This window comes from Equus caballus, chromosome 1 (genome assembly GCF_041296265.1).
Source record: "Equus caballus isolate H_3958 breed thoroughbred chromosome 1, TB-T2T, whole genome shotgun sequence".
Lineage (NCBI taxonomy): Eukaryota > Metazoa > Chordata > Mammalia > Perissodactyla > Equidae > Equus > Equus caballus.
In genome coordinates, this window is record NC_091684.1 from 165,918,272 (window position 1) to 166,062,450 (window position 144,179).

Below are 144,179 nucleotides of genomic sequence, written 5' to 3' on the forward strand. Positions count from 1 at the left end.
GTAACTGTACTACAACATTTAACCCTTAATTGTGTCTACATAAAATGTTGAGCTATCTACAATTTGGGAAGTAGTGAATTAAAAATGCAGGTCTGATATTAGACTACCTGTGTTCAAACCCCACCTCCATCGTTTATCAGCTGTGTGACATTGAGTCATTCCTTAATTTCCTCATTTTAAAACAGGATCCTATCACTTCATAAAGTTGTTATATTTACTATAAAAATATCATTAATAAAGGATAACAGCTATTTGAGGGTTTGCTATGTACTAGGCATTATGTTGAGCCCTTTACAACCACTTCATCTAATTGTCAGAGCGATTTGAAGAAACTGATACGCTGAACGCAGGGGTCTGTACATTGTAGACAACCACATAGCTCGAATGAATGAGGCTCAGAAACTAACAAGGTCCCTGCTGGCAGGCCATTGGTAGAGGGAGGAGAGGAGCCCAGTTATGTCTGTCCACAGAGCCACGACCATGGCCCCTATACTATTCTGACAATGCACAGAGTGCCGAGCACTATGCTGGCACAGAAACGCCCTAGTCCAAGGCGTTTTATCACTGGCCCTCCGCCTGAGAGAGGACTAGCCCAGTGGGCTTTGAACCCGGGCTCGCCAGTTTCCAGTGGGGCCTTGAGTCCACTGCTTGGGACTACAGGGTTTCCCTGGCCGAGGTTTAGGAGTGAGATGGAAAAATACATCCTTCTTCACTCCTCTATTTTCTTCCCCCGGCAACTAGAGCGCGAGGCGAGCAGCGCAAGGCTTGGGGACGCACCTCTGGAGGCCCCTTTCCCCAGAGACTAGCAGGCGGGGCCCAAGCAAGGGCGGCCCTGGGGTAGGGGGAGCCTGTTTCCAGCCGGACCGCGTCCCTGAGCGCTCCCGAACGCCGCGCCTGCGCGCTCAGCACGTCGCCCCGCCGACCCCGCAGACGCGCGCTCCCTGCCTTCGCGGCGCCCGGGTCCTGAGATGTGTTGCTGCAGGGCCCGCGCCAGCGCCGGGTGCGTGAGGAGGACTCCAGGAACCCGGGTATGAGGTGGAGCGACCCCCGGGAAGGGGTGGGCCTGCGTCGATCCCTCCAAGGTGCCCGGGGACCCAGAACGGGGACGCCACGACCTCAGCTCCTTTTCCTTTCCCACCTCCACGCCTCCCGCCTGCGTCTCGCGGGGAGCGGGAATCTCGCGGAGGCAGGCGCAGGAAGGATGCTTTCCCCGTGGGGTCGTATCACAGATAGCGTTTTCCCTCCGGCTGCGGCCGAGGCTGTGTTTATCCTTGCTCTTCCTTTTCTGGTGTGGGATTTTGCCCTCTGTGCCCTCGGGTCGACCCCTAGGTGCTTATTGGTTGTGGCCATTAGGGCGACGGCCAGATGTCAGGGTCCTGTGAGGGTTCAAGGCCAAGAGAGGGGGCCGGGGGAAGTATGGCAGAAGAAGCTACAAAGAGGGAAAGGTTGTGATTAATGTCCCCAGGGAGTATTCCCCAGCTGAAAGTTGTCCAAGTTTCTCGCAGTTCTTTCGTTTCTGGTTCATTTACCTTTCTGATGTCCTCAGTTTGAATGGTGTTCGTTAAGACCAGAAAACCAACAGGCTTTCAGCCTTGAAGCATCGTTAGAATTTTTTGAGATCAGTTTTTACAGTCTTCCCACGGAATGGATCTTGCTGTTGTCGGGATAATCTTCGGGTTGAACCATTGAGATTTACTATTTCACTTTTTATTTTCCGTTTGACATACGAAAAATGACACAGTCTTGGGTTTGTTTTTGAAAATATTACCGACAAAAAAAAAATGAATCGAGAGCAAAGAGAATCAGTCGAAGTGATTTTTGGAGCTCTATCAGGTTAATGCGCACCCTGGATAAATACATATGGGACTGCACTTGGAGCGTTGGGGCTCCCTGAGCTGTCGCTTATAAATAGCAGCTGAGATCACCGCTTGCCACCAGTGGTTCTAACAATATAGGGCTCCCAGTTAAGTGTTTTTTCCCACATGGTGTGGAGGCAAGTGACAATAGTATCCAGGCTTAGTGCTAGTGGTAGGTGATCAGCTATAGACTTTTTGACATGGGAGCTGTAGGTAGTGAATTCCTGTTATCATTAGAGATGCTTGTCATGTATGTGGTTCTTGTGTGGGAGTTTTTTTCAGGAGCGTTCTACAGAAACTCGTAAAGGGAAGGAGAAATATACAATAGGAATTGAGGAGTCCAGCTCCAGGTGAAAATCCTGCGTGTGATTTTTCGGGCCCCACCATAGACAATTGCGTGGCTTTGCCTGGCTGGCCTCATCCGGGGAGGCTGCCCTCCCCACACCAGACTTGTGCGTGGCCAGTGCCTTGTAGTTTTCTGTAGGGAGTTGCAATCAAGGACTCACCCCTTCCTTCCCACAAGCCATACTCCTACTGTGCTGCCTTCCTGGCTCAGGTACCTCCATTCTGAGGGCCTTGGCTGAGGTGCTCTGCATGCATCTCCACAAGACCTCCTTACTGGGGAGAGGGGGCTTGACTGAGGTGCTTTTCTCCTATTTGACATAGGATCCTTCCACTCCTTGCCCTTACTTCCTTTCCCCTGGCCCACAGGCCTGTAAAGAGCAGAAGCCTTTTGTCCCGGCCTCCTCTGTAGGGATGGTTGTGTGCCCTGCATCTACCTGACCCTCACCTACTGTTGCTTTGTTTAGCGGACCACTGGGAAACCAGTACTTCTTTTGCCTCCTGCTTGCACTGTCGCAGTAGGTGAATAAAGCCTTGATTATTACTTTCAGTTGGCTCATTGTCCTAATTGGCTACCTTGATACCTGATTGCTTGACAGGATTTAAATAAATTGCCAAATTCTTGGCAGTTCAGTGGATTCATAACTTAATTTTAAGCCTCATCACTGCTATTGTGTTAATGTGCTTGGGGATTTGGAGGGTTTTCACCTGTAATTTCTCTAATTCAGTGTTTTGAAAAACATATTAATAGCACCAACAACTGATTGTCGCTAATGTGAATATCTAGGTTATATGGTGTATTTTTAAAATTAATATAATGGCTTGCAGTCGTGTTATTTTATTTTGCATAGATTTGTGTAGCATATTCCATTTGACCTCCAGTTAGATTTTTTTTGATAAATATTTTGGGGTTATATGGGCTAATTAAAGAGAACCAGATACTGTTGCTTTCCTTAGCAATCCTGTCTCATCCTGTGGGCCCCAATCTTACCTAATCGATTACTTGGCCACTTGGAATAAAGTGATTGATGTGAGTTCCTCTGTCTAGTGTTGTGTGAAGAGGTATCCCAGGAGCAACTTTCACAAACTTTCTTACCTCTTCCCACAGAAGTTTCACAAAACAGTATCTATCCTTAGTATAGGTTATGCAGGCTGATATTTTCTACTTTATTTTATTAAATGAAAATGCTGGTCATGGCCCAAGCTGATTTCACAATCCGTTAATGGGTAGTGACATAGTGTTTGAAAGACACTGTGATAAAGCAACTAGTCGAAGATATTTGCTCGATAAATGAATTTTTTTTCTGTTTCTTACTCAGATTGCTGAAGAAAATCACAGCAGGTGTGTTTGTGATGTTGTGTTTAAGGTGTCTTCTAGGAGAACACAGTAAATGGCAAATAGCATTTATGTTGGGTGTTTGCTAAATCAGCTGACAAAAGAACACTGAGTTTCTGGTAGATTTGTCTACTCTTTGATCTCAACTAGAAGGTACAATATTAGACTGAAAGAGTTAGAACAACATTTTTTTTTCTTTTATATCTCTGACTCCCTCATTTAAGGAAAATGCGGTAGTAGAAGAAAGATGAAAAGAAAACGGACTTTTCTGATAGAGAAGACAGGGTATAGGATGGTTGTGAAAATGCCTGGTAAACTTTTGCGTGTGTCCTCCAGAGGCATATTGTGGAAAGCATTTTTATCATTAGATTAACTGTAAGACCAAAATGACCCTTTTATCATATTGCCTGAAAAGTGAACCATACTCAACCTTCAATTGCTGAGCTATAGATAAGTATATAGGTAGCCACTTTGTCTAGCTCATTGCCTCTGTACTTGTCTTTTAGGAACTGCACGAAAAAGTGGAAAGGAGAAATAAAAAGAACTATGAATTTAGTTATTGTGTTTATCTCTTAGAAACCCTAAAAATGATATTAAGCAGATAAGGATAAAGTTTTAAATTTGATTAGTGTTGAGTTAAGTAATACCTTACATTTATATTTCACTTCACAGTTTTCCAGCATGTTCAGATGCATTTTCTCCTTAGTTCTCACAATTTGGTGTGATAGGCATGCCAAGAGGCGTTCTCCCTGTTTTAGAGATGAGGAATCTGTATTTCCTTCTTCCTGCCACCAAGATCGTACAGTGACAAATCCAGAACTAGAATCCAAGTTTTCTGGGACGTTTTCTTTCAGTTGTCCATGTTGTCTTTGTTGGTCCAAAGAAGTATTTGAGGATAAATAATGTTAATGATGTGGCTAAGAAATCTGGCTGTCATAAGTGAAACATTCCATTCTCAGATCATATCTATGGTATTCTATAATTGAATGCAAATACATCTTAGTTTTATTTTAATGTTTTAATTCTTACACTCTACCTTTCCAGCCCAATTTTTAAAAAATGACAAAGCAACTAAATATTGACAAATTTACTTAACAATGAACTAGGAAAATTGGAATTAAAAGGTCTATTTAGGGACAGCCCTGTGGCCTAATGGTTAAGTTCAGTGTGCTCCGCTTTGGCAGCCTGGGTTGGGTTCCCAGGTGCGGACCTATACCACTCCTCAGCGGCCATGCTGTGGCAACATCCCACATACAAAATAGAGGAAGATTGTCACAGATGTTAGCTCAGGGTGAATCTTCCTCAAGCAAAAAGAGGAATATTGGCAACAGATGTTAGCTCAGGGCAAATCTTCCTCAGCAAGAAAAAAAAGTCGGCCAGCCTGATGGCACAACGGTTAAGTGCTCACGTTCCGCTTTGGCAGCCTCAGCAAAAAGAGGAGGATGGGTGGCAGATGTTAGCTCAGGGCTGATCTTCCTCAAAAAAAAAAAAAATAGACTGTTGAGGAAGACTAGCCCTGAGCTAACATCCATGCCCACCTTCCTCTACTTTATATGTGGGACGCCTACCACAGCATGGCTTGATGAGCAGTGCCATGTCTGCGCCTGGGATCCGAACCAGCGAACCCTGGGCCGCCAAAGTGGAACGTGTGCACTTAACCGCTGTGCCACTGGGCCGGCCCAAAAAATGTCTATTTAATATTAAGAAATTCAACTCAATCCTCTTTTAATATATCATCTCAATTAATTAGAAATACAGCTTAAAATTATATAGATTGTTAGAGATGTCTTTTAAAGAGTCATCTTTTCTCTATATGTGTGAAATTAGTTTTGTGATTCTAAAGTATTCATCTAAAATGGTTATTAACTTTTAAACACAGGAAAAGTCCAGATTACCCTTTATTAAACCCTTAATATCTTTAGCCAAAGGACAACTTAAATTATTTCTTTTCATATTAGTAAATAATTTTTAAATTGACATTTTTATTTTTAATTTTTAGGCATCTGTGGAGCTTAAGAACACTATGGAGCTTATCATAGTTTACCACTGAAGAGAATATGATGGCTGAAAACAATTTAAAAATGCTAAAGATTCAACAGTGTGTAGTAGCCAACAAACTACCTAGAAACAGGCCATATATTTGCAATATTTGCTTCAAGCACTTTGAAACACCATCAAAATTAGCTAGGCATTATCTCATTCATACTGGACAAAAGCCATTTGAGTGTGATGTGTGCCATAAAACCTTTAGGCAACTAGTTCATCTGGAGAGACATCAACTAACTCATAATCTGCCTTTCAAATGTAGTATTTGTCAACGCCACTTTAAAAATCTGAAGACGTTTGTGAAGCACCAACAACTTCACAATGAAACCTACCAGAATGATGTTAAACAGGTCAGAAGATTGTTGGAGGCCAAGCAAGAGAAGCCACTATATGGAATGTATCATACTTTTTCCCCAGAGGAGAGATGGGCCTTACACCCGTGCTCTAAGTCTGATCCTGCATACAACCCTACAAAGAAAAGAAAGAATATTCATGCATGTACAATCTGTGGCAAGATGTTTCCGTCACAATCAAAACTTGATAGGCACGCACTTATTCATACTGGTCAGAGGCCTTTTAAATGTGTCCTCTGCAGTAAATCTTTCCGACAGTCAACTCATTTGAAAATCCACCAACTCACACATTCGGAAGAAAGACCTTTTCAGTGTTGTTTCTGTCAAAAAGGATTTAAGATTCAAAGCAAACTTCTGAAGCATAAACAAATCCATACCAGGAATAAGACTTTTCAGACTCTTACATTAAAGGTGAAGAGTCCAGAATCATGCCCCCTGCCTAATAAATTAAATGCAAAGCAGGATGGTTTTGAAAATGGTGATATAGGTGAATCTGAGGAGAATAATCAACTTGATGTCCACTCTATTTATATCGTCCCTTTTCAATGTCCAGAGTGTGAAGAGTGTTTTGAATCAGAACAGATTTTCAATGGACACAAGTGTTTTCCTGCCAGAGGTGGCAAAATTCCAAGTAGGCTCAAAAGAAGCTACAACTATAAAACCATTGTTAAAAAAATCTTGGCTAAGCTAAAACGTGCTGGGGGTAAGAAATTAGATAATTTTCGATCTGAGAAAAAAGTATTTAAAAACAGTTTGTTGAAAAATTGTGATCTTATTTCTGGCGAGCAGAGCCCTGAACAAACCCAGAGAACGTTTATGGGTTCTCTTGGCAAACATGGAACGTATAAGACTGTTGGCAATAAAAAGAAGAAAACTTTGACTTTGCCATTTTCTTGGCAAAAGCACTTCCAGAGCCAAAATATGGGAAAAAACTTGAAAGGCATCCTTTCAACAGAAAACGTGTTAACTATGGATAATTCAGTGAATAATAAAGACGTGTCTGTTTATGGGTCATCAGGTGAGGAATTCTATGATAACTGTGAAGTGCTTCAGTGTGGTTTTTCACTTCCAAGTGAAAACATACATGCTGGACATAAGATGTGTCCTTGTGACAAATGTGAGAAAGTGTTTCCTTCTATATCCAAACTACAAAGACACTATTTAATTCATACTGGACAGAGGCCTTTTGGCTGTAATGTTTGTGGGAAATCTTTTAGACAGTCAGCTCACTTAAAAAGACATAAATTAACTCATATTGATAAGATTCCTTATAGAAGGTCTCTTTGCCAAGTAGAATTTGAAAATCTGAACAAACTTTTCATTCATCCAGGCGATAATGTTAATTCCCAACAATGTCAGCCTCTTGGTTTTCAAAAATATGAGATGTCAGAACCAGATCAAATATCAGAAATAAAAGTTAAGGCAGAATCAGAGGATTTCATTCTCGGTACCCCCTTTAGGAACAGGCAGCCCTATCTCTCCAGTGCCCTTCTGGAATCAGAGCAGAGCCATCACAGTCATTGTTGTAGTTATCCAGGGCGTACTGAGAGGAATGATGGCCTTCTTTACCAATGCAGTGTGTGTTCTAAAAGTTTTAGATCTCCGTCTAAACTGGAAAGACACTATCTAATTCATGCAGGGCAGAAGCCATTTGAATGCTCAGTTTGTGGCAAAACATTCAGACAGGCTCCTCACTGGAAGAGACATCAACTTACTCACTTTAAGGAATGACCACAAGAGAAAGTGGTTGTCTTAAATTCAGTTATATAACTGACAGAACCACTAACACCTTTGTATCTCTCTGGTGATCTTGTTCCTAAAGCCTGTAAAATGTATTTATCAAAAGGCCTGCGTTAGGTTGAGTGATTTCGTAGGCAGTTGCTTGTCCTGCATAGTAGGAGGTAAGATACATAGAAAATCACTATGTTTTAGGAACAGCCAAGTTAATTCTTAAAGGGAAGAACATGATTTGATGCCATAAAGTAAACATTTATTTTATTTAAATATATTCTTTGGCCGTATTGAAAATGTTATAAATCCATGATGTGTTACAAATAATTCTGTCTCATTCGTTAAAAGGAATTATTCCTTAAGACATGCCATCTCCTTTTAGATAGACTCAAAAGACTGAGAGGCAAAAATTGGTTTTTAGCTGCAGCAATAACCCTACTGTATTTCATTTATTTTACATTTCACATGAAAGCGTAATTTTGTCCACCTACGGCTCAAATTCCATTGCAGAATTTTTTCTAATTTACAAAGTACAAAGGCAATAAAAATGAAAATGGATGAGAAAATTATCTCATCCATTTTCATTGGTCTTTTCCAAGCTATTCTTAGGACTGTGTGGTAGCATCACCTCCTTTTCCACAGGTGATTAGAATTGTTTTTTGCCCAGCCTGCTGTTGTCTTTCCCAAAAGAATTTAAAAGTAGGGGAGAGGCTGGGATGCACCTCTATACATTTACCATGTTTACGTATGAGGAATATTGTCCAAGTGCCGTAATCTTTTTGATGATATGTATGCAGTGTTATCTTCTCAGAGAAATAAATGCAGTTCATCTATTTGCATATTAATGATTGACAGCTGTAGTTGTAGTCTTAAGACTCACCTATAGATCTGATTTCCACAAGACTTTTACATTTACTTTAGTAAAATTTTCTTTTAATGCCTCTTTACTTGAGTGGTCGTACGACAATATCTTTTGAGTTTGATCAAATGGCAATGACTGAGTCTAGTTCTAATTTTTATTCCTGTGTTTTTTGCAGGACTCTAATGCTACAGAATGTTATTTGATCCTTTGTAAATTGTTATTTTAATTAACAAGGTAATTATTCCTGTATAGGAATAAAATGCTTATAGAATTGAGGGTATCGTTCTTCTAAACAGTACTGTCATGATTTGGGAAATATTTAATCTTAAAGTATAGAAGACTTACAATCATAAATTGTCCTTCATATTTGCCATTTTTTATAAAATCTTTAATAATGACATTTCCTAACAATAAAAGAAAATAACCATTATCTTTCTAAGGTGAAAAGAACAGGTGGATATTTATGTTAGCACACTTAAATCTAGTGACAAGCCGTCTACTGAGAATGGATAAATGAACCATTGTGAGTTTTGCATCGTACTCTAAGAACTACCTTTGGGGGGCCTGGGGGAGGGGCGTGGAGAGGGGAGGTTGGTCTGCTTCTTTTACAAGTGAATTTTGAGAAACTTGAGTTTAATTTACAGAGATGAAACATAACAGTATAGATAAAATTCCCATGATGTACAAATGTGCAGAAGAATCATGTTTTAAAGATAATTTCTCTTAGATTTCCTTGAGATATGTTCCTCCAGTGCAAGCAAGATGATGGTTTAGAGTTTGCTTTACACAAAACTTTTCAAGAACACACCTATTACATAAAAGCAAGGAATAACTAGTTCATATTTTCCAGAATAAAGGTTCAAGGGTTTTTTCCTTAATATGTCTGAAATTATGTTTTTGAGGATTTTCCTAAGCTATTTATGTAATTTTATTTGAAGTAAATGTCTCATATACTCTCTTTCCAAACCAAATAGGGAGAGTCCTCACAGTGTTGTGCTTGTATGATGAATAGACTTCATTTGCCTAAGTAATACTACTAGACTTTGTTTTTGACCCATGCCTTTTAAAACTGTTTCATATTGAAAGTTGGAATATTGTAAAAATTTTGTCAAAGATGTACTGTAGTGCTATTTGAAGTACCTGTAACAAAATACTTATTTACCTTTATTATCACTGCAAGCTGCTTGTGGAAACTTTATAGGAATGAAAATAAACTGTATACATCCATTGTAAGAAGAGTAAACATTAGACGTTAAGAGATGATTTGCTGCATGCTAGAACTGTTAGTATTGTCAAATCAATTACTTTGGTTTTCTGAAAAAATAAACTTTATAAATATCTTCAAAGAGAATTAGAAGAATTTTTTGTTTGGGTGATCCTAGGCTTTTGCATGGTTGTTTACTGAAGTAGTTTGGCTGAGTTAGTGGGATTGTTGTTTCTTGTTGTGTACTGCAGTAGGGCCTACGATTTTAGGACACAATGTGTGTGTGTTGAAGGAAAGTAGATGGTGGTTAAGATTCTTGAAAAATCCTAATTTCGGATTATTTTTAAAATAAAGTTTCAAATTACACAGTTTGGACTTCTTTTTTTAAGGAAAAATCACATAATACTGGAAAAATGTACTGATTGCCAAACACTTTCCTGGACCCACTCCAATCCACCTTGTACACTGAACTTCCTGACATGGATATTTAATCATTTACTTCCTTGTTTATTACATTCCTTTGAGAGCTCCCTAACACCTACAAAAGAATATGTTAACTCCATTGCAGGTCACATGATCTACCTGCCTACCCATTTATCCTTCTCTTTGGGCTTCCTCTCCAGATATGTACCTAGGAAATATAGAATCACTTCCTTCTATGCGTATTCTTGTTTTTCTTGCCTCCATCTTGTCTACCTAGTATTAATTTAAATTAATTTAAATATCCTTACATCCTCAAATGTATAGTGAACGTAGGAAGGAAGAAATGAACATTATTACAAACTGTTACATTCTCTTTAAAACTATAACTTCACTTAGAGCATTTCATTTACTCTTGGAACGCGTTTGTCTTCTGATGTGTTGAGATCAAAGCCAATTAACGTGTACTCTCCAAATTTCCCTCCTCTTCAAAAAATAGCTCTTCATCTTTACTCCCTCCTTTTCTCACTATATATCTCAGAATAATGATGTTCCTCCACCTTTCTGAAGCTGTCTTTTCCTTGCTCTCTTTTTCTGGGAAGTTCATCAGTAATCCCTTCTTTTTTCTGGTATCTTTCATTTTTCGCTCTCCATTGGTTCCTTTCCCTTTGCCTAAATTCTGTGTGTTCCCTATTCAGTTAGAACGGTTTCGACTGAAAGTGACAGAACACCTGACTCAAACTACTTTAGCAATGGAGACCCTTCTTGGCTTACATGACTTGAAGCGCAGCGACTAGAGAAGCTATAGAGTTGTTGAATCGTATAGATGAATCGACTGATTGCTTGCATCTGCTCTGCCTTTCACAATGACAAGACTATTTCCCTTTTGGTTTGAGGATGTCTTGTTTGCAATCGCAACTGCATTCTTCCTTTACGTGGGTAGGGAGTGAGTGAGAGGCCAGAAACTCCCACGAAAGCAGGGAACAACTTTCCCAGAAGCCTACAGCAAACCTTACCTGTCTCACCTGCCAGAATTGCTTCACAGGCACATTCCTGAACCAACCACTGATGACAGAGAATTACTTGGAGCTGGAGCTGGGGCTTAGCTTCCTTCTTTCAGGCACAAGGTTGCCAGAAGATGATATGGATACTGGTCAAATTTGAAGTTGTGTTTGGAAAGAAGGGAAGAATAGATAGGTAATCAACTATTTCCACTGCATCTAGCTTAAAAAGAGATAGAGGTTAGTTTTACCTGTTATTCTGGTTACTATTATATTTTTCTCTGCCTTCAATGGTCAGAGTTGTTGAAAATTCGTTCTGTACCTACTTCCTCCATTGCCTCTTCACTCACTGACTTCTTAGCCCTTTTTTACCTAGTGTTTTCCTCACCACCTCTTGGGAGCTGCTCTATCAAGGATCATAGTGGGCATTGTTAGTTGCAACCATATCTTCTATCTTTCACTGTATCACCCAGGTAGTTTGGGTAGGAGTGACCTTAATTACAGCTCGAGCAATGGGTCATGATCTGTCGAAGTCTATCAGAACATTCGTATCTCCCTTTGCATCATGACTGTTCACGGATGGGTAACCCAAGTCTAAGCCAGTCAATGCACAGCGTTACCTTGCCCAGAGTAATTAGTTTGGGAGGGAGCACTGACCTAAGTTGATCTGATCACAGTGAAAGCTTGTACTTATTTCAGTGATTGAGGAAGGAGGAGTGAGTGTAGAGAATCTTTCTTCATTTTGATAGCATAAGGGATGCTAGTCTGGTGATGAAAAAACAGAGCAGCGTGGGGCGGGAAGGTAGAGGGAGCAGAGCTTAAAGAATCAGAGAAGTAGAGCCAATCTCTAGTCTTTTATATATACTTATAGATTTCCTTTATTTTAAAGCCAATTTGAATTAAATTTTCTTTTTCTTGCAAGAAAAAATCTCAACTAATAATGGTCACCAATAATCTCCTAATTGCCAAACCCAGGGACTTTTTGAAGTTCTTGTCCTGTTAGATTTCTTTGAAGCATTTGGCACTGTTGACAGTCTTGGCTTTTGAAACTCTTCTTTCTTGATGACCTGGTTCTTTTGCTTGCTCCCTTCCTTATTTGCAAAACACATTATAGGAAGCTTGCAAAATAAACGAAAAATCATAAAATACACATAAGTTTAGAATGTCCAAACTCAACAGTCAAAAACTTGGCTCACAGAAGTGATAGGAAAAGAAGAGAGAGCAAGAGAAAAGAGAGGGAGAGCTTGAGAGAGAAAAAGAAAGATATTATGATACTGTGTTTTGTTATAAATCCACTAGGTGTTATAATTAGAACCTTTCACACAGTTAAATCACTAGAAAGCTACCTATGATCTCAAGCTTATTAGCTTAAATATACTTTTGACCACAAAATCATAAGCTAAGTTATGAATTTAATAAATATGTAAATTGGCAAATAAACTGCTCATCACCACCTGAATCTTGTTCTGTGCCTCAAACTGTGTCTGTAATGGAAACATCTTTCCTTTTAAGAGCTACTCTGCTCTTTGTCTTCTCTATTGTGCTTTATGGTCCGACTATTCTTTAAATTACTTAGGATGAATTTCTCTTTATTTTATCTTTTCAGTGTCTTCCATGTTTATTCCTTCCTCTTCGTTTTTATTGCCAGAACCCGAATTTAGGCCTTTATACTTCTGCCTTAGGTTTGCAATGGCCTCCCACCTGGTATTTTCATCCCCATGTTACCTACTTCAACCCGTCTAACATACTACTGAAAAGTATCTTCCAATAGTAGATTTCCAACCAATGGTTTCCCATGGCCTTCCACAATAAATACTACATCCTTTCCCTAACTTTCGAGGCTTTTGACATGTTAAGCCTTTCAAGGCTTTTGACATGTTATGCCTATCGCTCACTCATAACATTCTGCCAGCATGACCTACTTCTGTGCTGTGCTGTGACTATACTAGAAATATTGTCCCTGCTGTTTTTGCTTGTCAAAATCTTATCTACCTTTGAAGACTCATCGTAAAAGCTATTCAGAAAATCTTATTCTGCCTCTTGTTTTATAGACTATATTTTTAAATAAAATGCCACTAGACATTATGATGTATTCCAAAACTGTTGCATTTAAAATTGTGATCATGCAAATTTTCATCTCGATCTCTACACACAAACTTTATACAATAGGGTGCAGAAGGAAGAAAAGGACACCACATTTAATTTCCATATCTATGGTCCACTTTTTTGTTTTTTTCACAACTTTATTTTCAAACAAGTTATAGATGTTAACAAAATTTAAAAGCTACCAAAGGACATAAAATGTGAAATAAACTTTCCCTCACTCCTACTCTCCTGTCCCCCAGTTCCTCTTCCCTGGAGGTGACGGTGTTACCAATTTCTTGCCTGTGATCAGCCCGAAAGTTTACTAGGGAGACATATTTAATTTATGAAAGGATTTGGGAATAGTAGAGGTGTGCATTCTAATTCAGTAATAAAAAGATAAGCAGCCTAATTTTAAAATGAGCAAAAAATCTGAACAGAGGCTTCCCCAAAGATGATATATGGATGGAAAATAAGGACATGAACAGATGCTCAACATCATTAGTCATTAGGGAAATACAAATTACATCCACAATAAGATATACCACATAACTATTAAAATGGCTAAAATTAAAAAGACTGACCATACTAAGTGTTGGTGAGGAAGAGAAGGAACTTGAACTCTCCACTGCTACTGGTGTAAATGCAAAACGGTACAACTATCTTGGAAAACTGGCGGTTTCCTAAAAGTTAAACAATTACCTATCATATGACCCATCCCTTCCACTCCTAGGTATTTACTTAAGAGAAAGGGAAATATATGTCTACATTAAGACACTGTAGGGGCATTAGCCGGCGTGCCCTTTTAATGGCCATGTGTCCTTGAGACTTGTTATCTGGGCTATGTGCCAACATTCACGATGATAGCAGTCCTGGGCTTGGTCGACTCAGCTGCTTTCTCGTGGGATAATTGGCACAAACACCCTCAAGGTCCGGGTGGGCGGGGGGGGGGGGGGGCTCTGGTCCTTGGAGTACAGGTCATACAGGGATGATCCCCCTTGGTAAGCACATAGCGTTTGTTCCTCTGCCTACTTAAGCAAGCTTCTCTCAGGGGATGATAGCAGGTGCGCATTGCTGTCTGGCCAGCTGCCACTGGACCTTCCCTGTAAGTAACTCCCAATAAACCCCTATGTCTTATTCGCTGTCTCCTGGACTTTTCTTTGGTCTCTTCTTTGGTCTCTCAGCAACCTGTCCCACACTGCTCGCCCAGCTGGGCGTGTGGCAGAACATATACATACACAAATGGTCATAGCAGCTTTATTTATAACAGACAAAAGCTGGAAACAATCCAAATGTTCATCCACAGATGACTAGATTAATAAACTGTGGTATATCTGTCAAATAGAATACTACTCAGCAATAAAAAAGAGTGAATTACTAATACGTGCATCAACATGGATGAATCTCAAAATCATGTCGAGTGAAAGAAGAAAAAAAAGCACACCCTGTACTATTTCGTCTATATAAAATTCTATAAAAGGTAAAGTAATCTATACATCTACAGTGTCAGAAAGCAGATCTGTGATTGCCTGAGAATGGGTGGTAGGAGTGGCGATGGGGATGGCTTGCAAAAGAACACCAGGAAACTTTTAGTTGAATATGCTTATTATCACGATTTGGGCGATGGTTTCACGGACGTATGATTACGTGAAAACGGATTAAATTTTATACTCTAAATATGTGCTGTTCGTTGTACATCAACATACCTCTATGAATCTGTTAACAAAAGTTAAAACCAAGTCCTGCATTCCCAGTCTATGGGGTTTTTTGTGTACTACTGCTTTTTTTGGGATTGAAAGAAACTCCAAAGCTCCCGCTCCCCCTCACCCTACCACGAGAAACCATCAACCAACGCCATCTACTTGTCCCCTCACTGAGAGCCCGGCCAGGCCTGCTGGGTGTCTTCTTCCACATGCCCGCTAGGGGGCGCGTGCGAGGGAGGTCGAAGCCCTTGCCTCTCTAGCTCAGACCCACGCTTGCATGGACTTCCGGCCTATTTCCGTTCCGCTTCCGGGGAAATGTACGGGCTGCGGGGCGCATTCCTTGTGTGATTGTGAGAGCTAGGGGTATCCGGCCGGCGGGTTTTTGCGTTGGGGGGCGGGGGGTTGGAAAGCCACAGCCCCGTCTTAGGCGTGTGCGTCGGGTTCGCAGCTGGTTGGAGCGGTCCTTTCTTCGCCACTGGGGCGGAGGGAGAGTGCTGCCATGGCGACCCCTGCTCAGCCCAAGAAAATCGTGGCCCCTACGGTGTCCCAGATCAACGCGGAGTTCGTGACCCAGGTACGCTCGGGCGAGGCTGGTATGTGTGAAGGGATGAAGACGTCAGGGCCTCGAGGCCTGGGGGTGGGAGTTTTCTTGGGACTGAGAGCACCCGGGAGGCACATTCGGTGGTCAGTGCGTTCACTCACGTCTTTCTACTGAATTTCTGCTATGTGTCGGCCACTGTGCTGGGGGATACCAGGCCGCTGCCTGAGGAGTTCACGTTCCAGGGAAGGCGGACCCATGGAAAGGAAGCTCCTATGCGAGCTGTACTGCCTTAGAGCCTGTCGCAGGAGCGATGGCTTCACAGAGGGAACACGCAGTCTACCTGAGACTGGCTAGGAGGTTTCCTGGCAGAGGTGATGCTGAACTGACGGTTGAGGGAGGAATGGCTCTTTCTTAGCCATAGAGGGAGGTAGGCTTTTGAGCGATGTGGCGGGAATCTGGCAAGACCCCTGCACCAAGGCGATGCATCTATGAAGAGAGCCATCCTGTCTTCAGAGAGCGTTCGTTTACAACCCGTTTACTCTGTGGCACTGAACCGCGGTCGGCTTTGCATAGGACAGCGCAGACCTGTAGCCCTCAGCAACATTTCTAGTCTTTACTCGATGCTTTGGGAATTGGATAAGAGTGCGAGTAGCTCACTGCAGAAGTCGTTATCCCACCTGCTGCTGCTTTGTTCCTTGTCTTAGCGGATTTGCCAAGGCAGAAGCCTGAGAGGCATTTTGAGTCCTCCGTTCCCTGTAACCCCCACATTTCTACATTCTAAATATCTCTTAAATCTGTCTGCTTCTCTGCACTTCTATACCCCAAGCCAGGTTGCCATCGTTTGCCACCTGGACCTAGGCATCCTAACCTATCGTCTTGTCTTTCCTCTTGCTCTCCTCCAGTCCATCCTTCCTGTTGCTGTCAGGGTGATTTTACACAAATGCAAAAATCTGATCGTAACACTTACCTTCTTAAAATCTTTGAAGAGCTCTATTGCCCTTAGGATAATGACCAGAATCCTGAAGAGTCTTGTGTGATCTGGCCTGTGCTTGTTTCCAGTTTCCTCTCTCTTTCCAACTCTGTGCTTTAACCATACTAAACTGCATTTACTGGGATGTGCCACCCTATCTGTCACCTCCTGACCTTTCACCATTGTTCTCTCTGCTTGGAATCTTCACTTTTCCCACCTTCCTTTATGTGGTTAATTCATTGTCATCCATTTACATTACTTTGGGGAGGCTTTTCCTGGCAGGTTAAACTACATTAGATCTCCCCTTTCCCATATACCCGCGTTTTTGTGGTAAAAGTATTTCTTAGTGTTCTACTCTCATGGAGCCTGCATTTTAGAGGGATGAGTCAGACAAATGAACAGTATAGTTTCAAATGGTGATAAGTGCTGTCAGGAAAATGAAACAAGGTGTTGTGTCGGTGACTGGGGTGGGGTATATGAGAGGCAGTCAGCAAAGTCCTCCTGAGGTGACATTTGAGCTGAGACCTGAATGCAAAAAAAGAGCCAGTTTTGGGAAGAGCAGGGAAACATCCGGGGAATAGCAAGTGCAAATGCCTCACGGTGTGGATATAAAGAAGGCCAGGGTAGCGAACATCAAAAGAGGGAGAATGGTATGAGAGGAGGATGGAGAGTATGGAGGGGGACCAGGTCATAGACAGTTTTGGAGGCTGAGGTAAGAAGTTTAGATTTTATTCTAAATACAGTCGATTTTAATTGTGGTTCTTTGAATAATATTTTAGAAAGATCACTCTGGCTAATGTGTGGAAATTGGATGGGGATGGGAGAAGAGAAGTATAGGGTTACCAGTTAGTCCAGGTAAGAGATGATGGTGACCTCTACTATTAAAGATTGTGGTTGACTGATATTTTCTAAAGCTAGAAGCGGTGGGACTTGATGCTTGATTGTGGAGGGATGGAGGAAGAGACAAACTGAGCATAGCTTGAACAACTGAGTGAATGATTGGGACAGTTACTGAGATAGGGAAGACTGGGAAAGAAGAGGATTTAGTGGGGAATATCAAGGGTTCTGGTTGGCCATGTTAAGTGTGAGGTGCCTGGTAGACATTCAGTTGAAAATGTTGAGAAGGCAGTTGAATATGTGAGTCTAAAGCATGTTGGCAAAATCTGGGCTTAAATATAAATTTGGGAGTTAATGACCCAAGATCGTATTTAAAGCTGTAGAATTGACTGAGACGTCTTAGAGAATGTTGTTTATAAACGTTTAACAGTTTATTGTATCCTGTATTAGATTATGAGAGCTGAGGCTAGAGACCATGTCTGTTTTATTCCGCAGGTACTCGCAGCACCTAGCTTTGTATTAGGCTCACATTGTGTGATGAGTATTTGTTCTAAGAATAAATGAGTTAATTAATGAATAAACATACTAGGACATTAAGAGGTAGCGGGGGGAATGAACGTTCTCAGCAGTCGTGGGCCGTGATAGTAAACATTAATGCCTAATATTTGCCAGATACTGTTTTGGGCTCCTCTAGGCTGCAAAGATGAATAAAATGTGATCCCTATCTTCAGGGAGTTCACAGTCTGTGGAAGGAGACTTGAAGAGACTTAAAGAACTCATCATAGTTTAGTGTGATAAATGCCAGAATAGAGACTTGAAGGAAGCGCTTTGAGAACAGAGTTTTGAATGATTACATTTGTCTAAGGAAAGAATCTTCTCATTGAGGAAGTGCCATTTTAGATGGACTTTGAAACATAAATAGGAAGGTAGAGAAATGGATTTTCCAGCTAGAGACATGGTGGACTAAGGTTCTTTTTCTTTTTTTTTAAATTTTGATTTATCAGCACCTGGCACATCTAACCAGAGAAGGTGCCTCTTAATTATTGTTGAATGTATAAGATGTAGAGGTTAAAATTTGGTTTTAAGAACATCAGAGATCTGAACTTTGTGACCTCAGTTTTTTAACGCTGTTTTTTAATTTCCTGTTTGTCTTTTGGTAAGATTTATTTTGAACAATTTATATTGTCATAGCTATGCATAAGTGGATAATGGAAAGAGTTTCTATTTTACATGAGACTAGCGACTGTGGGGGAGGGCAGTATATTCTTGGAGCTGGTAGTGTCTGAGAAGTCACAGGTTAGACCTCAAGGAAAAGGAGAAACTCAGAGAGAAAAAAGAGGCATGATAGATGCTTAATAAATGTTTGCTAGATTTTTAATGAAATAGAGATATATAGTAAGCAATTTGGATCAGAAGATAGGATTTACGTATTTATTTAGAAGTCCCTGAATCCATGAAAACAGATCAGATTCAGTTTTCTTAAGGGTATGATGTAAGGAAAAGACAGCTCAGCTGATTTTGTGTGATGCCCATAGGGAGCAGAATGAGGAAGTGAGGATACTGCAGAATAATCGGGGGTGAAGTGAGTATTTTATGTGTGGTTAGCGAGTGATTGATAATTTGGGAAAGTGTCGTATAAGTGGGCCATTGCTGAAATGTTTTTGAGAGACTTTTCCTCAGGGCCGGTGTCCTCACTGCTTGGGATGCTCTTTAAGTGGGTTGACTGGGATAGGCACTTAGCTATAGAAGCCAAGATTACATAGGTTCCATCTCTTTAGTGTTCCAATTAAGCGGACAGGAAAGGTAGCTAAGCAATTAAGTGATTAATAATCCTGAAAGATAAGATTGTAATAGAGTTATTTACAAAAGGAAGACAAGGAAGAAGCAAATTGTTACCATCAGGTGGGGCTGAGGAAAGCCTCATAGCAGAGGTAACATTTCAGATTGTACTTGATTCATCTGTTCATCTGTGCATCCATGCGTGCATACATCTATCCATCAGCTTTATTTGATGCATACATCTATCCATCAGCTTTATTTGAGTGCCTCCAATATGCCAGACACTGTACAGACTCACCTTTTTTTAAATATATTGAGTCTTTGTGCGCCCACCGGAGTTTGCTATTTTTCAAGAGATTTGTAATTTAGTTTCTTTTAAAAAAAACCTATCAATAAGACCATGTTGTTTCTTGAATGTTATACAGTCCATCTAATTTTCTGGAAACATTGTATATGTGTACAGTCATGTGTCGCTTAATAATGGGCATACATTCTGAGAAATGGATCATTAGGCAATTTCATCATTGTGCACACATCCTAGAGTGTGCTTACACAAACCTAGATGGTATAGCCTACTACACACCTAGTCTTACGGGAGCACTGTCGTATATGTGGTCTGTCATTAACTGAAATGTTGTTATGCAGCACATGACTGAATTTAAAATTCACAATTTCCAGGTGAAACCTAATCTGCAATATACCAACTCTTTTATTCTCTGTAATAACCTGTTTATAGACTACAGTTATTTTAGGTTTGCTTATGTGTGTACTAATCATTTAAAGGTTATTGTTTTACAGATCAACATTCCTGAAGATTTTGAACCTGGTTTTTAATACTGGCTCAACTTTTAACTAATTGTAATCTTGGGCAGTTTATTAATCTTTCTAGACCAGGGTTTCCTTATCAGTATGCTGAAGATGTTTGACGATGTGTATTAACTGGGCCCTGTTGTTTCCCTAAGGGGGATTGGAAAAGTACATTTTGTTTTTTACATCACAGTGGCAGGGTGCACTGCAGGGCATGACTGTCATTTACTGGGTTGGGGCCAAGGATGCTAACTGGCCTGCATGCCCATATAGTCCTCTTGGGAGGTAGAATTAGTCTGTCCTTCAATGCCAGGAGTGTCCTGTTAGGAAGCAGCTTGTCACTGAATGAGCTCAATCTTCCGGCTCTACAATGGTGTGAAACTGTGACTTACCGTCTATATTGTTTACTTTTGCAGTTAGCATGTAAATACTGGGCTCCTCATATCAAGAAAAAATCACCTTTTGATATAAAGGTAAGTGTTTTTGGTTTATATCATGCTTTTTCAATAAGTACGTTCTTTGTATCTCTTTTTTAAGGGCTAATTCAACAAAAGAGCTCCATAATTTTTTAAAAAGTTAGAAATATAGTTTTCTAATTATCATCAAACTAATAATTACTCATGTTAGAAAATTTAGAAAATACAGAAGTTACACATAAGGAACTAAAAATCACTACCCAGAGATAACCTCTACTATCATTTTGTTGTATTAAACTTAAAAAAACAAGTATATAATTTATTTAATCATTTTCCTGTTTACAGATTCTTAGCTTGTTTTTAATTCAATTTATTATTATAAATGACCATGTAATGAATATCTTTGTAAATATACAGAAATTTTTGTATAATTTTTGACAGTTCATTTAGGATAGAATCTATTTCTCTGGTACTTTTTGCTTGAGGAACTGAGATAAAGATCTGTAATAATGGTCAAGAAGTGAGAGTTGTTTAGTGTTGAGGATTAGATGATTAAGGACCAATAATCAATAAGGGAATGGACTTATAGTTCAGTTGAAGCAATTTAGGATAAATGAAAGGAAAAATTCCTAAATCTAGGATTAATTCTCACTGGAATAGGTTCTTTTATTTTTTTTTTAAGATTTTATTTTATTCCTTTTTCTCCCCAAAGTCCCCTGGTACATAGTTGTATATTCTTCGTTGTGGGTCCTTCTAGTTGTGGCATGTGGGATGCTGCCTCAGCGTGGTCTGATGAGCAGTGCCATGTCTGTGCCCAGGAGTCGAACCAACGAAACACTGGGCCGCCTGCAGCAGAGCGCACGAACTTAACCACTTGGCCACGGGGCCAGCCCCTGGAATAGGTTCTTAAAGAGAGGTCTTTAAATAAAATAGAGCTGAAATATTGCATGCCATTTAATAAGAAATGAAGACTGACTTTGTCTGCCATTATAAATTGAATTGTGATGCTTTAGGCATCCTTGGTAAAATTGAACTTAACCCAGAATGTCTTATGTTTTTTGAGCTTAAATGTTTCATTTATAAATATATTTTTGTTTTACCAATAATCCCATTTTATTTATCAGGAAGATACTCATAAACATGGCATATATTAATTACTCTTAATTACCATCAGAGTTGCTTTATCTTACTATATGCTGTTTGTTTATGTTTGTGTTTGTGTATGTTGAACCTGGGGGTTCCTAAGGTTATTTTTCATTAATAACAAAAATGTCTTGATGACACTACTAGGTTGAGTTGAACTTAATTAAAGTTTTTAGAGATTAAATTTATATCCAGATCATTTTGGTTAACACTAGTGATAATTCTAGATAAATCTATGTATGCCTGTTTAGAAGAGTTTTATTATAGGTTGGTATTTAAAGAAGATTATGCCCTTTATTTTATTATTTAATTTGAATTTTGATGAGAAAAGTAATAATAGGAAATTCCCTCTAAATTGAACAAAAGTTGCTTGCCTTGTTGTCTTCCCCCTTCTTCCACCCGCAAACATTTATATGACAAATATAGTTGGAGCAGTTAAAAGACAGTATTGTTACCGTACAATATATTATACCATGTTAAAGCACTTGATAATTTGACAGTAGGATTTTTTTTTACTGCTATTTTCACTAGCACTTCTATTACTTCTGCTACTTCTGATAACTGTTATTAAAGACTCCCCATGTGCCAGGACTTTCACTAAATTCTTTACATGTAGTATCTTATGTGCAGCAACCCCGTGGGGTACTTTGTATTATTGGATCCATTTTGTGGATTGGGAAACGGAGCCTTTGAGCTGTCCTAGGCAAGGGTCCTAGCCGTCAGCAGTGATGGTAGATGGTTTAAACCAGGCTTCCAGCTCTAGAGCCTGAATTCTTAATACACCATCCTGGCCACCCAACTCAAATGATTTGAAATTCTGAGGCTTTATCATATGCATTTGAAAATAGGATGTAACAGTTAGCATTTGCTTCTATTATGTCTTCACACTTTTAATTTACTTTCTGTCTGGCTTTTGAAAGTACACTATTATAACTCCTAAATGGAGTCTGAAAACATTTATACATTTTAAAATTGTCTTAAAAAATATTCTTATTTGTGAATTTTTATTTTCCCTAGGAGTATTATGAGAACATCATTTTAATGATTGTTTTTAGGGCTATTTTTATGTAGATATATTTTATTTATCTTTTTCTAGTACTTTACCTTCTGTTATTTCACGTTTTTAGGAATGTAATGGATTATGAAAAATCTCTTAAGTATTTCTTCAATAGCAGTAATATTTCATACCTATTTTAAACCAACTTATTTTCTGTAGTCTCAGTGATACAAGACTATTAATTTAAGGTCTGAAAAAAGATTGAGATATTAAACATTTTTATGTTTTCGATAACAGGTTATTGAAGATATATATGAGAAAGAAATTGTCAAATCAAGGTAGGAATGAGTTCCGTTTTCCTAAATAGGGATTAGGTGGGACCGAGTTGGATATCACCTGAACTTTTAAACTAAATGTGATCGTAAATTGGGAACTATTTTTCTTTGATTTGGTTATCAGGGAGACTGTGGCTAGAAAAACTTTATCTGCTGAAGAATCATAAGTTATTTCTTTGTTCTCATTTTTGGCTCAGATTAGAGGGATTAAATCACATAGGGTTTATTTTGTTGTTGAAGACATGCGAGGAGGGAGAGTAAACATGGAGATTTTATTTCAATTCAACTAATACTAATTATCTTATCATTTTCTGATAAATCTTAAGCAAAAACTATTTAAAAATTATAAAAGTAAAACATACACAATAGTTAAATTCAAAATAATAAAAAATGGGGGCCGGCCCGTTCGCGCAGCGGTTGAGTTCACACGTTGCGCTTCTTGGCAGCTCGGGGTTCTTGGGTTCAGATCCTGGGTGCGGACATGGCACTACTTGGCAAAAAGCCATGCTATGGTGGCGTCCCACATATAAAATAGAGGAAGGTGGGCATGGATGTTAGCTCAGGGCCAGTCTCCCTCAGCAAAAAGAGGAAGATTGGCAGTAGTTAGCTCAGGGCTGATCTTCCTCAAAAAAAAATAATAATAATAATAAATGTATTTTATACATAATGTATAAAATACATATAAAATAATAATAATTATTTTTGAACAATGTACAGAAGTGGGTGAGTTTCAAGAAATCTTATTCCCTGTCCCTTAACCTTCAGTTTATTTATTTATGTATATATCTGTTCCAGTCCCTCATGTCGGTTTTTTTTTTTTAAACACAAAAAGTTTGTATTTTACATATCATTCTGCATCATGCCTTTTCTTTATTAATTTAACTGTATTTGGGCATATTTCCATATCTGCACCTGTAGACATATATGTCCAATGAGTATTTTAAAAGGACAATTGACTAAATGTTTTAATATGAAATAGAAACATTTAGGTTATGAATGTCACAGACCTTACAAAATTTCAGATTTGATAGTTTTTCATGTGTTTGTTAGGAGGTAAGTTTTACTAAATATAGTGAAGGCAAATCCGTGGCATTGTCAAAATAAGAGGCTATTTTGTTTTAATGATTGATTTGTGAGGCTGTAGAAACAGGCAGGGCCAAAGAACATGTTAAGGATTTTGTTTTTTATTTCAGGAGCAGTGGGAAGCCAGTGAAGCATTGTAAGCATGATGGTGATATTTTAAAAAGAATTTGGAAGGAGCAACAGGCAGGAAACTAGTTAAGTGAATATCGTAGTAGTCAGGTTCAAGATAATGATGGCTTAGACTAGCATGGAAAGTTTGAGGTGGAGAGGACTTGCCAAGTTGAGAGAGACAGAAGTATAGAGATGATTGGTGGTTGGATGTGGTGGGTGAAGAAAAGGGAGGAATCAAGGATGACCCCAAAGTTTTTGACTTAGGTTGTTAGGTGATAAGTGGTGCCGCTACTGACTTTTGTTGTTGTTGTTGGGGAGGCGGCGATTGGGCGTAGATCGTTAGTTCACTTTTGGAAATGTTGAATTCTAGGCACTAAAGAGCCGTGGAGATGGAGATGGAGAATAAGCAGTTGAATATCTAGGTGTGGAGCTCAGAAGAGAGGTTTGGGTTGAACCTACTTTGTATCAACCACAGTTTCAATGCTAAGGCTACAGCAGTGGATAAAGTCTTTACTTATGGAGCTTATGTTGTGATTCTAGTCTGGACAGACAAGAAATGTACAGATACGTAATGTCAGCAGGTAGTAAGTGCTATGAATTAAAGTGTGGTTAAGGTATGGTGACAAGGGTTGCTATTTCAGACTGAATGATCAGGCAGAAATCCTCTTTGAAGACAGGACATTTGAGCAGATATATAATGTATGACTTGTTGATCTGAAGATATGGGTATGGATGAAATTGCCTGAGTAAACTTAACTAAAGATGAGTGGGTAGATAAATTCTAGGATCCTTTTTTATTTTTCTTAAAGATTGGCACCTGAGCTAGTATCTGTTGCCAATCTTTTTTGTTTTGGTTTGGTTTTTCCCTTCTCCCCAAAGCCCCCCAGTACATAGTTGTATATTCTAGTTGTAGCTCCTGGTTGTGCTATGTGGGATGTCACCTCAGCATGGCCTGATGAGTGGTGCCGCGTCAGCACCTGGGATCCCAACTGGTGAAACCCCGGGCCATCAAAGTGGAGTGCGCGAACTTAACCACTCGACCACGTGGCTGGCCCCCTAGGATCCCTTTATTCTTGTATATTAAGGATATACCAATCTGGAAATTATCTTGAACCTTCAGAAGGCGTTCTCTAACTCTTCAGAATAGGCTTTCCAGTGGATAGTAATTGCTTGTTTTTTTTTGTTTTTTCATTTAAACTTTTGTTTACACCTGTCTTCTTTGAAGATAATTTTTGTATAACTAATAACTGAAAGCTGCTAATGATTTTTAAGTTACATAGTCTTGGCTACATTATTTTTAATTTCTGAAAGAAGTAACTGTGATTGGCTGGGTTTACTAAGATTTATCCTGGCACTCTTAACAGGCATTCTCATCTTCTGTACATTTTTGAATACTTTAATAAAAGTGAACAGATTGCATTCTCTCCCCAAATCTCAAAGTTCAAAAAGTTAAGTGCACTTTTGTAACACATAAACCATACTATATATTTAAAATTTTAGGTGACTGTTTTTTAGACTGGTGCCTGAGGAAGCTGTTTTGCTGAGTTATGTGCTCATAGTATCTTCATTATTGTGGAATGGCTTGATAGAAGATTTATTAACTTGTTTGTAGGCTGTCAAAATAGACAGGTTATAGCCATAAGGTACATACTCTTAATATTATACACTAAGGCTCTTATAATGTACATTTTGCACATCAGCTGTGTTTTCCTAGGAGGCATCTGAAAAATAAATCAATCAGTTCTTAATATTTTTGTGGTCTAAATGATCACTTCTAGGATCTCAAAATTAAGTACATCTTAAAATATCATATTGCCCAATCAGCCTTATAACGTGTGGTCTATCACACAATTGATTTATATTTGCTATCTTTACCATTATCAAATTTGGCAAGCTTGTCTTAACCTATTTTTATCTCTTTGATTTTAAAATATTAAAAATAATAGTAACTATTATTTCTTGAGTGCTTACCATGTGCCAGTTTCTGTTCTAAGCATCTTGCATATAGTAGTCGCTTGTTTGTTCTCGCAACAACCCTGCGATAGTCACTGTTTTGATCCTCATTTTATGAGAGAGGAAACCACAGTACAGAGAGGTTAAGTAACTAGCCCAAGATGTCTGCCTGTAGTTAGAGGCAGAGCCAGGTATTGAGTCCTGGTTCTCTGACTCATCCAGTACTCTGTTCTTAAATAGCACAGGGTTCATTGCCCTTTACAGCTCTCTGAGCCAGCATATTTTGGTATGATTATTCATCCTGCTATGAATCCACCTAAGTGATTTCTATGCTGGAAGAAAGAATGAGTTATAGAACAATTTACTTTTGTCAGTGTTTATTTTTATTAAAACTGTTTAAACCTCTTTACTATGAAACATAATACCAAAAAGGACATAAAACAGAAATGTATATAGCCTTCTGAATTATTATAATTCATAACTACCACCAAACTAATAAAAGCCAACATTGTTAGCATCCCAGAAGCCCTTGCATGGTCCTTTGCTTTACCATTTTAGTATGTAAGTATGCGAACGTGAGCACTGTAGTTTAGTTTTGCTTGTTTTTGAACTTTAAACAAATGGAATTATATAGTATGTACTCGTTTGTGTCTGGCTTCTTTTGTTCACAATTATGATTTTTTTTTTCGTCTATTTAACAGTAAATCTGAAAATAAGTAGTTCAGAAGTTCATAACATCAGGGCCCTTGTCAGCCTTGTAGTGATTTTCTTTTGCTTTCCCTACAGGGTTGCAAGGGGGCGGCCACAGCTCCAGACCTCATGTTTTCACACAACCATATCCCAAGAGAGGAAGCAGAGGGCAGGCATAGCAGCAAAGAAATTCCCACATGCATGCCCTTCCCCACTCTTTTCCCTATCAAATTTAATCATCTAGTTAATAATACAGTTAAAGGACCCAGTTTATTGTACATATATTATCCAACTTTGGGAAGATTTAATGAAATGCATGTTAAGCCCTTGGTACTGTGTCAGGCACAGAGCGTGCTTGCAGTAATATTGGTAACAAAAAAAATAACCATCCCCAAATCCTTTATAATATTTACATCTGTCATTATTACTTGTAACTTTTCATCCTTATCTTTAAAGTTCTTCTGGCGTGATGTCTAGTTCCTAACTACACCCATTCTTGTATCTTATATATGTATCTTTAGTTAAACTCTTGACTTTATCTGGCTCAGAAAGTTTATTGGCAGAAGCATAAAACTCTAAATTTAATGAATACCGCCAAGATTGCTAATTGAGAAATCGAATGTTTCTCAGAGTGTTTTTGCTTTATCTTGCCCTATCAAGACTTATTTTTCTCTTGTCCAGTCATCCAAAAGTAAATTGGCCACTCTACCTCTTTTGTACACGAGGACACTGGGTCCCAGAATGTTTAAAAGGTGTTGTCAGTGGGCCAGTCCAATGACACAGCAGTTAAGTTCCCACATGCTGGTTTGGATCCTGGGTGTGCATCTGTGTACCACTTGTCAAGCCATACGGTGGCAGGCGTCCCACATATAAAGTAAAGGAAGATGGCCACGGATGTTAGCTAAGGGCCAGTCTTCCTCAGCAAAAAGAGGAGGATTGGCAGCAGATGTTAGCTCAGGGCTAATCGTCCAAAAAAAAAAAAAAAAAAATTGTCAAGGCAAACTGAGTCATGAGTAGAATACTGATCTTCTATCTCATGAGCCAGGACTTACTTTCTTTCATCATGAGGTCCCATTTGTGGCTGAGGAAATTAAGTATGCAGTTGTGTGCATAATGGGCACTGAGTGAATTCTGTTGTCCAACGTGCAATTAAAGTGAAATGTCTGCAGCTGGAGGTTTAGAGTGTGTCTGACACAGAAGATGTATCCACTCGGTGGCCTGGCTGGCTGTAGAAGCCAGTACCTTGGCAGTGTTCTCTCTTTGTGCTTTTGCGCAGTAAAAATGTTTATTTCATTCTGTCTCTAGATCTGTGACATGGCTTGTTCAGTGAAACTATTTAAGCGATCAGAGATCAGTGGAGTAAGATTTTGACAGAACAGTGGTCTCTTGGGGCATTACAATGCATAACACATTTAATTTTCAAAGCTGGGGGCTGTTTTCTAGTGGCAGTGTTCTGGTTTGGCTACTTTGCTTTTAGTATACAGAATGATAAAACTAAATTGGTGAACATTTGAACCTGCCATTAGAGAGATACCTGGTAACTACAACATTGTTTATTAACATAAAAGAAAGTACTTACATTAAAAAAACCCAGTATAATAGAGAGAGATATCCGATATTCCCTCCACAATTTTCTAATATTTTAGACTTAATGTCAAGACTATGAAGCATGTGAAAAGTCTGATTCCCATGTTTGTGATATAGATTCATTTATCCCTTGTGCTTTTAGGAGGGCATGACTTCAGAATGTTTCCATTTGAATATTAAATAAAAGAATGTTGGTCAGTGCTTAAGAAATTGAGACAGGCCAGCTTTTGGCAGTTGTGATCCAATATTATGAATAATGATGAACATTTGTGTTTTGATTAAAATTATTCAGCTTATTAATCTATATCTGATGTCCTAGGATGTCATAGTACTGATTGTGTTTGTTATATGGATAGGATAAGATTTCACTTAAATAACTGTTCTTAGTTTATAAAAATAAAATAAACCACCCTGTCAAAATACAAACAAAAAACACAAAAGCAAAATTTGCTTTTTTCAATGCATATTAAAATATGATTATTCTGATATGTGAACCAGTATTAAAATAAAGTTCCAAATTGTGTCTGCATGAATAACTCTGAAATGTTTATATTCCGTATTTAAACATTTTTATTGTTTATTTTTGTATTTTTAGGTTTGCCATCAGAAAAATAATGCTCTTGGAATTTAGGTGAGTTAAAAGGCCTTACTTTGATAAAGTTAAAGATGAGAGCGTGATTTAACTTTTAGCTAAATTTTCTGTACATTTCTTTGAGTGGTTAAGGAAATAAGTCTAAATTTTTGAAGATTTATATTTTTGTGATTGGCTTATTTTAGAGTATGTGTATGATATCCTTTGTTTTCAAAGATGATGCTCCATTGTCCATTGCTCCAAATAACTTGTATTTGAATTGTTTATCACTAGTTAATTAAGATAGGGTCTGCTGAGCAATTTCTGAACTCTTACTTGATTTTTCTAGTGATCAGTAGAAGTAAATTGGAGTTCATTTCTATAGCCACTTTTTCCCTGCCAAGCTAAGTTATTAGCAAGGCAGCATTGTTCTGACCTAGCCACTTATTACATAAATATTTCAGACCAAGCAGAATTTTTAGATTATGAAGTATATTAGATCATGTTACAATCAGGTGTGGCCATTAGGCTGAAAATAAAAGCCAGGGTTGTTGGTGGTGATAGTAATATTTACCATTTATTGAACCTTGTCTTGTACTAGGCACAGTGTTAAAACATTTTATATACAGAACACTCACAGCAGCTCTGCTAATAAGTATTATCATTTCTATTTATTGGAAGAAGAAACTGAGATCAGAGAGGTTAAGCAATTTGTTCAACATAATGCAGTTAAGTAATTGATAGAACTGGGGTGACAATGCAAAGCTCATGATTTTTCCACTTCTCCATGCTGCCTTGAGGTCTTGTCTGCATCAGAGGTCAGAGTCTCTGTATGGACAACTGTTACTTCCTGCAAATACTGATTTGATCCTGAAAAAAGTGTCATGAAGTAGGTGGTCTTAATCAGTTTTACAGAGGGAAATTGAAGTTTATAATTATAAATTAACTAGTAAGTTGAGTGCCTACTATAGCCTAAGAAATATTTGATCTCATTTAATCCTCACTATAACCCAAGTAAGATCTTCCTTATTTTATAGAGGAGAACATTGAGGCTAGAAATTGGACTCCCTTAGATTAATAATGCCCTTTCCACCATATCATGCCATCTTTCAAAAAGACAGATAGAAATCAAGAGGATACTGATATACAATTAGGATAAAACTAGAATTCTACAGTCCAGGCAAATATCAGAAACCAAAAGAATTGCAATAACTGAAGGAGAAAGCAGCAGAACAGATTGAAGGCACCAATAACAGTGAAAGATTTTTAATAACTGAAAAGGCAGGCTGTTACCTTTAATGAACTCTCTATGTGAGAATGACGTTTTCTCTATACCAACCTGCAAACATAACTAAAGTTTGTAGTAGAGATAATTGATGGTCTCTTGCTAGAATGGAATGTGAGATGGCATGGGGAAAGTGGCTGGGTACAGGAGAATGAACTAAGAAAGAAAAGGGTTTCTGTTGGTGAAACTTATCAGAAATACATGTTATTATGTAAATTACATTTGCTGTAATTGCTGGGATAGGATCAGGGAGTAATTGAACAATCCTTAAGTTTAGAGAAAAGAGATGCAGTTTGGAGTCAGGTCTGTATCGTCTGTATACCATGGAGATAACTCTATTATCTTGAGCAAATTGTGACTCTCATATTCTCAGTTTCCTCACCTAAAATTGTAAAGAGTAAGTTTGGAGTTTACCATGTAGTCACATAACACCAAAGCCAAGACATTACTATTAAAAACTGTGGCAAGCCTGTGATATCCCTGGGGCGTCTGCAGAAGCAAATATAAAGATACTCCAGAAGGATATGTATTCCAACTGCATTGCAAAAAATTCCTATAGATAAAACTCTGGTAATAGTGAGTTCAAACTCCCAAATTACAAAGCATATTAGGATAATTGATCCTATAAGCAAGAGTTAGTCAAAACAACAAAGAACAGAATTACACCCTCCCACCCTCCCCCAAGAACCTTAGGTAATTAAATAATTCATATACACTGTCAATCATTATGTTTTAAATTATTATGAGTATGAGAGAATAAATAGAATATGTGAACAAGGAGCAAAACATGGGAAATAAACATATTTGGGAAAAAATGGAAATAAAAGTCATTGAAACTTAAAAACTCAATGGACAAATTAAATAGATTAGACACAGCTAAAGAGGGAATTAGTGAACTAGAATATAGATCTGAAGAAATTATCTAGATAATAGCAAAGATAAATAGAGATGAAAAATATAAAAGGAAATTAAGAGATATGGAGGCTACAATGAGAAGATCCAGTAGGAATTTTAGAAGAGATTTATTGACAATGGGAGCCTGGCAATTTAGAATAGATGATGGTTAAGAATTTTCTACTGTTGAAACATATGAGTCTTTTAGATTTGGGGAGTACTGTAAATTCTGAACAGAGCAACTGCAGAACAACAAAGACAGAGTGAAGATCTTAAAGTCTGCCTGAGAAAAAAGATTATCCAAAGAGGAAGAAGGACAAATAGATTGATTATAGACTTCCCAGTTGTAATAATAGAGAAGATAATAGAATGATACTAGTACATAGGAAACAATCACTATCAACCTGGAAAGAATCCTATAACCAGCTAAACTGCCATGAAATACAGAAATTTTGGATAGATTAACACTAACAAACTATTGCTGATGGAAGTTCTAAAGCACATAATTCAGGAAAAAGGAATTTAAACTTGTAAGAAAGGAATGAAGTGAAGCTTCATGCATTTTATTTATGAAAGAGCACTCTAGTCTCTTGTTTAGGGCCTTTAACCATTATTTTGGGTAAAATCCTACTTATCCAGTTTCCTAGACTATTGCAAATTTAAGTAAGGATTGCTAAAGATAGACCCATGGAAATGCCAGTGTGAGCAGACCTTTGAAGAGAAAGTAGAAAAATTAATAGTGCTGCAGCAGAATCTAACACTCTTAACTGTGTGTGTGCACACATGCATGTGTGATTGAAACATGCATGTGGAGTGATTTAAAGTAGGAGCAAAAAGTCCTGCTTTTCTTCAGTAGTACTTGAGACTGTTTTACATCCCAGTACAGTAATGAATGATAAGAAATGGCTAAGTCATGTTTTAGAAATGAAAAATACTTAAGTTTGTTTAGGAATACTTTCGCCACAGTCTTAAAATAAGAATTTTGGTGTCCTGAAGGTAAAATGCCAGTTACCTTGAAAACTGACTTATTTTTGAATACCTTGTAAATGAAGTATTACAAAGCTTTTTTTTGATTATTAAGTCTCTTTCTTAGTTTCTGGAAGTCATTTGGTTCTGATATGAGTTAGCATTAACGTCTCAGATACATTTATCTGTGAAACTGCGCATTATGTCGTTTTGTTGTTGATATTTGTGAGATATTTTTCTTTTGTACTTCACAAAGAGCCATAGATAAGGGAATATCCGGTGTTCTGATGATGATAATTACGTATGTTATTAACCTTTGATGTCTTCCTGTTTGGGAGCATAAGACTCTCATTCCCCAAAGCTGCAGTTGCTATATATAGGCTTGTAGCAGGTAGCAGTAACCTAGATTACAGGTAGATTTATGAAGGATTCTCTATTTATATAGATTTTCAAAATGTTTTCAGAAAGTTATAAATAATTATGCTTTTCCAGGTGAATGACATATTGTAATGAGTGGTAGTAACTAATGAAATTCTATGCCTTTTCATTCTTCACAGCCAGTATCTTGAAAATTACCTCTGGATGAATTATTCTCCAGAGGTGTCCAGCAAGGCCTATTTAATGTCAATCTGCTGTATGGTGAATGAGAAATTCAGAGAAAATGTCCCTGCATGGGAGGTAACAGATTTAAATTATTTGATAGCTTTCATACTGTGCTCACATAAGCCATTACAAAGTAGCAGAACTTTTACTGATGACACATAATGCTTTTAGAACAGAATTTTACCCCATAATAAAGTAGATGTTGAGAAAAAGAATGAATATATGTAAAATAATATTAGTTTTCTTTCAGTTTCAGTATTTTCTTGAAACCAGTTTACCATAAATTGAATTCTGCTTTGTGCTTGAAACAAAGAATGGCATGGATTATAACGACTTTTACATCAGATTATGTGAAATTTAAATTAATAAGCACAAATAGATAATGCTCAAGTGAGATAATATTTTTCAGTGTCCTTTTTCATAACAAGGAGTATATATATATGTAGGGTTATATGAATAAAGTAGTGTTTCCAAAGTTAAGACAGATGTTTATATTGTAATTTCAATTTTCTCTTTCTCCCTGATTTGGGGTCAGTTTTCCCTTTTTGAAATTTCTGATAGACTGACATTTTCTCTTTGTGCTAGTGTAATAGAGGCTTGTTCAGTAGAGTTCCAAACTCTGGATTTTCTTTGGCCACCATAAAATGGTCAGCTCATCAAAAGAGTTTCTTTCCTTCCAGTCATACTTTTTTTAAATGAAGAAAAGGTGTGGATACTTGTTGTCTTTTTGAGGGGATGGTCTCCAAAGTGAGAAGGTGTTAGACTCTTTAAGATAAAACTATGAACACTTCTCTCAAATATTCATTAAATATGTGCCATCTTTGGGCAGACTAAAGCCCAAAGTATCTGTGGGCCTTTTGTCTTATTGAGAGATCTTAGGGATTTCTTGAAGTTGGCCTCAAGCTGCTCTAGGAAGGGGTAGAGGGAGAATTTTTTGAGCTAGGAAATGACCTGATCACTTTGCGTGTTATAAAGACCGCTTTAGTGATTAGGACTTGAAATAGAGAAAAAGCAATACAGATTAAGAGAAGAGGTTACACACAGATTTAGAAAGAAGAATTGATTGGATTTGATAATTGAAGTAGACTTAGGGATGGATGTAATTTTCATAACCTTCTAGGCTTGGACAACTGAATATAGTAGATGATAGTGCCATTTACCAAGATAGGTAATGGAGGGTTGAGGAATAATTTGGAGGGTGCAAAATTGTTTAATTGAGTTTTAGAATTAGTGAGTTTAAATTGCCTTTAGAATATCTAGATGAAATTTTCTAGTAGACAGAGGAATCTTACATTCTAGAGTTAAGGAGAGAAATATGGACTGAAGATGTCTATTTAGAATCATTAACATATGGTAGTTGAACTAATGGGAGGGGAGAAGAAGAATGAGGCTAGAACACGGCTATTTAAGTGACAAAGGAAGAGGAGCCTTCAGCGCATTGAAAAGGAGTTAAGGTTTGGTAAGAGTCCATTGGACTTGACAACTGTAACACCTTACAGGGAGTGCTGTGAATGGAACCTTGCTTTAGAGAGGTGAATGAAAACAACTAGTGTAGACCACATATTTGAAGCACTTGTCTATGAAAGAAGAGAGATGTGGCAGAAACTAGATGGGGAGGTAGATCAAAGAGAAGCTTGAATATATTTACATTATTTGCTTTTTTTTTTACATTATTTGCGTGTTAAGAGTAGAAGAGCTAATGTAAAGCGGGAGAGGCTCTCGAGATTAGTTAGTGGGAAAACTATCATTTTTGCTAAGCATGTGGTTTGTTTGTCAGAAGAAGTAAAACATTTCAGATCCTTAATAAGAAAACAAAGACTAAGCTAAATATAGGTGTAATCCATAAAAGAGAAAATAAAGGAATTAAGATCATTATTTTATTAGCTGAAGGTTTCTGCACCTCTCTCATAGTCTTGCCAGAAACCTGTATTTTGATTTGCTACCATTAATTATAAGTAAGCAGATTGTCTTTTTGTAATTATTTGGTTTTGTTAATAGTCTCCTAAAAAGTCTACCAGTGTTCGTTTAAGGGAGAAAAAGGTGAGCAAGCCCTTTCAAAATGAATTTTTATTCTTCCTCTTTTCAGACGTTTAAGAAGAAGCCAGACCACTTCCCATTCTTTTTTAAGTGCATCTTAAAAGCGGCATTAGCTGAAACCGATGGTGAATTTTCACTCCATGAACAGACGGTCTTATTGCTTTTTCTTGATCATTGCTTCAATAGTTTGGTAATTATACTTTATATTTTGGGGGAACTTTCAAGTTTTCTTATTCTTTTAAGTTGAACATAGGTGAGATTACCTCTGTAGCCAACTCTTCATCCATAGTAGTGGGGAATGAGGATAATACTGAAACCTTGATTTCAACCACTTCTCAATAAAACCACTTTATAAGATCTGTTTGCTTTTTAACAGATTTGGTTTTGATCTTCTTTTTCTGTCTAGTCACCAAGAAAAATGATAATGAGAACTGAAATCTTCCAAAGATAGAGCAGCAAAGAATCTGGTTAATATGAACTTTGAGTACTAAGATCTATGCCACAAGCCGCACGCAGAAACCCAGTTTCATTACTTTTCAGTCATGCTTCATGGACAGACTGGACGATCAGCAGAAGAGTTATGTTTTGAGTCGATGAATAGGGCAGTTGCGGATGATCTTTGACAATCTCTTGGATTGTGTAGGACACATTTTTATCCTTCGTAAGAGTATCTTCTAAAAAATGAAATATTTCTAGTAATTAATATTTCATTTGTGCTTTCCTACTGTGGTTATCTGAAAGTATATACCTATTTATTTAAAGATAAGTGCTTCTGAATTGATAGGGCACTTAAACCTATGCAGGAGAATGCATGGGATCCCTTCTTATCCTGAAGACTGAATATTGATAGATGGATGGTTATTACTGCCTATTTCCATGTACTGCCTCACATGGAGCTTGTAAAGGCATAAAACAAAAAAGATTTATGATGTTCCCAGTGGATGCCACTATTATCTCTTTAACGTTTATTGAACTAAACTAGTATTAATATAAATAGACATAATTCCTTGTCAGAAATTGAACAAAGACAAGATTTACTTAGTATTTGGTGCTAGGTTTAATTAACTTAAAACATAGCTTATTATTGAAATGCTTTATTCTTTTCAATATGCTGTCAGTTATTTGAAGTAGTTATGTTCTTTAAAGTCATCGTGGATACTATTTTATCACTATAAAGTGAATAAAGAATTAGCTAAAACTGAACCATTGCTCCTAGGCAAAATACAGGGTTAGGTTCCTGTCAGCCTCTGGTCACAATATTTTCATCAGCCGATCAGTACATAACCTTGTTTTATGTATGTTCCTGTTTTAAAGATACCTTATGTGATATATATTGTAGATTCATTAACATTGAATTCACAGCCAACAGCACTATAACTTAAGTCTGAAGGAATCTTATCTAACATATTTTCTCCGTAAGGCACATCACAGCCTTCCTGCACCTAGAACACTAGACAGCACTTCATCCCTGTGCTTGGGGGCCATTTTAAATAGCAGAATCACCAACAAAAACCACAAAAAATGTGAAAAAGGTAGCACTAAATAGATCACATAAAGGATGTGTGTTTACAGTATGAAAGCTGAGACAAGAAGGCGGAGCGTCAGTTTGTTCAGCCTCAGCTGGAAACCTGCAAGTTGGGCAACTCAAAATTTTTCACTGTACTGTCCTGTCTGTGATTGACCACAAAAGCACCGGGAGTATTGAATTTGGGGTTCCAAACACATTTTTGTGAGTAGGTGAATTCGCAAATACAAAATCTGCAAATGTGGTTTTTTTGAAAGTATTGAAATTCTTAATATTAAAATAGCATCAATTTGAAAGTATTGGTGGCATGTTTCCCCCTGCCAAGACTTAAAAAGGCGGTAGGCCCCTATGACTTAGGTTAAAATGCTGGTGTGTTTATAAACTTGTTCTCTTCATGCCTTAAACAGGAAGTAGACTTGATACGGAGTCAAGTACAGCAGCTTATCTCCCTCCCAATGTGGATGGGCTTACAGCCTGTAAGTATTTAATTTCAGAAACTTAGCTGTATATGTGTTCTAAGTGGAACATGTGGTTTTAGATTTTGTTGCTTTAATATGGTTATAAAATGGTAGCTAAAAATTCCCTTCCCTGCTTAGAAAATTTATCTAATTTACTTTGCATTAACTTGTAGTTTTTTCAGTTTTAAAGTTTTTGTGTGCACCTAGTATGCATTTCACCTAATTTCAATATCATAAGGTGAAATAAGGTAATATCTATTGTGCTTATAGAGAAGAGGGTTAATTTAGCAAAATAATTATTCTTATGTGTGTCTTAGATGAAACTAAATGGAGGCTTGAATTTTTTATTTTCTTGATTGGAATGTACATACAGCTATAGGAGAAGGTCTGAATCATGTTTAATGTTAATGACTTCATTTTTTCATCAAATCCTTATTGGATAATATGTGCTGGTATCAAAACCAGGTTAACAGAGATCTTAGGGAGTAAAGTTAAAGCCAGCAAATTCCAGCGTAATACTTTGTTCAGAATTCCTTTTCCTACATGTGGGTGTTTTTGCGGACACCCAGATAGGCAAGCTCATTCATAGGTACAATTGATGGGGATGAAAACAGGCACATATAAGTAATTAATAATAGTTAAAAACTGGCAAGTGCCATGAGAAAGAATATGGTAATATGGACATTACCTTGTTTGCTTGTAATAGCTATTTTTTGTGTTCATTGTTTCAGGCTCATTTTTCAAACTTCAGTGATCACGCTGATAAGTGTTAATGCTCATATTTTTCAAACTGAAATCCTTAATTTTAGAGATAAGAAAGAAATTTAATTGATTACTGAGCTTAAAATATTGACTAGAAAAGGCGGTTTCTTTTGTCTTATTTTTTTATTAGCAAGTCTTAAAATTGAACAGATTTTAAAAATATAGTTGTTAGTTTCTTAGTTTCCAGATTTCGTAGTTTCTCTCATGTTGCCTTCAAATTTCGGTCCGTTACTCTGTATTGTTTGCATACTTTAGAAAACTAGCTAATAGTTGATCTCACCTTTATCCTTGTAAACGTTGAAGTTACTGGTGATTTAATATTACATCACTCTTTCAGGCACGGTTGGAGTTAGAATTAAAAAAGACACCTAAGCTAAGAAAATTCTGGAACTTAATTAAAAAGAATGATGAAAAGATGGATCCAGAAGCAAGAGAGCAGTATGTTGCCAAAGCTTTGTTCCATGTTGGTTTATTCTGTTGTAATATATTGATTGTGCTTCTTAGATAATGTTGACTGGTTTGTTGTTGACATAGTGCTGGACCAAATAAATGATTAAGAAGTGCTTTTACTTAGACTGTCATGGGAGTATTTTTCACAGAGGTCTAAAGGGGAAACCACGTCACCACCATGTTTTTCTTCTTTCTCTTCTCCCTGCCCCGGTGATAAGTATATCAATGATCTTCTCCCTGCCTTTTGTCCCTGGTCTCTCCATCATAGATGGTTCTCAGTTTTGTCCACAATCTTCAGGCTATCAATCCAGCTTTTCTTACTCTGTCACTGTTAATAATAACTTTTATACACGCCAACCATAATTCCTTCATTAACTCAAGAAATATGGAATGTTTATTATGTTGCCAGGTACTATTGTAGGTATAAGGGATGTAGTAGAGAACAAAATAGAAAGTAATTCTTGCTCTCGTGGAGCTTACATTCTAGTTGGGGAAGACAGCAAAAACAGATGAATTATATAGTATATTAGATGGTGATACATGGTAAGGAGAAAAATAAATCAAGTATAAGGACTAAAGAAGCAGGTGGGGGCTATGTGTTATTTTAATAGTAATTATCAAGTAGGTAGAAGTCTGGTAGCGAGTATTTATTGCATTGAACAAAGTGCTACTGGTAGGACACAGGGGAAGGATCTGTATACTCTAAAAGGTTTGTTTCTCTCTCTCTCAGGCTAATTCATCAACTATGCTCTTGCCTTATTTACTCCTTGACTGTTCCAGCAGTAATCTTTTTTCTTTTTCCATCTTTAATTGCTCTTTTCCACTTCTTTTTCTCTGCTTATGTATATATGCTAAGGACTCACTTCCCTTGGGCCTCTGATAGCTTTTTTGACTCTTATTTTTTCTTCCATTTAGGAGAGTAGTTTATACATGTGCAGATAGTAATGGAAGCCATGAGTACAGGTGATATTAGTTAGTGAGGTATGTAGACCATGAAAAGAGGACAAACTGGAGTTATGTTGATGGTTACTGAAAATAGGAAGAACTGAAAAAATCTGGATGTCAGAGAAATGAGTTTGGGAGTAAGGGAGTGAGAGTTATGAGGACAAGATATTAGAGTCAGAGTAGGAGCATCCCTTTGTAAATTCCAACTCCAGTCTCAACGGTTTCATGATATCTTTCCAGCCAGCAGCCTCTTGATTGGACTAACTGCATGATATCTTTGCATCATTTGACTACTTTTTCTTTTTAACCTCCCTGTTCCCATTGCCTCAATATGATTTAATCCTAAATCTCTCTGGTCTGGACTTCTCTGCTTTCCTGTCTTTGTATTACCTTTTGCTATATACTTCTATTTCAATGCATGCCATGAATTTCAGTTTGGCTTAACTAATTAATACTCTTGTTTTTTCCTCCCAAACTCACCTTTCTGCTCTGTTTCTCTTAATTCTTCCAGCCATTTGAGCTTGGAGCACTCCACTTCTCTGACCAGCTATTTATATCCAGTCAACCAGTGCTATCAGATTCATTTTTTGTCCTTCCTCTCCTTCCTCGTCTATCCACACTCTGTCATCTTAATTCAGGCCTTTACAGCCTCTTACTAAACCACTACAATAAATTCCTATTTGATGTTTCTTCCAACTTTCCCACATCAGTGAGCCTACGTAGCCATCTTCGTAGAAAATTATGTTTATTTTGCCATATTCCTACTCACCAGCTTCCAGTGGTTTGCTCATTCCTGTAGGATAAACTCGAAACTCCTTACAGCGGCATTCAGAAACCTCCAGCTGTTTCTTGTGACTTCTCAAACCACTGGACTAGTCTGTTCATTGTTTCTTAAACATTCCTTCCCAAAGTACCTTTTCCCCTCCACTCCGTTTACTTCAAGGTTAACCTTCTAAACACTCCTGTAGACCAACTGCTTTAGGCCACAGTGCTTTATTCTTCTCAACTCCTAAAACACGCTGTGTGTTTTTTACTGAAACGCCAGCTGTTTGTGTAATGGTCAGAGCATGTAGTTGTTTAAAGTATAGGTTCTACAGGTAACTTTGGGCAAGTTACCTTACCTCTGAGCCTCAGTGTGAAATTGGGACAATAGTACCTATTTCTGTTTAGGACTGTTGTCAGCATTAAATGAGATTATTTGTATGAAGTACTTAACACAGCTCAAATCCTAGCACAGTAAGTGCTCAATTAATGTCAGCCAGTTTTATTAATTACATGCTGGCTTGTGTTACTAGTTATCTTTGTATAACATGACTTGTCATTTCAGGTATATTTTAGTCATTCCCCTCCTTTGTATTTCCAGCAGGACTGGCATAATCAATATGTGATGGTTGCTGATTAATTGGTACCTGGTGTATCTTAAATTAGTAATGAGTAGAAAATTGTTTTTTAAGCTAACATTTAATTTTTAGACATTGTAATATTCTATTTGCTACTTTAAACATATTAAAGTATAAAAATTACTCACCTCCAGGCCGGCCCAGTGGCACAGCGGTTAAGTTCACACGTTCCGCTTTGGCGGCCTGGGGTTCACTGGTTCAGATCCCGGGTGCGGACATGGCACTGCGTGGCAAGCCATGCTGTGGTAGGCGTGCCACATATAAAGTAGAGGAAGATGGGCACGGATATTAGCTCAGGGCCAGTCTTCCTCAGAAAAAAGAGAAGGATTGGCAGCAGTTAGCTCAGGGCTAATCTTCCTTAAAAAAAAAAAGAAAAAATTACTCATCTCGTTTTAACTACACACTTAAACATTAGATTTTTAATGTTAAGGGCAGACTATAAATGAAATTTTGAAAACTTTTTAGTCTTGACCTTTAAATCACAAGTGAAAACTTTTACAGTAAGAAGAAGGAGGTGCTTTCTTAGCTGCCTTGTTAGGCCAGTAACGAAGCTCTTCTTTTCTTCATGTAGTGCTGTATTTACATACAAAGAAGAGGCTGTGTTCAAATTATGGTCCCAATTGCAGAGAAAGATAAAAGACTTGTTCAGTATTTAAATTTTACTTTTGAAATAATTGTTTTTCAAAAATAGTTTGGTCAACATTATCTCTCTGATTTTAGAGCCTATCAAGAACGAAGATTTCTTTCACAACTCATCCAGAAGTTTATCTCTGTGCTGAAATCAGTCCCGCTTTCTGGTAACTTTCTTCTTGTTCTCAGCTCATTTGTGAAGTTCTCATTTAGATCTCCCCTGTAGTATTTACTAATCTCTGGTCTAAAAACTGCTCTTAGAATGTTTTAAAAGTATGATGACAAAGTGTATGTCCTCCACTTCTCAAATATATTACGAGTCTGAGTACTGTGACTACCTTAAACATTCACATATTTTAAAGGCACCAGCACGGTTACTGAAATGTTCATTTATTTAGCAAATATTTTTTGAGCTTACTTACAAGACTCAAGTCCTTAACAAGGTACTGGGACACAGTGGTGAACAAGACAGTCACAGACCCTATCCACATGGCATTTTCAGTATGGTGCTGAATAGTGTTTTCAGGCGACATCAAATACTGTTTGGAGGGGAAGAAGAGAATTATTTTTGAGATATGAGCTAGACAAAAGCGTGGCTCCTATTTATTGATGAAACAAACATAAGTACTACGTAGAGGATAAACTTTAAAATATACAGTGATTATACTATATATGGACGCATATGTGTGTCTGTGTGTTATATGTCTATGTACCAAGAGGGGCTAATTACATTAGTTGGGTTTGCAAGATCTTCTTTATAAGCATTTAGTGAATACAAATAGAATATTGTTTACGTAACAAAGGTATATATATACTACGTAAGATATGTCATTGGTTAATAATATTTTATTTCCTAACTTGAATATAATCTAAGAACAGCTCTGCAATGTATCATATTTGTATTTTTGCATCAGAGATTGTAGCTTTGTTTAAAATACAACAAAATTGCTTATAAATGCTGAGTCTCCAAGTAATATTTTACAACTGAAAATTATACCTATAATTCAGTGAGCAATAGACACTAATTCTAAAAATCAACTCTACCTGATTTGGGGTATATTATTACTACCACCATCAGTAAAAGGAAAAATTGTCATATGCTGATTGATAAAATCTGAGTTGTTTAATATTAATATATTTAAGTCTTTCAGTTAAGCAACCTAAACCTGGAAAGAGGACTTAGATTTGGTTTTCTTAACCAAATAGTAATAATTAATGCTTAGAACTACTAATGTCTGTAATAATTAGGGTCATAAAAATTGATGACTCTAGCTATGGAATGTTTATCTAGGGTCATGTAGAAAGGTTTGAAAATCAAGTGACAGCAACAACATAGGCCTGCAGTAATTTTAACAACCTGTAAACGCTAACTGTTGCTGCTGTTTTTCATATATTGTCAGAAAACAGTATTTCTTAACTTGATCTTGAGGTTTAATGAAAATTTGTTAATTCGCTGGCAAAGGAACCAACAAGATGATGAAAATAGTGTGCCAGTTCAGAGAGGGTATAAGGATGGATGGATTGTATCGTTAAGAAACAGAAAACTAATTTTTAAAAGAATAAGAAGGATTGTAGTTTCATTTAACAGGGTAATTAAAAGCATGTTCATATCAGCTGTTAGAAAGGAAACCTGTGCAGGATGATCTGCGATGTCAGGACTGCTGTCAGAAGACAGGAAAACAGAATACATAGAAGAAGCAAGTGATGAGGACATGTTGGCGTCTGAAATTGGACTAACAAGGTTTCAGCTCTGAACAATGTGATCAGTAGGGCCAACTAATGTAAAAACAGATAGTTTTATCCACCAGACCTCAGGAGTTGAGCACCAGGCATCGTGTTCTAATTTTAAATAGGCCATTGCCAATAATTTTCTCAGGCTCTAAATAAAAATACAGAATACAAAGTTTGCTCACTTTTTAAATTTTAGACAAAAATATTTTCCTTTAACGGTAACAAGAACAAAAGATCGCAGCAGAGGACTGGTTTGAATGGATTTGATTTAAAAGTTGCTTCTTTATATTCTTTAGTTTCAACAGCTGTGTGACCTAGACTGTGTCTCAGAAAACTGGATTCTAGTTTTAACCAGCTATTACTTTGTTCTACACTTTCATCTTGTCATTTTCTCTAGTCTTCAGTTTCTCACCTGGAAAATGAAGAGCTAGAGTAGATGTTCTCTAAGATTTTTTCCAGCTGTGAAATTCTGTGGTTGTTATTTTAGGGTCTGGTTTATGGGCATGTGTTAACTAGAAAAGTTCCACTTAACATCTCCATATATTAGTCACAAAAGTATTCACATTTCTGTCTTCATAAAGCCCTCCATTTTCCTGTATACTGCAAATAAATTAAATAAGTGGATTTATCTGAGCATTTGTAGGGTGCTTTGTACAGGTTTAGCACTGGATTAGTTGCTGCTGGGAGTCCTTAGACTAAAAAGCAGTAGGGACCCTGAAATTAATCTTCTTTTTAATTGAAACAATCTTGGCAGGATGGTTTAGCTGGTGAAATGGTAGACCATTTCCTGGCATTAGGAAAAAAGCCTTATAGCTTGAAAGTATGTCATGTCACAAGGCAGTAATTATTTGAAAAACAAAAATAAATGTTTTTTAAAGTAGTACATTAGTGCTCATGAATAACATAAAATAAAATAGTAATTTAAAAATATTTTATTGCTCTATGTGTCATTGGCTTTTTAATGTCAAAAGTAATGCGTGTATAGTGGGAAAAAAGTCATAAAAATTGTCCCTTTAATTAGTTTGATGTGTATCTTTCCTACCCTCTTTCTGTGCATTCTAAAGATAAATATATCTTTGTATGTTTACATGCATGCATATATGTATGTTGTTTATGCATGTGAAAGAAGTTCTAAAAGTTTGCCATGTGAAGACAATAGGAAAGTGGGTCAAGAATTGATTAAAAAACTGCCTTTCTAGTTTTTATATCCAGATTTTTTCAAAATCTGACATTCAGTACAGATTTTTAAAAATTAACACTTTAAAAATATTTTTGCAAATCTGATTTTTAAAATGTATTTCTGATGCAAGCTAGGTTTTTCATTTTCTTGTATTTGTAGAGCTAAATATAAGGATAAGGCCTGCTTTTTTTGACATATATGTGAGGTCCTTACTGTGATTCATAGTTAGTCCAATCCTGATGAATAAGGGACAAATGGCGTTGTTTAAATAACTAATTAACTGCCAATTTTAAGATACAGTACCACAGAATGGCCTAAGTAAGAAAATGCTAACATGTTTTCTGTTATGTCTAGAACCTGTCACTATGGACAAAGTTCATTACTGTGAAAGATTCATTGAACTTATGATTGATCTAGAGGTAAGAAGTGTGCAGTGACCTTTCTGTTATATAATCATTTAGGAGGCTCAGATTAAGCATATGACTATATGTGAAATATTTCTTTGTCACCTGAAACAGTCCTTTCTTTGTTTGTACCTATTTTAAGGTGTCTCATAGAGAAGAGTCAAAGGCATTTGACCCTTGAAGTCTTCAGATGACTGTCAGATGGCTCTTTGTAGAAAAAACATTATTTAGTGTAGTTATTAAACATGGCAGTTTATTTTCTGTCGCATTTTAATACCCCTGTATAGAGTATTGAGTATTTAAATACTGACTGAAGTCATGGGTTTATAGCCATTTCTTTAATAATCTCACTTTTCTAAATGTGCCTCATGTTGAAGAAGAAAGATATAGCTCCTGTTGTCAACTTTTTAAATTAAGGTTCTTAAAAGAGAAGATTTCATACTATTAGGTACAAGATTTTGATGGAAAGTTCAGGTGCAGAGTTGGTGTAGTTCAGATTGAATTCATTTTCCTTCCTTTCTCCTTTAATGAAGGAAATTGAAAGAAAATCCTCTCCATTCATTCCTTATCTGGAGAGACAGGGTGGTTTCTTGGCGTGAGGATTAGAGTGTTGGACTAGCAAGTCATTCATGAGATCTTCATTCAAATTCAAGCTCTGCCAGTAACTAATTTATAACCTTTGAGGATCTCAATAACCTCATCCACAAAATGAGGATATTTGATTAGATTAGTGGTTTTCAAACTGATTGTCCCAGTTTCTCATCATTGCCTTGCTGGCTGTGATAGTAGGGTGTAGGAAGAGGAAACTGAGAAAGGAGTCTCCAGTTAGGGGTCCCAACTCCCTTTTCTCTCAAAGCATCTTCGTTTTTAAACCTACACACAGTACATGTTGGAATTTTGTGTAGGATTTTGTTTGAAAACTAGTCGTCGAAATATCTGTGAGATTTCTTCCAGTGCTGAATTTTGTTTAGAAATAATTACCACTGAATTTATTTACAATATGGACCAGACCCCTTGCTTAGTGCACCATGTCTCTTGGGAGGCTGGAGGGTCCTCTGTCCGTGCATGATTAATATTTGTGAGTTAAATATCAGTAGACTTCGCCTCTGGCTACAGAGAACATGCAGACATAATTATTGCTGTGATGTATATTTTTTCTAGGCCCTGCTCCCCACAAGGCGCTGGTTTAATACCATCCTGGATGACTCCCACCTTTTGGTTCACTGTTACCTTTCCAATCTTGTTCATAGGGAAGAGGATGGCCATCTTTTTTCCCAGGTGAGCATTGATGTATTTGAACATACTTATCATTTTCATTTCTAAATTGATCTTTTCTTTGCTGTGCAACTGAAAGTACCAGGGTATGACAGAAAGTAAATTTTGCTAAATATTGAATTGAATAATGTGAATTCCCAGTTAGTCATTTTAAAGTAAAATCAAGTCTTAATATACAAAATGAATGTATTCTTTTGTAGGTTACCTCTAGTAACTATATATTATAATCCTTTGTTACTCACATGTGATTGTATTATTGGACTAAATTATGTGTGATGTAGTCCCACATGCTATGGAATATAATAGATGATGAGCATTAGTTTCAGGTGAACTACACCTTAATACCATGGTTCTCTTTCCATAAGATGATGGTGACAGAGGCAGTCAATAGCATGGAAGTGTGTGTATACTTAGTCTGCTGCCTTGAGTAGGAAGGCATATGCACTCCGTATGCTACTTTGGATAGGAAGACAAAGTGTTAGGGTTTTGCCTTCCCGGTAATGTCATCCAGAAGAAGAGTCTTCTAACAAACTTCTGACACTTGCCTTTTGATGAGATCATAGTTGGAGATACAATTTTTGTGTGTTTGCATATTCTTTTAAGAATTCTTTTACCTTTTATCTGTAAGCATTCCTTTTTTCTCATTCTCTTGCTAAATTTCTATCCAGTGATTTGCCAAGTATATTGAAATATATTAAAATCCTAATATCGGATCGGCCATAGATTAGAATTAAGAATGATAAAGATTTGGGGTGAACGCAACCTGTAGACTACTGATGCTGCCGGCACAGGGGGAAAGCAGGCCTTTGTTAGCAGTAGGGCTTGATGGCCACAGAGACTGACGAGAGGAATGAATAACTTAGCTTTTCCACCTTGCTGTTTTTCCTCTAATAGAAGAAGCACATAGAGAAGAGAATCACTAATTATGAATTCCAAAGCCCTCATTCAGAAATTCTAAGTGGCATAAGTAAAGACCTCAGGAGTTCCCTCTAGTGGTATAGTTCTATAAATTTGCAGTGATGTAGATAGATTTTCTTTCATTAGAATCCTTAATGTCTCTTTAGTGTTGGAATTGCAGTTTAAGTTCTTCTTGTAGAAGTAGCTATGTATATGAAATAGACGATTTATTCACAAGGCACATACTTTATTCTCACATAAGTAAAACACGTTCGGATACTTTCTGATGTGTTTGTTGCATTGTTTACATTCCAGTTTTTAAGCACCTCTAAGAAGGAATAGGACTTATTATTTTTAGTAAATAGTGTTTGTTCATGCTTTCTTGCTCTTATGTTCACACAGTTTATTAATTTAAATGTATCCTTTCAGCTTTTGGACATGCTTAAGTTCTATACTGGTTTTGAGATTAATGACCAGACTGGAAATGCTCTGACAGAGAACGAGATGACTACAATTCACTATGATAGAATTACTTCTCTACAGGTAATTGAAATGCATTATCGCCTTTGCCTCTGTTCCATAAAGTTGGGTCATAAATAATTTTTCTTTTGTATAGTACAAATAGAAAAAGATACTTAATAGTGTTTTCATCTTGAACTTTGTAAATATTGGTAATTCTGATGAATTAATGAAAAAAATGGCATTCTTTCATAGTCCTAAGTCCTGCGAATCAATATACTGATGTTTGACACTCAGAAATATTAGTTATTGGGCCAGTTTGGTGCATTATTAGTTTTATTTTATGAAAGACTATTTCAACGTGACAAAGTATGTGTAAGCATTTATAATTTGAAAGATAAACACACATAATGAGACTGAAATTTACCAGTACAGCTCAGATCTGCTGGAAAAGTGCCTTTGTTTGTTTTCTATTACTGATTCCATCTTGCTCTTGAGCTCCATTTCCTCTGGTGGCAGAAAGAAGCTTTTGTCAATTTAAAGTAATTCATTTCTTTCTGTTTTAAGAAGTCTTTTTTTGGGTAAAGACTCTGTCAAACTTAAGTTCAAACTGTCTTTCGTAATCAATTCCACCACCTGTCAAGGAGTCTCTGCTTTTCCTCTCCTCTCCCAAAGTGGCATCTGGGAACATGGAGACACTAGGATAGCCTCATTCTTTGGAAGAGGAATGATCTGCACCCTGTCCCAGCTCAAGCGTCTTTTCCTGCTTTTTTCAGAGCATTAGTGTTCTTGTCCTTCTGCCTCTGCCTTTGAAGTGACCACAGCTACTGTGGCACGTGGTCTCTTCTCTCGGCACAGGCAAGGCGTGATGGTTGCTCCTGAGGAGCCTGGATATCTCCCTGCTAATGAGGCCCCAACTTTGTTCTTGATGGTACTGGAGTTCTACTGAGAGCTGACTCACATTCATTTCTTTGCTTAGACAGCTTACTCTAAGGCTTGGATTGCAGAATTACTGTTTCATTGCCTGTAGTAATCCTATGGCAGGCTCATGCATAACCTCGGCAACATTCTGTGTTATCCACTGTGGGGCACATGAAAACTCCTGATCTTCTCTGTGCCACATGGGCATTAAGGAAGACTAGGAATGTTGTCTCACACACTCTTGCTAAATCAGCATAATGCCACTATTTCTGTTTTCTTGCAGCTTACCCCCTGTTGGTTGGAGGTGCTACCCTGTAAGGTCCTCTCTTTCCAGAGTTCTAGAAGATAGCAGGGCACAAGCACACTAGGCTTTTGGCCTCTCTCTCAAGCTCTCTCTTTAGTGGAGAATTTCCCTTGGGACTTTCTTTTAATTTTTTTAGGCAAGTTCCCCTCCTGTCAGTAAAGCTGGCCTTCATGGCTATTTTTATCTATATTCAAAATACAGTTTTAAAATTAAAAAACTGAACATTGACTCTTTGTTTTTGCATTCCTACTAGAACAATTCTAGTTTTTTCTCATTGTATTGAATGCTTATGACTGAATAAGGCAGAAGTCCCATATGAGAAGCATATAAGAAAGAGAAGTGCATTAATATATTTTTTAAATATTATTTCCATTATATAGTATATAAATTGTAGTTGATTGTATTAATATGTAAACATTAATTTTTTTTTGCTCTTTTCTAGAGAGCTGCTTTTGCGCATTTCCCTGAACTCTATGATTTTGCCCTCTCAAATGTGGCAGAAGTAGATACTCGGGAATCCTTGATCAAGTTTTTTGGACCTCTTAGGTAAGGCAACATGAAGGGAAAACTGCATTTTAATTTTCTTTTCTGCTGTTAGTCTCTTTTACACTATTTTAGGTAATGTTACTTGCTGTGCTACTCTTCACTGACAGCTAGAAATAGCACTTCTCTCTAGTGGTATCTCTGAGTCACTTAAATATAATTACCCATCTTCTCTTTCTTTTTTTGGTAAAATTTATATTTTTCATAACTTATACAGTTTTCCTAGATCTTATATTTTTTTTAAAGTGGAACATAAAGCTGTTATCCCATCAATCATAAACAGCATACTACAGAAACCAATAAATGTTGATGATATGTGATATTAGAGATGTGACTTAGGAAAATTTTTGCGTATTTAAAGTTTATGAAGTTAGTAATATTCTCTGGCATTTAGATTTCTGATGTTACACTTTTTTTGAAAATAGTACTAATAGCATACATTTATTTGCTGTGTGGTAGGCACTCTACTAAGTGTGTAAATAGTTTAATTCTCAAAGCATCCATGTGGGAAGAGTAGATACTATTTTACATATAAGGTAACTGAGGCACAGAATAGTTAAGTAATTTACCCAGTTTACACAAGTAAGTGGCAGAGATAGGATTTGAACCTAGGTAGTATGATTTCTGAGTACTAACATTTTTTTTTAATTTTCTTTTTATTGAGGTATAATTGACACACATTGCATTAGTTTGAGATGTACAACATAATGATTTGATATTTTTATATATTCTGAAAAGATCACCACACTAAGTCTAGTTAATATCTGTCACCATACATACAGAACTTTTTTTCTTGTGAAGAGAACTTTTAAGATCTGCTCTCTTAGCAACTTTCAAATATACAATACATTGTTATTAACTATAGTTGCCATGCTGTGCATAACCTCCCCAGGACTTATTTATCTTATAACTGGAAGTTTGTACCTTTTGACTCCCTTCAACCCCCATATCCCCTGGCTCTGGAAACCACCAATCTATTCTGTGAATCTATGAGCTTGTTTTTTTTTGTTTGTTTTTTTAGGTTCCACATATAAGTGAGATTATAACTTTCTGTGTCCAACTTATTTCACTTAGCATAATACCCTCAGGGTCCATCCGTGTTGTCATAAATGGCAAGATTTCATTCTTTATTATTCTGAACCCTAACTTTTAACCACTGTGCTTTGCTATTTCCCCATTGTCCTTAACTCTTGGGAGGATTTATGTTTAGTTAGTTGGCTATTTAAATTAAACAACTGATGTTGGTTTGCTTGTTCATTTTTACATGAGAATTTAATATTAACTCTTACAATAGCGCATCGATCTGCTTCCTCCTTTTAAATAACTTCATAGAGTTTGAACAGGTCTGCCATACTATTTTTTAATCATTCTCCCATTGGTGAATCTTGAATTTTTAAATTTTTGGCTAGTACGAATAATTTGGTAATGAATATCCTTTTTGCTTCTAGGTAAAAATTTTTGTTACTGATTCCCAGAAGCAGAATGGCTGACTCAAAGGGCTTATGTGTTTAATATTTGTTATATATTGCTAAATTTCCTTCAAAATATATACCAGTTATGTACTACACCAACAATGTAGGAGGATTTATTGTTCTCCCTACCAACAGTAGGTAAATTAGTCTATTAGTCTTTAGTTTTTGCTAATCCAAGGGGGGAAAAACCCTCATTGTTTTACTTTACATTCTGTGATTATATCGGGGGAGATTGAGCATCTTTCTATTTTTCTTGCCCGTTTGCATTTCTTCTATAATTTGCTTGTTATTATCCTTTGCTAGTTTGTATTCCATTGCTTGTAGTTTTTGTTGATTTTTTTTTCTGAACCTTTATGTATTCTGGATACTAATATTTTGTCTAGTTTGTGTTGCAATTATTTTCTTTCAGTTTCTCACTTTTAAGCTTTGTTTATGGTATATTTTGTTATTGCAGATGTTAATTAATCACATCTTTCCATCTTTTTAATAACAATAACAAATGCTTTATATACAAGGCCTTCTTCACCATAAGATTACAAAAAATATTGTCTTCTATTTTTAAAGCACTTTTGCAGATTTGTTTTTTTACATTTAATTTAGCTGCATAATCCATCCAGGGAATTTATTTTTACCAATAGAACTCCTTTATACTCTTAAAAATTATTGAGGATCTCAAAGAAATTTTTTTATGTGGATTATAGCCATTATGTTTACTATATTAGAAATTAAAACTGAAAAAATTTTAAATACGCTAGTCCTCCCTAATCCGCGGTTTCACTTTCCACAGTTTCAGTTACCTGCAGTCAGCCGTGGTCCAAAAATATTGAATGGAAAATTCCAGAAGTAAACAGTTCATAAGTTTTAAATTGCATGCCATTCTGAGTAGCGTGATGAAACCTGTGCCATCCCGTTCTGTCTCGCCCAGGATGAGAGTCATCCCTTTGTCCAGCGGATCCACGCTATAAACGCTGCCTGCCTGTTAGTCACTTAGTGGTCGTCTCAGTTTTCAGATCAGTTGTCGTGGTATCCCAATGTTTGTGTTCAAGTAACCCTTATTTAATTAATAATGGCCCCAAAGTGCAAGAGTAGTGATGCTGGCAAGTCAGATATGCCGAAGAGAAATTTTTGATCTCGTACTGTGCCTAATTTATAAATTAAACTTTATCATAGCTATGTATAGGAAAAAACATAGTATATATAGCGTTCAGTACTATCTGTGCTTTTAGACATCTACTGGGGATCTTGGAATGTATCCCCCATGGATACGGGGGGACTACTGTGCTTAATTCATTAACAAGATCAATTAAAATCCATTTTATGTTAGCATGTGTATTGTTAATGAAAAATAGATTCTCCAAAATGAAAAAAATACATAGTGAGAAGAGTGGCATTGTTTTACCTTTTTGCAAGTCTCTTTAATGTCTGGCTTAATCAGACATTTGGAAGACAGTTGGATTTGCAGATCTGCTCTGGATTCAGTTGTTGTGAGTTGTTTTGGTTGAAGTAAATGAAGAAAATTCAGGCTTACACAGAGGGAAGTGTATTTCAATAGCTTTTTCAAGTAATTGAGAATGTTCTTCTTCGATACTATATACTATACCACTTGACAAGTGGTAGTTTTTTTAAAAGTTAGTTTCAGTGTGGTGTCTGAAAACCATGTTAAGGAAGTCTGTGCAATTAAAGTGAATTAATTTTAAAAAATGGAGAAATATTCCTTGCTCATGGATGAGAGGACTCAGTTAAGGTGTGAAGTCACCAAAATTGATCTAGAGATATCATTCAGTTCCAGTCAAAATCCCAGCAGGATATTTTATAGAAATGGGCAAGCTTACTCTAAAATTAATATGGAAAGGCATAGGAACTAGAATAGCCAAAACCATTTTGAAAAAGAGCAGAGTTGGAGGATTTCCACTACAGTACCTAATTTCAAGACTTACTATAAAGTTACAGTAATCAAGACATTGTGGTATTGGACAAAGAGTAGACATACGGATCACTGGAACAGGGTCGAGTTCAGAAATATGCCACACATATATGGTTAGTTGATTTTTGATTAAGGTACCAAGGCAGCTTATTGAAGAAAGGATAATCTGTTCAACAGTAGTGCCAGAACACTTGGACATCCATATGCAAAGTATGAAACTTGACCTCTATTTTGCGTCATGTACACAAATTAACTCAAAATGAATCATAGGCCTAAATATCAAAACTAAAACTTATAGGAAATATAGGAGAAAAATCTCTGTGATTGTGGTTTGTCCAGAGATTTTTGCCACAATCCAGAAGGTAAAAACTTGGTAAATTGGACTTTATCAATATTTAAAACTTGTATTAGAAAGACATTAAGAGAATGAAGAGAGAAGCCCCAAACTGGGAGAAAATATTGGCCAAACACATATCTGATGATGGACTGGTATCCAGAAGTCTCAGTACTCAATAATAAGAAAACAGCAATTAAAAAATGGCTATCAAGGGGCTGGCCCCGTGGCCGAGTGGTTAAGTTCGCACGCTCCGCTGCAGACAGCCCCGTGTTTCGTTGGTTCGAATCCTGGGCACGGACATGGCACTGCTCGTCAGGCCACGCTGAGGCGGCGTCCCATATGCCACAACTAGAAGGACCCACAACGAAGAATATACAACTATGTACCGGGGGACTTTGGGGAGAAAAAGGAAAAAATAAAATCTTTAAAAAAAAAAAAAAATGGCTATCAATTTGAACAGATACTTAACCAAAGAAAATAGATAGATTTCAATAAACCCACTGAAAGATGCTTAGCATCGTTAGTCATTAGGGAAATGTAAATTTAAATCATAATGAGATACCATGATGTGCCTATTAGAATTATTTGTAAGAACAACAATATATTGGCTCTTGACAAGGATGTGGAGCACTGGGAATTCTTATACCTTGTGGTGGGAATCCAGAATGGTAGTGCCACATTGGAAAAATTTGATAGTTTTCTTGTAAAGTTAAACATGCATTTACAGTATGATTTAGTGTTCTCACAAACAAACCCAAGAGAAATGAACACTTCTGGTCACACAAAAATCTGTACAGAAATATATGTAGTATTTTTATTTGTAGTTGTCAAAAACTGGAATACACAATCTCCTTCAACTGTTAGGTGAATAAAAATACTGTGAAATGTCCATATAATGAAATATTACTCAGGTAAAAAGGAACCAACTGCTGATACACACAACAATGTAGGTGAATCTCAAATGCATTATGCTAAGTGAAAGCAACCAGTGTCAAAAGGCTACATAATGTATGATTCCATTGATTTGACCGCCTGGAAAAAGCAAGGTTATAGAGACTGAAAACAAATTAGTGGTCACCAGGGACCGGGAGAGAAAGTTTGAGGGAATTTTGGACGGTGATGAAACTGTATTTAAGGTGGTGGAAAGCTGTCAGTCTCACAGTGGCAAATGCAAGTTTTCCAAAATTCCAGTTTTTCACTTGGAAGCTCAAATTTAAGCTTTGGCAACAAATACTTTAAGTTGTTTTCCTTGAAGTTACAGGTTTGTTTTTGAAATTTGAAAATTCTTTTGTTATTTATTCCAGTCTGAATAACCATGATTTTTCAGTTGTTCTTTCAGGTAGCAATTGTGTGCAAAATATCCTTCCCATTATGTCACACAAAATTTTTAAAAAACAGATACTCGAGTCCATATTTAATGACGTTAATGATTTTTTGCTACTTCATCAAGGGCATTCTTAAACAAAACTGGCTTTGTTTTAAAACTGCGTGTGGCAGTGAGGAATGCTGTGACTACTTCCAGTACTGGTTGGTACCACCCCCTTGATCCGTGCCAGCATTCTTACCGACCATTGCTTTCACACTGTCACTGTGTATGTAAAGAAAGTGAAAAAAACTGAATAATGTCTTAGTATTAATAGAAAAAGCATTGTCCTTGCAGACTGCCTGAAAGGGTCGTGGAGAACATGAGACGTTTGCCGAAGATGCTTTGAGAATCCGTTGTTAGATGTTTAACTTTAGTTGCTGATTTTTTACATTTATTACTCATGTCAAAGGATATAGTTTCTAAGTAAAACTTTTTAAGCAATCTGTGAAATTACGTGTTTTAAAAGTGAAGTAAAGGACATTAAGCATAAAATATTCTGGAGGCTCGCCCCGTGGCCGAGTGGTTAAGTTCGAGTGCTCCCCTTTGTCGGCCCAGGGTTTCGCGGGTTCGGATCCTGGGCGCAAACATGGCACTGCTCGTCAGGCCATGTTGAGGAGGCATCGTCCCACATGCCACAACTAGAACAACCCACAACTAAGATATACACCTATGTACCTGGGAGATTTGGGGAGATAAAGCAAACTAAGATATACAGCTATGTACCCAGGAGATTTGGGGAGATAAAGCAGGAAAAAAACAAAAAGATTGGCAACAGTTGTTAGCTCAGGTGCCAATCTTTAAAAAAAAAAATAATAAAATATTCTGATCTGCATATTCTTTATTCTGCAGTTCAAATACACTCCACCAGGTGGCATCATACCTCTGCTTGTTACCAACTCTTCCTAAAACTGAAGACACAACTTTTGATAAAGAATTCCTTCTGGAATTGCTGGTAAATATTAATGTTCTTTGAATTTTACATGAGGTTTTCCCTGCCATTTTGAATCATGCTTAAAGATGTAGGATTTGATAAAGATTTTTTTCCAGGCTAAAGATTAGGAAGATAATTCCTACCTGTTTTGGAATTAAATCATCATTTGATTTTCTCAGATTTCTTTTCTCATTTCTTGGATTCCGCTTCTTAAGTGTTTACCCCTTAAAACTGCTTTATGGTATGAATTCATTCTACACAACCATTTATGAGCAATTCTTTGTCAAGCACTGGATTCAGGCATTGGGGATATGTAGAGAGCTGACACCATTCCTGCCTTTAAGAGGTCATGCTTACACACACACACACACACGCATTGCATATTTATTCATATCTATCTATATAACTGTTAATTTTAAAAGTTACCATTTAAATATAGAACCTTGAATATTAAGCTATACCTTTATCACTGGAAAACTCAGAAATGTTTAGAAATAGAGTAAGTTATCACTGACTTAGTGGTTTAGAATTCCAAGGGGTTTCTCAGTCATTTTGGGAAATGAGGGGCTTTAACTCAAACTAGTACCTTTTTTTGGTAAAACTTTATTTTTTTAGTGCAGTTTTAGATTGATAGCAAAATTGAGGGGAAGAAATATACCTTACTTTCAACTTCAGTAGACTATTTTATAAAATGGATGAGTATTTGCCCATACCCCACTGTGAATATTTAGGTTATTTGCCATGTTCACTATTAGAAATAATGATACATTCCTTGTACATGGCTCTTTGTGCCCAAAATTGAACATTTAGGAGTGATCCTAGAAGTGAAATTGTTTGACTAAAGTGTGTGCTTATTTCAAAGATAAAAGAGGCAGCCAAACTATCCTCCAAAAGGTGTGTGTTGCCACCAACAATGTATTGAAGTATGTCTCCTTAAGCTCTTTCCAGCTTTGGATGTTATGAGTCGTCCCAATTTTTGTCAGTCTCATGGGTAAAAACATAATAGCTTGTTTTAATTTTTTGTTTCCTGACTGCTGTAAGGTTGAATTGTTTTTTCTATGTTTCAGACATTTTTTTATACCTACTCAAACATACACTGTGTGGATGTGTATATACATTTTTTTACATATATGGAACAGTAATGGGCATGTGATTTTGTGACTTATATTCCAAGCTAATATTTTTAAAATAGGGTGTAAAATATAATCCTTTACTGTAGAAAGCAAGAGGATGTGCTAGTTTTGGGTGCAGTAACAAGAAACTATTTGTAGCAGGTGTTTTAAGCCTGGTAACAGGTGTTTAAGTGCCATTTGGAGAGAAATCCTTGGGAAGGGTTTTAAATTAATTCAAGTATGGAAAATACCTTTTTATCTGTATATTTACTACGTGAAATACATGTCTTGGGTCACTGTCTTTGCCTTCCTTCTTACGAATCACTTTTCATTGTCTCTGACTACAAGTGCTTTTTAAAAATTCCTTGTCCTATTTTCTGACAATTTAAAATCTTCTCTCATAAGTCAGGTTTTAGGGATTAATAGTAAATCCTTACTATAGAAAGAAACAAGGATTTTTCCAGGAATCTTTCTAATGGAAAATAGGTTTGAGTATAAAGTTATCCTATGCCTTTTAGGGTCTCGTAGCTAAGATTTCATCCTTAAAATTTAAATAGTTATACCAAAAGAAAACAATTTTAAAATTTTATAGTGCTGCAATATCTGTCATTTCCTGCCTCTCCTAAAGGCTTTCCTCCGGCTTTGGATTCTTCTAATACAAATTATGATTAAAAAGTTAAGATATACGTATTGTTTAGATGATATCCCATTATCTTCTTTGCTAAAATAACACTATCTCTGCTGAAAATATGTGACACATTTTTGAAATATGCCATTATTTTAGCATCTGTTAAGTAACAAACATATTTCTGTTTTTGAGATAGATTACTATAATATTAACAATGGAAGGGTACACAGATATCATCAAGTCCAACTCTGATTTTACAAAGAAGACTGAGACCAGGTTATTAATAAAGTTTCGCAGATTGTTCAGCTTGTTAGTACAGGAATGAAAACTATAACCTAAGACATAGGGCTGCTGTTTTTTTCCTTACATTGGTAGAATACTAAGTGCTATGAGTTTTAAGGTCTTTGCATGTGCCAGGTACTTTGACACTATTTTGTTCCATTTCATTTTCATAAGAAACCTGAGATGTGAGTGGCGTTTTATCTGTTTTACTGAAAAGGAAACTAAGATCGAGGAGGTTGAAGTAACTTTCCCAGCTTTTACATAGTTCATAAATAGAGGTGCTGGGAGTTGAACTCAGATCTGTCTGATTCTTGAAGCCCATCACGATCGGTACCTCTTTTATCTTTGATTTATGGAGAAAATGGAAAAAGGAAAAAAAAATATCTTTTTAAGCGCTGCAGTAACTGAAAGACATGAAACTTCTCATTCCATACTTGGTGGTGAGTTTCTCCATAAATTATTTTGATTAAAAACTTTCTGCCCGAACCTGTTTCTTTTAGGTATCTCGTCATGAACGTCGAATTTCTCAGATTCAGCAATTGAACCAGATGCCTTTGTATCCAACTGAGAAAATCATATGGGATGAAAATATTGTCCCAACTGAGTACTATTCTGGAGAAGGTATGGTAAAGAAATACAGATTCAAGTGTAACATGAAACTTAGTTTTCAAATTCATCATATGTAACTGAAAATACATACATGAGGATAATTTTCTGGTACCTTCAAGTTCAACTTTAGAAGTTAGAAACTATTCAATATTTTGAATGCTTAGCATTAAGGATTTTTATTAAATTTAGCTATGCCCTAATGTGTGTGGGTGTATGTATTATCCTGTATGATCTATGACCATTTTAAAGCAATAAAACTGAATTTTAAGGAGACCTAATAATACAGGAAATGTAGCTTTCATTATGTCACTATAATAGGCTTTGTTTGGTAGTGCTTTATTTTTCAAAGCATTTTTTAGAGGCTCTTTTGAATTCCTTGTAGAGCCAGCTAATGACCACCAAACAAAAAAAAAGACATTGTCATTGGTTAATAATAAACCCTTCGTTTTGATCCAAAATGGAATTGCCTAGTTTGTTTACCTACCTAGTTCTCAACAGATTGTTTCTAAATGCTTTCACTCATCCTTTAAGGATGAGAATTCGCGACAATTCAGTGTATGTCAAAGTGCATTCTGACACATTTTGAAGACCTATTTTGAAAAAAATTACAGGAAATCTTTTGAATAATAGTATTATTATTAGAGGAAATAGGCTGTTGTAAAGACGTCACTATGTAAGCACTGGTATGTTAATTTAAGAGGAAAATTGTTATTTCGGAGTCAGATCCTGGAGTCATAACCCCAATAGACCCAGCGCTCTCAAATGATACTAGATTTCAGAATAGGGGACCTTCAGATCTTTTTAAGTTCTTACAGTGGTTAATGCATTGTTTTCTCACTTTTCTAATTCATTCATCCTAAAAACATTTATGACCATATATATATGACATCTAACTCTGACTCATCAGCCCCTAAAAGGCAAATACCACTCATGAGTATTTTATCTTTTTAATAAAATGTTTATGTATCCTTAAAAATGTAAACAGTCTTATATCTATTCAATGATGCTGCTCTGAGTTTAAAACGCATTTTGCTTAGTATAAAATATTATTTTTCTTTCACTCCTGTGATTAACGAAGTGAAAAGGAGTACTTCTCAAAATTTAAGTCTTTGCACCTTAGAGGGAATGAAAGTATTTCAGAACAATAGTAGTTGCCAAATGGTTTGACTGTAACATAGCTGCTTCCAGAGACTTGGCTATGTCTTGCCATTGTTCTCCATTGACAGTGGATGGGATTATGTTTTGGAGGCCCAGTGTCTGATGCTGTGAAATAGGCAAAGATCAAAGCTAATTCTGCATGATTATGCAAGCTGCTTCTAGCTCCCAAGGAGAAAATAAGTGAAATTGGAACAGATATAAAACAATATAAGAATTGTAAAGAAAATCTTTGTAAAAATTTTCCCTTTTTTTAACCTTTTTGCTATAAAATAAACACTAATATAGAAAGCCACACAAAATATAGAACTTCGCTAATTATCATAAAGGAAACATCATGAAACTCTTGTAACCACCTTGTCAGCCATCCCAGAACCCTCCCATGTGTCCCCTCCTAGTTACCACTTCTTCCCTCCACTTGAAAGTAACCATTTCCTGACTTTTATAGCAGTCACTATCTTGTATTTCTTCCTAGTTTTATCACCCAGTTGGGCATCCCAAGACACATAGTTATGTACATTTTTAAAATGTCTTTTACTTAACGGGTACCCCCTATATCTCTTCCTTTTCTTTCTGTTGAACAATCTGAGTTGCTTGATCTGTATAGTTTTCCACAGTCTAGATTTTTCTGGTTGACTGCTCACAGTACAATTCAGCATGTTCTTCTGCTCCTTATTTTTCTTGCAAATTGGCAGCTGGATGCAGAGGCTTGATCAGGCTGAGGTTCTCTCTTCAGCAAGATTCTTGGAGATGGTGTGTTCTTTCATCAGGAAGCACATAATGTCTGGTTCTCTCTTTTTGTGATATTAGCAGCTATTGCTGCTTAACATCCTAGATTTGTTAATTCAATTTTGTGAGTTGACGAAATGGTTGCAAAATGGTGACATTTTGATTTTGTCTTTTTTTTTTTTTTTAATAAAATCATGCTATCAAAAGAGATGCTTTTCCTCCGCCTCTGGCCTGAAGGAAATTGAATTAGATTATAAGTCAGAGTTTACTAACATAAATTATTTGAAATTTTTGTACATCGATGTTTCTTGCTTTTAGGTGCATTATTGCTTTGGTGAGTATGGATAGGGATGATGAAAATCATATGATTTGCCAATAAAATGTGTTTTGGGGTTCTTTTTTTTAACCTTTTTGATATTGCTCTTGAGTGGTTGGCCACTTATTCTCCAAGGGAAATAGTGTTAAGTGAGGATAATGGAAAAAATATTGTTCATTAATATAGTCAGAGAAGGGAAATAACTCCAGGAGTAACATATAATCAATGCCTAATCAAGACCTTGTCAAATATGCTGAATTTGAGACATCATTAAATTAGATTCTTACCAAATTTGTTAACTTTTTTTATACATAGAGCAGACATCTGACTAAAAATATACTTCAAATATGGATGTTATTCCTTTTCAGGTTGTCTTGCGCTTCCCAAGTTGAATTTGCAGTTTTTGACTCTTCATGATTACCTCCTAAGGAACTTTAATCTCTTCCGCTTAGAATCAACTTATGAAATTAGGCAGGACATCGAGGATAGTGTCAGCAGAATGAAGCCATGGTTCGTAAATTGGTTCCACTTGCAATGAAGAGATGTAAACTGTGCCTGACATACTTCTATCAGAAACCTCCTAAGTACATTTAGAAATAATATACCTGGCATGAAGATGCCCTCCAAAGTCTGAGCCACTCTTTGAGAAATTGTTTAATGTGAATTAGAATATATCAAAAGGTCTAAAATATAAAATATGTATCTAGGTACTTGGGAGTGGGGCTGGGGATAAGGGAGGAGAGGTCATCATTCTAGCGGGGGTCAGGTGGGAGGGAGAAATGTAGAGGGGAGTAGGTTGGGCATTAGTAAAAGGGTAAAAGAGGGAAGGGTGTGGGTTGGCCCGCAGACCTGTGCTAGGGCAGGACATTTTAAGTCCTAGGAGAAGCTTATGAAGGGGTGTTCTGCTACCCCTGCTGCTTTTGTGCCTGTCACCACTAGTCTCAGTCAGCCTCTCTAAGGAACCTGGTGGGAGATGAGGGGAATTCCTAAACATTGCACAGAATGGAATATTGGAAAGTCCCATAGATTGCCTTGAAGAGACATCAACATTTACTTTAGGGCCAGTTGAGTATGTCTCAGTATTCAAGGAATTCTTATGTTTAAACTCAGCTCTCTACCTACTAGTTCATGTCTGGAGTTCCTTTAGCTAAGAAAAGACTTAATTCTAGTTATCGTAGACAGCTCTGTATTATGAGATTTGTAAAGGTTAGTTTTGCCTTTTCAACGTGACTGACCATGGGTAAATGCCCTTCATTCACTGTTTCATTCTAAGTATGAAATTGATGGAGATATGTTAATTATCTAAGTGAATATAAATGAGTTAAGTAATTCTGTAAAATGAGTTCTCCTTACATGATAGTCACACCATGCATACATACACAGTTATACTGCATTCTATATGAAAGGCTTAACATTGTGACCGTGAACTGATTCAGCTATCTTCCAGGCTTCTCTCCTTGCTAGTTACAGAGAGCTACATGGACACTGTGGTTATGATCCGTTTTTCTCACTTCCGTATTTTATTTCATACACAGTTCTATTTTTTAATTAATTATTATGTGAAAAGTTATTCTGGGTGAGACTATAAAACACAACATAAACTATTTTTGACTTAATAATCAGTTGAGTCAGTAGGCAGGCTAGCACTCTGAAATTTGTATACCCACTGGCTGATTATCCCTGCCCACAGCTTTGCTGAAATCATTGCCCATTGTTTGGACCCCGGGGGAGTGCTTAATCAGAAAGCTTACTTATAATTTATGGTTACCTTGCGTTTACATGCTCAGATTCTGGACCTCATTTTGGCCATTTTGCAAAGAAGGGGTTTATTAACTAGCAGTTCATCAAATAAAATTCACTTATGTTTTACTTCAATGCCAAATAAAACAGTAATACTTAGCATTCGTACGGTCTATTAATAAAGAACATTTTTTTTTTACTTACATTATTTTCTGCCACAAGGAAAAAATTTCACTTTTTGAAGTTAACGTGATAATAAATTTTTCTAAATTTTCATTCCTAATTGCCCGTCAGTGAAAACTGTTAAAATTGATGAGATCTACAAAGGGTCTTGGCTTCTTTCTGTTCCATGTGTCCTGAAGGTAGAAAACTAGCAGGGGCATTTTTACTGATTGCATAGTTCTAATGATCATGTTTTCAAGCTGCTGAAACTACTGAGCAGTGTAAGAAAGTATATGCTTATGAGGGACAGAAATCTCTACATACTTTTTAATGCTTCATGTTACAGGTAGATTTTATAAGCGGGGAGAGTAGATTAATGGTTGCCTGGGGGTAGAAACAGGGATTGACTGCAATTGAACCGGAGGAATCTTTTTTAAGTATGAGGGAACTGTTCTAAAATTGGATTGTGGCGGTGGATGCACAAGTCTGTAAATTTACTAAAAATTATTGAATTGAATTTTATGGTATATAAACTGTACTGTAGTAAAGTTGTAAAAAAGTGGGGAAGGTGATAGAAAGTTATTACAAAAGCATTTAGATACAAGGTAATAATGCCTTTCAGAAATTGTCCCAGTGCTAACCAGCTCGTTGGATTGTAGAACTTTTATTTTTAGTTAGTTTCACTCTTTGATCTTAAGTTCTATGATTTTTTGTTGTGACACAAAGGCTTTACTTAGGATATAGTTTTTCCTTATATTTGTAAGCATGTCTTTTTTTGGCAGTCTTTTCCAATTTTGGAGTGTTGCAGTTTTTATGTTACAGATTTCCCAAATACACTATTTAATGTGAAAACTAAAGCACTAGATAGACTAATATAAGAAGAAAGAATGAGTATTTGGATGTTAGCGGTTATTACAACTAGCTTAATTATTTTTCCCCCCAATCCATGGTAGCATCTTTTAACTTAAACATTATGCCCTAACGGAGGCATTTGCGTAGATGTTATCATTTGCTTGTTTCTAATTTTTTAAATTCTAGCTTGTTCCAAAACATTTTTGAAACAACTTATAAAAATACTTATAATACATAAGATAAAATGTTAACAGTTGAGACTATCTTGATAAAGAGGGGGAAAGGATTGGAATATAAAATAGAACTAAATGTGTTCGATTATTTTATTCTTTGACAAAATGGCTTAGTTCTTATATACATGGAGTTATCATTTTTTCCATGGATGTAGGGGATATTCCTCTACTTCCCTTTCTTTTCTGGACCGTGTTTGCCTGTTTCATCCTACCATAAATACTCCCTATGTAATTGGGACTTAGATTTTTTTTTAAAAGTTTAGAAATAAGAGTTACTAATGTTGGGGCTTAAATACTAGCTAAACATGTATTCTTACTTACAAGTTTTACTTGTCCAAAAGTTGGGGAAAAGTTATTTTTGTTTACGTAATCATCTACTTCTTTGATTTCCAGGCAGTCTGAGTATGGTGGTGTAGTATTTGGTGGTTGGGCACGAATGGCTCAGCCCATTGTGGCTTTCACTGTAGTTGAGGTTGCCAAACCCAACATAGGTGAAAACTGGCCAACCCGAGTTCGTGCAGATGTTACCATCAATCTGAATGTCCGCGATCACATCAAAGATGAATGGGAAGGTAATTTTGTATTTCAAAAAGCGGTTACCTTTTGCCTTTTTAGTTTATAGACTTAGAGCATTAGCAAAGTACTTTCACTAAATGTTACTCTTTTAAACTTCTATTAAATTTTATCTTTAAAATTTGATTTAAAGAATAGCAGTTGTCTTTATAATTATTAGTAGTAAAAATACCAAGGATCATACAAGAATAATTAAATACCTTAATACTTTAATAAAAGATAGAAAATAGCATGTATATCAAAGTGTTTTGGAAGTTATGGTTTGCAGAGCTAAGAGAAAAGCATTTTAAGTCTTAAATTTAGTAAGATATTGTTTATGAATTTATAGGATCAGCATAAAAAGAATAAAAATATTACTGTTCACTAAAGAAAAGAAGAAACCCACATATAACTTGCACATGTGCAGAGCAAGTAAGGAAAATTGTTGTTTTTAAAAAAGATAAAAGCAGTGCAAGTGAACATAATAGGGATATATAATTTGTGGAAAGTAAATATACAAAATCAAAATTGGACAAGCTCAAAAGGAATTTTAGGGGGAACTAGTAAAAGAACTCAGAAAGAAATAATAATAATTTATTTGTACCAAAGGGAGGAAGTCAGATAAAGAATGAGTGAAATCAAAGGTACTCAAGGATAAGTAATAATTGCAGAGAAATTAAATGTTATTTTCCTTTTCTTCACTAGGCAAGATTTTATGGATGGAAGTTTTATGTCACAACTAATTTTGTTTAGAAGCAAGTATGTTCAAAGTTACTAAGTCAGGTAGTTAAAATATCAATAACACCTTGCCAGAAATGGCACATGAATTGATTTTTAATTGGCACTTTTATATTTTTCTCCCAGCTGTCTGTGAGAGCTCTTGCTGCCCTGTTGTGAGAAATAGTAGCCGGTAGGTTTTATCTCCTTCCCCCTTCTTGGCATGCCAGAAGGAAAGGGATAGTCCCTTACCAGATCAGTTTTCAGAAATTATTGCTCCCAGTATAGCTGTTTATAACCATAGGGACTGTATGATATATTTATCAAATAGTTTTGAAGGAATCCAGCAGTGAAGCTGGCCACATGTTTAACAAATGGCCACTGTAGTGGGTGTAGTTTGTGACAGATTGTTTTTGTGACTCCTGTATCCTTCAAAAGAGTTCCAATCTGGTGCATTACAATCTAGAATAATGTGTACCTTTATTATTGCTGAATCTCCAGAGAGACATTAAGTTGCTGGAGAAGTTCTTATATTTATTACCCCTTGGAGCTTAAGGAGGTATTAAAATAAACACTGTTTTACATGGTAATAAATTGAAATAATTTATTGGCTACCCCCAGAAGTAGTACTGGTTGGAAATAAAACATTGAAAAAAAAAAGACCCTTTATAGAAGTTTATGGATGACAGAGATGAGTCTGCCTTATGGTATTAAGGGAAAAAAATGGATGTTTTACTCAACCCCCTTTCCTCCATTACTCTGGAGACTGTTACAAAAGGACATCAGACAGTCTTTTTGTCTCTCTCTCTTTTTTTTGCTTGCTTTCTTTTAAATATAGGCCTCTGGTAGAATGAGAAATAGAATGGGTGAATTTTGGTGGGCAAAATAAGGAACAATAGGGTATTGTGGGACCAGTCATTCACATTATTGGGTGTGGTGGCACAGAGAAAAGTGTTTTCTGGGAGGCCAGAGCTAAAATTCAGTGCCTGTATTGATCCCAGATAGAGTAACCAAATAGAAAATGGAGGCAAAAAGTGAGAGGGAAGTGCTGTAAACAGTAATGAATATTGTCCTTTAAAAACAGAACAGTTTTGAAGAGTTTAAGCTGAATACTATAAAACATTCTTCTTGTCCCTTCAAGAAGGTATGAAGCTCAGGCTTTTGTCTTCTCTGTTACTCCATGTAAAATTAAGGAAACAGAATTAACAAAACTGAAATGCTGGATTCCGCTCCAGAAGGCACAGTCAGGAAAGAGTGAATGCAAATAGTTGAAAGGAGAGAGTGAGTTGAGCTCATTGTAATATAGGTATTTTTCATGTGGATCTAAGACTTCCATAGTAAAATGATCTGCTTTAGGCCAGAACTAGCAGTTATCCCTCAGTGATTCCAAAAAGTAGCATTGGTAGGGACTAAATTACTTCTCGGCTATTTCTTTGGCTCTAAGACTTAGAAGTTTTAATGAGTTTTGCAGTTCAGAAATCATACAGGCATTGCAACTGACAGAGTAGAATAGTTCCCTTAGTTTTCATTACTTCTCCTGCTTCTTTGCATAGAATTTGTTAGGAAATAATTACATTGGTCATTATTATGAATCAGAGTTACTATTTCTAGCACACTTGAACCCCACTCTATATTGAAACAAACCCAGAATGATCCCAGTACTGTTAGCTACACCTTCACACTGCTGATTTGATTCAGTTGTGTGTCTTGTTACAAAAGCTATGAACAGATAGACTGCTTAAGTTTGCATTTATATCATACAATGACTAACAAAAATGAATCAGAAAAGAAATGAAGACTAAGTGGAGTAACATTACATTCTGTGTGGTCTACTTTAATGTCCCTTGTCATCCAACGTCTCTACTTTTTTTTTTGAGGAAGATTAGCCCTGAGCTAACATCCACTGCCAATCCTCCTCTTTTTGCTGAGGAAGATTGACCCTGAGCTAGCATCTGTGGCCATCTTCCTCTTCTTTATATGTGGGATGCCTACCACAGCATGGCTTGATAAGCGGTGTGTATGTCTGCACCTGGGATCTGAACTGGCAAACCCTGAGCCGACAAAGCAGAGCGCACAAACTTAACCACTATGCCACCAGGCCGGCTCCCAGTGTCTCTACTTTTAATAGACCTTGGAATCCAGTTGAATCCGTTAGTTAAAAACTGAGAAGCTGTGGGCTTTGACACAAGTCCAGTATCTTATTTCTTGACATTCACGTATGAAAATTTTCAGTATTTGCCAACTGAAACTATATATTCAACCATCTTCTCAAGATGATACCTGTAAACAATGCTTTTGTGCTTTGATGAATTATTCTTGAGTCGACCTCTTTTGGTGAAATACAGTTAGGCTGTTGTTGGAGTGGCACTGATGGATGGTTTAAACTGATGTTAGAAACCTGCTAAATATGATATAGATGGATTATATGCCAGCCATATTTTTGGTTACTTATTAAGAATGTTAAAAATAAGAATGATGACGAGCATCCAATTTTGGAGCTGTAGCATGACTTAGAGGACTTATTCAGTAAGGTATTCATGGCATAAAAGTTTCTAATTTTAAGATAAAGAGATTTTCAATTATTGCTATCAAACATCAAGTATTAAAGATTATAGGAAAACCCATAATTGTATTATAATGCAAATATAACTGTTGATCATCTCTGATATTTTAAATGCTTTTTGTATCTTTATTCCAAAGATAAGAGGATGAGAATTTGCCAGCAGAAGACTAAAAACGATGGCATTCTAATAATTGAAAATGTCTTTATGTTTTACCAGGACTTCGTAAGCATGATGTATGCTTTTTAATTACCGTGCGTCCCACGAAACCTTATGGTACCAAGTTTGACCGGAGGAGACCTTTTATTGAACAGGTTGGCCTGGTTTATGTCAGAGGCTGTGAAATCCAGGGCATGCTGGATGATAAAGGGCGTGTCATTGAAGACGGTATGGTGATCTATATTTTTGAAACAGTATGTGTACATAATGATAAATTTCTTTGCCTTTTTTCCTTTTTGCGTCTTACGTAATATTTTTTAGTTGTTTTATGTACTACATAGACACAAAGGATTATACGTAAAATACATTGTAGGATACCTACTACCCAATTTTAGAAATAAATAATATAGTTTCTAAACTTCTGTGTTAGATATTAGAAAGGACAGGATCTTTGGAAATAACTTTTATTTAAAACTTTTCCTTTTATACTGCTTTACTATGTTGCTTTTAAAAATCTCTAAACACCTCTTACAATTGTTCGATGATATATTTGCCTAATTTTTCTTCCTTAAGTGAAACATTTGATTCATTATAGCCGTGGTTCTCAGTTGGGGACGGCACTACCTTGCATTTTGAAATATATAGTGGTATTTCCATTGTTAAATGACTAGGGTAGGGGTAGGGGATGGTGAACTGTTGACATTTGATGGATGGTGGCCAGGGATGCTAAACATCTAAACAGAACTGTCTTGTAGAGGGAGCTGTCCTGCCTAAGATGCCAGCATTACCCCATTTAGAAACATTGCCTTACAGGGTTAGTCAGCTCTTTCATTTCTTTAGGCTTATCACTGATTGCTCTTAGAAATTCTTTTGTATGTTGTCCTGACTTTTTTGTAATGCCTACTATTAAATTATAACTACATCCATGTCTAGTGTTGATTTTACAGTTCGTTTACTAAGCTTCTCTTAGAACTTGAATCAGCTCCTACTACCTGTGATTTCAAGATCGCACCATTGCTAAAGTGCTGATAATTAGGCTACTTTTATCACTAGAATGAAGGAAAATAGGAGAAGGGAATGGAGGATAGGTGAAATAAACATAAGGCCACATAATGGGACCAGAGTTGGAAGTCTAAGATGAAAAGAATGGAGAGATGGCAAAGGGGCAAGAAAAAGCCTCTGAGCTTTCAGCCATTAGTATATGAAATTTTCTTTCATACTAGTGATGTTCGGTATGGAATGTGGAAGGATGAAAAGAGTGATCAACCAAGTACTTACTATATGTAAGGCAGCAGTAGGAGCTATGCGTCACACAGAAGTAACGTTCTTTGACTTCTAAGGCTCCTATTTTAGTTGAGGGCATATACATATAATCACAATTCATGGCCTTGCATCATAGACATTACATGACTTTTCTGGGAAGAAATAGTAAGAATTTAGAGAAAGGAGAAAATATTTTCAGCTTCTTGAAATTTGTAATGGTTGAGTGAAAGGCATTCTAGTTAGGGGAATGGCTGCAGTTAAGTCTGGAAAATTTACTCATCATTTCTAGAAAAGGAATACTACTGACTTACTTTGATATTTGAAAGTATATATTTCTTTTAACACACCTTTTCAAAATGTCCAGGACCTGAACCAAGACCCAATCTTAGAGGGGAGTCAAGGACATTTAGAGTGTTTTTGGATCCAAACCAGTATCAACAAGATATGACCAATACTATACAAAATGGAGCAGAAGATGTGTATGAAACTTTCAATATAATAATGAGGAGAAAACCAAAGGAAAATAACTTTAAGGTAATTTTTGGGCTATATAACTAAATGTACTGTGTCATAATTTGGATAACTTTTAGGACGTAAATACATAGATACTAAGTGTAAAAATGATCTGTTAAGACAATCATGATTGCTGCTTTTGTTTTAATTCTAAACAGTTCTTTTATGTTCTTAACATATAGATTAAATACAACTTAAGGAAATTCATTTGCTAAATCTGTTTTGTCTTTTCATGGTCTAGAAACTTAAAGTATAAATTAATCTAGGTGTTATTTTAAGATGAGCTTCCTTCCCTCTTTTTGTATATTAGATACTCAGTTTATGCCCCAGTAAGAGCTGAAGAAAACTGCTTGTTTATTTGTTTACTGGGACTTTTTTTTTTTGAGGAAGATTAGCCCTGAGCTAACATCTGCCATCAATCTTCCTCTTTTTGCTGAGGAAGACTGGCCCTGAGCTAACATCTGTGCCCATCTTCCTCTACTTTATATGTGAGACGCCTGCCACAGCATGGCTTGAGAAGTGGTGCATGGGTCCACACCCAGCATCCAAACCGGTGAACCGTGGGCCGCTCAAGCAGAATGTGTGAACTTAAGTGCTGTGCCACTGGGCCAGTCCCTGCTGGGACTTGTTTTATAAATCAAAACTAGGTGCACCCCCAGATCACTTTAAGAATACAGATGTGGAACCTCAGGGCTCTGAATTACTCTATGATGTAATATATTTAGACTTTACTCATTAGTAGGAAAAGGGAGATTTGGGGGCTAGAGAGCTTTATTTTTATAATAACTTTGTGGAGAGAAGGAGTTTTCGTACAGGAAGATTTTTTTAAAATTATTGTTGAAAACTATATTATAAAACTTAAACCTGGAGCACTCAGTTCTAGCATTTGTTAACACTAGCTTTTTCACGAGTGCTTGTCTTTTCTCTCTCCCCCAAAACACACTGCTTCTTATACATTATCACATTATTACCTTTTTTAACCCATTGTAATTAAAGAAGAAAACTTACGTACAAAGGAATTTATTCCCCATCTCACTCTGTTGTTGAAGACAAAACACTGGAAGTGCCTCGATCTCTTTTGTCTCATGCTCCACATCCAGTCCCTCAGTGTGATTAGCTCACCACCTCTACCGATGCCACGTCCAAGACACCCTCATCTCTCACAGCCCTGCTTACCTTCTTGACTGCTGCTACCCTTACACTATTCTCCACATAGCCACTGAATGTAAATTGTACCTTAGTACCTCTGTTCAACACCCTTTAGTGGTTTCCCATCACGGTAGAAAGTTACCATAATCCAAGAGGCCCCTTCATTTTCTGTCCTCTGGCTGCCTCTCCAACATCATTTTCTAACACTTTTCCCTTATTCACTCTGTGCCAATCTCACTGGCCTTTTTGCTGTTTTTAATAATCCAAGCTTTTGCACGTGCTGTTCCCTTTACCTACACAGTCTTCCTCCAGGTACTTAGGAGGTCTGTTCCGTCACTTTACATGGGCCACTCTGTTTAAATGTTTCCTCCTAGGAGAAGCCCTCTCTGGCAACTTATCCAAAGTAGCATCTCCCTTTCTCATCATTCTTTATCCAGTTACCTTTAGTTTTTCTCACACCCTCATGATTATATATTTGTTATTTCTCTGACATTAGAATGCAAGTTTATGAGGGCAGGATTTCTCTTTTGTCTGTTTCTGTTTTGTTTCTCAGTAATGATTGAGTTTCAGTCAGTTTACTAAAAATGGAAAAAAAGTTCCTTTATTATATTCATTCTTTTGACTGTTTAATGCCTACTATGTGTCTGACATTGTTCTAAGTTATGTGGAGCTAATAAAGATGGATAACACACAGCTTTACCTTTAGGGAACTTAGACTACTAATAAGGTAAGTTAGAAATAGAAACACTACTATGAAAGGTGAGAAGGTGCCAAAAGCCGTAAGAAGGATGCACATAAAAGTGTCATGGAACTCCAAAAGAGGCGTTCAGTTCTGACCCAAGAAAGACTGGAGTGACCAGCTTGCCTATGTTTGGGAAAGGAAGAATGCTCTTTTGGTATCTTTGGTGTTTCGTTATCTACCTGGACCACATCCCTCATTTGTTTCCTTCTCTTTTCCTGTTCGTACAGCCTGTCCTAATCTGGATACTTCACTTCTTGCCTGAATAGTTGCACTAAGTAGCCTCCTCTGTCTGTACTCTGTTCTTCTCAGAGTCAGTCACCTATTTTTCATACACTTCTACTGATAATTTTACTCTGCTTCTCTGAACGTTTCTGTGACTTTCCATTAATGATGAAATAAATCACAGCTTTTTCACAAATCCTTTACTCGAGCTAAATTGAAAGGCCACTTTCCTCTGTGAAACCTTTCCTAATGTCAAAAGTCTCCCCTACATCCATCTCTCACTTATCTTGAACTGTGTTCCTATTGTGTTTAGTAATATTCTTTATTATTTGCCACATTCTGCTGCTTTGTATTGTTGGTAACGACATATTTTGTCTCCCTACTAGAGTCGTAATTATCTTAGAGAGTAGAGCCCTCATCTCATTCATCATTACTTGAACATATTCAGTTATCTGTCCATCCATCCACTTACCCATCCCATATTTAAACTGTTATAGATCCCTGCTCTCATGGAAATTACTTTCTGATGGGGATTAGACAAATGATAAGCAAATAACCAATACATGAAAAAGAGAATTTCAGGTAGTGATAAATGCAAGAAAATAAAACAAGGCAGCGTGACAAGAGTGTGATTAACATACACCAACCTGTTATTTTCTTACCCTGTCGGATTGTATAACATTTATGATATAAAAATGGCTGGTTTGGTTATTTTATTCTTTGAAATTAGTAGCCTAGCCTTCTGATTTCTATATGTGGGATAGATCACTTTGTTGAAATAATTATTGCAAGGTCTAAGAATTTGCTTTGGTTTTAGTAATTACTTCTGACAGTGTATATATTATCTACTGTAAAGACCTTTTGTTGTAGTCCTGATTCTTTCATTCTGAAATTTTATTTGACACTTCATTTTTATCATTGTTCCATTTATTTTTCATTTCTGGCAGTGCTAATTTTAATATTTCTTAATTGTAGTGTGTTTCATAATTGAGTATATTAATGTGCTTCTGGTTATGTGTGATCTTAGCATTGAGGAACTATGGAATATGAAGAGGAGAAAATTCCAGTAGTTTCTAAGAGGAAGCGTTTTCTTTAAGGGTTTATTTTATAATGTTTTCTTGCTGTTGTTATATAGCTGATCAGATTTTCATCCTACCCAACAGAAGTCAAGTGGTAAACTCATTTATGACATTCTGTCTAAATGAACTCTTATCGGATAAACTGTTCTTGCTAAGTTTGGTCTTTTGTTTAACTCAGTATATGGTATCAGCTAAAAGTATAGCTGTTGATTCAGTCTAGCCAAGCACCTGTCAGCAGAAAATAGCTTCTTGCCCTGAAACACTCGGGAATTCTGGATTAGTGCAGCCAGCTTTGCATTCCATTGAAGTGCAAATGTTTGAGATGACTTCTTGACGCAAACCTTTTTTGTCCTTTTACTGACAGGCTGTGCTGGAGACTATTCGGAACCTGATGAATACTGATTGTGTGGTACCTGACTGGCTGCATGACATCATTTTAGGTTATGGGGACCCAAGTAGTGCACATTATTCAAAAATGCCCAATCAGATTTCCACCCTTGATTTCAATGATACCTTTCTCTCCATTGAGCATTTAAAAACCAGCTTTCCTGGTCATAATGTTAAAGTAACTGTGGATGACCCAGCTCTGCAGATACCCCCTTTCAGGTAAAGTCAGAACTGGATACACTTCTTTCAAGCTTTCTCTAGTCAGTCTGAATTAGGCCATCAGGACTACAGCTAAAATAAAGTTTTGAGTATCATATCTGGATTTTGCTTGGGCAGTCTTTGCCTTCACCATATAATCACTGGGATAAATTTATTTTATTTGGCTCTATTTCTTATTCTTTGCATAGTAGCTATTTTAAGACCACAATAAAAGTAGCCTCATGTTTTCTAAGGGATCAGTGAATACGTGTTATCTGAAGAGTACTATATAAATATATTTATAGCATTTGACTGAAGAAATACATCTTTGCATATTATGCATAGTCTGGTGTATTTCCTAATTAATACTCATAACCATGTGATTGTGAACTTTCTTTTGTTTTTAGGAAGAAAATTGTTTTTCTTTTAACCTCACTTTCACAAATTTTAAATAATCACAATATAGTTATATTTAATATTAAAGGAACTTTGGTTTTAAAATTTGAGTAGAAATAGCACAAAGTACCTGAAGCGCTGATTGCTGTTCCCTGAATTCCATCATATGGATTAATGGCAAAGCACTCAGTTACACCTATGGGTGGTAGCAAACTGCCAACTTTCTTAGTTGGAAGTTAGAACATACAACTTTTAATTGACTGTTAAATATAAATATAATAATTCTACATATTAAAAACATATATCCTTTATAACACTCAAACCCAGTCTTTCTCCATACTTTCCTAATCCTATTAATGGCAAAATCATTCCTCAAGTCATCCCGTCTTGAAATCTCAGCATTATTTCTGAATCTTTTTACTCCCATAACTTCTGTTATGCCTTATAGACTCTGCCTTAAGGATACATTTTTTTTGTGTGTCGTTCCTGACTGCTACCTCTCCGGGCCTTTAACACTTCACTCTGTATGATGGCAGTGTCTTTCCTGCCTGTCTCCTCACCTGAACACATTACATGCCTTACTGCAAGCATCACTTCACTCCCTAGGTAAAAGCTGATTTTTCCTGTTGCTTATCAAAATATTAGCCTCTTTGGTTCTTAGCAATTTTGTTGATATTATCTATCCTTTCAGAAGGTGAAGAAAGACTAGAAAAAATGTACATAGAGAATTAAATTTTTAGTTTATTCCATATTCCAAAGATGTCGTGACAAGGCTCCAGCCTTCCTCTCTAGCCTTCTTTTCTCCCTACACTCCAGCAAAAATGGCTACTTATACTTGAGGCTCTGCTGTTGCTTCTTTCTTTCTGGAATGTCATCCCTTCCATATTTGTATGTCTAAATTCTTTGAAACTCATCTTAGATGCTACCTGTCCCATGAAGCTTTTTCTGATTAAATGAAGGACAGTGTGTAAAGCACTTTACAGTGCATGCAACATAAGTATATAAATGTTTCTTCTTTGATTCTCGCTTGACTAGATGATGTTTTCTAATCTGAACACCTTTAACATATATTTTAGTGCTTTTATATCTCCTTTTTTCAAAATTTATATGCATATAGTGAGTTCCTTTAGGCCATAAAGGTTTCTTACTCGTCTGATTATCCTCTATACTATGTCATGCAAGAGACAGATGCTTGGTAAATTATTGGTCGTTATAAAAATGAATAAAGGTTTTGATCTTCTAGGATAACTTTTCCAGTAAGAAGTGGAAAAGGAAAGAAAAGGAAAGATGCAGACGGGGAAGATGAAGACACTGAAGAGGCAAAAACCTTAATCGTTGAACCTCATGTTATTCCTAATAGAGGTCCTTATCCTTACAACCAACCCAAACGGTAGTTTTACTGTCTATGCCAATTATAATAATGCATAATAGTTTGCTATTTCAAATGGATTAGTAATATTTTTAAATTTTCTGATTCTTTAAAAATCCCAGGAAACTTGTGTTTCTGGACCCCATTCCCTTCTATTCTGTCGTCTGGCTGAGTAGCTCAGACATTTTTGGTCATCCTGTAGTCATATTTCAAAAAGAAATATTTTCAGGTACTGTGAGAAATAGGTATTAGAGGGCTACCTTAATTCGAGCACAGGGTTTTTACTTCGTGACCATGTATTATATATAGTAGCTACCCTTGTGCATGTGTGGCATGACTAATAATGTCACATTATATTTGGCATTAGATTGAGGACTAGAACTTTGACACTTCAAATGAGGTCTAGGATGGGCTAAGTGTATTGAAAAATAGCTGTAGCCTTTTCTTTCCATAAGATTCCTTCAGTTTTAATTGGTCTATGAAGGGTCAAGGGTGAAGAGAGTCTTTCAGAAAAGATTGATTCAGTCATGTAAGATGTAAAAATTCTAGAGATCTCCTTACAACATTGTGCTTATAGCTAAATATACTGTACTTCACATTTAAAATTTGTTACAAGGTTAGATCTCATGTTTTGTATTTTTTACAACACACAGACGTACACAAAAAGGGTTGGGGTGGTCGGAAGAAGAGTTTGGGAGGCACAAATACAAAGCAGATTTTTAAACCTCTGGTCATTGTTGTCTAAATTTTTGCTAAATGTCATTCATCTGTATTTTTAACCAACTTTTTATCTACTCTTTATTTGCAGTAATACAATTCAGTTCACTCATACACAGATAGAGGCCATCCGTGCTGGAATGCAGCCTGGGCTAACTATGGTAAGAGAATTATTCCTATACATGTTCTTAGATGGATTCAGACTCGAAGTAAGCATCGGATTTTTAGAGTGTGTTCTATACAAAGTGCAGAAACCCAACTGAATGTAAGTGTTTATAAGTAATCATGCCATCTTATACATATGGAGATCTTGCTACTTATTTCAGTGTTCATAAATAAAGTTTTATTAGAACAGAGCTATGCCCATTTGTCTATGTACTGCCTATGGCTGCTTATGTGCTACAATAGCACAGTTTAAATACTTTCAACAGAGATTGTAGGGCCCACAAAGCCTGAAATATTTATTTGCTGGCTCTTTACATAAAAAGTCTACCGACAACTGACTTTAGTGTGTTTAATTTCCAAGTATTTGGAGATTTTCCTGTTATCTTTCACTTACTGGTTTCTGATCTGAGTCCCTTATGGTCAGAGAACATACTTTATATGATTTCAATTTTTTGTTTGTTTAACTTGTTAATGTTTCTTTTATGACCCAGGATATGATCGATCTTGGTGAATATTCCATGGGCACTTGAAAAGAATGTGTATTCTGTTGTTTTAGGATGAAGTGTCCTGTATATGTCAGTTAGATCCTTCTGGTTGATGGTATTGTTCAGTACTTCTCTGTCCTTGGTGATATTCCACCTATTATTTCTGTTGATTACTGATAGAGGAGTATTGACATCTCCAACTATAACTTTGTGTTTCTCTGTTTCTCTTTTCAGTTCTGTCAGTTTTTGCTTCATGTATTTAAAGCTTTATGCATGTGTACATATACATTTAGGGTTGTTGTGTCTTCTTGGTGAATTGATGCTTTATCAATGTAATGTCTCTTCGTCACTGGTGATTTTCTTTGCTCTAAAGTTTACCTTGATATTAATATAGCCCCTGCAACTTCTTTTTGGTTAGTGTTTGCTTGATATATCTTTTCCCATTGTTTTATTTCTAACCTACCTATTATATTTGAAATGAGTTTCTTATGGACAGCATATAGTTAGGGCATGTTGTTTATCCATTCTGACAGTGTCTTTTGCTTAGTATGTTTAGACCATTTACATTTAATGTACTTAGTGGTATTTTTGGATTTAGGCCTACCATTTTATTGTTTGTTTTGTTTGTCCCCGTTGTTTTGTGCTCCTGTTTTCCCTTTCCTGCTTTGTGAGTTATTTGGATAGTTTTTAGTGTTCCATTTTTATTTATTTATTTTGTTCTTTTATTAGATCTCCTGTGTAACTTTTTCTTAATGGCTGCTCTAATTCTAGAGAATTACAGTATACATGTTTAACTTTTCATAGTCTACTTAGAAGCAGTATTTTGTCTCTTAAGTTGAATGGAAGATCCTTGTCTCCATAAAGGTCCCTTTACCTCCTCCTTTTATGTTGTAGTTGGCATATGTGTTACATCTAAATACATTGAAAGTGCCATCAGGCAATGTTAGAATTTTTGCTTACAAACATCAGGCATATTTTAAAGAACTCCAGAGGAGAATAGTCTATTATTATATTTACTATTTATTCTTTATTCCTGATATCTCAAGTTTCCTCTGTTATCATTTCCTTTCTGTCAAAAGAATTTCTTTTATCACTTTTAAGAGCAGGTCTGCTAGCAATGAATTATCTTTATTTTCCTTCATGTAAGAATGTCTTTAATTCACCTTCATTCTTTAAAGATATTTTCATAGGACATAGAATTTTACATTGGCAATTCTTTCCTTTCCACACTTTAAAAATATTATTCCAGGAGCTGGCCCAGTGACATAGTGGTTAAGTTTGCACACTCTGCTTTGGCAGCCCGGGGTTCATGGGTTCAGATCCCAGGTGCAGACCTATGCACCGCTCGTCAAGCTATGCTGTGGCAGCATCCCATATACAAAATAGAGGAAGATTGGCTCAGATGTTAGCTCAGGGACTATCTTCCTCAAGCAAAAAGAGGAAGATTGGTAACGGATGTTAGCTCAAGGCCGATCTTCCTCACCAAAAAAAAAAAATTGTTATTCCACTTCCTTCTGACTTCCATCATTTCTGATGAGAAATCTACAATAATATCCTTTTGCTATATGTAATGTATCATTTTTCTCTGGTTGTTATTAAGGTTTTTTCCTTTGTTTTTAGCTTTCAACCATTTAATTATTGTGTCTCTAGGCTTAGATTTCTTTGGGATTATTCTGTTTGGGGTTTGCTGAGCTTCTTGAATCTGTAGATTTATGTCTTTTGCCAAATTTGGCAAATTTTTAGCCACTGTTTCTTCAAATACTTTTTCTATGCTGTATACTTTTTCCTGTCTTTCTAGGACTTCAATGATATGAATATTAGACCTCTTAGCATTGCCTCATAGATTGGGGTTTTTTAATCTTTTTTTTTCCTACTTGTTGTTCAGGTTAAGTAATTTCTATTGAGCTATCCTAAAGTTCACTGACTCTTCTGTCCATTCTGCTGTGAACTCATCCAGCAAATTTTCAAATTTATTTTATCTTTCAGTTTTAGAATTTCCATTTTCTAACAATTTGATAACTTAATAGTTTATTATGTGTTCATCTCCTTGTTAGGTTGTGGGCCCACCAGGTACAGGAAAAACAGATGTGGCAGTCCAAATTATATCCAACATCTACCACAATTTTCCAGAGCAGAGGACTCTGATTGTTACTCATTCCAATCAGGTAAGAGTGTGTGTGTGTTTGTGTGTGTGTGTGTATGCATGCACACATGTATGAAGTTGACCTGGAGGAAGGTAAAGAAGGAGCAAGGGGTGCATGAAAAGATGGAAACTTCTGCTTGTATGTTAGCCTGATCACAGGTACACAGAATACCAGGAAAGGCTGATGACTGTAGTGTTTGTTGTTCAGTTACTCTTGGATTATCACTGATCATGACCAGACTATGTTGAGAAAAATATAAAAACCACCTTTTATTTCTATGGAGCGGATCAAAATGTGGAAAAGCCAAGAAGAATATTTGTGTATGTGGTCAAATATTAGGATTGAATTAAACTGCCTTTTTTCTACCCATCTTCCATGTTAACTTAGAGCTTTTACTTTGAACCCAAAAGCATTAACCCTTACTAGTATCATTTTTCTACTAGTAGAATGAATATTCCTAAAAGAATAAGTGTAAACCATATTGATACTGGATTGAATTTTAAATCTTTATGAAATATACATATGAACATCTATATTACATGGAAGGACTATTGTACATTTCAGGTCCAATACATAAGGCATTTATAAACAGCTAAAACAGCAAAACGAACTCCTTTCTTGTGAATAATGGCTGAAAAATGATCTTTACGTCTGTGTGTATGCGGTGATAGTTGTTCTGAAGCTGTCACTATCATACATATGGGAAACAACAAGTAACATTTATTAGCTGTCATGTAAAATGTGACAGAGCTCTTAGAACATCGTGAATCATGTTATGAAACTTGCTTGGGTAGTCTAAACCTCTGAAAGTACTTGCTTTCTCTGGGTCATATTAACAGTGGTGACTTCAGTTGACCAGTTTTTTAAAAGAGTTGGTTTACAAATAAGTACTGGGTTTTTAGAATGCTAACTGCCAGTTAATTCTTTTATTCGTCAACTTTTAATCTACAGGTTTTTAAACTTAATACTATCCATTTCATTCACTTATCATGTTTTTATATCTTTGAAGTTTTTAAGTTTATAATGGTGGCGTATTATACAAAAATTGTGCAAGGGAGGGGGTTGATTGAGACTTTATCTGATAAAAGAAACAAATTTTATGAAGATTTTCTTCTATTTAATAAATTTCATCTGTAATCATTTTACCTATTTGCAGATTCTTAGAATGAAAAAAGAATAATTCATGTGTTGTTGTTTTAACATAGTATCTCTTAGTAAGTTTTGTTATAACTTGATACTGACCTTCTGCAGTATCCTCTACTTATGATTGACTTGTATAGTACAATTATAGAGAAGATTATTTTGCAAAAATAGCCAAAGACTTCGTTGTTTGCTAAGAGCCTTTCTTCATCCTTTGATAATCAAATCGTCCTCCTTAATGTCTATCAAATTGTTGATTTTTCACAACTGTTTTGTTGTCCACATCTGATTTGCATATATATAATTCAAGCAGTTCTCCAACATCACTCTAATTCACGATGAAATCTTGCAGTTTTTCCTGAGATTGCAATGTGGAAGTATTTTTTGCCTGCTAATCTATGGTTCCTGGGTTTGGATAGTAAGTAATGCCATGTGGTTTGATATATTGGGTCTCAGATTTTGGATAGAGACTATCAAGAGTTTGGATAGTGTGGAATTTTTTCTGAAAATTTATCTCTTCAGTTTCTGAGCTCTAGTTGCTAGAATTTTGATAGCAAAGGATGTCCATATTTACATTATATAACCTGGATGTTTGTGACACTCAAAGTTGACTTGGTGGACAGGATTAGACTGATGGTAAATTAGGAGAGATGTTTGAGTGGGGCCTAATTTTTGTATGATGTCTTCATTGGTGTATCTTTCCATACCATGAAACTTTGGCCTTTCTGCAAAACCTTGTAACTGCAGATGTTCAGATAATAAATACTAGGATTCGAGGAACCTAAATCTGACCATTTCATAGGTAGAAAGGCGTGACCTCTAAATGGCTTTCATCAGAATAGTTTGTAATAAATGAGTGCTCTGCTCATTGTTGTAGAGAGATCTTTAGACTTTCAGCCTAAGAATTGAATGCACTTTGCCCTTCTGCTCTGTGGTCCTCTTGTTTTCTCCCTACACACTGACCATGAAAGAGTCCTTCTCCAATCACAAAAACTTTTCAGTTCTCTGCAACTGATGGAAATTCTGTTGAGTGAAATGAAACTTGGCTTGGTTATTAATTATTTTAGTAATTGTTACTACTTGAGGGAAATAGAAACTGAGCCAAAGCCTTTCTCGTTTCATAAATTAGAAGCAGAGATTTAATGGGTAGATGATTTTTATGGTTTCCAGTTATTCATTTGGCCAAGTATACATAGGCAGGAATATCAGAAATCAATAAAAATACTATTTTGTTTAAATTATAAATGGCCTAATATAAGATGGTTTCTTCTGCGTTTCAATTTTGATTCGTATCTGACTGGGCAATGCTTGTTCTTTTCTACCCTTCTAAAGGTTAGTTTTTGTTATTTCAAAGGAGCCTGCTGATTCTTTAAAACTCACCACCGTCATCCTTTTTGTTTTATCCTCCAGGCCCTGAACCAGTTGTTTGAGAAAATCATGGCTCTAGACATTGATGAGCGCCACCTCCTGCGTCTTGGTCATGGAGAAGAAGAGCTTGAGACAGAGAAAGATTTCAGCAGGTGAGGAAACGAAGATGAGTTTTGACATGGTGTACGAAGAATTTTTAGCTTTCTCCTCTTTTTCTTTACTAAAGAAACACCAGGAGAAGAGAGCAATGAAAAATCCAGCTTAATTCTGAAAGGTTCTAGCATCACCTACTCAGACTATAGGTTGACCTAAAAGTCTGGTCGTGATCTCTGTCAGTTCCAGTTCTGTGTGTTTGTGTCATTTTTTTCCTCAAGCATACAGTTATTTCAATGAAGGGAGTTATCTTGTTCATCTTTTTAAAATTGCAGACTGCCATTTGCTTTCTGTGTATTGAGGTAATTTTTAATGTTGCCAAATTAAAACTGCACAACTTTGCATGATTCCTTTCACGTTTCATCCAGACGTTTAATTTGCATATAGTTTAGGTACCAATTAAGAAGTCAATTCATTTAATGAAGTGCAATTGAAGATTAATGAGAGCATAAGCTTTGTGGTTGTAAGTAGTATTGCAGTTACTTATTGCCACTTTAGCTGGACTTTATGTTGAATATTGCATATTGTAAAGTGACTAAAACTTTACAAATCACATTTCCCCTGCGGTTAGTATTTTGGTTTTTTCCTTCAAAGTTGCTTCATAATAGCTCATTTCATTTATATTTAAATCCATTTTTAAAGCATAATTTCAGACAATAGACATAATTAACAGCTGCACATATTTAATACAGCCTTTGGCTATTGAACATGACCTTTGACTAAACTGATCATAGACATCACTAGAGTGTTATCATAGTTAAAAGAGTGTTAAATTATTATGTTGCCTCTATTTTGAGTTCTTCTATTACAGAGCTCACCAAACATTTGTTAGCTTTTAAAAAGTCAGAGGGCAAAGAACAACACACATGAAGTTATTTGAGGCTCTAGATTCTTAATTTTAGATCAGCCAGTGATAACTTCCTCGAATTCTTCCCATGGGTGTTTCCTGGTGTTAAACCTGACTTACAAAAGGGGGCTAGACCCTAAAATCTCATAATCCAGAATTCAGTGAACATATAGGTGCTGATGGAATGCTAAATACTATAATTATATCGCGGTAGAATTTACAGTTTTTAAAGAATAATAGAACTAAAGTAGAATTTTAAAAATGATTTCAGTTACTACCAAGTTTCTAGGGAAAGAAATACTTTTTGCTTTCTGATACACAAGCCAAGCCTCAGGTCTCGTTCGTATGTGTGTGCTTATTCCATTGGGCATGTTCTTTTGTTTCTCTCCCTTTGTCATAATTAAAAAGAAAAATAGTGTATATTGTTTCACAATAAAAGTAATACCATTTTCCCTAAAGAAATTTTTTAAATCTAATGAGATGTTAGAGAGGGAGTGATCGTCTATAATTCTTCTACTCCCAAACAAGTTTTTGTTAGTCTTTTTTCAATAATCAGCTGTAATCATGCTATTATAATTGTGTACATTGGTTTTTAAAATTAATTGACTCTTTTTAGTGCAGATTTACTGAATAATTGAGCATATATTACTTAGAGTTCCATTGTATATTGCTTTTTAAATTTAATATTATAGCACAGGAATTTTGGCATTTGATTATAGACTCTTTATAAGCATCCCGATTTTTTTCTCATTACCAAAGTGTTCATTGTAGAAAAAGTTTCAAACTGTAGATAAGCAAACAGGAAAAAATTATTTGCTATAATGTTTATATCCTTCTAAGTTAGAAAATTCATAAAAACATAGACAATGTCTTCTATCTCTTTTTTATTCTTGATCATCCTTTGCTGCCTCAGAGGTGAATCTCTGAACTATGGAGTAGGTGGGAACGTGACTTTTTCCTTTGTCGAAACTTTGAGCATGAGAACAGCATGTTTACACTATTTTAATCCTCTTTTAGTGTGAAAGTGTTGTAGGAGTTACTTTGTTATGGTGGAAAGAGTAGATGTGTAGAATTTGGGGTCCAATTCTGGTTTCACTACTTTTTTTTCTTAACTACATATCTTTGGGCCAGGTACCCTCTAAATTTCAGTTTTCTTACTCATTCAGCAAATATTTATGAACCTACTAGGTTCGGGTGCCAGTCCACATGCTGGGATGACAAAGAATGATCAAATATATTTTAAATTACTTTTCAAAGCCTTTAGTGTGAAACAGTGCTATTCAAAGCAACCAACCTGTAAACTATATGTTCTTGGTCTGTGATGAGATCAACTAGCACCAGCATGCAATGTACTGTTTCTTTCCTTGTGAGGGTCTTGTTATTGCGGGGGGGGCGGGGAGGGGAAGATAGCTGAACTGAGTAGTGTATTTAGTGATGGAGTTGATTTTCCTTCCTCACAGACCAGTAACACATTTGCAGATTAGCACTGATCTGTAGGTAACACTTTAAGTACCTGTGGTATGAAATAACCCAAGAACTTCCACTTATAGTTAAATATACACTATGTTTTCTACTGGGTTTTTTTTTTTTTTCTGTTTAGCCATTCGTAGTTTCTATTATGATTTTCTCGAATATTTTGCTGTCAGTTTCTCTAACAGTCTCTTCATTACGTAATTTTGCCTTTTTGCTTAATTGAAATTTCTAGGTATGGAAGAGTTAATTATGTCCTGGCTCGAAGAATAGAGCTTTTAGAAGAAGTCAAACGATTGCAAAAGAGTCTGGGGGTTCCAGGAGATGCTTCATATACTTGTGAAACTGCAGGCTATTTCTTCTTATATCAGGTAAGAGATGAAGAGTTTTTAAATCATACTTCATTATAATATGATCTTCTGTTGGAAACTGGATGAGTTCTTGAGATTCTTCTTGAAAGCTTATTTTTTTGTTGAGTAGGTTAAAACATATGCTGTTGCCACAGCTGTATTTGTGAATGTTAAATGTTTGTGTTTCCTGTTAAGTTCAATTTTCTTTGCAAAATAAAATAACTTAGCTTGATGACTCATTCAGTGAAAGGCCAATGTTGGTATTTTTTTAAATTTTTTCTTCTTTTTTCTTTCTTGCTGTTAACAAAGTTTCTAGTCTCTCTCTCTCTTTTCGTTTTTTCATTGCTATAAAAATATAACTAAATATTCCAGCTACCCAGTGGTAACAAAGTACAATTCTGTAACTTATTTTTACTATGCATATTAACAACTAATAAAGAAAAACATACTCTTCTTTCAAATTTTCAGAAACAAATTAATGTTTTAACATTAATTTCAAAGTTAAAAATTCTTTTGACTTAAATTTAGAGATGTGCTTTTGCTTTTGTTAGGGCTAATTTTAGGGGTATTTTTGAAAACCAATGAGAAATAGAAAGCCAAATAGAATGAGTAAAAATAAACTTTAATAGTCACTTGGTTTACTAATCATTTTAAGTAGATTAAGGCATAATCAAATAATGAAGATTTTTGTGTAACTAGTCTCCTTGTACTAATGCTATTTGTATATTTTAGGTATAAATTATAACATTGATATTTAAAATATATATGAAAGAATGTGTTTATGCTCATTATAAGTAGATACACAAATCAGTTGAGTCCATTCACAATGAGCAGATTTCATGGTTTCTTGTGAAACAGGGAAGATATGCATTGTCTTGCGAAGTAGTCTGCATTAGACTCAGACTGTTTAGAACTTTGAATAATGGAGTAAAGATCATGCTTAAATGCATATTTGGCACAAAATAAAGATCACTAGGCTCTCAATGAGAACTACTTTTAAAAATAGAAGGAATAATCTATAAATTGTGGAAGTTTAATAAATTTGGTAAGTATGAACTTGAGACTTCGCAGTGTAGATCAACAATTTTCAGCATGTAAATATCACATTGGGAAAGTTGTTTAAAAAGGAAATTCTCAAGCTCCGTCCCCAGAGATTCTCTTATAGTAGGAGGTGGCATCCAGGAATCTACGTTTTTATTTAACTTCTCAGATATTCTGCCTAAGGACCACATTTTGAGAAACACTAAAGTTGCAACAGCAAAAGACCTAGAAGAATTAATAAAATTGAAATTCAGTAGGAATTGCATGGTAGAGGATAGTCAACATTATACCAGGATGTAATTGAACTGCATCACAGAAGGCATAAAATGAGCTTTCAAATATACACTCAGCTTAACCAGAAGTTCTTTATAAATGTACTAAAGAGAATTGGGAAAATTATAAGAGTCTAGGAGAAGGGTTGACAAGTGCCAAATTGATTTAAAAGCTACTGAAGCTAGACTTACCATATATGGAAAGAAACTGAGAATAATGAAAAAATAAGGGATTTTTTTGTCCAGAGAGTTTTTTTTAAAGCATCATTAATAAACTGTCTTGAGTATACATGCAGAATCTGAAATGTCTGAGATAAAGTCCCATGAGATGATACTGAGGTTCTTTCCTGGTTTTACATTTTTCACTGGGGAGCCTTTTTTTTTTTTTTTTTTTTTACAATCTTAAAGGTTACTTTTATGAGAGAAGGATAATCTGTCAGTGTCTTAGATAAGAAAGAGTCCTGTTGGGTCAAAGATTGCTTTTCTTTTCTCTTACCTAGCAGATCTTACTTTTACTAGATTTCTTTTTTTGTAATACTATTTAAAGCTTAGTAATTTACTGGCAAAGTTAACCTCAAGTTCCTTTTTCTTATAGGTAATGTCTCGTTGGGAAGAGTATATCAGCAAAGTGAAAAATAAAAGTAATACATTGCCAGATGTTACGGAAGTCTCCACTTTCTTCCCTTTTCATGAATACTTTGCAAATGCCCCTCAACCCATTTTTAAAGGCCGATCTTATGAAGAAGACATGGAAATTGCTGAAGGATGTTTCAGGCATATTAAGAAAATCTTTACTCAGCTTGAGGTAACGATTCTCAAGTTCTTTTAACTTTCCTTTAAAGGTTTTAAGTTTAGTTGTTTGGATTTTTTTTTGTAAATGAAGTACATAGAAGCTACTATTATACATCGAATATTCAAATCTGACAAGCCAGATTGTTACTTTTAAGTGAGATTATTGAAAACATTTATAGTTCTAGTTCAAGAACTAAGTAAAAATTAAGATACGAATTGAATCCCCATTATTCTGGCTTTTCTGGTGTAAAAGTGTTAGTATTTAAGAAAGGAATGCTTCCATCAGGAGATTCAACAATGGTTCTTTGAATTGGAATTTGAGCTTGCCTTGTGGCCCTTCTGAGTTCTTCATGCCTCTTGACCAGTAGGTAAAAAGTAGAGTCACTGTGTTAGGATGATTGATCCTGATTATTAAAGTGAATTAAGAATCACCACTCTACAAAGGGGGTAGAGAAGAATATGTCTGGAACCTAGGGATCCCTGGGATATTTCCTAGTTTTCTCAAAAATTCCTTATGGAAAACATCATTGGAAGAGTACAGCAGTCCTGTAAAGGGATCACATTCTGGCTCAGATTTTTCATTAGGAAGGTTTGGGATTACTCTAGGTAAAAGGGCAGAAGCTTTATCTCTTTTGTCTTTCTCATTTTTTAGATATAATTATATTCTTACTTCCTAGAAGAGTATCTGGCACATAGTCATTGTTCAGTAAATGTTAATGCAAGGTATGGGTAAGTGGATGGATAGATGTATGGATAAATGGATGGATAGATGGATGGTAGAGACAGAATAAGAAATATATAGAATAATAAAATTTTTAAACCTACAAAGCAATATTATAGTATTTTTATGATTACATAAACAGAAAGTAAAAGGATAAAAACATATAATTTGTAATACTAGCTGTCTGGGGAGCCAGTGAGGAGAAGGACATACATTTTAATTATTTAAAAAACAAAACAAAAGTACTAAAAAGGTCTGAAGTAAGTATGACATAATGTTCAGATTTGATAAAGTTTGATATTAGGTGCACTGCTTTGGCTTGTTTGCTCCTCCTGTCATCCATCTATTGTCCATCCCCCTACTCCGCCCTTTGGGGGATCTTCTGCCATGGTCCAGGTTAGGGCTGATCCTTGGAGGTTTAATTTCCTGGCTTCCCTTATCAGCTGACTTCTGGCTGGGTTTAGCCACGAGAAATATGGCAGAAATAGAAGAAAGAGAGAAGCCAGGATATTTCTCCACCATCTCTTTCTACCTTGGGTTTCGTCTCTTCTGTGGCTCAATTCTGCTGGCCTGGCCCACTGTGGTTCCAGCTTATTCTGGTACCCCAGTCCCTGGGCTCTGATATCATTGTCTCCTCCCTTTATCCTTGTTAGCCTAGGAATAATTCTAACTTCCTGCTATTGCTAGTCTCTGGACTACTTCACCATTCCCTGTCTGGCTTTTCTGTTCCTCTGTCATCTGTGTAACCAGTCCCCTGTATTAAATTCCTTTTGTTATGAATACTTGAAATACCTTCCATTTTCCTGGAAGGACCTTAAGCAGTTATAGGTACAATGGTGATTGATATTTTATTCAATGTGCTTGTTGATATTGTAAATATTTTAGCTTATACAAAAAACAGTTCAAATTGTAGTTTGAACATCAGCTATTATTTGAACTCAACTAGTATCTAACTAATAATGAACAGAACTATGATTCCTTAGGCTTAGTTTATGATTTATTTATATTAATTTCTCAGGAATTAAGTCTAAGTAATTGGATTGTATGAATGTATTCATAAACTATGTTTATTTTCCTAAAATAGTCTCTCATTACTTCCTACTTCCCCCACAGGAATTCAGAGCCTCTGAACTACTTCGAAGTGGACTGGACAGATCTAAATACCTTTTGGTGAAAGAAGCCAAAATCATTGCTATGACCTGTACTCATGCTGCCTTAAAACGACATGATTTAGTCAAGTTAGGTTTCAAGGTAAAGACCTATATTTTAGTTCCTAATTCATCATCTTTTCAGCTGTTAGTTTTTTGTTTCTTTTTTCTTTTTTTTTAACTTAGGCTATTTATTTCACCTCTTATTGAAGTTCGCATTTATCATTACTTAAAAATGTCTTTTTTAAAAAGTGATGATAGCCTCCCATGTGTATATGATTAGTGAACTCTAACTCTAATTTTTTTAAATCTAGTTATCAGTAATATGTGCATTAAGTAACATTATAAGCATATGATTGTCTAACCAAGTTCTCATACTTAAGGTAGATTAATTTATTTTCAGTGTTTAAAAATCGCCAAACAGAACTAAAAGCTACAAAAATAACGTTTGACCGTGTTTTTCACCTATTAGACATCTATACACTTGAACTGTTCATGTTTTAAGCACACATCCACTCCCAGGTATTTGTTCATTCAGTAAATGAAAAGCTTTCCATGTGAGGGTATGGAATATTCTTATTTAGACTGTAAGATGTGATATTAAAATGACTTCATCGTAAGATAAAGACCCAAGAGCTAAAGGCATGATAGCCTGTTACCCTGTGACTCAGTTGAAGTTGCAATGTAATAATTGAGCAGTAGATTTTAATTTGTAGACTCTTTGTGACTTTGTTAGTGATATTGACCTAAACTCTGATTTCAGTGCAAATCATTTAACTTCCCTGCAACTGGTTTTTCTGTTGTTTAAAATAGGACTCTTGTACTGGTTTGAATTCAAAGTTAGCAAAGCTTTTGTTATTGCTGAAAGTAACTGACAATTTTTAAACATTATGAGCTCACCGACAGATAGGTGCTAAATAAATTCAAGGTGATAGAATTGTTGTTATTTCGGATGAAAGGTTCCTTAGCTGCAAGGTAGGACAAATAACGATCATTTATTAAAAGGTAGTGTGAACTTATCCTAGTGGTGTGAACTTACCCTTTGCACATTTATTAGTGAGAATTTCTCACCCATATATTTTGTTCTTGGGGCTGACATATAAAATATACTTTGAATTTTATATTAAATTATATGAGTTTAATAATAAGGGGAAATTATAAAATCATAATTAGCATTTTATGCTTTCATGTAACTTTTCACATGCTTATTCTAAAAAAATTACTCCTAGCTTATCACATTTTCATTAATCATTTTCTTTACTTATATTGTGCTATACATCTAAAGATAGTGTTGAGTGCTGATAGTATCCCTTAGATTTTTTATATTTTTATATATTTTGAGATGTTACTTTTATCAAACTTATACATGCATTTGATTTAAGATGTTAAAAATCTTATAATCTACTTAACATAAAAAAAGGTAATCCACTAGTCCCCTGGTGCTCTCCAATAATCCAGTCTTTCAACTCTTTTAGAATTTCCTTTGTCCTTCTTATCTGTATCAATAAAGAATGTTAAATTTCCACTTTAGGCATTGTCTTTGACTCTCTTGCTGTCCCCAAGGAGACATGTATGCACATTCATGCCCTTTTTCCTTCCTTAACACTCCCAATATAGTTATATCATAATTTTGTTTTGTAATTAAAATCTTTTTTAAAAAGCAGAATCTGGGGCCATCCCAGTGGTGTAGAGGTTAAGTTCACACACTCTACTTCGGTTGCCCAGGGTTGTAGGTTCAGATCCTGGGTGCAGACCTAGCACTGCTCGTCAAGCTATGCTGGGGCGGCGTCCCACATAAAATAGAGTATGATTGGCAGCAGATGTTAGCTCAGGACCAATCTTCCTCACAAAAAAAAGAGCAAAATCTATAGATATATTTTTTAAGTTAAATTGCATCAGATTTTCGGAGTTGTTTTTCAGAAAGGAGGCTCCTTAAAGTGTCTTCTTTGAGCTGCTCCCACTCTATTTTGCCCATGTCTATTATCCTGCGAGTCCATGCAGGGACTTCTGAGAAAATGTGGCTCTTTGAACTCCTCCTCCTCCTCAACTCCCACCAGGGTGACTTAATTAGTCATTGTAATAGGGATGTTCAGCATCAGATAGAGCTAGAGAAGATGCCCATCCACATGCTTAACTCCTCAGGTAGTTTCATTGAGGCACAGTGCAGAATCGAACCTTAACTTTCATCATATCCAATGGAAATCCAGCTCAGCTACAGGTCTTGGACAAATACACCTACAACCACATTTTGGTAAAAATGAGTACTACAGAAATTACAAGATATATGAACAATTAGTTTAAAAGAGGAGAGTTAATTTAAGAGTAAATATAATCCTCCTACCTTCCACCTGCCTAGAAAACAAAATAAGGGGAAAAATCTTTAAAAACAGAGAACAAAGGAACTGTAATTTATACTTAGTGAGATTCTCCAAGAAAGTGTTTTACATATAAAACAAGGAATAGGGTATCAAACTAAGTAGTAATCAGAGTTAGAACTGGAGGGGTCAGATAAAACACGTTGATAATGGATCTAGAAGAGAATTGGCATATAGAAGAGAAGTAATCATTAAAGAAAGAATGAAATTTCCTTATGTTGGAGAAAGACCTGCATGGTCATTATTTTAGAAATGTGCAGCTCCTCACATTACTGGAAACTGGGTTAGTGGTGTTACCACACAAAGATGGGGTTCTCTTGCCCAGTGCTCATAAAAAGCCAATTATTACAGCATCAGTTTTTGAGAAAAGAAAAGGCTTTGTTGAGAGGCTGACCTGCAGGGAGACAAGGCGAAAGCTCTCAAACCTGTCTCCCCTCTCCAGGGCTTGGGGCAAAATTTCTGGGATAAAAGGGCGAGGCAATCTGAAGTGTGGACATAGATGATTGGAGGGGAGGGGAAGTGAGGGAATTGATGATGTGCAAGCATAGTCAAGCGTCGTGGCTCTGCATAGGATGCATGTTCACAAAATGGTGGCATTAGCGTGGTCTGAGGGTGGAGTTTTCGGCCCCTTGATGTCAAAAGGCTCACCAGTCAGGCATTTGCACAGGTCCACTTGGTGGGTTGGTGGTCTCAGCCAGCATGAACTGGACAAGGGATCACTGTCAGTTCCTGAAATACAACTCTTAACTAGTCTGTTGATAAGAGGGGGTCAGTGAACTAGTCCTAGTAGGCCTGTGGTTACAGTGGGAAGATACAGGCGTCAAATAAGTAAATACAGTCATGTGCCACATAACAATGTTTTGGTCAGCAATGGACCACGTATACACCGGTAGTCCCATAAGATTAATACCCTGTAGTCTAGGTGTTTAATAGGCTATACCATCTCAGTTTGTGTGAGTACCCTCTATGATGTCCACACAATGACAAAATTGCGTGTTGACACATTTCTCAGAATGTATCCCTGTTGTTAAGCAATACATGACTCTACACAGAATTACAAATTGTGATGTGCTGTGAGACAAAGAAACAGGGCACTGTGAAACTTGTTTTAGCTTGGGAGGTCAGAGAAGGCCTGGATAAAGTGGTTTTTGAACTGATACTTTAAGAATGAGAAAGAGCCAAGGAGACAAAAAGTGAGGAGAGAATAGCATGTGCAGAGAGCCTGAGGCAGGAATAGTTTTCCCATTTCTGAAAAAATGAAATAGGTCAACATGGTTGAAGCTTAGTGAGTAAGGAGAAAGATGACCAAAAGTAGGAAAGAAAAGCAGGGGCCAGATTGAATGTAGGTCCTAGTTAATACATTTCTGGCAGACCATGTTAAGAGACTTTTTTTCCTGAGATCGTTGGAAGTCAGTGCAGTGTTTAAAACCAGGAGGTGACATATCTGATGACTGTTGTATCAGTGGTTTAGAGGAGGCAAAACAGGAAAGGGAGGGGCTAGTGATGAGATTGCTGGCAGTAGTCAGAGTAGTGGCCTGGACTAGAGTGGTGGTGGTTGTAGTAGAAATGAGAATGATGAATAGATTCAGGACGGAGTTTTGAAGGCAAAATTGGCATGCTTTGATGACAGATTGAATGCCGAAGGTGAAACAGAAGGGGATTGTTGAGTGTTAGGTAGGATTCATAAGTAAAAAAAATTACCCAAAATACTACCTAGGGTAAGAATACCAATTATATATGAGAAATGACCTCATATATAATCATAAATTGCCTGGCTTATATAGAACTTAAAGAAGTGAATTGAAAATAACTAAATTGATATTGCAATCCCAGAAATGATATATGAAGTCTCCTTGATGTACAGTTGTATATTTAGGGGGCTTCCCTGAGGTTAAAGACTAGAATTAGAGAAACAGGGGCATAATGATAAATAAGATCATGAAGTTTCTGTTTAAATAATTTGTGTGTTGTCATTTTTATCTGTATTATTTGGTATTTTTTGGATGGTGGTTACAGTTATGGTGGTAGTTATTTGACTTTGAAGCTGTCTTTTTGAAAAGATTTCTTTTTCTCCTTTTGCCAGTATGACAACATTTTAATGGAAGAGGCTGCTCAGATTCTGGAGATAGAAACTTTTATACCTCTTCTTCTACAGGTAAGATACTGAGATCTGAGGTAAAGAAAGTAGATCTTTAAGAATTCCAGGGGGGCAACATCAGAAAGCTACACAGTTTTGGGGTGCTAATTGTCATAATTATATATTCTCCTTAACTTCATTCTATTTGGTATTCTATTTTAAGCCTATAAACTTCCTTTAATCTATTCACTGGTTATTTGTTAGTTTGAATTGTTTCCAGAAGCACTATTTAAAAATTCATAGTTTATCTCTAAGTTTTGACAAGACTTAGTAATTTTAATCAAGAAAATTACATTGTCATGCAGTTTGGAGGGAAGATGAGTTATTTTTTCATTTCTTTTGTTAGAGTTGTTTCTAGAATTGTTTTTGATGTTCACTGGGTACATTGCTTTTATTTTTTTGCCCAAATTTTTTGCTAAATGATGATGTTTAAGAATGTTTTCTTATTGTGCAATAGTCTTTACTATGGAAGCATTAAAAACAAATGTGGAATTCCCAATTTAAGAATAGAGACTGCTCTAATTTATAAGTAAATTGGGTTCCAAAGGTTGTCTTATTAGCCAGTTTATTTGGGACTTGGAATGTATTTTATCAGGATGTGTTTCAAAGAACAAGGAGACATGTAGAGTGGGAAATTGAAGGAGTACTGTGGGAAATTAAAGAAGGTATAATTTTTACTGCTTTGGGGGGATTCAGGACTGGCTCTCAGTATAATTGTGATACAAGCTCTTTACTTTGGTATCTTTCCATTTCCCTGCTTCGGCATCTGTTTCTTTCTTTCCACTCTTTGCCTCATACTGACCTAAGCTTCCCAGGCCATTTTCATTACCCTACCTGTTAAAGCAAGGTAATTCCATGCTTGCCACCTCAATCCCTCCATCCTCTCTCACACACTATCAGCCAAGAGCGATGGTACCCATACTCGGTTCATAAGTCATTCTATAAATTTACCAGATTCCTCTCAGTGGAACTAGTAAATATCAAGAATTAGTAAGCAAATAAAACTGTTTTGTGAATAGCAAGAATATTGTGCAATAAATTGGAGACTAACAGGATAATATATTAATTACAGTATTTTGCCGTTACCTCACTCATCGTTTCTAGAATCCTCAGGATGGTTTTAGCCGACTGAAACGATGGATTATGATTGGTGATCATCACCAGTTACCTCCAGTCATTAAGAACATGGCCTTTCAGAAGTATTCAAACATGGAGCAGTCTCTCTTCACTCGCTTTGTCCGAGTTGGAGTTCCTACTGTGGATCTTGATGCCCAAGGGAGAGCCAGAGCAAGGTAAAGGGGACGGGTCCCGGGAGGATTACTCCTGTTTGAGGACATCAGTTCTGTGATCCAAGAATTTGATAACATTTTCTGTATAAACTCTTAGCATGCCCTGCTATCCAGGAACTTACCATCTACATATCTGAAAGCACCTTTATTGCCTTTGGTATGGGATATGAATTGACCATATTGTTGTCTTCACTTTATTCACTGAGATTAATTTAAATGACTTATAAATTAAGTGCTTCTTTTCACTGTCCCTTCCCCTTTCTTCCTGCCCCCAAAAGATATACAGTTAATGTCATTTTGAAGTCTAAAGCAAAAGATGAACAAGAGGAGAACACACCAGTTCTTACTCATTTCATAAGGTGTCCAGGCCCCATCTTATAGTTGCCTCAAAATTTTACTCAATTTATACACTCTTCCGTGATTTTTTAAATTTCAGGAGTAAAGACAGCACTTACCTCAGAGAATACAGTAGAGCTGTCGTTTCTGTAATATCATCAGTCTTCTGATTTGGTTACTTGAAGTAGAGAGGCAAAGGTTGTAAAAGCATTACTGCTAAAAGGATGAACACAAAATGTGTAACATGAAAATTAAAAGGAAGAGCACAGTTCCTTAGGCCCCCCCCCATGTATATCCAAAGGGATTTACATTGCTAATATTTCCTCTTTTGGGGGGGACTTGTCTTGGGAAGCTTGTGCAACCTCTACAACTGGCGATACAAGAATCTAGGGAACCTACCCCACGTGCAGCTCTTGCCGGAGTTCAGTACCGCAAATGCTGGCTTGCTCTACGACTTCCAGCTCATTAATGTTGAAGATTTTCAGGGAGTGGGAGAATCTGAACCTAATCCTTACTTTTATCAGGTAAGAAAAAACGGGAAACTTCTAAGATTATTTTGCCTTTGCCTGGCTGAATTGCTACCTAAATCAGTGATACTGAACCATTTGGCTAGCTGTTGAATAAAGGAAAGTTAGATCCCCACTCCACACACAACACAAAAAATTCCATTTCAGATGGATTAAAGATAGATGCATCAAAGAAGGGAAACTATAGGCATAATAGAAAGAAGAAAACATTGGTGAATATATAATGTTGGGGTGAGAAAGGTCTTTTTAAGCTCATTACCAAAAGCAAAAATCATAAAAATAGTGATTAATTTGAGTGATTAGTGACTAAATAAATAGTGATTATTTTCAAAAGGTAACAAATAATGGGTTGAAGTCTGAGTATGTCACATTTCTTATAAATCACTTTTTTAAAAAAAGTCAACAGAAAATACAATAAGGACAAGAATATGCAATTCACAGAAAAAAGGTATAGATTTGTAGCAAATGTAAATCACTGGAACATATTTTCATCTCTGATAATACTCTGTTGGGGTAGGTTTGGGGAAATTCTGTAGTCATGCAATGCTAGTAGGGAAGTAATTTGGTGGACAGATTGTCAGAATGTGTTAAAAGCCATGTTCTTACTTCTAGGAATTTGTCCTAAAAAAATTGGGCAAATTTGTAAAGACTTTTTGCGAAAATGTTCATCACATCTTTTTCTTTTACTACATGTTATTTTGGAAATGAGAAATAACCTAATGTCTTATCAGTAGTAATTAATTACATTATTACCTATTCCATATAATGAAATACTGAATAGCCACTAAGTATGATAGGGAAAATGTTTATGCCATGTTAAATGAGAAAAATCAGGTTGCAAAGTATATCTATAGTGTCCCACTTATTTTTAAAAAGGAATAGCAAAACATACATATGGAAATATATACAGATAATCTGCACAAAAAGATCTGGCAGCAAATACACTATTGATTTGTTACTTTATCTGTGTTAGAGCTGATGCTGAATGATAAATGTAGTTTGCTATTAATATGGAAAATGAAAAGATTTACAGTCATGTGGCTTTTTTTCCCTCCTGTCTTCCAAAGAACTAGAAAATTTAAATGAAGAGAGAAGTCTAGCTGTGTGAGTGTCACCAGAATATAAATGATTTTTTTTGAAGGTCTTCCTGTAATTTTCCTATTGCATTTACATGAAATCCAGCCACTTGTCTTTCTTTTTTGATTTTCATGTTATGTTTATGTTCTCATTTGACTTTCTTCTCTCACTTATTACTTTCAGTTTAGTCTCTCCTGCACTGGACTGAATAGCCTCATCTATGCTTTCTCACTTTCAAGTTCAGTTAAGCCTTGGTTTTAAGCTTCTTCCCACCAATCTTTAAACAGAATCTCTAGCATCACAGTAAGCCAGACTGACCAGTGTGAGGCCGTATCCTTCTCCCACTTGAAGTGGTCTGGTAAAGGTGGCAACCATCAGTAAGAGTACAAACACAAAACACACAAAAAATACTAAGTATGAGGAAGAAGAAAACATGTTGTGTGAAAATTGAGAGTCGACTACAGTACTTAGTTGTATATGCTATTAGACTGGATTTTCTACTGGCTTCTGAGATAGTTAGCTTGCTCCTTCATGTTAATATTTCTTTCCATAACTATAGTTGCAGTACACTGGTAGCAGAATATTATTGATCTATATTGTGATTGTTGTGGTCCCAGAAATATTAAGCCTTTGAGTGGGTAACTTTTATTTTATGATTGTTTTGTATATTGTAAATGTCAAAGGGAAATAATTAGCAAAAATTATTCTATTTTTATTTATTAGTGTTAACCTAGGGTAAGGTTATTCCTCATGTTTTATGAAAGGTGTTCACTTGTCCAGTTATTACCTCTTCATTTCTTGAGGTGTGATAAATGAACTAATTGTGCTGGTTAACCATTTTCTGTATAAAATTGAAACAAAAGAAAATACATGCACAATCTGATTATGTTTGCATTACAGAACCTTGGAGAGGCAGAATATGTAGTGGCACTTTTTATGTACATGTGTTTACTTGGTTACCCTGCTGACAAGATCAGTATTCTAACAACATATAATGGGCAAAAGCATCTTATTCGTGACATCATCAATAGACGATGTGGGAGCAATCCATTGATTGGAAGACCAAATAAGGTAATTTTATGAATATAATATATTCTCTCATTCTTGATGTTGACAAGATGGAAAAGATTTATATTTATTCTCAGTTCTTTATGTTGTTCTACTTTGTCTCTTTGCTATCTTCTTTTAAGTTGTGAGAAAGTGGAATAATAGGAATTACAAATAATTCTCTGGCAATCCTGTCTGACAGTGTTATTGGTTTGCTATGAACTTCTGTCTCAACTACTACATTGAAGATTTTTGTTGATAGTAATCAGAAATAAATGTTTCTAAGGCTTTATTGGTAAAATGGTAGGTAACAAAATTACATTATTTATATACTGTTACTGTAGAAATAGGAATTGTAGTAATTTTTTTTTGTTTTAAAGGAATAATTTGTACCACGTCTTATTGTCTATCTGTAGAGGGGTGTTTTTTCTCGAGGATAAAGGAAAATTATAAAGTGCATTCAGACCTTAGGATTTTTTTTATACGTTTTTATTATTTTTGTGATATGATGGAGTAATATCATATAAAAATGAAGATGCTTGATTTTATCAATAAAAGGTTGAAAGTTAGAAAGAATAAGAAAACAAATATAATCTTAGTAATGATGAAATTAGGACTTTGGTTGTGAACATAGCTGTATAGAAGCTCTTTCACCTTTTCTTGGAAATCATCCAAAAGTAAGAGGAAAATGGGGGGAGGTGAAGATAAACTCTATTTTTAATGAGATGACATAGATCAGGTGACTATCAGGACGGAAATGTGGGAAGAAGAGAATTTAGGGGACCAGTCTTGAAATGCTAGCAAAAGCACACTTTCTGAAGGTGAGTGGCATGCTCTGAAGTATAGGAGCCACATCCCTGCTATTCAACAATGGATGCAGGAATTGGGGTGAGCAGAAGCCTTCCTGGTCCCAGATTGGTTCAAAGAAGCCTACAGGTGAGCTATATTTACAAGAAATAGACTGTCTATAGTAGCAGAGGAAAAGAGAACCTTCTCTGGTGAAAACCATCCAGCCTTTAGAAAACAATTTAGCTGGTCACCTCAGCTTAATCTCTTGCATGTAGCTAAGCTAAGAAACCCACACATTCAATGATGAAATAGTTGGGGAAAGGAAACTAGCACAAGCTTGATTTATATAGGGAAAAAATGAGGGAAAGAACATCATAACATACTAATTGACAAGATACATGCTCCAGAAAACATGTTGGCCTGAAACAGATGAAAATTTTGAGTACACATTGGGCTATGAATTTTACAATACTTATTACTAAAGTAACCATTTCAGTGAGGGAAGAGTACAAAGCAGAGAAATTGAAAAACTCAAGAAGAGATGAAATGTGAACTGGAAGAAAAGAAAACAAAATCGTAGAAATGGAGACAAAATTGAAAAGAATATGGGGTAGAATAGACACTAAGGAACACTCCTTAAGAGATATGCAGAGTGAAAATGAGAAACTAGTGACTTTGAAATACAGAGTTTAGAAATAGAAGGACCTCAGGATCTGAATCCATTTATTTATAAGTACCAGAAAAACTTAACTCAAATAATAAGGAAATTTACTCTCTCTCATAACAAGGTAAAAGTAGAGTGGCTCCAGAGTTGGGTTACAGAACGACCCAATGATGTCATCAAAGACCAAGGTTCATTTCATCCCTCTGCTCTGCCATTCTCAGTCTGTGAGCAGAGTTCTCAGACAAGCTTTCCGCGTGGTCAGGATGGCAACAGAATTTCCAGGTCTAACATCCACACAGAAGAACAAAACACTTACATCCAGAATATAAGAACTATAAAAGTCATTATTTGATAAAGACAACCCAATACAAAATTGGCAAATGAATTGAACAGACACTTCAACAAGAAGACATGTGAGTGGTCAGTAAGCACATGAAAAAATGCTTATCATCGTCAGTTGTCAGGGAAATGCAAATTAGAACTACAGTGAGGAACCACTAAACCCCCAATAGAATGGCCAAAATTATAAAGATTGACAGTATACCAAGTGTTGGCAAGGATGTGGAGCAACTGGAACTCTGGAACTGGAACATTGCCAGTGAATGTGTAAAGTAGTACAGCAACTATGGAAAACAGTTTTCCAGTTTCTTATAAAGTTAAACATACACTTACCATACAACTTAGCAATTTCACTCCTAGATATTTATCCAAGAGCAATGAAAACATATGTACACAAAAATTTATTTATACTTGAATTTATACATGAATATTCATTGCAATTGTATTCAAATTACTCCCAAACTAGAGACAGCCCAAATGCCACAAACAGGTGAATGGATAAACAAATTGTGGTGTATCTGGTCAGTGGAATACTATTCAACAGTAAAAAGGTATGAACTTCTAATGTACACAACACATGGATGAATCTCAGAAACATTATGCTGAGTGAAAGAAGCCAGACAAAAAAGAGTACGAACTTTATTATTCCATTTTTATGGAATTCTGGAGCTGGCGAAAAATAATCTATAGTGACTGAAAGCAGATTAGTGGTTGCCTAGGGCTGAGGATACAGAGTTGATGACAAGGGGGCCTGAGGTGATGGATATTTTGATTGTGCTGGTGGTTATATGGGATATACATTTTTAAAATTTATAAAATAGTGCACTTAAAATGAGTGTCTCTTACTGTATGTAAATTATACCTCTGGAGTTGATATGAAAGAAATGTTTTGTTAATTTCCTAAAGGTAGGCACCATGAATTACAGTTTGTACAGGATAAGCATTTCAGCTTTTTGTTTGATTAATGATAAATGTCTGAGTGCTATTATTAGACTGAGACCTTGTTTATTTTTTGATAGAGGAACACTATAGATGAGAACGAGGAATATGTTCAATAATAAGTGAGCATACTAAGTTATATTGCTGGGCATCAAACTGGGTGGGATACCAGGTGGTAAGCTAAACACAGTCCCTGCTTTCATGGAGTTCAGTAGTCCAGTAGGGGAAGACTGTTAATTCCGGAGATCGTTATTCACTTATCAGCAGGGGTAAAGATGAGTGCTGTAAGTGTGAACGACACATGGACATAGCCTAATCCGGTTACTGTGGTTTATTTCATAGTGTTCATTAACTTGTTCTTTCACTTCCAAGTGTGTGTTCATGTTTCGTTTAGGATTGATTATTTTAAGGGTAAGATTTTTATTTCTAGCACATTATTCAAATGATCTCTGTAGAGTCTTATTGTGCTTTTGAAAATATACCATATTTCCCATTTTTACTTCCTAGGTAACAACCGTTGACAGATTTCAAGGTCAACAGAATGATTATATTCTTCTTTCTCTAGTACGAACCAGGGCAGTGGGCCATCTGAGGTACGTAAGGAAAAATGTTCATAATATTATTGAATTATCTCTGCTTTTGTGGCTAAGTAGTTTTAAACTTTTTAAGTATAATTAATTGTTATGGCAACTTTTGGTGCTTTTTTTTGGAATGTAACATCAGATCCTTTGTATAGTTAACCATTGCTTCTAAATTTTTTGAATCTTAAATGTTTTAGTAATTTTAACTTTTTTACTCTTTAGTAACATTCAGAGATAGCATTTTATCATAAAATCTTAGTTTATGTTTCCTATATCTGTTGGAAACAATGTCAGAAATTAAAGGAAGTTAAGTGGGAAAAAGTCTCTACAGAATGAGTTTTTTACTGCATAGGATTTCTGACTTTTTCCCACACAGTCTTTCAGCTTCAGTGTTAGAGGATAAAGGAACCATTTGTTCTCTCAGGATTAAGAAATGTCAAAACAAACAATAATCTATTTTTATCATTTATTGCGATGTATTTATGTGCTAGAGATTTATGGGAATAATATCTTCTTATTACAAAGCAGCCGTTTAGTTTTATATAAACCTTCATCTCATATGACTCACTTAGCAAAACTATAAGGAGAGTTCATTTTATTATTTTATTTGGTGGATATAAAAAGAAAATTATCCGAGCTCTCATAATGTTGTCATTAAGTCAAGATCCATTTGGAGCTTAGCCCAATGATCATGTTCCATTAGATTGATCACTTTTACATAAGAGTAAGCAAAGATGTAATGTTTCGAGAAATTGTTTGAAGACTACAGCATTCTAAAATAGTTTACTTTTGCTTATTTATTTGTCAAGCATGTATTTGGAAACTAACTTTTCTAAAAATCAGTTCCTTTTCCACATTGAGATTTATAGCTGCTGTCTGAATGGGGCATCATGATGATTTACATAATTAAAATCTCTCAAAAACTCACAGTATGAATGCATGCATACTGCTTCTTCCCCTCCCCACCTTTTTTTTTTACTCTGTAGTGCTTTATCTTTTCAGATTCCCAGTAGTATAGTTCTGTAGTATTCTTTGCCTCACTTTTGTAGAAACTTAAAAAAAAAACTGATGATAAAATGCTTATAAGTAAAGGGTTAAAAAAAAACCTGACTTCAGTATTGTCTCACATACTGAAATTTTCTAAGCAACAACAACCTTTATCCAAATAAATCAGTCTTCTTTGTATTTGCCAAAATTTGCTTTTGAAAGTCCAGCTTCTTCATGGGGTGGGCTCGGGGGGTGCTGGTTATGGTACTGGTGTCGTTAAAGCATACAGGGAAAATGTCAATTTAACTATCATTGGTGCTTCTAATTACCCAGATATCTTAGGCATCTTAGTTAGAATTTTCTCAAACTCTTTATAGAATATTTTGTTTTGTAGAAATAATCTTTCGTATCTTTCCTTTTCCAATAAATGGGAAATTATTTTGTTTCTCAAGTTGAAAGAGACCAAGGAAACCTACTTCTTTCCATATTTTCCTTTTTAATCATAGCTTTATTGAGCTATGATTCATGTACTATACAATTCACATACTTTAAGTGTATAGTTTGATGATTTTTAGTATATTCATAGAGTTCTGCAGCCATCTTCACGATTTTAGAACATCCTCATCACCCCAAAAAGAAACTGTACTTAACAGCAGTCACTGCCCCTACTCTCCCCAAAGACCTTGGCAGCCACCATTCTACTCCCTGTCTTTGTAGATTTACCTATTCTAGACACTAAATTTTTGTAGATTTGCCTATTCTAGATGTATAAGTGGAATTGCTTGGCTAATGTGTTCAAGGTTCATCCACATTGTAGTGTGTATCAGTGTTTCATTTCTTTTTATTGCTGAATAATATTTCCTTGTGTGGATATATCACATTTTGTTTATCCATTCATCAGTCGATGGATATTTGAGTTGTTTCCACTTTGTGGCTATTATGAATAATACTGCTATGAACATTCATGTACAAGTTTTTGTGTAGACATATGTTTTCCTTTCTCTTGGTTGTAGACCTAGGAGTGGAATTGCTGGGTCATGTGGTAACTCTGTGTTTAACCCTTTAAGGAACTGCTAAACTGTTTTCCAAGCACCTGCCTGATTTCTTTTACGCACATCTTTTTTCATTCAGGGTAGACTAATCAGGTAATTGTGTAGGAGACAGACTATTCAGCTTTAGTTCCAGAGATCTGTTTTAGAAAGCTGTGGAGCTGTTTAGAAGCCAGAGTAGTGAGACATTTCCAGTCCCTTTCCCAGCATTCATTGTTCTCGTCACCACCTGATTTGAATAGCCTGGGTACCAGTAGAAATGCCTGTGACTTGTTCGGAGCAAAGAGTGACACTGTAACTTTGCTGTGTTGTTTCCTCATAAGGGTTCTGTCAGAGTGATGGCTTGTTGTTTAACAGTGCTGTTTCTGTCCACCCGTCTTTTGGGGACTGTGAAAGAAGGTGGTAATGCCCTTTGCCCTGGGTTTGAGATACAGCTCCAAGGAACCCTGTCTACTCCTGCTGACACCCTTTACTTTTTTTGCTTGGTGGTTTGTTATGTTCATAGTGTTTGGTCATTCATTTAACCAGTATTTTTAGATCCATCTATTATTTGGCATTGTACAGAGTTCAGGGTATACAGTAGTAAATCTAACATTCGTGATCTCTACCCTCATATTGTGTAGAGTCCAGTGGGAGAGACATGAAACATATTGTTGGAAGATACCTACATTTGAATCTGCAGAAGTCTTTAGTCTAACTCTCCTCATGTACAGTGGAGATCAAACTTGGAAAGCTCCCTCCATGCACTATGGCACTGAGGGCTGTGGGGAAAAGTTTCCGCATGGGAACTTGTTCAGTATCACGCAGTAGCACTATATCTGTGTTCCACCTATAGATAGAGCCTTCTGGATGTGAAGAGGAGAACTGAACATTATAATACCATGATTACCGTGAAAAAAACAGTTTAGATCACCTCCTTCTGCCACCCACCTCTTTTTTCCCTGACAACATTGTTTTAACCATAATTTCCTTTATTATATTTGTGTGAGAACTCATGCTAAGTATTTCTAGCATTGTACATCCAGTTACCAGTGTTGGAACCACCCACCTGGAGCATGACCCCTTGGGTTCTAAGGAAATATACAGAAAATAAAAAACAATTTGAGTTTCAGAAACCTAAAAGATAATGTTTCCTTCATGAATCCAGTGTGTTACAAGTGTAGAAATTCCTCAGAAAGCTACTGTGAGGGGTATGTTTTCTCCTTCTACCTAAATGAACATCTCTTAGTTTTTTGGGGGAGTAGATATCTACCTCTCCTCCCCCCACTCCATGAATGGAACTGGTATGTACTGATGTCACACAGTGCCTCCTGATAAGGGAAACTAGGTCTCTATCTGGTCTCTATCATAAAACGCCATAGACAATGGGGCTGACTTAGAGATATTCTGGAAATATCTTGCATTATGCAGAGACAAAGAAAAGCCATGTGGTAAATATTCCAATTCTTGGTTCTCTGTCAGGTCATTATATGATCTTTGTAACAGTTGAACTTTCTTTCCAGGATTAGGGGTGATTTTACCAGACTTTATTATTATTCATGAAAGTTGTCTTTTTCATAGAATACTCACAAATTTAAATAGCATCTAACAGCATCTCAAGAAAACAAACTGTCCTCTGTATTTGAAACCAAAAACCAAAATTATCTTTTCTCTCTAGAAGACATCCTCACTAATAATGAGTTCCAATTAGACTTAATATGTAGCCCTCTTTTATAAATTTGTTTGATTCAAATAAAGTTTTAAAAATGTATATTCTTTTTAAAAGATAAAGAAAACTGACGTAATTCATCAGAGAGTAAGCTACATGTATATAGTTGGATCATTCAATTTAGCCATTTTTATTACTGTTTATGTGAACATTGAGTGCTTATTATAGGCTAGGCACTGAGCCGAGGTACTAGATTAAATACATGAATAAGACATGGCATTATTATGTTATACCATCTTGCTGTATTTCTGTGCATATTTGTAATTATTTTATAAATAAGTATAAAACAGGGGCTGGCCCGGTGGCACAGCAGTTAAGTGCGCACCTCCTGATTCTTGGCGGCGCAGCGTTCACGGTTCAGAGCCCGGGTGTGGACATGGCACCACTTGGCATGCCATGCTGTGGTAGGCGTCCCACATATAAAGTAGAGGAAGATGGGCACGGATGTTAGCTCAGGGCTAGTCTTCCTCAGCAAAAAGAGGAGGATTGGCAGTAGTTAGCTCAGGGCTAATCTTCCTCAAAAAAAAAAAAAAACTTGAAAAGTATAAAACAGTGTGGTGAGAGTTGTCTAGGAAATAAAATTTGACCTTGACAGAGCCGGGGGAATTTGGTAGGTGAAGAAGTGGAGGAAGGGTTGGTTCAGATTGACTCAGTGGTGGTGACTGACAACTGAACCGTACCGTGATACTAATAGAGCTACTTAAACCTTTTTTAATCAGAGCCCTGGTTATTTTGTGATTCCCTCTGCCCCGCAAGAAAGCTATAGAGGTTAGTAATAAAGCATTCACTTTTTACTTAGTTTACTAATCACATAGCATACATTAACTTAATGTTTATTGAGTTTTTAAGAAGCTTACCTTTTTATCGTTGCAGCCTAACTGGAATATTTAATGGAATATGTAAAAATAAAATGCTGTGTAAATATGTTATTAATCTTGGTGTATGTTAATTTTGTTTGTTTCCCAAAGGGATGTCCGTCGCTTGGTGGTCGCCATGTCTAGAGCCAGACTTGGACTTTATATCTTCGCCAGAGTATCTCTCTTCCAAAACTGTTTTGAACTAACACCAGCTTTCAGCCAGCTCACGGCCCGCCCACTTCATTTGCATATCATTCCAACAGAGCCTTTCCCGACCAGTAGAAAGGTAGGGCTCCTTTTGTCATTGTATAGAGCAGCATTCTCCTATAGATGACCACACTAGCTGGGAACATCATCACATAGGTCATCCAATCACTGGTTTAGGGTGCTCCTTATGCTAAGGAACTGAATTACATTTTCTATATAAAAATAATAATACATGCTGATATTTATCGAGTACTCACCCTGTATCAGGCAATTAGCTATTTATGTATATTATCTCGTTTCATCTCAGTGACACTCCTATTCAGTAGGTTTTCTTATTAACCCCATTTTACATATGAGGAAACTGAGCATTAGAGAAGTTGAATAGTTTGACCATGCTTCTAGTAGATGGAGAATCCAAGATTTGAAAACCTAGGCAGGCTAACTCCAAAATCCCTGTTAATCTTTGTACTGTACTGCCTCTCCTCAGCTTTGTGAGGAGAACTTAACTGATTGCTCGGTAACAGAGGTAAAGGGGTTAGCTCTTGGAGAACCCTTAAGAAGCTTACATTCTGGGGGAATGTGGGAGGGGACAGCACATACGGTTAACAAAGGACATACTCAGAGAAATGCCACACCCCCTCATCCCTCTTCCCCTTGTCCTCTGCCCCCTTCTCTCGCCTCTTTCCCCTCCCCCTCCCTGCATAGGTAACCAGTCTCTTTAGTTTCTAGTTTATCCTTCATATATTCCTTTTGCACAAAGGAGCAGATACTTGTTTATTTTTTTATATTTTCTTTTCTACATGAAGGTTAGCATACTATAGACTTTTAGTCTTTGCTTTTTTCATTTAATGAAATGTCTTGGAGGTCCGTTAGATTTTAAATGAAACTGTTTTAAATGTTTCAAAAAAAACAAGATTAAATTCTGTGTGTTTAATAATAATGCTAAGTATTTTTTTTAACTGCATTTTTTTTAAAGAAATGCTGCTGTGGAGGAGTAGGAGGAAAAGGATGCAGAAATATGATGGGTGGGGACATGTAAAACCTTGCGTGTCAGGCTCTGAAGTCTGGACACAATCCCGTAGCCCTGGGGTTCTCAATCTTTGGAGGGCTGATTATTAAACAGGGAAATTCCTGTCTGGGGCAGGGCCCAGGTGTCTTCAGGTTTAACACACTCCCCAGGTGCTTCCTATCCGAGGGCTGCAGGGACACACCTGGAGGAACCTGGAGTGTGGATCAGGCAATACCAAGGAATAGATGGCTTAGAAACCCGTACTTTACACCACACCGTGGACTCAAGCCCTGGGGGGCTAAGGGCTGAGAGCATCTCTCCAACCTCTGCTCACAAGACTGTGTCGCGGTCGGTGAGGGCTGAGCAGCTGGTACTGCATCTCAGAAGAGGCAACTCCCAGCATTGCCACCAGAAAATAAGCAAACCATTAAAAAAAACAAACAAAAGCCTTCCAGGTTTTGAAGGCAGTATGTCATAGTTGTAACAATCTGGCAATCTTTGCACACAGAAGTTGTGACTGTTGCGGAAAATGACCATTATCGAAAGAACGCCTGCTTAATTCTGAGAAATGCTATTTAATGTAGTAAATATCTCTAACTTTATGTGCTTTAAATAATTTGTCACTTTAAGGTAAAATCCTTTTCCTTGCTATAAGTTTTTACCTTTATGGTTTTATAAATTGCTGCTACAGTAAGAAAGGGTGAGACGTTATAAGCATTTCATAATTGACTATAAATAGGAAAGTCATTAACTTTATTCTAGGCTGGTTTAGGAAGAAGTGCAAATTTTGTATTTTCTTTGTTTGCTTTACAACTTTATTAGCTACACTGATTGTTGCCAGAACTACTCCGTTAGAATCACCTTATTTTGTCTCAGACCCACTCAATCTAAATCTGTAGGGGCTAGAGCCCAGGCCTCTGTGATTTCAGAGTCTCCCAGATGGTTCTGATGGTACCACAGATCTCACACTTGATGCTACTGTTTGCCAACATTTTTGACCATGTACTTTATTAATTAAAAAAACCTTTTGAATATTCACCCTCATGACTAACAGTCTACATATTGTTAACTTCTTGTTGTAAATGTTAACTTATTTTTTAAGAAAACATAAATACGAAGAATAGTCTTAATATTTTCTTTTTGAATAATCTTGCCTTTGGAGCCTACACAGTATTAGAGACCACTACTTTAAACCATGTTGATTTTTTTCTCTCTATTCAAATGATTGCTTATCTCTTATTTTTCTACATTAACCAATAGACCAAAACTCATATTTTATTTACCAGCCTGAAATTGTGTTAAAAGCTGGTAACTATTAGCTCTCTCCTAGTCTCTACATTTTCTAATTTTAAATTGAATCACTCCTCTTCATCAATTCCTTATTGGACTCTCACACTTATATCTTTGTGTTCTCCAAACCCTAGTGGTGCTAATACATAAGATGGAGACAGGGGCTTCTGTTGGAATGTTGGCTTTTAGTGTTTTTCACTCTAAACTTTCTTCTTGCCGCTTTCTAGAATGGAGAGAGACCATCTCATGAAGTACAGATAATAAAGAATATGCCTCAGATGGCAAACTTTGTGTACAACATGTACATGCACTTGATACAGACTACACATCATTATCATCAGGTGAGTTTGCTCAAAACTGACTCTTATTTTTCATGCTGTAGAGAGAATCTTTGTTGCAGAATAAATCTTTAAAGTACTTGATTCCTTGTGGGAAACCAACTAAACCAAAGTAGATTGTTGTTATTCATGTAACATCCATACTTTTAAAACATCTTTATGTAGATACAATTTGGCATACAATAAATTCTACATATTTAAAGTACACAATATGATATGTTCTGACATATGTGTATACCTGTGAAACCATCCCTACAATCAAGATAATGAACATAGCCATTATCCCCAAGAGTGTCCTCATGCCCCTTGGTAATCCCTCTTACCCTTCACCAATCCCTTTCCCACCTTCTCCAGGCAGTTAAGCATCTGCTTTCTGTCACTCTAGATTAGTATCCATTTTCTAGACATTTATGTAAATAGACTTATCCAGCATATATTCTTTTTTGTTTGTTTTAGTTATTACACCACATAATTATTTTGAGATTCAGTCAGTTTTTGCATGATCAGTAATTCTTTCCTTTTATTGCTGAATAGTATTCCATTGTATGGATATACTAAGTTTACCCATTTACCTCTTGATGCACATTTGTGGTTGTTTCCAGTTTGGGCTACTACACATAAATGCTATGAACATTCTTGTACAAGTCTTTTGTAGTTTCTCTTGAGTAAATTTCTAGGAGTGGAATGGCTGGATAATATGGAAAGTGTATGTTCAAGTTTTTAGAAAACTGCCAACCTGTTTTACAAAATGGTGGTATATTTTTATTCCCACCAGCAGTATATGAGAGCTCTAGTTGCTTTCCATCCTCACTCACACTTATTATAGTTGGTCATTTTTATTTTATCCATTCCAGTAGATATGTAGTGTTCTCATTGTGGTTTTAATTTGCATTTCCATAGTGACTAATGATACTGAACATCTTTTCACATGGTTGTTTGCCATGTGTATATCTTCTTTGAAGATACGTCTGTTCAGGTCTCTTGCTCATTTTTTAAATTGGGTTGTTTGTTTTATTGAATTTTGAGAGTTTTCAAATTTATTCTATGACTCTTATGAGAAATGTGTTTTATGAATATTTTCTCCTTGTCTTTGACTTGTTTTTTCATTTTTAAGTGTCTCAAAGAACAGAAGTTTTAAATTTTGATAAATCTCAATGTATCAAGTTGTTCTTTTATAAAATTTATGCTTTTTATATCCTAGAACAATCTAATCCAAAGTTACAGATTTTTTCTGATATTTTCTTCTAGAAGTTCTGTAGTTTTAGGTTTGTATTTAGAGATATACATTTTGAGTTAATTTTTTAATATGATACAAGGTAGGCTTGAGTTTTATTCATTTGCGTGCAGATATCTAATTGTTTCAGCACCATTTCCTGAATAGACTATTTTTTCCTCTGTTGAATTGCCTTGTCATCTTAACCAGAAAATCAATTGGCCACATACATGAGAGTCTATTTCTGGGCTTTCCATTCTGTTCTTCTGATCTGTGTGTCTATCCTTTTGCCATTACCGTATTACCTTTATTAGAGTTGCTTTATAGTTAATCTTGAAATTAGATCATGCAAATCCTTCAGTTTTGTTGTTTTTTTTCAAAATTATTTTGGCTATTCTAGTTCCTTTGCTTTTCTATATACATTTTAGAATCAGGTTGTCGATTCTATCCTTTAAAAAGCATGCTGGTTTTTTAATTTATTTATTTATTTTTTGTGTGTGAGGAAGATTGGCCCTGAGCTAACATGTCTTGCCAGTCTTCCTCTATTTTGTATGTGGGATTACTACCACAGCAGGCCTTGAGGAGCAGTTTGTAGGTCTGCGCCTGGGATCTGAACCCACAAACTCTAGGCCACCAAAGTGGAGCACATGTCCTTAATCAGTACACCACTGGGCTAGCCCCATGCTGGGATTTTAATTAGGATATTTCAGGGAATAGGATTGTTTAGGATCAATTCGCGGACATTAACATCTTAAGTATTTTGAGTCTCCCATGAATATGGTCTCTCTCTCCATTTATTTAGGTCTTTGAATTCTCTCATCAGCATTTGCCGGTTTTCAGCATACAGACCTTACACATATGTTGTTTGTTTCATTGCTAGGTATTTCATATTTTTTGGTGTTATTATGAATGGTACTTTTAAAATTTTTTCAATTTCCAACAAGAGAAACAGAGTCCCTGAGGAGAGAAGCCATGCCTTAGCTGCAGACTGCCATGGGATAAAGGAGAGGCCAGCGTATCGAGCTGCTCCAGTGTTTGGTTGAGTGAGACAGAAGCCTGTGTCCTGCTTCTCCCTCCCTGCCATGGCTTTGTCTCAAGGCCTTGTTCCTCCCCACCCCTCACAGGACTCCTTGATGGAAGTTGGCACTTTCTTGAGTTGGTTTGTCAATCAGTCGTAACTGGCTACTGTGTTTCCAGAAGTGTTATAGCAAATTCCTTTGCTAAAAAATCTAATAGGTTTTCATTTTGTTTTCCTCTCTGAAGATTTAATATATTTTGATCATTATTTTGTAATATCTGTGTAGGCATATTCCTTAGAGTCAACAAAACCTAAGCCATTGTCATTGAAGTTGTTTTATCTGTAATATAAAATGGCCAGCAGTGTTTTGGAGAATTGTAGAGTGCGTAGTATCTATAAGGAAGATAAGGCTGATGTGAGAGCTTAGGTTTATAAGCCAGTGATTTCTCATTTGGGTTCATACTGATGCTTTCCTTTTTTTTTAGACTCTATTACAGCTACCACCTGCTATGGTAGAAGAAGGTGAGGAAATTCAAAGTCAGGAAACAGAATTGGAAACAGAAGAGGAGGCCATGCCTGTTCAAGCTGACGTACCCAGTCTAACAGATGCTGGCTCTAGTCAGGAAGCCTCAGCCTCTCAGACTGAGACCACCCCAAGTCAGACTGAGACCACGCCCGATCAGACAGGAGCTGGTTCCAATCCAGAAACCCTCTCTCCTCCTTCCGAGAGCACTGCCACTATGGTGGGCCCTGAGGCTGCGGCCGCGGAGGCGGACACCCCTCAAGATACCACGTCTGCTGCAGAGGAGACCAAGTAGCCAATCTGTAGGCTTTCTTAGGGAGGACATTTCATTCATAAAGTCTACGTAAAGTTACTTTTTGTATTTTATATTTGCTTCTGCCATTTTAAAGGTACTAATTAATGTTCAGTCCTTATTTTTCTTAACTAATTTCAATGTTTGTCTTCTTGGATATATTAAAAAAAATTGTGTATAAACAACTTCAGTTTCCTTTGTCAGTCAGAAGGGCAAATAACCATTCCTTTGATATTTTTATCATTAACTGAGTGTATCTGTAATCAAACCTACATTAAAAGAATTTGCTATAGAATGCACAAGACATACTTGACATTTTTAGTGAACTTCTCCAAAGAAAAGGACAGAATACGCTAGAATTAACCATAAGTGCCCTTAACCAAGTATCCAAATTGGGGAGGAAATAGTTTCTTCTATCATAGTATCAGATGCTCAAGTCATGTTTCCTTTTTTCCTGTCTTTCTTTTCTGTTTCCGTCTTTCTTGATGTGAAGGCATTAACAACCATAAGATAAAGATTTCTCAAATCCATCAAAGAGTTTACAACTATTTCCTTCCCAAAAATCTCATAATGTATTAGAATCACCCAGGGTGTCTGCCGCTTCTTGGGGGAAGTCCAGACCTAATGAATCAGAATCGCAGGGTTAGGGCCCTGGACTCTCTATTTTAGCAGGTGCTCCAAATGTCTGAGTTGCTGGCAGAGTGGCATCAGATAAGGCTGGTGAGACTGAGCCAGGATTTGTCATTCAGCTGAGCAAGAAGAATCTGACAAATCCAACTGAGCAGGAAGAAAGATCCAGAGTCTGGGCAGTGAGAGTCAGTGAACTTAACTCCTGTGCACAGATTAGGATTCTCCCAATGCAGAGGTTTTAAGTTTTCTGCCCTGTTTAGTACTCTTGGTAGATAACCTGCTGCAAGGAGACCTTAAGGTAAAATGTGCTCCAAATTTGGGTGGGGAAAGATCCTAGGACCTTGCTACTCAAGTACGGTTTGCAAGCCAGCAGCATCAGCATCTGTCGAAGTTTATTAGAAATGCAGAAGTTTGGGCTCTACCCCAGACCTGTTAAATCTGAATCTGCATTTCAGCACAGTCCCCAGCTGATTCATATGCACTTGGTAGTTTGAGAAGCACTGTACTGAGATTACTGTGCTGTCGTCAGAGGAATGAAAGGTAGAATGATGATTCTATGATGGTAGAATTAACAGTGAGTATGACTAATGTTTTCTGACAAGGGACTTCTGCTTATAAAGTCCCTGGGCATGATGGCCAGAAAAGAGATGAATATGTGGGGAGGGAGAAGTTGCCCGCTAGTTCTCTCTTCCCCAATTTGACATCTGCTAGAGTGGTTAAGGAGAACGTTTCTCCAAAGTATCTCGTCTAGTGCATCGACTTATAGGCTTGACCGTGTCAAAGAACCTTGAAAGAAAGAAGCCAGAACTGTGTGCTGCATTGAAATGTTTCTGATCCTGATATTTTGAAGGAATGATGAATTCTTTAGGAAATTAAACCCAGAAAGACAAGTCAATGATATTTTTCAGTAAATAGTGTTTGCTCAACTCTACCAGGCTATGGTGGATAAGAGTTACACTCTCATCTTAAAATGGGTCTTACTGCATCCGAACTTTGTGTAAATGTTGGGTGAGGAAAAAGATGAAAGTGTTGGGATGATGAGGGGAGTGAAATACCAAGGAAACTGTACCAGGAGACCTACGTCTGTTTGTTATTAGAGTAGGGATTGAGCCAGATAGTCTGTTACATAATTTCTCTGATTATAAGAATTTGAAAGCAGGTATTGTGGGCATCTGTATGAGGACTAACACAATTATTTTCAATTGTGAATATATAGTATGAGACTAAGGAAGAGGGAAAGAAGTTTTACTGTATTATGTCTTTCCTGGAAAAGATCGATTCTTCTCTACCCTTTAGTGAATATGAATCATGCTACCTGCAACCCAAGTAAGTAAACTGTTATGCTGCTTGCTCGTTAAATAAACCATTTTCCAAACACGGTATCAATCACTGTCTAGCTGGGTGACTGTACTTTCTCCTTTGCTGCTTGATTTTCTATCACACTAGAAAGAAAATTTAACTGGAAGATGGGTAAGTCCCTTGGCCTTTGTCAAAGTAATATTAGATTCTGGTGGTAGGATTTGAATTATTTTATTTTTATTTTAGTATTTTTTTTGGTGAGGGAGATTTTCTCCGAGCAAACATCTGTAGCCAATCTTCCTGTTTTTGCTGAGGAAGAGTGGGCCTGAACTAACATCTGTGCCAGTCTTCCTCTACCTTGTATGTGGGATGCCACCACAGCATGGCTTGACGAGTGGTGTGTAGATCCGCACCCAGGATCCAAACCCACGAACCCCAGGCTGCCAAAGTGGAGCACACAAACTTAACCACTACGCCACCAGGTCAGCCCCAATTTGAATTGTCTTAAATTGTTTATTCACTGGAAAGGGCAGTAAGTTTCAGTTGATTATTGAATCATGGAATTTTTAAAGGAACTTAAGAGATCAACTCTTATATAATAATAGAGTTATTCTATTCAACTTCTTAATAATGAGAAACTGCATCAGATAGTCTTAACCAGGGTCGCAACTGTGGGAGAGGGGTAGAATCCAAGTCTACAGTCCTATGGCAGTGTTTTGTTTGTTTGTTTCAATCAAGCACACATGAGTGATTGCTTCAGGAGTTCTCTATTTAATTTAGGATTACTACATACACAGGTACTCAGCCATGTGACCGTTTCAGATTAGTGTTCCCATTGCTCTCCATCCTGTTTTTTCATATCTGAATATGTCATGATTTTGGAATCTATTTTTAAAAGCAAACCAAAAAGATGCATGCAAAGAGAATGAGCATGAAATGAAGCAATTCAAGGATCTAGACTCTTTTTCACAAAATGCTGAGTTAAGAAAGTTCATTACCAGCAGTTGAGAATAAATAGCTCCATTGATTTGAGCAAATGAATGAGAAGATCTAAACATTATCAGGTCTCTCGAAATTAGTGTAATGATAAAAATTGAGATGTTTTGCTAGATACTGAAAGAAATGATATAAATGGGCCATTTGTGCTCCTATATAAAATGAAGTTTTTTATGATCAGCAGACAGCATGATATTGTAAAACTGACTTTGAACTCACCCAGCCTGGCTCAGATTTTAACTTAATTTATTCATCAGCATTTGGGTTGACCTTGGGCAAGTTTTATAACCTCTCTAAAGCCCAGTTTTCTGTATCTACAAGATAGGGGAAAGATCTGTTTGTTTGTTAATGGGGTAATGTGTATGAAAATATCTGGCACCTAGGGGCTCAGTTAATACCAGTCCCTCTTTCTCCATTTTTACCCCAAAATCTTTGAGACAATGTAGGATGTTGCCAACCAGTCCTCTGACTTGAGTGCTTAGCCATGCCCCTATCCAGGGAGCATGGAGGATGATGAAGAAGGGAACATGTCATGACAATTCAACTTTGAGGATCAAGGGTCAAGCCTACTGATTGGGAACCTCTGCATCAGTCCGTTGTGACACTGAGGATGATCTCTGCTGAAATTAAAATTCTGGCAAAGCAGCATAACCAGAGGGAAGACACTAGTTGCCATCATGCTGATGTATTGATAACTTGTATCGCTTCTGAATCCTGTACTTGCCCTGGCCCCAAGTCATCTATATTGTTGTATTTATTTAGCTTTGTGCCTTGAATGCACTTTTTCCTTTTTTATCTTGCAGCCATTCAAATGGTATTTTTAGAGATGTTGTTTCAATTAAAATAAGGTTAAAAAGATTTTTTTTTAAATGCTGACCCTTTTGCATGAGCCAGAAGAGTGGTTCAAAAATAAGCAACAGCTTGCTTCCTGTGAAAAATGCTTGGCCGTTAGCGGTTGTAATTACGAAGTAATCATGTTAACAGATGTTTAAGAATAATGCCACTGGAGCTGTACTGAGCCAAGGATGGAAATGAACATGTAAAACCATTTTTTCTTCATCCATTGGTACTCTTTAGTACCCAACAAGGGGTTTTAATTCAATGGGATCCAGAAGCTTTGAACACTTTAGTTTTTCTTCCTAGGGACAATCCTGAGCTCAGTGCCCTGGAGCATGACTCAGAATGTGGCATGGTTACTGCTGACCCACACTGTGCCAGCTTTATTCAGTTAGCTCTCTGCCTTTTGGCTTATGCTTATTTCAGTGGCTGCTCAAATTTTGTGTTTACATACAAAGATGACTAATCTCATTATATCTCAGTATATATTACAGAAAACATTAGTCTTGAAAAATACTGTGGAAAACATATTCTGTGTTCAAATAAGTTTGGGGAACACAATTAATTATTACTCCCCTTTTGCTGAATCACAATGCATTGTTAATTAAAGGTTCTGAGAATTCCTGCTGGAAAAAATCATGTTTGACTTTGTTTAATCTGGCATTTCCTGAATTTATTTGACCATAGAACTCTTTTTTTTTTTTTTTTTTTCAAATAAGACACCTTAGGGAACTAGCTCCTCAACACGGTTTGGGAACCAGTATCTTTACAGAAGCATTGAACTGTGATTCTTCCTTGGAAAATTAAGAGGAGCATAATATGCCACCCTAAAATATGCCACTTTGGCATAAGGATTGGTTTGAGTTGAAAGCAACTGAGAAGCAGCAGATGCAGCAAGAACTCTGTCTGTCCTGTTTCTGCCTGAAAGCAGGGCACAAATTTCCTTTTGTAAAAGTGTCCCGTCTCTCCTGTGCCAGGGGAAGGAAAACAACCTTTATCACTGGAAATGAACACAATGCTGAGATGTCTGCATAAACAAACCTGACTAGAATAACACTTGTCTTCCATTAGTTTCCCATGTGTTTACTTTTCCACAATTTACTACTCCTAAAAGCCCAAACCTCCTTCTCCTTTGCCTATTTACTTCATGATTTATCACCCTTTGTTAAAATGGTATAGGAGCATCCAAGCCTTACAGCTGCTTTGGGGTTTTCACTTCTCTTCTGTGTAGCCCCTGTGGAAGTAAAGTTAAAAACATCAATTGAATGTGTATGCTTTATCTCCTGTTGATCTGTCTTTTCCTGGTTTAATTCACAGACCCCAGTGACAAAAACTTTAGCGGTAAAGTTTTTCCTTCCCTACAAAAAAAAAAGGGCTCTAATAGATATATTTTTTCTCTAAGTAACCAGAGGCTGAAGTAACACAGCTGAAGAAGAAACTAGAGGTGAAGTGATTTGTACAAAATGTCATATTGTAGTGTAATTTGTTGAGTGTCATGTGGTATTAATAGCAACATCCTGAAAATGCAAATGAATAAGTTTGATCAATGTACCATGACATTCCTTCATGTGAGCCTCCTAAGAAAAGGTCATTGAGCATTCTCTGTTCACATTTTAATTTCAGATTCCAGTGTTTCACACTAGGCTTTCCTCATTTCTTACATGCAGTGAAAGAACAGTTCCTATTTCCAACTGTTTTCTCAGTTCTTTAAATATTTGTTTCTTTAAAAAGTTTAAATGTTTCTTCCCTTAAAAAGTTTAAGTTTTGGGGCTGGCCCCATGGCCGAGTGGTTAAGTTCTCCCCCTCGGCTTCAGCAGCCCAGGGTTTCGCTGGTTCAGATCCTGAGCGTGGACATGGCACCGCTCATCAGGCCATGCTGAGGTGGCGTCCCACATAGCACAACCAGAAGGACCTACAACTAGAATATACAACTATGTACCAGGGGGCTTCAGGGAGAAGAAGAAGGAAAAAAAAAAAAAAGATTGGCAACAGATGTTAGCTCAGGAGCCAATCTTTAAAAAACAAAAAGTTTAAGTTTCAAAAATGGAAAAGAATGGCCAATAGAGGTGGGCCAGAAATAATAGAAGAAAATTAAGACAAATATAAAAAATGAAAAAATTTCCCTTCATAAGAATGTTTAACAATAGAGGACCTCAAAAGTTACTTGCTTCAGACATGTTAATTTCCCTCTTGGTTCATCTCCAGAGATAAGCACCCCCACAATCCCCTTCCTCTCCATCTTTGACTTAGATTGTACACTCACCCAACACTTACCTCTTCTTGCAGTAAATCTAAGTGCATTCCAAGAACCTCAGTGGTAGCTGCTGCTCTTTGAAAGCTGCCTGGTTTAATATAAAAAGATCCTTGCAGAAACTGATTTTATTGATATTTTTCAAAAAGTCAAGAGTTCTGGATAGGAAAAGGTCATATAAAATACTGTGTTTTTCTCGTTTAGTTCAGTGGTTCATGTTGGCCATTTTGGGGGAGGGTTCTTCTGCTTTTTAGTTCAGTTGTTTACAAATAAATGTGCTGACTGTATTGCTGTATTTTCATTACCTCTGTGCCTCTAGTAGCCCCTTCTAGTGCTGGTTTCTTCTAATCTCAAACTGGCCCAGGAGGAGTGGTGGAACAGCAGTAGACCTAGTTAATTTGCATTCCATTTTGCTGGTTGACTACTTTTCACAGAAGTGAATTGAGTTACAGTAGAAAGTTGGAAGTTGTCTTTGAAACCGTCTAATTCTTGTGCATCAATAGACTATTGAGTGCCCTCTGTATGACACGCAGCAATGCCAAAAACAACCCCATTCATTCATAGATGAGAACACCAAGGCATTCAGTGATGTGCTTAGGACAGCACAGTTAGTTGAACTGAGACTAAAACCACCATCTGACTTTCAGGCAAATCCCTTACCATGCTGTTCCTCTAAACTTACTTGCTTGAGACAAATCAAAGTAGAAGGAGCAACACTTATACCCCACACACGAGTAAGACCAGCCTACGAAAGCGTTCCTCTCAGGATTAGAACATCAGAGAGGAGACTAGATTCCCAGAATCAGGATAGAAGCTAAGAGATCTAAAGAAAGCATGCTTCGATATTTACAATGTTTATACTTATGAGTGAAAGCCAAATTAATACTTGTTTTAGTTTGGAATAAGTATGAGAAACATAATGGGAAGGAACTCTAGCAACTGCTACTTAATCTGTGCTTCCAAAATGCTGGTTAATTATCCTAAAGCCATTTCATTTTTAAGCAAAGTCAGAACAGGTTAAATAACAATGGTTTTAAAAGAGTGTAGTGTATAATAAAGAGAAAGATAGGATTTACCAAGACCTGCAATTTTAATTACCATTACACATCAACTGGTTCAACCTCCCAATTTAATTCTACCCACCACAAACCCAGCATTAGCATATTTGGGAGCTGAAAAGAACATCCATGTGAGTTTAAAGTTCCCAGGAGTAAAAGTCTATTTTTAAAACAACTCAAAGCAAGATGCTCTTAGACAATTACAGAAATCACTTACGATAAGTTTTTAAGTGGCTGCCATTGCAACTCTAGATCTAGTTGAACTCCTTAAACAAATGGGCTCATCTGAGCAAGTAGAAAATGTGTCTCCTCTGCAGAAGTACAGTCCTAGCTTTGGTGAACAGTCACGAATGTCAGCTATCATTGATTGTGCAGGAATAAATTGGTCAAGTGATTCTCTTTAATTGCCATAGCACTATTTATATTGCGCATGGGAAGTGAAATTATTGGTCCTTGTCTAGAATTAACAATTACAGGGTTTACCTGCCCTTGACCTGGCTAGTCTGAAATGTTGAATGCAGATCAGATGAATGTAAAGGCCTCTGACACCAGACGTGGTGCTCTCAGAACAGAATAAAAGCATTAGCGATAAGGAGTTCCTAAATTAGCGGGACCTTGCATAAAGCAGGATGTGCTACATATCAGTAGGCATTTTGGGATCGTAAGGGATCCATTTGATAATAGATTGTATGAAATATTTACACTCATTTTTAGAAAAAAATAACACTAGAAGAAGGAGGGTATTTTGTGTGTGAAATATGCAAATTCCTTTGGTTCCGATGCCAGCCATGTGGACACCACTTTTTCCTGTTTGAGTTAACTATTTAGTGAAGTATGTTACACATACAGAAAAGTACACAAGTCATAGGTTAACAACTCAATAAATTTTTATAAAGTCAATACAACCATGTAATCATCACTCAAACAAAGAAATAGAACATTGCCAGCTCCCCAGAAATTCCCCGTTGGGTCTCCTACCAGTCATTATTCCCTGCCAAAAGAAATATCTGTCTTCTGTCATGTTTAGTTTTGCCTGTTTTTGAGCTTTATGTAAATAGAAACATACAGAATGTACTTTTTTGTGTCTGGCTTCTCAAGTAGATTTCTCTGTGTGATGTGAGAAAGCGATCAAGATTCACTGGGCACTGTCTGTTAGAAGACCATCATTTCCCTCACTAGACTGTAGTGTCATCTCTGTCATAAATCAAATGATAGCATGCATGTGAATCTATTTCTGGAAATATTTCGTTGTTATATTTTTCTTTTCTTGTGTCAACATTCCACTGTTTTAGTTACTGTAGCTTTATAATAAATCTTGATATCTAGTTGTGTATATCCTTCAGTTATATTCTTCTTCAAGATATTGGCCATTCTTAGTCTTTGGATAAATTTTAGAATCATCTTGTCAATTCTACAAAAAAAAAACTTGCTGGGATTTTTATCAGGATTGCACTGATCAATTTGGGGAAAATTGGCATCTTTACAATCTAGGTCTATGGTCTCTCTTTCTGTTTACTTAGGCCTTCTTTAATCACAACAATGTTTTGTAGTTTTCTATATAAAGGTCTTGGCCATCTTTTGTTAAATTTATTCCTAGGTATTTGATTTTTTTTAACTATTGTAATTGGTACTTTTTTATTACATTTTATTGCATTTTGTAATAGTTTGTTATTGTTATATAGAAATACAATATGTTTTTGTATGTTGACGTGGTATATGGCATCTTGTTGAATTTACTTATTATTTCTTAGAGTTTGACAGTAGATTCTTTGGGTTTTCCACATACATAACCGTGTCATCTGTGAATGATGGTAGTTTTGTTTCTTCCTTTCAATCTTTATACTTTTAATTTCCTTTTTAATCTACATCCCTGTTATTCCCCTTTTCTGATCTTACTGACCTTTTAAGGACCTCCACTACAATGTTGAATAGAGGCTGTCAGAACAAATGTCTTCGTTTCTTCCCAATCTTAGGGGCAAAGTTTTCAATATTTCACCTTTAAATATAGTGTTTGCTATAGATTTTTGTGATATTCTATCAGATTTTAAGAGTTTTCTTCTATTCATAGTTTGCCAAGTTTTTTTTTCTTTTAACGTGAATAGAGATTGAATTCTAACAAATGCTTTTTCTGTATCCATCAAGATGATTGTATGCTTTTCTCCTTTATCTGTTAATGTGGTGAATTACATTGATTTGTTTTTCTATTGACTGGGTTTTTTTCTGATTATGGGCCCAAATTGCTGCTCTTCATGTGTCTAGTTATATTTTACTGGATGTTGAAATTGCAAATGTTATGTTTGAATGTTTGGATTTTGTTGTCTTCCTTTAGAGAGTGTTGAAGTTTGCTTGGAACCAGTCACTTGTGGATAATTAGGTCAATCTTGTTGATGTTGGTTTTTAAGCTTTGTTGTGCAGGTGTAGAGTCTCTTTACACTAGGGCTAGTTTAGCTTTCACTAAGTTGTGACCCCTCTGTGCTCACTGCCTCAGGTGTTCAATGAAGTGTCTCTGCTCAGGATGGTTGAAATTTAAACATTTCTTGTTCTTATGTGAGCTGTGAGAATTGTTTAGCTTATAGCTCCCGGGTAGTTAGTTGTTTTTGGCTCGACGTCATGGAGTTTCACTCTGTGTCTGTGTAGGTTAGCATTCAGTCAAAGATTGGAGGGGACCCGTCTTCAGATTTCTAGAGTTCTTTGTATGCATAACTCTCTCCTCTCATATACTCTGCTCCACAAATTCCAGCCAGCTCAGCCTCCCCGGATTTCTAGCTCCTAAATCCAGTGAGACTGCTGGACTTCTACTTAGGTTCTCGCCCACTGTGCTGCTGTTTGGAAATTGCCTCTGGGAAAAAAGCCAGGGTAATCAGAGGGCTCATCTTGTTTTCTTCCCTTTCTTTCAGGGATTGCAGACCTATGCTGCCTGTAGTTTAACGTCTGAAAGTAGTTGCTTCATCTATTTTGTCTAGTTTTCTAGTTGATTATAGTGAGATGATGAGTTACTATTTCATGAGCGGGAGCAGAAATTCTCCCGTTGATTGGTTTTTCAGATATTAAAGCAACCTTACAGTCCTAATAGTCCTAATCTTTGAAGGATAATTGGTGTACTAAGTTTGCTAATACTTTGATTATGATTCTTGCATCTATGTTTGCGAGAGTGATTAGTCCATAATTATCATTATGATGATGATATTATTCCTATCAGATCGAGTATCAAGATTATGCTGACCTCATAAACTGAGTTAAAAGTGTTGTCTCCTTTTTCTATTCACTGGAAGAGATTTTGTAAAATTGGCATTATTTCTTTCTTCAGCATTTGGAACCATTCACCAGTGAAGTCATCCAAGCCTGGAGATTTCTTTGTGGAAAGATTTTTAATTTCAGATTCAATTTATTTGATAGTGTAAGACTATTCTATTTCTTGTTGTGTTGGTTTTTGTAAGTTGTGTTTTTCTAGGAATTTGTTCATTTCAGCTGAATTTGCAAATTTATATTGTCAAAAATAATGTATAATATCTTTAAAGCACAGCTTTAGCTATATCCCACACATCCCATATCATATTTTCATTAATATCCAGTTCAAAATGTTTCCTAATTTCCATTGTGACTTTTTTTTAGCCCTTTTTATCATTTTCATTGAAAACGTTTTGGAACTTAATAGAGATGGTGATTGCACAAAGGTGTGAGTGCACTAAATGCATCTGAATTTTTCACTTTAAAATGGTTAATTTATGTTATGTGAATTTCACTTCAATTTGGAAAAAACACTTCTTAAGAAGTGGATTACTTAATTTCCAAGTATTTGGGCTTTTCTCTTATCTTTTTGTTATTAATTTCTAGCTTCATTCCACTGTGATCAGAGAACATACTCTGTATGATGATAATCTTTTGAAATTTGTCAGGATGTTTATGGTACATGTTCCACATACGCTTGAAAAGATTGTGTATTCTGTGGTAGTTAAGTACCATTTTGCATGTATAAATTAGGTCAAGTTTGTTAATTATTTTGTTCAAATTCCTTATATCCTCACTTACTTTTTTTTGGCTGCTTGTTCTATCAGTCACTGAGAGAGGTGTGTTTTTTTTGAAAAATAAAGTCCCAGTGTGTTGTAGGCTTCTTTATTTCTTCTTTTAGTTCTATCAAATTTTGCTTTGTGTACCGTATTTTGAGGCTATGTTATTAAAAGCATATAAACATATAATTATTATACCTTCTTGATGGATGGATTTTATTATTATTCAAAAATGTCTCTCTTTTAAGTCTAGATATGCTTCTTGCCTTGAAGTCTACCTTGTCTTATATTAATACAGCTATACCAGCTTCCTTTTGGTTGCTTTTTACATGGCATATTTTTTTCCATTCTCTTATTCAAGCTTTCTATGTGCTTATATTTAGGAATTTTTTGTTGTAAGCAACATAGTGTTGGGTTTGGGATTTAATTTTATCCTACTTATAAGCTAACAAGTTGAAGACAGAAGACTCCTGGGTGACAAGCAAAAGACTGTGTTGCTCAGCACAGCAAGCAGATGGGCATCAGGACATTTGTTTGCATCAGTCCCTCTTGCTCCCCAAGCCCACAGAGCTGACGTGGAGGGCCCAGATGGATGCCTGCATACTCAGTGGGTTGTGTTATAAGAGAGGAACACTGGGGAATCCACCAGTTTCACAGCAAGCAGCAAGCAAACTTGTTCATTGTCCAAGAGGGAGACATGACTTCATCCCTCAGGGTTGCTTGCTGCAAACCTAATCCTCTTGAGAAACGGCCCAGTAAAGAGCAGTCTTGTGTTCTTGGCACACCCAACAAGACAACGTAGAGATACTTTACGATTGCGAACTTACCTAGTTCTCCTTGTAATTCTGTCAATTTTTGCTTGATATATTTTGAGACTATGTTATTAGACATATATAAATTTAGAATTATTACACCTTCATGGTAGACGGACTTTTATTTATCATGAGGAAATGTCCTTCTTTAACTCTAGTAATGTTTCTTGCCTTAAAATCTACTTTTTTTTATGTTAATATAACTACACAAGTTTTCTTTTGGTTTTATTTTTCATGCCATATCTTTTTCCATCCTCTTACTTAATTTTTCTGTGTCCTTGTATTTAAGATTTTTCTTTTGTAAGCAACATATGTAATTAGTGTAATAATCTTTGTCTTTTAATTAGAGTAGGTCATTTTACATTTATATAATTGCTGATATTTAGGTTTATGTTAACCACTTTATTTCCCTATGTTTTCTGTTTCCTTTTCTCATCTTTCTTGTCTTCCTTTGTATATATAAAGTATTTATTATTATTTCATTTTCCCCATTCTATTAGTTTGTTAATAATACATTCTTTTAACAGTATCCTAAAGATTGCAACAGGCATTGTTGACGTATTATGGTCTACTCAGAAATAATACCTATTTCCAAATGATGCTAAGACTTTATAATACTGACTACATTAAACCCCTCCTGCTTTGTGTTATTGTTGTTATATATTTTATTTCTACATAAATTTTTGTAGAATTTTTTCTACCTTCCAATTAAAATATTATTATTATTGTTTGGTAAGTTAATATTCATCTAGATTTACCCTTTCCGTTGCTCTTCATTCCTTAATATATTTGTTCTCCATCTGGGATAATTTTCTTTCTTTATGATCAATTAAATGCCTTTACTATTTCCTTTAGTGCAAGTGTGCTACTGACAAATTCTCTCAGTTTTTGTTTGTTTGGAATGTCTTTATTTCACCTTTGTTTTTTGAGAGATATTTTCACTATGTATAGAATTCTAAATTGTGAATTTTTTTTTTGAGACTTAAAAAATACATTTTATTGTCTTCTGCTTCTATCTCTCTTTGGAAGAGTCAGCTGTCAGTCTTTTGTTGCTCCTTTCAAAATAACATCTCTTTTCACTGGCTGCTTTTTAAAATTTCTATCTGTGTTACTAATTTTTGTCAGTTTGCCTAGGACGTTCCAGGTGCAGTCTGGATATTTTCTACTTACCTTTCTTCCACTCCACTAATCCCCTCTCCAGCTCTGCTGTATTTGCTACTAAACCCACCTACTGAATGCTAATATTAGCTTTTGCAATTTTCATCTCCATAATTTCCACTTTATTCTCTTTTAACAAATTCCATTTCTTTGGTGAAACTCTCCTTCTTGTAATCTCTTTTCTTGAACATATTAATCGCAGTTATTTTAGTGTATCTGATAACTTCAGTATCTGGTTCACCTGTCTGTGTTTCTGTTACCTGTTTCTTCTCTCAGTCCTATTTCTTGCTATTCCTGGCAATTTTTTAATGAATGTCTGACATCGTATTTGAAGTATTACACAGGCTCTGAATGATGTTTTCTCCCTCGAGACGATTTACCCTCTCTTCTCACAAGCAGCCAGGAGGCAGATTGCCTCAATCCAATTGAGACCACTGCTCCCAGGCTGGTTTGGTATCTTTGGGAATGTCAGTCTAGCTCTGGCTCACCCTCATTCCAAGGATGTAGTCCTCTAGAGGTCGCAGGTGAGGGTCTCGGATGCTTTTTGGGTCCAGTCCTCCTTGGCAAATTCTGAATTCAGTTTTTGTCTCCATGGCATTATGAAACTGCCAAAGACTCTGCTTTGCTTTTTCACCCAGTTTCTGTTTGGTTTCCAAGCCTCTTGTCCTGCATAACTTAATCAGTAAATAACTTGAAGAAAACTGATGCTGATGCTGGGCTCACATTTGTCCACTATCTTCTCTAGGATCTTGAGTCTATGCATCCTAATTGCCTTAGCAGCTTAAAACTTCAATTTTTATCTTCCCAGACCCATCAAATTACTGCTGACTTCTCAACTGTTTGCCCTGCTCCAAGCATGCCAAATGGCCTGTCTTATTCTGCTAGGGCTGCTATAACAAAAATACCAAAGACTGGGTGGCTTAAACAATAAATATTTCTCACAGTTCTGGAGGCTGGCAGTCCAAGATCAAGGTACTGGCCGATTTGGTGTCTGGTGAGTACCCACTTCCTGATTCAAAGGCTACTGTCCTTTTGCTATGACCTTAAACATCAGAAAGAGGGCAAGAATATTTTCTGGGGTCCCTTTTACAAGGGCACTAATTCCATTTGTGAGGGCTCCACCCTTATGACCTAATTACCTCCCAAATGCCCCACCTCCCAATACTATTACATTGGAGGTTAGGATTTCAACATAGGAATTTTGGGAGGACGCAAACATACAGTCCATTGCATGCCTTAGGAGTTAAGCAATGTGCAAGAAATTAGGATCACTCAATAAGTGTCTGTGCCTTCAAGTCCTGGCTATCTTGGTAGGCTTCTAGTGATTTCAAGCAGGTTTTTTTCTTTAATTTTATCCAGCTTTTTCCATTGTTCTTGGAGAATATTGGTCAGGCTATTCCATTATAGTTGGATGGGACCATATTTGAGAAACTCTGATTTAATGCCTTATTGTACCTATTTTTGTAACATACCATTTCCCTTACCAAACTCTAAGTCTTTGCAGAATTATCTCTAATTCTCAGCTTGGTCAGACCCTGCTTTATTCCTGAAGGAGCCTTATACTTGATCTCTGACCAATCCTAGGAGTCATTAGGAGAAGGAGAAAGTAAGACACTAAAGGCTAGCCCTGTCATCCACAGCTTCAGGTCACCCCTGCTGCCAGTTGGGCTCAGAACATATGCACTAGGCATGGGCAATTTCAGGTTTTGGTGGGCCCAAAGTATATGCAATTTTAAGGACTATATTTAAGAAACAGGATGCAAAATTATAAATACAAAATTAAGTATAAGATCTTGGAAGGGGCTATGCAAGACAGGAGTCTTGAAACTTAACCTTCATTAGCTTCATACTAACTCTGCCTCTGGCTTGGGTTGAAATTTTTGTTTCTTCATCCCTTCCTAAACCCCTATCTTAATGAGCAACTACTCTAGATCTGTTTCTTTCACACGAGGTTTGGGGTCCTGCCATGGATTTGGGTTTCAATTCTACGCCTGGCCTAACTATATCCTTAAAAGTGGCTGACAGGAAGGGATGTCCTAAGGTCTTTCAGAAAGAAGGACCACTGGGCCAGAAGGAGGCTCAGAAATCAATGAGAAACACTGAAGATGGGCTTTCAGACAAAAATATTACGGAAGTTTACTGGGTATCTTCTATATACCACATACTGTGCTTTGACCTGCTTTCTCTCATTTAATCTTTTCAATAACACTGAAACATAGGAATCACTTAAAAATCCCCATTGTACAGATGAGAAAACTTCTGTAAGCCTTATTTGTCCAAAGTCACAACATTTATAAGTGAGACAACCTGGATTTGAACTTTGCCTCCAAAGTCCATCATTCTCTAAACTGCTTCCAGATATAACCATTTTGTTATATTTAGCCACAGACGCCTGGCTCGGAGGTGGGTTGTATTGTCTGTGATGATGTTGGAAAAGTTGCTTTATGTCGCTGAGATCCCCATAGGTCATAAAGCTGCTTTTCTCCCTGTTAGATGGGGATGATAAACTCTTAGTCAGGGTTTTGCTCATAACAGCCATAGAGTTTGCTTCAAGCCGTTCCTCTCGGCTTCAGTCACCATGGTTATGAATTTATTGACATCATTCTCATTCAAACAGTTTTTTAGTTAGAGAAATCTCCATTGACATTTATTCCTAATTTGTACCACAGTGCATTTCATTTAAAATATCATAGGGATATGTACTCATGACCATTTCATTATTTATTACAAGAGTCAGTATTCCCCGAGCACCAGAAGAGAAACCAAACAGACACTATTTCATCTTAGCAGGATCTAGAGTTGTACTGTTGCCTTTTGTCAGCTCCGCTTATGTAACTCAGAGGAAGAGCACTTACCACCGTTAGAGTTTTTCACAGAGAGGGCCTGGGTGTACAGCGCCCTGCCAAGTTTCCCATTAGTTATGGAGAAAAGCCATTTGTATTCTGAAATTGCAAATCAGCCAGGCAATCACCACACAGAAATAGCCCCCATGAAAATAAAGCAGTGCTATATTTGAAGCCTTAATCATGTATATTTATAGACCTGAATTTAGTTCTCTTTGGAAATTTTCGCATTATACAGTAACGTTGTGATCACCAACATGCTCAGAGGGTGAGGGGATGGGACGTCTGATCCACTTATATTTTCTGAGTAATGGCGAGTTAGTCATGAAGAAGTTTTCTGTCCACCCTTTGCTGAATGCCTTTCAAAACTTGCTTCAGTCAGCTCATAAGGAGGTCAGAGAGCCACCTGTGAGGTACTGCAGGTGGGAGGAGCAGGGCAGTTGTGTTCTCCCTGGATTTGTCACCGATGGATAAAAATCCACCACCGGAGATTCAGTCTTATGGCTTAGCACCCTTTCCCACAATAAAATGAAAAGCACTTGGGTTGGCGATCATACTGTACATATTAGTGCTTTCGAATTCAGTATTAATAAGTTTACCAGGACATATCCTGAGAGAAGATTTGAAAAGATGGTGGATATTTGAGTGCCTTGGGTATGTGGTGTGAGAGAACGATCTCACCTGTTTCCAAATGCTTGGTGGGAGGCTGCCCTTCGATGAATACGCATCATTGATCTGTGGTGACTCAGCATTTTCTTGGTCCCTGAGACTGGGCACATGCAGAATGACTCATCAGCCTCCTCACCCTCACACTGGCGTCTGTGACCTTCACAATCTCCCCATCTCCTAGTCACTCATGCTGGAGAGGGAGGGCCCCACTGAGCAAACATTTGGAGGAGGTGAGGGAAGGAGACATATGGATACCTAGACGAAGAATATTCCAGGCAGAGGGAACAGGACCGGGCCCAGGGTGTTTAAGACAAATGAGGGAGCAGTAGAAGGAGAGGAGGCCAGAGAGGTACTGGTGTTGGCATTTTCCACTGTTCAAATTAAAAAGCTTAGGGTTGTCTTTGACTTCTTTCTCTGCCTCTATCCCCAAATCCACTCCTTCCCCAAGTGTTCTGAAACATTTCTCACAATTGTGACCTCCTCTCCATTCCCTCTCCAATGTACTATGGCACAAGATCACTTCCTCCCAGATTTGATGCCTGACTGCAAAGCCCTGACTCGTGCCTTTTGCCTGCCCAAATCTGTCCCCCAGTTTGCTGATAGAGTTAGCCTTTCAAACCACATATCTGATCATGTCGTCCCCCTCTGTAACATCCTCAGTGACTCCCCATTATCTATGCTAGCACCATCCAATAGAACTTTCTACAATGATGAAAACGTTTTATAATCTGTGCTGTCTAATGTCCATACATGCATTTGAACTCTTGTTAGCGAGATTGAGAAACTGAGTTTTTTATTTTATTTAATTTTAGATAATTTAAGTAGCCACATGTAGCTAGTGGCTTTAGTATTGGACAGTGCAGCATTTCTATGGTGTTTGATCTTTTGAGAAAGTCCTATTTCCCTTTGGGAATCTGAAGAAAGCTTCATTTTCCTCCAACAATTCAGTTAGAATATTTGTCCCAGAATTCTATTGGGTTGTGATTCCAGGAAGCCCACTCGCATATCCCTGGTTAAGATCCCTTGGCCTAGAGGGTGTGGGGAATCAGAATTGGCCACCCCAAAATGTGTCTCTTTGGTTGAGGACAAAAGACTCTGAAAGAAACTTTGACATTCCTCTTAACTTCCTAAAAGAATTTAAGAAGGAAATCCTGTCCCCAGGACAGGCCATCACCATAGATAACTCTGGGAATTGGTAGATTGTGAGGGTCCTTGCTAAGCTGATTTTTATGAAAGTTCCGTCTGCCAAACATTTGCTTTTCTGTGTCCATATGAATTGCCTTCCTCTCCTTTAAGGTCCCAAACCACTACCCGCAACATCCTCCTTTGTCTTTAGCTGAGGATGATATTTAAGGTGGCAGCTTTGGCCATTCTGGCAAGTTACTCAGCTTTCCTGGGTTTCTCCCATATATACATGTTATAAAGCTTTGTTTGATTTTCTCCTGTTATTCTGTCTCATGTCAATCTAATTCTTAGATAAGCCAGAAGGACCTAGAGGGTAGAGGAATTGTCTTTCTCCCCTGTGAGGGTAAAGTCCAAGCCCATTTCTGGGGCTGGGAAACAGAGACCACATGGATAATATCCTCTGTCTCAAGCTCGATTGGACAGATGGATTACTCTCAGCTCCTAGAATCAGACTGGTTTGAGGATGCATGATGATCAGGAAAGGAAGCTAGGGGTCAGTCCCAGAGGGCACTGTTAAGTGTCAGGTGGCACAGCATCAGGAGTGAGGAGAGCAGCAAGATTGGAAATGCAGTGCCAGGTGTGGCAAGGAAGTCTGGTCCACACTGGAGGTCGTGGGTGAAGGGAGGTGGTGGTGCCAGTGCTGGGACACGCCAGTCCACTTACAGGAACAGTAGCCCCATCCCATGTGCTCTGTGCCACCATCATGCTGTGCCACTCTTCACAGTTCCCCGAATACAGCATGCTTCCGTATCTTGGCTCACACAACCTCTTGCTAAAACGCTTTTCCTTTCCTGTTGACCTGGCAAACTCCTCATTCTACAAGGTCACATTCATCAACTCTGATGCTTCCCCCACCTCTCTTTCTTAAGAAAGCAATCACCCCTCAGCTGTACTCTCTCCCCTCCTAACCTCCCAGTGCAGATTAGTAGTTCTGGAATCAGGCAGACCTAAATTAAAAGTAAGTTAAGTGCTCTGCCGCTTGCTAAGTGGGTGACTCTGAGCCACATGGCTTTAGTTTCCTCATCTGCATAATTGAGGAGATAATGCTTTCTTTGAGGAGTTGTTATAAGGATTAATATTTTGAGATACAGGAATTGACTAGTATAATGCCAGACACATAGTGGGAACTCAACAAACAGTAGCTGTCATTACTATCATTGTCATCTGTCTGAATGGTGGTGTTAACACAGGATGCTACAGTTACTTGCTTATGGATGTTCTTCTCTCCCACAGTAGATTGGATACCAGAGTAGCTTTCCTATTTCAAGCAGGTTAGATGCCATCTGACATGAAGAAGCAGCATACAACCTGGTTGCTAGTCATAAATGTTCCAGGAATCATATATTTGGCTAAAGAATTTTAGGGCATCCTTACTCTGTATCACACCCTTCAATCAGACAGACAAATGCATAATAACGTATAATAAATATGTACTGTCCAAATGTGTTTTGCATGGTTTGAAATGTTTGGAAAGATCTGGTCAAGAATGTCCCTTCTCAGTCCTGGCATTGTCCAAATCCTCTACTTTTGTCATACCTTAGTTAGCTGACCAATGTCAGAGAACAGTGCATGTGATGGGGCTACTGTTGTCCAGCTCTGTTCCCTATAAATAGAGGGAGGAAGATACAGAGCAGGTATAATCTAAGTGAGGAAAACATCTGAGACAATAATGGTGATGATAGTGATGATGATGAAGAAGATGGTGATGCTGCTGCTGATAATAATATTTATTGAGCACTTATGCATCAGCTACTATGGTATTTGTTTTACACAATTACATCTGATTCTCACAAAAAGCCCATGGTCCTACATGTCCTGTTTTATAGATGAGAAAATTGAAGCATAAAAAACTTAAGAAACGTATCCCAGGTTTACACAGCCAATAAGTGGAGAAGCCAGGATTCGAACCAGGATATTTGAGTACAGGGCCTATATCTGTGACTGGTTCATGCATGGAGGTGCTGCCCAGAAGGGCAGATCCCGATTCTGGGAATGCAGAGGAAGTGGCTGGTGTGTGAAGTTCTGCGTCACCAGGAAATAAGATATTGGCTCTGGGCGTGTGGAGAGGGGCCTGCTGAGATGAAAGGTGACACAGATTCCATTTTTATCTATTACTGAAATACGTGTGGTGAGTGAGCTGTCTCATTCTGGCCTCTTACATGAGTGAAAGCCCTCAGTTGGCTCTCTGAAATGTATTTCTGGTGGGCAGTGGTGCATGACAAAGCCTGGCGTGTGGCTGCTGGACAAACTACCTCTATCCTTTGGCACCGTTGGCAGCGGCATCACTCATGGACAAAATGTATTACAGTAACATTCACTTCTCAGCCTCATACCACTCTTAAGATGTCATTGCTTTTATTAGTAAAACACATAATGGGGGCACTCATTGATGTTCTAAAAGAGAAAAACCAACTCCTCCTCAATCTTTTTTCTTTTCTCAGAAATGACTAGAGACTTGGCTTCAAAAAAGGTTGAATGACTGCCTGGTGCTGACTGACTGCTCCACTGTGACTGCCCCAGCCAAGAGGGAGGCTGCAGGCATCTGCAGTAGCCACCTCCTGTTTTTTTGCTTTTAAAAATTATTTCATTGAGGTCATATTGGCCTATAACATTGTGTAAGTTTCAGGTGTACATTATTATACATCAGTTTCTGTATAGACTGCATTGTGTTCACCACCAACAGCCTAGCTTTTACCTGGCACCATACATATGTGCCCCTTTATCCCTTTCATTCTCCCCTCTCCTCCTGCCCCTCTGGTAACCACTAATCTGTTCTCCATATCTACCTGTTTGTTTATTTTCTACATATAAATGAAATTGTATGGTGTTTATCTTTCTCTGTCTGTCTTATTTCGTTTAGCATAATACTGTCAAGGTCCATCCATGTTGTTGCAAATGGCACGATTTTGTCTTATGTTATGGCTCAGTAGTATTTCATTGTGTGTGTGTATATATATATATATATATATATATATATATACCACACAAATGAAATCAACAATTCACAGAGATTTATGCGTCCCTATGTTCATCACAGCATTATTCACAATAGCCAAGCCGCCTCCTGTGAAGGTGGCGCTTGCTGGGATACGGCTGCTCAAAGCCCTCTCTTCTGCTTCTGGCCTGTCCCTTCCCTTGCTCCCTTTCTGTTTCTCTTCAACAATGTTTGCTGCAATCCCCCAGTGTTAGAGATCTTGAACTTCTCACTGCCCTCCCCAGATCCATCTCACTGCCCTGTCCTCACTGGCCTATTTTCTCCTCCATCTGAGCCTCCACTCCTCCATTCCTGCATGGGGCAGACAGCCATGGCTCACCTCTCTTTTCTTTCCCACTCCCACCTTGGCCCAACTGAAGTGTTTTCTTGCTCCTTCCTCGGCTATGATAGAGAATGTGTCCAAAGGCATTTGAGATTGAGAAGTCACAAAGCACAAGTCTGAGTCCCAGCAGCCCTGCTTTGAGCAGACCCTTTGAGTGCCAGTCCAGCCCTGAGCTGCTGTGATGAAATTCTGCCTGGAGCTTCAAACAAAGGAGACCTTTGCCATTGTGGACTAACTAAAACATCCAAAACTGGACCGCTGGGAGGAAGGTGGTGTGCATATTGACAGTGATGTTCTTATGGGGAGGTGAGCTGTGAGGGAGCTCACCAGCTAAGTCACTGCTTGGTGTGTGGGCCAAGCTTTGCTAGGATGTTATTGCCTGCATTTCTTTTCAAGCCTGGGAACCTGGCACAGCCCCATTTAACAGCTCAGCAGGGGCAGTTTACAGATCATATGCCCATTTGTTTGGAGCATCTGATGGATACTGGCTGTCCTGCAGCTTTAGATGTTGCTCAGAGTCAGCATCAATCTTTACCTAGTAAGCTGGAAATGCTCAGTACCTGAATGCAGTGATGTGCATAATGCAACTCTTAAATGTGGAGAATTTTTAGTTGGGTATGTTAGCTTCTCCTCAGACATTTTATTTTTTTTTATTTTTTTAAAGATTTTATTTTTTCCTTTTTCTCCCCAAAGCCCCCTGGTACCTAGTTGTATATTCTTCGTTGTGGGTCCTTCTAGTTGTGGCATGTGGGACGCTGCCTCAGTGTGGTTTGATGAGCAGTGCCATGTCCGCACCCAGGATTCGAAGCAACGAAACACTGGGCCACCTACAGCAGAGCGCGTGAACTTAACCACTAGGCCACGGGGCCAGCCCCTCTCCTCAGACATTTTAAAAAATCCGTTCATTCATTCATTCCCATATCTGGAGAGCCAAAGAAATGCCATAATGTTTCTAGACTACTCTCATTACCACCATCTTTAGAAAGGGTAAGAGGAAATCAGTCGAGAGGCCCTCTCACAGCCTCTCACTGCCCCAGACTGTTTGCAGTGTACGTAATTCATGCAATTTTGGAAGAAAATTAATTAATAGAAGTTCCGTGCTATTGTTGATTGGAGGAAGCATTAAGATATTCCACAAAAGCTTCTTCAAACAGCAAGAAATTTTTTAGGGAAATTTGATATTAAACACTCCCCATTATCTTTGTCCCAAGAAAACAGAATGAAGCCTATCTCATCCCCAGCTCCAGAGAAAGAAAAGCTCCAGCAGGATCCTGTCAGAAATATGAAGCTGCAGGATGACCCAGGTTAACAAAATCATGAAAACTCAATGCTTGAAGGCAGATTATAAATAAAGGCATCTTATGAAGACCAAATCTTGAAACTATGATCCTTGGAGAAAAAGTCAACATTTGCACTCAGATCCACACCTGAATGACAGAAACAATTTGCACCGTAAAGATGGGAACAACACAGACGCTATTCCCCATCCACACTGGTTAAGGGTTATCAACAGCTTCTTAATGAGGCAGAACATGAGATTGATACTGGAATTCTCCGTGTTCCCTTCACAGTATAGTAGAGGGTGAGTTGCCATTCTCAAAAAAAACCCCTTTGTCATTATCTTTAAATTGTGTCAGTGTTAAACAACCCTTTTAGGCATAGTTATATGTAGCTAGCTATATCTTTCCACTTCATTGCTGAAAGAAGCCATACATAAAAGAATACACACATTATGATTCCATTTATATAAAATTCATGAACATGACAATAGGAATCAGAACAATAATAGCCTGTGGGTGTAGAGATTAACTGGAAGGAGGCCTCAGGGAACTTTCCGGGTTGATGGAGATATTCTCTGTCTTGAGTGAGGGCATTGGTTACATGGATGTACACATTTTTTTTCAACTCATCAAGTTGCACACTTAAAATATGTGTGCATCAGATTTGTAATTCTAAGGTAAAATTTATAGAATTTTAAGTCAACATAAAAGGAAAAGGCCTTAGGTTACTGCCGTGGATAGCTATTTTCTAGAATAGCCCCTTCATCAGAACACATTGTTACCTCTCAGCTTTTCAGTTCCCTCTTCATTTCTAGCATCTGGGGATTTCCTTTTCTTATAGAGACATCTATACGCTTACAAAAATTACTGCTGTATTTTATCTGGCATTTCTAGTTGTTTATCCTAGGATAGTTTCTGCTGGAATCAGAAGTCTTTACTTTCTCTAATGACTTTATCTATAGCACTTTTTGCCACACATTTGAAATATATATATAATATATATGCATATTATATTATATTTATATATGTATACACATATGTATATATACACATACATACATATATGTAAAAAGTTAATCTTCTCTTCAGTAGCTTTGAGATTCTTACTTGGTTTAAAAGCTGTGCTTTAAAACCATTAGTGGACAAGTCAGGTTATATGTCAGGGATACTAAAGGCAGTTAACCATTATTAGCAGTGTCTGCCTTAATCCTATACCTAGATGTTGCTAATTGAGAAGCACGCTGCCCAGTAAAGCATTGAAAAAGAAAACAGAAAACACCATCATGAAAACCAACATATCCTTTGGGAGGCTGACAGATGGCTGTGTCATCTTCTATTCTCGTTTATCTTTAATCCTTTGCCTTACATTTTTCTCCTGTGGTTAGGATCCCTGTTTAACTTTCCCCCCAAAATGACACATCTAACCTCTCTACTTTATTGAGTTTTAGAAAGTGATTGGTTTTAAATAATTAAAATTATATAAATCAATATAAAAGGAATCCAGATTCGTTTGTGATATGATTTAAATGCCTCTAACCACGATGAAAATCAACATTAGGATCACCACTGCTATTTCTACTTCACCGTCGTGTGCACATGTGATGTTTAGAAGTTCTTCATCTACTTTGGGAATTTCCTGACTGCTGTAAATTTAAACTTCCCATGATATCATCACACTGAGATTCTCATTTGCACTGAAATATTTAAAGGATGGAAAATGGCACCCAAATTGTGAAAATTGCTTCACTTATGCGAGAAGTGTGCTTCTACTGATGGCATGTGTTAGTTAGGATGTGAGAATGCAATATATTTACTGTGGTGGTGGAGGTTTTCGCACATAGATGACGTGTGTGTGTGTGAGAGAGAGACAGAGAGAGATTAAAATGTCCCCAGGCATGCTTATGAGGAAAAATATGTATTATATATCTATGTTTATGAGAACATCATATTACCTGCATTCTAAGATGTACCTTTCTTTCTATTTTAACATTTATAACTATCTATACATTTTATAGCATGACTTCTTGTTTCCCAAATATCTGTTATTGAATCAATGGTGCATTCCAAAATCAAGAGCCTCCGAATCCTGGAAGTACTGTGTGCACACACAGAGAATGGAGACTTTCGGTGGAAAGGGTGGCATCTCAGCATGCATTTCATCGGACACCCACATGCTCACACCTATGAGCAAGTGAGGAATGATTCACAAGATCAACATTTTCTCTTTGTCAGGTTGTGTTTTCTGGAGACTACTTCAAGCTTGCTTTTTAGATAATTCAAGCCCAGAAAAAACACCATATTTGAGAATAAATTTGAGAAATCAATATTTGAGAAATATTTACTTAGGTTAAAAAAAAGTTGAATTGGTTTGGCCAAAGTTTCAAAGAAGTTGTTCTAAATGACCAAAAGCGTAGCCATTTTTATGGCCTTCTATGATACGTAGATCACATGCTTAGAACACACAGAAACAAGGAACTATATTTTAAAACTTGGGGGGCCGGCCCCATGGCTCAGTGGTGAAGTTCGCCCACTCTGTTTTGGCGGCCCCAGGTTTCACCGGTTTGGATCCTGGGCGCGGACATGGCACCGCTCATTAAGCCACGCTGAGGCAGCATCCCACATGCCACAACTAGAAGGACCCACAACTAAAAATATACAACTATGTACTGGGGGACTTTGGGGAGAAAAAGGAAAAATAAAATCTTTAAGAAAAAACAAAGCAACTTGGGAAACTTGGAGAACAAATCTTCCATCTTTTGTTCAGCCTGTTTTAAAGGAGCAACCTCAGTGTCTTGAACATAGTTGATATCCAAATATTTATTTAATGAACTGTATTTACCTGTCAAAAAAGAATCATTTCAGGGGCTGGCCTGGTGGCTCAGTGGTTAACTTCACACGTTCCGCTTTGGCAGCCAGGGGTTAGCCGCTTCGTATCCTGGGTACGAACATGGCACTGCTTGGCAAGCCATGCTGTGGCAGGCATCCCACATATAAAGTGGAGGAAGATGGCCATGGATGTTAGCTCAGGGCCAGTCTTCCTCAGCAAAAAGAAGAGGATTGGCAGCAGATGTTAGCTCAGGGCTAATCTTCTTGTTCTTCTTCAAAAAAGAATAATTTCAATATTTCAATGGAAAAAAAATCAGTCTGCAATGCTAATAATTTGCTTGGTGCAGATATGATCTGAGATGCTTTTTCTAATATCTTCTCTTCATATTATTGGCTGTTACATTAAAGTGCAGATAGCGCCGAAAATTCTGGAATGCGTGCACAACGAGAAATGCATTTGGAATACCTAAGACTTGGCCCCTCATCTGAGATTCATTTCTTCCTCTCTAGTTAGAAAGGACTGATTACTGAGCTGCTGAAATCATGAGCAATGTTGTTTTTTTAATACAAACTTTGTAAGTTGATTCAGTAAAGTGATAATAGGACAATATAAAATAAAAGTTGATCAAAATGAAGTGTGGGCAATTTGAAAACACTAGTAGAATGTGGGTAGTGGCTTTTCTTATTTCAATTTTTAGTTCTAACTGCCCAAAATATCTACCAAAATTAGTGTATCAGAAATAAGACCACATGCTAAAATAACATCACTTTAGACCTCACTGCTTTACACGTAAATGTGAGGACTTTTTTAGCTGGAATGCTTAATAGAAGAAAAGAATGGTCTGTTAAATTTCCGGCAGTGATCTGACTGACTATTACAAGACTATAGAAAAAGTCTGCCTAAATCCAGCGATCTTTCCTAGTCTGTTGCTCATAAAGCTGTGCATTCTCCAGTTCAATTGAATTCAGTTCAATTCATTCGGTTCCTGTCACACTTTAAAAACTTTTTAATGAGAAGATAACAATTAGCTTTGATTCCTGCCCCACTTCCGCACAATCTTTTTGGTTTTGTGCTTTTGTTTTATTTCTGAAATATTAAAAAAAAACAAGTCCGAAATGCATCTGATTCTCTATTTTAGAAAGAATTAGGTTTCTAGCAGATATTTCATAGTCATATCTTTTACTAGAATTTGTCTTTTTGCCGGTTTTCTCGTTTATATTATGAAAATATTACCGTTATCTATTTCTGGTTTGATGGTCTGTAGCATATGCTGCAGAAACAGCATATGTCTTTCTCTTTTCTTTTATCCTAAACAAATGTTCCCTGCTGTGTGACTATCCACATAACCATGGATTTCCATACAACTTAAATATTTTTTAAAAATGCAGTTCTAGTAAAATTCAATAGCAAGAAACCCCAAAAAAATCCTATTAAAAAGTGCAGAGAGGGACTAGATAGACTTTTTTCCAAAGGAAACGTACAAATGACCAACAGGTACATGAAAAGGTCCTCAACGTCACTAATCATCAGGGAAATGCAAATCAAAACCACAGTGAGTTATCCCCTCACACCTGTTAGAATGGCCATCATCAGGAAGACAAGAGATAACAATCCTTGGTGAGGATTCGGAGGAAAGGGAACCCTTGTGCACTGGTGGTGGGAATGTAAATTGTGCAGCCACTATGGAAAACAGCAGGGAGGTTCCTCAAAAAATTTAAAATAGAAATACTATATGATCCAACAATTCTACTTCTGGGTATATATTTGAAGGAAACAAAATGACTATCTTGAAGAGATATCTGCACCCCCATGTTCATTGCAGCATTATTGACAATAGCCAAGACGTGGAAACAAGCTGTGTCCACCGATGGATGAATGGTACAAATATATACATATATACAATGGAATGTTATTCCGCCATACCAAAGAAGGATATCCTGCCATTTGTGACAACATGGATGGACCTCGAGGGCATTATGCCAAGTGAAATAAGTCAGACAGAGAAAGACAAATACTGCATGATCTTATTTATATGTGGAATCTAAAAAAACTGAACTCATAGAAACAGAGAACAGATTGGTGGTTGCCAGAGGCAGGGGGTAGGGGATGGGGGAAATGGGTAAAGGTGGTCAAAAAGCACAAACTTCCAGCTATACAATAAATAAGCTCTGTGGATGTAATGTACAGCATGTACGTTACTTTCAAATCTACAATATTTAACCATATTATTTTCTATAGTTAACAATATTGGAGATTTGAAAGTTGCAAGAGAGTAGACCTCAAAAGTTCTCATCACAAGAAAAAAAATTTGTAACTATGTGAAGTGATGGATGTTTAAACTTATTGTGGTAATCGCTTTGCAGTATATACATACATCAAATCTTCATGTTGTACACCTTAAACTAATACATATTATATGTCAATTATAATCAGTAAAACTTGGAAAAATATAAAAATGCAATTCTATTCCCCTCAGATCAATTTCGACAAGTTCTAGTTATGAGTTTCATTTCACCAAGTCCACAACACCTAGGAGATAACTCCAAGATCATTGAGTTTATTGTCCACTAGTGTGTGGAAATTAATGAAGACCACACAAATGAGAACAAAAGGAGGCTATATATTCAGAGCTGGCTATAGCAAGGGAGTCACCCACCTTCACTGGCATTTGCCCGAGACTCAGAGGCAGGCAGGGGAAGGGAAAAGCTTTATAGTATAAGAAAAGAGATGGCTTCAGGAGTGCTCTGATTAAAGGCTGTTGGCACGGGGAAGCTGGTGGCAGGCTAACCGGAAACATGGCATCTTACGTGATCGGTTTGGGGAGCATATTTGGCTTTCTCTGGTTGGTCCTGAGTTGGAAGAAGGGGAAAAAAACAGGGAAGCTGGCAGTCATTGACCGAGTCCTGATCATTCCAGGCTGATTGCTACAGAAGTCGAGATTTGGCCTCCTGGGTTGGTTGTTGCAGACCTGTGGGTTAGCTTCATATTGTCATATGCGGTCTTACCATTATCTGTTTGCAGGTTCGGTCTCTCAAGTGTCAGAATTTTGGCTTAATAGCAGTTTGAACCAAACTGAGGGATGGCTAGATATGGGCTGGACTTACAGGGACATGGCATAGGAATTGGGGCAGCTAACAGAGCATCCTGACGTCTGGCAGCTAAATTCTACACAGTAGACAATAGGCAAAGTAGAGTGGGTGGAGAAGTAGATGGAATGACCCCAAAGACCTCCTTCAACACTAAGAATCTCAAAATTCTGTGAGCTAGTTGTTGAGAAATGCAGTCATGGGTGCCCAGTCTTTCACCTCCTGCATCGTCACCTAAGAATGGGCCTTGGCCCTGCAAGACTTCCTTACCGAGAGACAAAGAGCCCTCACGGCCTGTGCTGGCCTGATTGCTGTGTGTGGGAATACTTTTTCCTGTTTTAGACTTAACGTGTACTCCTTTGTTCTACATAAGCCTCTGTATCATATAGCACCTGGTCATCCCCCCTACTGTATCTATTCCTGGTGGGGAGGGAACAGGGTGCTTCATTTGCAGCACAAGAGGAATGCATGCAGACCATCGCCCTCTGAGACTGGCTGGCTGTGGGGGACCAACACCCCCTACTGAAGCTGATCTTGTTCTGTCTCTTCTCTGTGTGAGTAAAGTGTTGTTCCATCCAGTACCTGTGTGAGTAGTGTCTTTCTTGGTGACCTCAAACCATGGAGTGTGTTGACATCCCAGGACTGCTGCTCCTGGCGGAGTGAGACTCCCCCACTGGAAGTGATAAAAGGCGTCACTTGCTTGACATTTGTCATCAAGGAAATCTGGCTGTAGAAAGAGGAGATCCAGACATGAGAACAGAATTCAAGAGGAGGATTTAAACCCTAGATTCTAGAATGCTACCAGGTACATAGTATGTAGAAGAATGAATGGGAGGACTGAGACGAAAACAACCTTATCCTGCAATGTATGAGGATAAAAACCAGTTCTGTGTCTGGAGATAAGGTTACAAGGATCAAGCCAGAACCCACACACTATTAATAGAGCAATGATATGAAATCCTGCTTGATGCTGAGCTACTCTAAATTCTTCATGGTTAGAAATAAAATGGCCCCCAACCACTGTATCTGAGACGAAAGCTGCCTGGCAGACAACATCCTAAGCCACAAAGTCTCCTTTACGCCTAGTGCCCACCTGCCTGCAGGAGACCATGGGGATTGGATTTTTCATGCTGTTTTTCTTCCAATCGCTCCCCCCTCTCTCTCCTATATACACACCTTTGCCTCCTCTTCAGTCTTCCTGTGCCTCCAGGACAACAGCCAGTCCTCCAGTCCCCTCAAACCTCTTCTTCAAATGCCTCCTCCTTCCACCCACCTTGGTCCTTAGCTCCACCTAGTTTCTCCCTGAGGTCTTCTGCCCCCAGCCCCTCAGAGGTCATGTGCTCCTCCTCTCACACTCTCCCAGAGGCCTCTTTTTCCTCTTGTCACCATTGCTGCCCTTCCTCTTATAACAAAACTCCTCTGTTGAAGCCGTAGCATCCTGTATCCTTCCTCTAAACCTGTCATTTCACTGTTTAAACCCTTTGACATCTTCCAATTTCTCTTAAGATAAAGACCAACATCCTCAACAAGGCCATGTAAGGCCCTAAGTGAGCTGACCCTTGCCAACAGCATCAACTGGGGATAAATCAATTTCCACAATGCATATGGATTTATGTTGTAGAGAGTTTATCTTTAACCGAAATGAATATGCTTCCTACCTCCAGGCATAGAGAGCTCCACCCCAGATTCCTGGGCCATATCCTCATTCATCCAACAAGTATTTATCAAGTGTATACCTCACATGGGATGCTGAGGCAGACACTGAGGATATTACAGTAAAAAAAAGTAGGTGTAATCCTTGTCCCTTAAGGAATTCAGATTCTAGTCTAGTGACTCTCAAACTTCAGTGTGAATCAGAATCAACCTGAGGGCTGGTTAAAACCCAAAATGCTGGGCCTCACACCCAGAGTTTCTGCTCCTAGGTCTAAGGTAGGGCTGGGGAATTTGCATTCCTAACAATTTCCCAGGTGATGCTGATGCTGTCAGTCAATGGACCACACTTTGGGAACTACCTTCTACCAAGGCATACTGGTAAAACACAACTAATTGCACAATACATTATTTACTTACTGCAGATATTGAGGAGAAGCTTAGAGCACTACAGTCTAGGTTAGCAAAGGTTTTCTTGAGAAATCCTTAAGCTCAGCCTTGGGAATGAGCTAGACTTGGATGCATGAAAAAGGAGAGGGAGTAAGATCATTCTAGGCAGAGGCAGAGGGCCTCTGTGAAGGTTTGACACATTTGGGGGATTGAAAAGAAGGACTTGGCTGGAGGACAGAACAAGAGTGGGAGCACGCTCTCAGCTAAAGTTGGACTCTTTTATCTTCCTTTACCAATCTCCTTAACAGGCAGTGTTTACTCTTGGTCAACTAACAGAGCTTCTCCACCCAGGGTGCACATTGGGATCACCTGGGGAAGCTTATAAAAATAGTCATGTCCAGAAATTCTGATTTAATTGGTCTAGGACGGGACCTGGACTTAGGTAATTTATAAAATCTCCCCAAGTGATTCCACTTTGCAGGCAGGGTTGAGAAATCCGAGATGATTGCAAATTCCATCTTTTGTATCCCTCCTCCAAAGGACTTGTTTCTTGGGATTTTCTTCTCTTCTGGTGAGTTGACATATTCCTGCATACTAATTCCTCGCCCCTCCCCCACTTTTAAAATATACCCTCTGGGGTCCATTGTAAGATGAGAGAAAGCAAGACAAAATTCACAAGTGTTTTCTTCTTTTGAGCAGCCATCAAAGTAAAAATTGAAACAGGAGAGAAAGAGAAAGACTGATTTTAGTCAGCTGGGTAGTACTCACCCCGCAAAATCATTCTAATTTTAAGCTGGGGCCATTGACTTTTTAGGCTATAGAATTTCTACTTTAGGTTGATTTTTTTTTTTTAAAGATTTTATTTTTTTCCTTTTGCTCCCCAAAGCCCCCCGGTACATAGTTGTATATTCTTAGGTGTGGGTCCTTCTAGTTGTGGTATGTGGGATGCCGCCTCAGCATGGCTCAATGAGTGGTGCCATGTCCGTGCCCAGGATTTGAACTGACGAAACACTGGGCCGCCTACAGCAGAGCGCGTGAACTTAACCACTCTGCCAAGGGGCTGGCCCCTTTAGGTTGAATTTTTTTACAATGTAATCTTACTTAAGGTAAGTTGGGTTTTTTTGTTCATATTTGTGGAATTATAAGTATGTAGAGAGAAGGACTATGGTCTTATATAGTCGGATGGTTCCCAAAGAGCCTGGTTTTCAACGACTGAATGAGGAGCTAACGTAGAAGTGGTCATTATTGTGTATTTTTATCCCCAGTTACCTGTAGGTTCATGGTCTTTTGCCATCACACTCCTTTAAGGGAGACCAACAATATTATTCATTCTCCCCTCACAGTGTCATTTGAGTCAAAGAATTCTTATTCAGGGAAAGGAGAGAAGGAAGAAAGCCTGAGAGAATGGGAGCAGCCAGAGGAGAGAAAAAGCATCAAGAGCAAGCCTGACTGCAGGAATTCTGCCTGTATGGGAAGAAAAGAGAACCAAAAGGGGGCATCTGTGGGTTGAGTATTGAGGCACTCCACGCATGCTTTTCCTTTTATCCTCACAAATATCCTGTATGACAGATACTATTATTCCTATTTTGCCCACAATGAATCAAGACTCAGAGAATTTACATGACTTTCTTAAAGTCACACATCTTCACTCCATGCTAGACACTGTGTCAAGAGCTTTCCATGAATTATTTTATCAAACCCTTACAACTGCTTGAGTTTGGCACCACTATGGCTTTTTGACAAAGAAACAGTTTTAAAGAGGCAGAATCACTTACCTGAATATACATACCTAATAAGAGGTGAAAGTGGGATTTGAGCTCAGGCAGGACCTTCTCGTCCCAAATTCTGGGTTCCCAACGCTATGCCGCCCCACATGCTGAAGCTGGGATGGACTTGGTTCTATATGACTCAAAGCCCCGGCTCTTTCAGTGATACCACACTGCAGAGCAAGAGGGACACATTTGCAGAATAGCGAAAGGAGGGTCAGTCAAGGAAGGACTTAGGAACAAGGAAGATGAGACACTGGAAGACATTGGTTGACACTAATAAATGTTGTCTCCCTGAGGCAACCTATGTCATCCATGCCTGGCTTGGAGCAGAGGGAAAAAGGGAGAAAAGTCACAGCTATTGTTCTTGAAGACTCAAGAGTTGATGTAAATAGATATCACAGGCATGAGAACACAAATGGAAAAGTGACACCATATAAACAGACCCAATTAAAAATGCGCACGTGCTCAGGGCACTGCTAAAACTGGATCAGGGACCTGGAGCCAAGGAGTGTTAGCCTGGGAAGTGAGTATGAGCTGGGGATGGAGGTGGGTTGGTGTGAAAGAAGGGGTGGGCAGGAGAAATGCCTTGAAGATGACTGTGTGAGGAGCAGAGGATGTCGGCTTTGCCAGGATGGGATGCAGTCGAGAACTGAGTCAAGATATGGCAAAAGATGAAGGCAGTGGATGCACAGAGTTGAAAGGGTAGCAGGCCTTGCTGGAGCTCTCAGAACTGTTAAATGTAGATAAAAAGCCCTGCATAAGAGGCAGAGGATCAACATTCTGCGAGGGATGAGCAACCACATTCTCCAACCAGAGTTGGAAATGACCTTAGTGGTCACCTAGTCTGATGCCACTCAATGTGTAGTCCTGGGAGCTTGTTAAACATGCGGACTCTCAGTGCCCTCCCACCTCTGAATTAGGATCTACATTTTAACAAGATGCTCAGGTAATTGTATAAACATTGAAGTTTATCAAACTCAGAAGGGGAGTGGGTGTGATAAGAGTTTTTGCCTCTTGTCAAGTGTGCAAAAGACCTATGCTTAGAATGCTAAGGAACTAGAATTTCGTTGAAGAGGGAAGAGGCTTTTTAATGCTTCTTGTTGTGTTTCCTTAACATTGCCAGGTCCCGCCAGAACACTGAGCTTCATGAAGATGAAAGGTGAGCCCTAACACATGGAACAGTAGAATATGTGGCTTAGCATCCTACAGGCCTATGACAGTGATTTAAGGATACTTCAGCCAGCTGATCCTGGTGGCTGTGACATTATCAAGCAGGAAGTCCCTACACAGTCCATAGAGTAGAGGCCCATGGGAGGAGCTGTCTGAGGAATGAGAAGGGAGCATAGGCCCACGCAGGTGTCCCAAGGAGCGAGACCCAACTCCCAAGCTCATGGTGGTTGGTGAATATTTCAACCTGGTGATGGCTTGAAATCAGCTGTGGTGGGAGTATTTAGACCACAGAAATCAACAAACACTGCAAATCCAGGCTTTCTATTTTTCAGAGAGCCAGTTTACCAGCACGCCACCGTGGGAGAGTAGACAGGTCAGAGGAGAGAAAGCCCTGGAATTAGTATGTTATAAAGTGCGGAAGGAGAAGTTCAGGAAAGGAAGGGACAAGTAGAGTCCTCGAAAATGATGCTACTAGAGATATCTCATTCCAAATTCCTGGTAGTGACTGGGGTTCATCCACTAGCCTCATTTCTAAAATTCCTTTTCACAAGCCTGTCTCAAGAATGGGAATTCAAGGAGAATGAAGGTTCTAAGAGAACGGGAAAGGTATGAAATAATGTGGAGAATAAAATCATGAACTGACTAGAGAAACATAAAGATGACTGGGCAGGTGTTGCTCTGTGGGATAAAATGTCCCCACAAGTTTTCATCTGCTGGGGTATAAGCCTGGAGAAGGCAGATGGTGGGTTCATCTAAGGTGGGGGCTTTTGTCAATCTCACAAATATTGTGTTTAATTATCACGTTTGCACCCAAGCCAGCCTTTTCTGGTGCCTTAGATTTACCCTTGTGCTCCTGATGTTATCATTACCTCTGGTTAAAAACAAGTTCCTGATAAAGAAGTGTGTCATTGGAATGCAGCTTTCTCCCTCTCTCCTTTTTAATTAACTGTTAAATGCCTTTAATAAGGTACGTCCCTGAACATCTCTGCTTCAGCCAGGCCACTTTTCTGAGTTTCTATTGAAAATATCTTGAACTTTCCCACCTCTATGGTTTTGCTTTTTCTATGCCTCTTGTTCTGGATGCCATTCTCTTTTCTGTCCTAGTAAACTCTACTCAGACCCCAAGACCAAATGCCACCTCCTCCAGGAAGCCTTCGCTGACCACTACAGCCGCAGTACCGCTTTCTCCATTCAACGAAGACTGTCCGGACAAAGTCCTTGGGGATTGTGTCTCATACTTTTTTCAAATGAATATTAGGGGGTGTGGTCTATCCACTACAGAGTTCCAGCTATGGAGACTTACAACAGTGAATGGTTGTCTTCAGAAGGGCACTTACTAAAAATAATACCCAATTTGCCCTTCACAAATTGTCTCTCCACAAATGTCAAGTTCCCCATTAGTCGTCTCAGCATGCCTCCCCCGTGCCAGTTAGCATCCTGCTCTGTCTCTGTTGTTCTAAAACTAGACATTGTGACAACAGCAATGGCCCCACTGCCCCTCCTTTCATCATGATGGTCAGCTCAAGCCAGACTGACTTTGGTTCCAATCTAAATCTTTGCTTCTAGGTGATCAAATTGCGTAAAACCTAATTTAAGTAACCAAGAATAATGTGTATTTATAATACAATAGGCTTACCCTTAGTAGAGTAGAGGGGAAAAAATAAACATCTTGTTAATCCCAAATGAGTCTTTAGTTAACTGAACAGAAAGGAAGGTAGTTTTGAGAATAGAGGAGAAGGGAGCAGGGCAATATTCTCCAAGACCCTTCCCGGTACTCTGGGACACCCAGGGGAGCACGGTTGGGTAGCAGGGTGACCAGATCATGTGGGCATTTTTCTTACACGTGTGGGGCTTTTTTCTTGAAGAGAGGATTTTTTGCCTCCTGGTGCCTCATGAAATGCTCAGACCATATCACATTACACATGAACGTGACCAGATCTCTAGAAGAGCTTCTAATTATA

The 144,179-nt window shown here is 37.2% G+C and overlaps 2 protein-coding genes across 2 annotated transcripts; both read left to right on the forward strand.

Annotated features, from left to right (window-relative positions):
- Positions 1–834: 834 nt before the first annotated feature.
- Positions 835–10,096, forward strand: ZNF770 (zinc finger protein 770). The gene is made up of 2 exons (XM_005603164.4): positions 835–1,028; positions 5,534–10,096. Exon 2 carries the CDS (start codon positions 5,592–5,594, stop codon positions 7,662–7,664), a length of 2,073 nt encoding a protein of 690 aa, XP_005603221.2. The 5' UTR covers positions 835–1,028; positions 5,534–5,591; the 3' UTR covers positions 7,665–10,096.
- Positions 10,097–15,171: 5,075 nt separating this feature from the next.
- Positions 15,172–110,996, forward strand: AQR (aquarius intron-binding spliceosomal factor). The gene is made up of 35 exons (XM_023620552.2): positions 15,172–15,510; positions 20,287–20,343; positions 22,724–22,764; positions 28,781–28,816; positions 32,459–32,579; positions 34,591–34,731; positions 36,474–36,542; positions 37,624–37,724; positions 40,802–40,878; positions 43,977–44,041; positions 45,188–45,304; positions 46,628–46,741; positions 48,325–48,428; positions 54,374–54,476; positions 56,978–57,098; positions 59,655–59,796; positions 62,667–62,845; positions 66,323–66,490; positions 67,890–68,059; positions 71,595–71,836; positions 73,455–73,601; positions 74,389–74,458; positions 77,002–77,112; positions 79,642–79,751; positions 82,305–82,440; positions 84,328–84,537; positions 86,359–86,496; positions 90,852–90,923; positions 92,010–92,197; positions 92,883–93,054; positions 95,035–95,205; positions 98,420–98,505; positions 103,206–103,380; positions 105,828–105,941; positions 108,655–110,996. Exons 1-35 carry the CDS (start codon positions 15,436–15,438, stop codon positions 108,985–108,987), a joined length of 4,476 nt encoding a protein of 1,491 aa, XP_023476320.1. The 5' UTR covers positions 15,172–15,435; the 3' UTR covers positions 108,988–110,996.
- The last annotated feature ends 33,183 nt before the right edge of the window (positions 110,997–144,179 follow it).

Coding starts and splice junctions, on each gene's coding strand:
- ZNF770 (XM_005603164.4), top strand. CDS start 5,592: ATGATGGCTGAAAACAATTTAAAAATGCTAAAGATTCAACAGTGTGTA.
- AQR (XM_023620552.2), top strand. CDS start 15,436: ATGGCGACCCCTGCTCAGCCCAAGAAAATCGTGGCCCCTACGGTGTCC. Junction 48,429..54,373: donor AAGTTTTTTGGACCTCTTAG/GTAAGGCAACAT, acceptor TTTATTCTGCAG/TTCAAATACACTCCACCAGG. Junction 103,381..105,827: donor CTTTCCCGACCAGTAGAAAG/GTAGGGCTCCTT, acceptor GCCGCTTTCTAG/AATGGAGAGAGACCATCTCA.